A 144,179-nucleotide genomic window follows, 5' to 3' on the forward strand; every position below is an offset into this window, starting at 1 on the left:
TACCTATGAATGCCCGGGCCACGTCAGAGGCCGTAGTGGATGCCAGTGGGACGGCCTCCGGCCAGCGGGTTGTCATGTCCACCGATGTCAGGAGGTAGGTGAACCCGTCAGAGGGCGGCAGGGGCCCCCACCAGGTCCACAAGAACGTGGTAAGACCGCCGTTCCGTCACTGGAAGATGCACCAGCGGAGCCATCACATGCCGATGCACCTTGGTGTGCTGGCAAACCACAAAGGCCCGAGCCCAATCCCGAATGACCTTTTTAAGACCATGCCAGAACTTCCCGGCCACCAGCTGCTGCGACGGCCTCCGCCTATGGTGGGTGAATGGCATCAAAATCCTGACACCACCAACTACCGGGCACAACCGGCCTTGGCTGTCCAGTCGAAACGTCACACAGGAGCTTGGCACCGACGATGTAAAATGTAATGTCTCCCAAACAGCTGACCTCGGAGCCTGGACCTCCGGGCTGGAGGCCGCCTGATCACCTGCAATTCCCAGGTGGACAGCTCCTGCGATGGCCCGGGAGAGGTAATCAACCATGTGGTTGTTCTTACCCGCAACATGGCGGATGTCCATTGTAAACTCTGAGTTGTAGGCCAGCTGGCGCTGCTGACGGGCAGACCATGGCTCTGAAACCGTGTCCCCAAAGGTCCAGTCAAGGATATGTTCAGCGGTCTTGCCCTTTAGTGCTTCGTACAGGGGCCGGATGAGCCGGGCCGCATGGGGAACAAAACTGTGGTAAAAATTCACCATCCCCAAAAACTCCTGCAGGACCCGAACTGTGAGAGGGCACTGGAAGTCCGCTACTACGGCCACCTTCGATGGCAGGGGAACAGCCCCATCCTTGGTGATGGGGTGGCCAAGGAAGTCAATGGAGATCCGGCCAAACTGGCACTTGGCTCGATGAAAACTAAGCCATGCTGGCTGTGCCACTCAAAGAGGGTTTGCAGATGTGTCAAGTGCTCCGCCTTGGAGTTGCTGGCTATCATGATGTCATCCATGATGTTATGATGTCATTCATGATGTCATTCCAACAAATACAGAGTCACAGAATATGAAAATAGATTTTTTTTTCCCATTACAGGCCAGAGGAGGGCCAGAGGAGGGCCAGTGGAGGGTCTGAGGAGGGTATGAGGAGGGCCAGAGGAGGGTCTGAGGAGGGCCAGAGGAGGCCCAGAGGAGGGTCTGAGGAGTGCCAGAGGAGGGTCTGAGGAGTGCCAGAGGAGGGTCTGAGGAGTTCCAGAGGAGGGTCTGAAGAGGGTCTGAAGAGGGCCAGAGGAGGGCCAGAGGAGGGTCTGAAGAGGGCCGGAAGGGGGCCAGAGGAGGCCAATTTCCACCAGATCCTTCTCAGAAGCGGTAAGGCAGCAAAGCGGCAGTGATCCGTACTGCAATCCACACTAGAAGCGGTCCAGACACCTTCCGGCTGAGATATGGCTCAGCAAAGTCACAGGACGACACATCGAGGATAAAAAAATCATCATCTGTTGACTCTGCGGAATTGGCGGAAAGTGTAAACTGATGAATACTCATAGACTATGCTACGTGATTGGCAGGGAGCTCCTCCGGCGGCGGGATTCTGCATACGGCAACAATCCCTTTCTCCTCACTGTCGCATTTTAATCTTGACTTAAGAGTTAAGTTATTTTCCCCGAATACCTTCTCAACCCCCACTATGAGTCTTTACTTGTTGTGGAAGTACCAGAGAGTCTGAGAACCCGACGCAGTCTTTAAGATTCATAATATCAGAGAATATCCCCGTCAGTTCGGCCTCGGCGTAATGAATGAATAAAGATCAGAAAAACGACGGAAGAAAAAAACATTTGTTTTGACAGGTGCCTGATGTTACTACTTTACAACTGTCGTGGAAATATCAATCATAACTATAAATATACAATCACATACAAATTATATTAACCTTGTTTATATAATTATTACATTAGAAGGAACTGTATTCATTCTCCCTGTATCTTAAAACACATCCCTTCCTCAACTGGAGCCAGCCAGTCTGGTATTGAGATCAGGCCAACACTGCAAATTTCCCTGAACTTGCCAAGATATAAAAACATATATCAAGTTATTCATCTTCTTTTAAGATTTATTATCTATTTATCAGTTCTGAATTGGTTGTATAATCTTAAAAAGTAACTAATATATTTCTTCCATGACTCAACTAGTCAGAAAATCTTAAATTTAGTCAATTTACTCTTAAAAGAAGATAAAATCCATTTCCCATATTTTCCCCCTGCCACACCCAACTTGTTTCTAGATCCAGTGATAAAGACTTGCTTGATATACGAGTGACAGCATTTTCTTTTAAGAAAAATACAACTTTTATTCAAAAGTAATAGACACAACAAAGGGATTGATCCCCAACAGGTTCAAACAAAGGAATCTCCATTGAAACAAAATGTGACTACATGAGTAGGCTAACAGGGTAACAGAGTTAAATGACACCTCACATTTTGTTGCCACTTGGCAAGTAATGAAATTATTATTTTTTCTTCAAAAGTAAGAACAACCCGAAAGGGATGGATTTCCACTCCTCAAACGTCTTTTGAAAAATAATCAAAAATAAAAAAAATCTGTACCAAGTAACAATTATTACATAATGATAGATATAATGACCTCAGTGCTAGGGCCATTTCGGTCAGCAATTATGTCACTTAGATTATATTTTATTGGGACAAACACACTTCCTTTGAAAGAAACAGAGAAATATGAGGTATGATCAATGAGCTCATGCACTAGTTCTGTTGCTTGGGCAAGAGCGGGAATTGTCACTTTGTAGGCACAGAAATCTTTGTCAAAGGTTAAGGTTTCATATGGTATAGTTTCAAAAGCACTAAAAAAGGAATTTACCATAAAAATGCCTTTCACCAATCCAAACACAGGCAAATGATAATCCACGTGAGTGATAATCAAAGACTTCCCACTTATGTATTTATCAAGGATGAGCCATTTAACTGATACAACATTCTCTGAAATCTCCATGCCCAAAAAGTCTCTAAATTTAGCTTGAATGTACTGTAGATTTGCAACCTCGGAAATAGGCCCTAATTCTCTCTCATTTGCAAAAAAAGGATGCTCACAGCCAATTTCATTCTGACAACACTCAAGGAACTGATTATGTTTAGCTAGTGACTTACAAACATTTTTAAAAATTCAATTTTGAAGCCCACTGCTTAAAATAACTGTGCTTTGCTTCAAATCGCATGCACATGCATCTTATCAAAGGACCAAGGGATTTGATTTGACTGGGTAGATGCAACATGTAATGCTGCTTAGGTATTACATTACTCTCAGGGAAAAGGTGTTTGAATTGATTCAAATGTTTTTCGATCATAATTTTGAGCTGTGATATTGTTTGTAAAGAAATTACTGGAGCAAGTACTATCTGTACTATTTCAATCAATGTATTAATAAATGTAACATACTCATTGTCCACATCTCCCCAAAGAAAAGGTAGTATTTTTATAACTATTAACATCTGCCCACATGTTTGCTTCAATTTGTTGTCATTAGAAGTTAAAGTGGTCACACTCATAGGGCAAGGCTTATCACGTACATCAAGAGATGAATAAGGAAAATTCTGAAGAGCCGAATTGAATGCATCTAATTCTATGTCTCCTGACAAAATAAGTTTTTTTAACACAAGCTTAATTTCCATCGGTGCGACACCTTCAAAGATTACGTGCATTATATCCTGAGGAGTTTGTTGGATTATATCAAATGCAGGAAAATTAATAAGTCTGCTCCTTCTGTTTATTCCATAAGTGGTTTTGAGGTTGGCCTATAAATTATCTGTGCTGGCTTTATCTATTTCAAAACATTGCCTAATGTGCTTCGCATGAGTTCTTTGGACAAACTCATTCTCATCAAAACTTGTTTGCATATCTTCAAAAGTACATTCGCAGTGCCTGCACTTGCGATACGCAAAACCAACCCCTTCTTTAAACCCAGCAAGCTCATGTTGGGCAAGTGTGTCTCCACACAAATCTATCACAGCACCATATAAGTCCATATCACCGTTTTTTGTTTCAATTTTAACACCATTATAGAGTAAATCCATGTCTTTCAGAATTCTTTGTAAAACCGCATCAACACCCCACTTCTTCACATATTCAGCTTTTGCAATAGCCAGGAGTCGTATTGCTGCTAATTTAGACCTAAATTTGGGATCAATATTACCTAAGCTGTAATAAACCATTAACAATTTGTTTGCTCTAGTGTAAGAACCCAGGGGATTGCATATTTCGATCTCATCTGTATACAGAATTAATTGCAATGCGTTGGGCTTCCTAGAATACAATGGATGGTTTCTGAACATATCCCCATTAACAAAGTCATATAAGTATCCCTCTCGGCTTCTTGGTGGTACAGTATTAAACATGGTAAAGATTCGCGAATCAGAAAGAAGTTGCTTAAGGCTTTCAATTAGTGGCACATAGTAAAAACCTCTTTTTCGTATGGCCATAACTCTTGAACTGCCCTTTTTGACCCGACAAATTGTCTGAGAGACAACGACTTCTTCTGGACTCACTGGACTGAAATGTTCTGAAACAGCTCTTTCCAGTCCATTTGTAGTAGTGGAGAAGGGATCAATGAAATTATCAAATGTAGCCAGTGCTGCATCTTGAAGCTGAGATGTCCCGGTGTGTTCTTCAAATACTTCTCTCATTTTATTCCTCAATGTTTCCAGAAGAGTGGCTTGATATTGCTGTACCCCTGTGATGATGTTGTTGACAGTCCTCTGTGAAGTTTGAAGTTTAAGTTGTTACAAGGGATTGCCATTATGTTTAGCATATCCAATAAACTATTGTAGAGTGGAACACTGGAAATGCTTACCTGTGACAGGTGGCATTGTTCACGAACACTTATGGCAAAAGCTGCTGCAGATCTGGCAATGTCAGGCCCGGTGACAGATGTTGGAGCTGCAGCTTCTCCCTGATCAATCACACAAATACAACTTAGGCTATGCTATTGGCCATTTGTAGTTCCAAATAGGACTTTAAATTTAAATCCCACTTAGCAAGTCAATTTTAAATCATTTATTGAAAGTGTAAACTGATAGCTTATATTAGCTGCTTAGAGCTTCGATCCTATAGAGCTCGTAAGTCGCCATTGCTCATGGGACCTATGAGACCGAAAAAAATGAATGGGAGTCAATGGAGAGAAAGTAATTATTTTCTGATCCCAGTCTTTATATGCCCCGGATTACACATATGTTGTTTGTGGATTTAAATGATAATTTTTCATGCAAAGAAAACTACAATTTAGCGGGATCTGTTTGCGAGTGGTGGTGACGTTTATCATACGTGTCGAGAGCAGCGGGAGTTGTAGTCCACAAAGCGCCCCACACAAAAACTAACCGTATCAAACTCCTACCCGCTAAATTATAGTTTTCTTTGCATGAAAAATTATCATTTAAATCCACAAACAACATGTGTAAACGTGGGCATATAAAGACTGGGATCAGAAAATAATTACTTTCTCTCCATTCTCTTCATTTTTTTCGGTCTCATAGGTCCCATGAGCAATGGCGACTTACGAGCTCTATAGAGTTTTTAAGTGAAATTCAAATTCGTAATTCTAACAACCTCTACACATCACATTCCCCCAGCACATAGACAAGATAGCAGAACTAGGCTCAACTGCAAACTTACTGCATTGCTTGATTGGGCCTCAGGCATCTCTGGTGGGTCCTGCGTTCCAAGTTCGAGAAGGTCAGGTGATGATTCCATGGAGCTGTCCATGGAAGGAGTCATAGAATTGCCAAATATCGATACGCCGAAGTTTTCTAATAAAGGTGGTGCGGATGTGGGTGTCGTTCTCCATTGACATGGTGGACATCCAGACGTTACATACAGGGGATGCGTTCGTTTCAGGTGACGATAAAATGAGTTAAAAACTCTGAAGTCTTGCTCACAGCCATCAATCCCACAGAAAACCCAAAATTCTGCATTACGACCATGTTTGGCATTAATGTGGCTAAGAAGATTCTTCAATCTAAAAGCCACAAAAATGATACAGATCATGCAGCGCCACACCGACATTTCTTCTGACGAGGTTGATCTGTGATTTTGGCGGTTCTAGGGTTTCACTGCTGGGCTACCCTGCTTCCTGTTTGGCCTTCCTCCTGATCTCCCGATTGGTTAACCGTCAAAGCAATTGTGTAAAAAAACATGTATATTATTACATATAAGACAACGTAGCATTCACAAACAATCCTCAAGATTCTCTGAAAAAAAAAAAAAGTATATATATATATATTTTAAATCTTCTGCGCCGACTGTCCGTCACATCTGAATGACGTCAGTGAGGTGAACAAACTCGGCGCCAAAACGGGACTGACGCAGTAAGGAAAAGTTATCGACGACGACGAGTCAATTTCAACTGAACGCAATTTTAAAGTATTATGCTGCTTTGTCGTGCAAAATTGTTTTAGGACTATGTTGTTTCACTGAGGATATGTTTCCATATTCACATTCATTTGGTAACAGCCAGCTACAATTTAAAAAAATTCTGGCTAGCTAGCCATCCACATAGCTGATGTGTTAATCATTAACCAGTGGTGGACAGTAACGAAGAACAAGCCATTCGTTACTGTACTTGAATAACTATTATATTTAACCTAGAAACACCCTGTCAATCTTGAACGGTTACGTTATACGTTAAAATTATTATTCGATTTGGAAATATGATTGGTATATATCCGGCGTTTGTCCCCGTTTATATGGCTAGAGGCAAGGGGCCTTCTACATAGTTGTTCCAATGTCCATACTATCCGTACTTGTAGCCTAAGTTTGAATGCGAAGGCCGTTCCGATTCAAATCGGGCGAAAATAAGTACCGAAAGGACCCGGATGATGTACTCAAAACCATAGACATCAAGCTGTGTTCGAAATTGTTCCCTATCATGGATGTAGTGCACTAAATAGGGTGCATGCCATTTGGTAGGGTGTTCGAATTCTCAGTGGTCCACTATATAGGGCACTATATAGTGGACTTAAAATAGGGTACATACGATGTTCCCTACATGTTACTCCCGTATACCACAATGCAATGCGGTTGTATTTTTCCAGGGGAGAAGAAGAAGCTGAATAACCGCGAAAACGAATACATTTAATGGTGGAGTCTCCGGCTTGTGTTTAGAAATGTCAACAATTTATTTGGGATTTAACATAGAATATTTAACATTCAAAATTAATTTGAAAAAACTTGAACAAGGAAATGTAACATTCAACATCAATACAACCTCCAGCCCGGTTTGTTTAGATGATGTCGGCGCATCACGTCACAGAAATACACGGCGCATTTACTGACGCAAATGACGTTTAGAAATGTTCAGCGTAGTGTCCGAATTCTCGTTCCCTATTCCCTATATAGTGCACTATATAATGTACACTATATAGGGAATAGGGAACGAGTGTATAGGGAACGATTTCGAACACAGCTATATATGATAGACGGAGCATCGAATGCTACCGCCTACTGGCACTGACGAGACGCGGGGCTGCCATCTTGGAGTGGTCATCCGCTCCACTCAGTGTAATCCATTTGGCTGGAGCAATGAACTGTCAGCGCATTTAATTAATCATACCTCACTGAATACCACTGATTTTCATGCGTTTTCTTGTCATACGTGTAGCTATGATAAAGGCCACATGGTTTGGCGTGTTTTATTATTCAATACCAATTATACCAATAGTACGGTAATGTTAAATCTTACTTGTGAAAAGTAATCCCCCCGATTCCTATTATGGATTTTGACTTTTGAGGGTTGTTTTATTTTAGCTCATGTACCAAACGTACTTTTTCTGTGGCTGTGTCCCTACACACACACACACACACACACACACACACACACACACACACACACACACACACACACACACACACACACACACACACACTTGAAAATTTCTTTACATCTATGTGACTTTTCTAAAACATATTTTCAACCTCACTATATCATCTGCAGGATCTGCATTTTCTAGTTTCAAATGATATTAGTATCAAATATCACAAGTAGAAAACATGAGTGTTAGTGGGTTTTTTTTTTTACCTTAAATTATTTGACAGTGTTTAAAGGACATAGCAGGACATTGGAACTATATTACACCAAATTACTTTTACTATTTGATACTTAAGTTAATTTGAAGCAAGTACTTTTATACTTTTACTCAAGTCGACGTTTCAAGGGAGTATTTCCACTTTTACTGTAGTAATATTTTGCACATGTCTCAACTTTTCTCAAGTACGTGGTCTGAGTACTTTGTCCACCACTGTAGGTAACTAACCCAGACGAGCTTTTCTGAACTTGATTCTGTTTTTGGGACAGGGATATTCAGAGCTGGAGAACTACGGAGCAGCTGTCGAGCATGGATGACTTGGATGTCACAACACTGTCTGTGTTACAAGGTAAAATGTATTTGGTTTATATAAAGTATTAGTGGGTGCATGCTAATCTAACTGTGTAGGCTAGATAAGAGTAAACGAGTCCATGAGTGCGGGCTCGGTTGGCATCGTGGAGGAACGTGCATCTTATTTGCAGAGATAGCAAACTTAGCTAACCTACCTTGTGTAGTACTGGGGATGATTAGTTGCATCCGTTATCTACGACTTGCATCAAAAGTAGCTAGTCCACCTGGCAGTCTGTCAAAAAATAGTACCACTCGGTAACGTACCGGAGATCAAAATAGTAAGCTGACAGATTTTGCGTTCTAGCAAAAATGTACCAATATCAGCTTCTGAGCAATATTTTCTGTAGGTTTCATTATATTATCTGTGTGTCACAATCAACAGCTTTCTCAGCAATGGGGTTCAAAACTCAAATTGCAGAGAACTCTTGCATGCAGTAGAGTAGGGCCAGTCAAATTTGAAATACTAAAGCATGTTTGCTTGCCTGTTCCTTCTAGGTAGGGGTCTATAGTGCATCTAGTAGGCCACGGTAGTGCCCTAAAGGATTTATTTAAAAAGCCTACGTTATCTAGATGGGATATAAACTTGTAATGAAACATGTCCCACCCTAGCCTATGCCATAGAGAGCAGTTTGCAATGTATTTTTATTGTATCAAATACAATGGTTTTCATGGAAAGTAGACATGGTGCTCTAATAGGGAGTGGATCCCAAAATAATGTTAATGTTAAAGGGAGAGTTTGGTGTAAATTCATCCATAGCCCTGTTGGTGAAGGTCACATTTTGCTGTCCAGAGTCAAATTAGTTAGTAACCATCATCCAGGTCAACCTAATGGATCATCATTATGGCATTTAATGAGTAATAGGCATTTTTGACAGTTGCTGTTAAAATGAGGGTGCATTGAAAAAAAGGAAATCATGGTTTGATAGTGAAGCTGATTATGTTTCCTCTTCCTGTCATTTTAAAGCTGCTGATGTTGATGAAGGGGTTTTAAAAACCCTCTCTCGGGAGGATCTTTTGGATCTTCTTCCTGGACCACAGAACTTTCTGCGAAGAAAGAAGTTGTGGGATCACATTCATCCAAAGGTAAATGTCCACATATGTGGCTAGAGAGAACCTGGCTGTTCAAGGTCTGTAGGATAATTGGCAAAACTAATAGAGGATAAACAGTTATTACTGGCAAAGTGTAGATTGTTTTTCTGGCAAAGGGTTTTTCTGACACCACACTGTAACCCTTAATAGCAAATTGATTTAATTGCAGGAACAGAGTGAGAATGCAGTGAGAGAAGCCATTGATCAGCCATCCATGTTGCCAGCCATCCACACATGCCATGTTACCAAGCCTGCCAAGCCAGTCATCCACAAGTGCCATGTGACCAAGCCTGCCACGGACCTCCACCCCCAAAAGCCATCACCAGAAAACCGTAAAAATGCCGGACCCTCCTGAGTATGTGGTATACACCGATTCAGAACTTGACTTGGTTCGGAGCCAGTATTTTGAACTGCTACGCAGTGGGAAAGGGTCACAGTGCAAGATGTCTAAAGACCTATTTTGCAGACTGATAAGGAACACTGTAACCAGCATGGTGGCTATCCTCCGTGCCAGTAGTTCGTGTCAAGAACAGATGTACCCTTCAAAAAGGGAAATTCAGGCAGTGGCTGAGAAGATTGTTGATTATTACCCTATGCTGCAAGACTCATCAAACACGCCTTATGTAAGTGCCTTTTCTATTTCAAATAATGTAGTGGGTTAGGCTGTGGAGTAATGACTCAAACATTTCTTTCCTACAGCTGACTGTGTACTCTAAAATGTATAAGCGTATCCAAAACATCAAGTCCCCAAGAAAAAGGCAAGGACGAATGCCACAACGGGGGGTACCTAAGAAGAGGTCTCTCCTTGAGTCAAGTCTTGAAGATGACAGTGATGCTTCAACCAATTTGTCGGTTGCTTCAACAGTAATTCTGCCGGACAGCGATGATAACGACGCTGAGCTCAGCCAAGGTATGCCAATGGAGAAGTAAATGAGTGCTAAAATATTCAACCACAATACGATTTTGTTTGTTAAGACCCGTTATCATGAACCCATTTTAACTTTTTTTAAAGCCTTTCTAGGGGCATGAATAAATGTCCTTGTATTTGACCTTTTCTTTGGTGTTGTATGTTAAGACCAGGACAGCCGCAAAACACAAGCAAGGCACTATCAGACATTGCAGACCATGTACAGCAAACCTAAGTCTAAGCAAAATGGAAGTGATGTTGCTCAGATTTTGGACTTGGAGTTCGAGGCCAGGCGGGCCTTTATTGATTCTGATGCAACAAAGGAAGAAGACAAGGCAGCCAAGATTATGGATGCATATCCATGTTTTAGAGATCCCCGACATGTAAGTAATTTTGCACCTTCTAACATTTGAAGCAGACACTTCTGCCGTCTTCATGTCTGACAATTCAAAATGAACCAACCTAGGGTGTGTTAGTACATCAATATGAGTTCGAACGATTGCAGGGATTTGTTTTGACGGCATCTGAATGTAATTTGCCTTCAGCGTATGCCGCTAATTACCGCCGCTAATTACCTCTGTGGGGGCAGCGGGTAAAGTAAAAAGAAATCGCTATTTCTATACCATTAACAAGAAATAGCGATTTAGTTAGTTTTTACCCAGTGTCCCCACAGCTAGAATTAGGAGGTAATTAGCGGTATTTTAGTTACATCCAGATGCCGTAAAAACAAATCCCTGCAATTGTTCAAACTCGTAATGATATACCAACAAACCCTAGGTTAATTTTGCGCTGGAATTGTCCTTTAGCTGTTTTCCATTGATCACAGCACAGACACCAAGTTTGTATATTTGCTGTATGCCGAATTTTGTCTTGTAGGCAGTTGACGAGCTTGGGCGTATCCTTGGTGGCGCCAACAGTAAATACATTGACAATACCAAGAAAAGATGGCAGACCTTCTGTACCAATGTCCAATTCTATGGTCTGTGGAAGAAGGTCCTAAAACCCCCCATTCCTGTGGATATGGCTGGAGGTATGTTCTGTATTATAATCTGCATTGTAATCTATCAAATCATGTGCAGAATATGTGCATAGTGTATCTGACATATGGACTGGAAACCGGTCTATTCCATGCTGTTCTCTTCATGTGGTAACAGTTGGACCAAGGGGTCATGCCCGGTCTCTACAGATTCATCTGTTCCCATATAAAGTGAATGGAAAGAGGAGGCAAACGACATTTTGCCGTTCATGTATGCTGTTTACTGAAGTAACTTTTATGTGATAAATTTGCTATGTTGAATGTTAAAGTTCTATGAAGTAGAGTATTATTGTAAGGTTCAATGCATAATGAGTTTTCTCTTGTTCTGACATTGCTTCCACCCAGCGGATTTCACCATTGCCCTTCTGAAGGCATTACCATCCCTCTTCCCATCACCAACACCACCACCAAAACGTCTCGGAGGAGCCAGTGAAGCATTAATTCATGTCCTTGAGGTGAGAACTAGGTTCTGTAGTGTCCACATTGTTTTTACTCTATTATGCTCCACATCCTGACTTTTTTCACATTTGGTCAATCTGTAGGAAAAGCATTCATTTTAGTTCTGCATTCTACAGCTTTGAGAATGGATCTGATTTGAGTTGTTATTGTAATTCAAAGACTCCACCCTAACTTAGCGATATGGCTGCTCGGTTAACTAGGTCTCATGAAGAAGAAAGTAACAGAGTAGAGAGTGTTACGGCCTCCTCAGGTACCACCAACAAGAGGACCCCATGGTTTCACCCTCTGTTATGTCCACAATAATCCTAGGTCAGTGAATAATGCGTTCATGTTCAGGTTTTGGATTCCAAGCCCCAATGTCCTCTCTACCTTAATACCGCCCCTAATCCTTACCTGTTCAATAATAAAATCAGAATAGGATTGCTCTTTATTCATTTAAATGTGCTACATAGCAATTGGGTGCTATGTTAAAGTTATGGGGGCAAAACAGGTGAACATACTAGTCTCCTTCCCCAAACCTGGGATACAAGAAGCGGTATAGTATACACTGCTTCCATATAGATAATGCACTTCATAACACAGCCAACATTTGGGTTGCATAAAGCCTTTATGTGGGACCCACATATCCATCCAATCAGACCCAATCATCAATGTGTCTTGTCTTATTTTTTATCATTATTTGCGGAACTTACTGGACTTCTTAGGGTTGGAAAAGGCTAAACGTTATTCATTATAGGGATGACACCAACTGAAGGAGATGTCTTGTCTATTCAATTCAATGTGTCTGTCGCCATGGCTAATGGTAAACTCGATGGAATACTGCCATTCCTTTACAAGATAGCTGTTATTCCGTCTTGGCTACCAAGCAAAACATTAGCATGACGCTACATAATGAAGGCCTTGAATCGCGTAAAATGAACACAGCGCAGCGCCTTCACATAAATCATATATGACTTACCACACAATTATTGTTATAACCCTGTTTGTGATTTTTTTCTTCTACTATAATAATGAATCTGCTGCACTCTCATCTCCGTGCCAACAATTTCCATCTTGAGTCACAAGCTTTTTTTGTGAACACATAATCCTCCCTGTATGTGTGTCTGTGTGTGTGTTCCCCAAGCCCTCCTCAACTAATGGATGTTATTGAATATCTGAAAATGTATATCCAACATGTACACACACACACACACACACACACACACACACACATAATTCACCAGAATTGCACACCCCTCCTGAACACCTGAAGGAAACTTGTTGTCAGGTTGATTGCAATCAGGCCCTACATCTGGTGGCTATGGACATCCCCGTCACTCAGTACTTGCATTGGAAAAAGTTAATTAATACCCAGGGTTGGGGTTGGTCTGTGTGGGGAGTGGGGAGTGGGTTGTGTGCATATGGGAGTCAGTTACTTGCCGGGGTATTAGATAATTCAATAATGACCTAGAAATGCCCACCCACACACCCACACACACCTACACCCACATAGGGCCGCTGATTAGCCTGTGCTCGTGTGCGTTTATAGGAACTGATCTCTCTCTCTCTCTCTCTCTCTCTCTCTCTCTCTCTCTCTGATCATAGGGGCACACTACCCTGTCCTGCAACAGGACAGAGCTCGGTGAGGGAGGTTGTGTGTGTGTGTGTGTGTGTGTGTGATTGTGTGTAAGGTAGGCAGAAGGAAAGAGGATGCAGGTTGTATAGGTGATCAGGAGAAGCAGAGAAGAGGGGAAGGTCCACGGGTTACCACCTTGTAGACGCCACTGCTGCGGGAGCCAGGGGTCGTTGTGGTTCCTGGAAGACATAGCATGACAGACAGGAGACAGGAAGGACTTGCTGAGTAGTTCTTCAAGGAAAGGGTTCAAATCCGGGATAGCTTTTAAGAGAGTTTATTGTTAAAGTAGGCATGTTTCGGCATGGTAACTGACTATTGAACGAAAATCTAGGAATCGAGTCGAACACGTGTGAGAGATAATAACTCTGGCTACTACGGGCCATGGGCTAAGGCCCATGCCCCCTCGCGGGTGTCGCTGAAAGTCTCTAACGCTCTCCACCTAGTGTGCACAGGTAGAGACCGTCAAGTGGGCGTGGCCTAGTGGGCGTGGTGGCTTCGGCTTCTTCAGGTGATGCCTTCTGTGGTGGAGCAGCCTTCAATAAGGTCTTGCTCCCCTTGTGGCTATTTGTAGTATTTACGGCTTATATGTTTGGTCCTGCTTCATTGGGTCTATGTGTGGGTAGCTTAGATTCTTAAAATACGTAACAGACTGCAGCGGAGCACGGATTAACCAATAGAAGGATTCACACACATACAAAACACACACACACAGCATATATTGGTTACCTCCATTGATTGTTTCCTTTCTCCATCACATCAATTTTCAATTTTTGGAACAAATGCTTTGGACAACCCCAAATCATTCCTCTTAGGGCTCTCCCCATATTCCACTATAGATTTGTAATATAAACAATACAAAATAATACTGACTGTATTGGCTCAGCTCGTAAGTCACACACACACAAACACACACACACACACACACACACACACACACACACACACACACACACACACACACACACACACACACACACACACACACACACACACATACACACACCAGCACATGCATAGAGACATAGAGACATGCACACACATACACATGATTACTTGCACCATAAACAGTTCACATACACATGGAAACATATGCATGACGACCCACACACACACACACACACACACACACACACACACACACACACACACACACACACACACACACACACTAAAACAAACACAAGCACACATACAAAGACACAGAATGTGTGCACTCGTTATGAAGAATTTAAGCAACACAAAGGGGCCGGCAGAACACAGGCTGAACCAGAAGAGCAGAAGACGGATAACAAGACACACGAGAGACGGGATGGAAACGAATGCAAACTACTGTCTGTGGTTGGAGGAATATGAGAGAGAGAGAGAGAGAGAGAGAGAGAGAGAGAGAGAGAGAGAGAGAGAGAGAGAGAGAGAGAGAGAGAGAGAGCCTTTAAAGGGAGAGATCGAGGGGGCAAGATGGATACTGAGAAGGAAAGAGCACCTTGTGATCAGACCCCAGGAACAGTGCATACTTCCGCAATCCACCAGTGCTCAGCGGCCAAGCCTGGTATTGCGGCTGTTTAAGCGGGCTGTGGACGGGTCTCTCGATTCAAGGAGTCCCACAAGTAGATATCGCCATTTACTCCAACACAATTAGGGAACAGGAATGTGTCTCCGCAAATAAATGGTGGATATCAATCAAAGGCTCATAATTATCTTTATACCATGTACTAATAAAATGGACGTTTTCTCTTTTCAAAACGCCACCTCAAGCGTTTTATTTTATTTATGTATTTTTTTGCAGGAGAAGGAGGGGTGGGCAGCTGAAAGGAGTCGTAGTGAAACAAATGTTGTTTCAGCCCAGCATAATAATTGTTAAATAATTATTGTTGTCCAGATGGCAGGAGGAGTGTAATTTAAAGATCACACATAGAGAATCATCCGGGGGGTTATTAACTTATACTTCCATGGTCAGTAAACAATGCGACTGTGCTCCCTCAGACCTCTCGCTTATGATGCTATAATGCTAACAATGCTAGTTAACGAGAATATTTCTGCATCCGGCGCGTCATGCATTAGGGCGTGGCTAGGCGCCCATGATGCGGAAGCAAATCTCTCCTTGATGTTCCCCTGCTCCATTGAGCAGTTTTCATAGGAATGAATGGGCGGCCATGTTTTAGTCCGCTGTCCTCTCTTTAATCGGTCCATGCTTGTGATCCACTTCTTAACCTTTTACCTCTCGCACCCTCCCTCCACAGACCTCTCTTTGACCAATTACCTGTTTATATACAAGACCATCCATCTGCCTCTCCACCAGCTAGGACTTCCAACCACCATTTGGATTCCCGCTGCAGTATGTCGATGGGGCAAGCAAGGCCACGCTTGTTAATCCCCCATTAGGTGGGGAGGGGACAGCGCAAGCGTAGGAGGGTTAAATGCGGAGGAGGGGGGGGGGTTCGGTGGGGGGAGGGCTGCTCTGTATGGTGCCGTTGATTGATGGAGGCGAGGCGTAGCGGCCGGCGTGTGTTCGGTCAGGGAGATCAAGGACTCGTAGCGCTGCGCCGCATTGATCAACCTCCCAAGCAGGATGCAGACGGAGCACACACACACTGCACAGGAGTGAACACACTATTCATCCCGACCTCCGCATGTGTGCCGGCTCCCACAACATCACACGCACACAACATCAGACACACACACCAACACACACGTTGCGCCGGCACTGATTTTTCTTTCTTTAATTAAAAAATACATTTATATATTCGGCAGCTTGAACTTGTTGCCCAGAAACACAAGGAAAAGAGAACAAATAAAGGACAAAAAGGTTGGTACAAAATATATTTTCTTTTTTAAAATAAAACAGAAATCCTTATCAAGGTCCTCTGGGGAAGACCAGCGCAGAAACACAACAACGGTAAAACTGAAAAACCAGAACATCATGGAGAGACGGGAGGTTAACACAAAGACATGGTACTCAACAAGACTTCACATCAAAAACAGAATCATAAAAAACAATCAACACTATTTTTGAGAGCTGATCGAAAAAGGACCTCTTCTATGGCGTCTTAAATACCTTAAAAACAGCAGCTGGGGTATGAAGAATTAAGGAAGGACAAAGTGGGGAGGCCGAGCTGTCCCTCCTGTTCCTGACTAACATCCTGATCAGCTTTTCACTGGAATCATGCGGCCTACACAGAGAGGGTCTCTGTCTCCGTTATGAACAGGGAGAACAAGATGACCCAGACAGAAGAACTTCGCCAGTCCGCTGCTCCGTGATGACGGACAACAACCATTACAGCTTTAGCCGAAGTTGACGGGTGAACTAGGGTTGAGGTTTGCTGGTTCGGTCTAGCAGCCATGTTGAATAGAGAAATAACAAACAGCTCCCCGGTAACCCCATGAACAGGATGATCTTTACCACTTGGTCATTCTTAAAGATACCACAATCTTGGTAAGAGTGTAAGAGACAACATATCCATTTTAAAAACAATCTCTCTCTCTCTCTGGTTTGCCAACAGATAACAATGAGACATGACCGGTGGTCTCTGCCTTCTCTGGTCCTGGGACGGGCTCAACTCCAGACGCTGAAAGCTACGCAATGTCTTTTGACTACCTTTTCATTTGGAGATGTCTAGGTTTCTTTGTGTGCGTGCGTGTATGTGTGTGTGTGTATGTGTGTGTGGGGGTGTATGTGTGTGTGTCTGTGTCTGTGGTGAGGGGTCCATTGATGTTGTGACAGACAGATGCATGTCATTATTTCCATGATTCATGACTCTTTTCTAAAAGTATCGCAGGCAAAACAACCAGGAAGTTATACAAATAAAATAAAACCCCCGCAGCTCAGAGCTGACGTCCCCAAACTGGATCATCTCCTCCGCTAAGACGGCAGACAAACAGCAATGTCATGCTTTTAAGGGGGCTTAATATCCATCAGGCCTGTGCATTAGGGTGCAGAATCGCAGAAATAAACAAGTTAGCTTCCTGGGGGCTTTTTCCTCTGAAGGACTCTGCGTATAGGAGTCAGTGTCGACTCTGAGGCAAAAAAAAGAATACAGGAAGGAACCTTCTGCACAGTGCTGTACTGTTCGATGATGCTTTACTGGAGGAAACAAAAAGGCTGCCTTTTGAAGAAGGAACACAACACAAAACAACAGAGAGTGGAACTAACTGTGGGAAAGATTATTGTGGGCTGGTGAAAACAATTATATAAAAATAACTAAGAAGGAGGATAAATCCTAGATCTTGCATCTCTATGATCAACCATGAGTACTTTGACCTGGTTGTTCAAAAGTGTTAGTCTGGCAGTGAGAATATCGTTTTGGAGATCACCATAACAACCTGGATCACGTTATAGCAACGTGGGGCTGATGCTTTTCTTGCGTGGTCAACGTCACTCAATAGACAGTATCAGAAATCACCTCCATCACTTCCCCTCTTCCTTCTTATTTTTTAAAAACAAATTATATATATATATATATATATATATATATATATATATATATATTATATTAAACCTCTTAGTGCAGCTCAAAGGTCATTACTAGGGCGAGAATAGACATCAATATGAATATGATTTATATATGTCTTTCAGTTGTGGATGTTTCCTTTCTGTTAGCGTTTTTATTTATCAGGTGTCCTCATCATTTTGTGCAGAGTAAATTGAATTGGGCTGAGGCGATTCTCAATTTCTGTCCATTCCTCCCCCATGATAAGGCTTCAAACCCGGAGTCAAACATGGGAGGAGCCCACAGACCGACCCTGTGTCCACGGTAACAAGCTGATATCCTACTAGAGGAGCGGAAGTGAGCAGATATCCATCACCGCCTGCAAATTGACAAGAAAAGCACACATTGGACTCAACTCATTTACTGTTTTACTCTTTAAAGTGTTTCTAAAGGAAATTATTTGAGAAAACATTTTTGGAGTAAAATGTTACATTAAAGCAGAAATCACATTAGATAACGCAGTCATAAGCATTAACTTCGTTAATTAAGAGTTAAATGAACGTCTCATAATTTACCGATGTTGTTCATGTTCACGCAAGTTGTTTATTTAAACTATGTTATGGTGTTCATGTTAACTAAGTTATTCATTATTGTATTATGGTTATTATGGTTTAGGTTGACCCTAACTGTAAGTAGTGAATTACAATATAGTATACAATCCTAACCCACCACTCCTAACCTTTAACCCTATGCTATTGCTATATAGTAGGGCCTACAACTTCATTACCTAATATGAATTAAGGGTTAATTAATATACACTTATTGCAAAGTGTTACCAATTAATTTAGGATTCTATCGGTCCTGCTATGCCATTCATACTGACATGGTTTATCATCAAGAAAGAGAAATTAGGCAGGACGAAGGAGAACTAAGAGTTATCTTAAATTATTGAACACTGTGAACTCATCCAGAGGCCTTGATATAGGAAACTGCTTCAAGATTATGAAAAGATTAGAAATTCTAGATTAGCAAACCATGGGTCAGGTAAATAGTCTAGTCCAAGTAACAAAAATAATGTAAATTAACTTAATTTAACTGAAATACCTTTGTTATTAAATAACCTTAGTAACCTGTCCGTTAGCCCAGGCCTAGTACCTCTGTCTGCTGGTGGAGCCCCAGCTGTCCAGCAGCTGGGTGCTGGCCAGCTCCAGGTTCCACTCACAGACCTCCAGCAGCTTCAGGCACTCTGCCCTGGTCCCCACACCCAGGCAGAACAACTGCTCCACCTGCAGGGGAGGAATAGGGTTGGAGGGGGGTGGAGGGAGGGAAGGAAAGAGGAGAGCAGGGTAGGCGGGAGAGAGGTGGGGAAGGAGAGGAGAGATTACTCTTCAGATGAAGAGTCACAGAGGAGAGTGAAACCACATTCCTTTCCATATTATATATATACAAATTTCCTTAATCACAGCCTATAAAGTTTTCACAGGCCCTTTGAAGGGCACGGACAAACCTCCCGACTCTGAGGGTGAGAAAGAGAGAGAAGAGGACAGAGGAACAGAGAAGAGAAAAGAAAAGAAGGCTCAAAATGTGAGAAATCAAAGAGAGGGAGATTGAGAAGCACATAGCTCATCTCTATTGGAAAGAGAGTTGATCCATTTTAATTGACCCAGTGCGTTGAGAGATAGCCCTCGGAAAAGGGGGGTTCAATGTTTGACCTGAGACTATAAGGTTATGAAGAGTCTTCGGGCTCTACATACAGATGATGTTTCTAGGGAGGGGCAATGATGGAGAAACCTCTCTCTCTCTCGTTCTCGCCCTGTTGCTCTCTCTCGTTCTCGCCCATTTGCTCTCTCTCTCTCTCTCTCTCTCTCTCTCTCTCTCTCTCTCTCTCTCTCTCTCTCTCTCTCTCTCTCTCTCTCTCTCTCGCAGTGAGGAGGAGGGGGAGGAGAGGGACTGAAGACAGCCTGCCTCACACGGAGACACAGCTGGCTAGTGATGTACAGCAGGGGAAAAACTATGAAGTAGAGCAAAATTAATGAACTGTGTTTTTACACGATTGTGTGACTTGACTCCATTTCATCAGGCACTTTGTAGAGCACGTACTGTTTGTAAATAGACTGGAATTGTCAGCCTCATTGTCAGCTCTACTGTCAGCCTCACTTTCAGCTCTACTGTCAGCCTCACTTTCAGCTCTACTGTCAGCCTCACTGTCAGCTCTACTGTCAGCCTCACTGTCAGCTCTACTGTCAGCTCTACTGTCAGCCTCACTGTAAGCTCTACTGTCAGCCTCACTTCCAGCTCTACTGTCAGCTCTTCTGTCAGCTCTACTGTTAGCCTCACTGTCAGCACTACTGTCAGCCTCACTGTAAGCTCTACTGTCAGCCTCACTTTCAGCTCTACTGTCAGCTCCACTGTCAGCCTCAATGTCAGCTCCACTGTCAGCTCTACTGTCAGCTCTACTGTCAGCTCCACTGTCAGCCTCACTGTCAGCCTCACTGTCAGCTCTACTGTCAGCCTCACTGTCAGCCTCACTGTCAGCCTCACTGTCAGCTCTACTGTCAGCTCCACTGTCAGCCTCACTGAGCCTCTATGATTTAGGGGCTGGATGTTCAGCATCAGACTGGGTCTCCAGGCGCTGGCCTTCAGCCAGGATCCACCCAGCGTTTCTTTGTGTCCTCAACACGGAGGCTTCTCCAGCAGGTCTGATGTCATAGCAGAGACGTTTAAACACACGTCTCAGTAGGTTCACTGGAGCTATCGGGTGTTGAGGGGCCGCTGGGTATTCAATCTGTATTCCATTGAAACTCTCAAATCATGGGAATTTCGGTTCAATTTGGAATTAATGTCATGTTGAGATGTCCTTATTTATTCAAAATGAACGTTTTTTTTTAAAAATAAGAGATAAGGATATCTCTCACCCTGGTCCCTATTTCAAGGTTCTTTCTATGCGTACTGTATGGTAGGGCTGAGGCCCTGAGGCTCTCACCGTCATAATACTGAAGCAGTGTTTGAGAAATGTGCTTGGCTCGAGCATTAACAGATGTCGCCCACGGCAACCACAAAGTCACATCACATTTACTCATCTCAGAGAAGTTCTCAATGGTTGCATTTTGTTACTAATTTTATTTTTATCTCTAGAAAGACCTCATAGCTACATGCGTGAGCACACACATCCTGGGGCTGTGATGGAGTTAAACTATCACAGTCCCAATCAGGAACATGCTTCCACATATTAACGCCCTAATCTTAACCTGTAATGATAATTTCATAGTGTGCTGATAGCGTTAGTTTGAGTAGGTAAAAATGTGTCCTTAGAATGGAATCCCAATGGACTACATTTCAGTAGATGTGAGAAGAATTCAAATTAAATATAAATATATCTATTCTGTGTATATTCTTCAGAGTAGAATTCCTTCCTCTGTCCTCACCGTTTGCACACTGCAAATTAAGAATACTTGTATACTTCTATGTTTGTATAGCATTTCGCTCACATGCATTTTGCATCACGAAATTGTACTTTTTATTTCTGCATTTCACAAAATCCCGAGACAAAGCCCTGTTGTTGGCATAGCTCCTATTCCTACCCCCTGATGCTACGCCCACAATAGGGCGTAGCCCCTGGTGCGGGATGCCGGCGCCCTCCTCAGTGTAGCTCAGCTGTGGTACCTTGAGATAGTGCACGGCTTGGAGAACGCTCCAGCCTTGGTTCTGGAGGGCCGTCTGGCATTCCTCCACGGTCACTCCGTGCACAGCCTGCTGCACCTGGGAAACACAAAGCAGGTTGCCATGGTTATCAGCAAAACCCAGAATCCTATGCTGGGCCCCGTTTCCCGAAAGCGTCGTTAGCCTAAGTGGATTGTGAAGTGCGTCGAAAGGGCATCGTAGAGTTTTCACCGCGTTTCCCGAAAGCATCGTTGGTCACGAACGTCTTGAAAATGCTCGTAGCTAACGAGTACTCCAGGGGTGCTCGTAGGTACTCGTAGGACGCTAAGAGCATCGTCAGCTATAGCCTCAGTGGCGTCACCATCGGACATTCCATATATTGGATGCGTTTTATTAAAACGCATTGCGCCTTTATGTTCTTAGTTTGGTAATTAATAAAGATTATTAATTAATTTATTAATAAAGATGTTAAAATGGCCAAAATAAAACGGGACAGTCCAGAAAATGTTTGCGCAGGCAGGGCACTCAAAATGTGTGAGAGAAAGTGGGGGGATTTGTGCAGACTGACATAGGCTACTCATATAACGTAGCATAAAATAATGTAAAAAATAAATAAAAAATAACGAAATTAAAGAAATTAAAAAAAATAAAAAATAAAGAAATACATTTTTTTATAAAAAACAAGCAAAGAAGCAGGCAAAAGGCTGGGATATGGTGGGGATTGGTCACGTTGACGGGAATGTTTAGTGACATGAGGGAGGGTGGAGGGGGTTAAAAAAAAGTCTCAATCACTATTCGATGCGCATGAAAACAAGCCGCGTAGTTATGAGGGAGGCCGTCCTCACACCGATCTTCCTCATCGTCATCGTCCTCAACGTCCTCCGGTTCAAGCAATGCCACCCCAGCCTTAGCTGCAATGTTGTGCAACATAGCCGTCACACATATCACGGCGCATGACTTGGCCGGCGAAAACTGGAGCCCTCCGCCTGACTTGTGAAGGCATCTAAAGCGCAACTTCCACCTCCCGATCGTGCGCTCAACGATGCACCGGGCCAGACGGTGGGCTTCGTTGTATTCCTCATCATGGACGTCTCCCGGGTTATTCACAGGTGTGAAGAGGAATTATTTCAGGGGGGAAAATGCCGTGAAACGCACAGTGCATTCAGGATTAGGACTGATATATGTCGGTTTAAGCCTAATCAATTGTGTTTTAATGTCTTTAGCATTCATATAATTGCAGTCTATTTTTTTTGTAGGCTACTCTGCTGTTGTCCTTGATGGGGATATATTTTAACCCTTTTTAACACAATTTTCCTGCGACATTCCTGCGTCTCCCCCTCCTACGGAGCCCATTTCAGCACCGTGTCAGTAGACAGTTACAATCCTACGACGTCGTGAGTGCAGCGAATGCACGTTCACGTTAAGAGGAGTTTCGGGAAACGCTCCAAAGAAATTGACGATGGATCGCAAGATCCATCGGGAGAATGATCGTACGAGCGAAGATCCATCGTTATCGGGAAACGGGGCCCTGATCTGGTGTTGTCAATGTCAGATTTGTTTTTATGTCAGATTTACACACGCAACCTCACACACCCACACAGACACACGCACACGTATCCACAGAAATGCACATGCACACCTACCCATCTACATATACACACATGCAGACACACAGACACAAACACATAAACATGCAAACCTACACGCACAAACAAACACACAGTGGCATAGGTTTTTGTGCGTCAAACACTATTTACAAACAAGTTTTACGCTGCACTTTGTGCCTTTTCTCTAAGCATTTATGGTCAAAATATCTTTATTCATCACAAAATGTGACAACTCAAAGTGGAATATAATGTAGTAAGCCTCTCAGGCATCTTGTAATGCTTTCAACTATCAATCTCCCTTTTCTCCTTTATACGATCCCTGCTGAGTCAACAAACATTCCGGTTGATTTAGTCTTACGTCCTCTGTTGAGGCTTTTGTTAGGAAACAATTTTGTGGGAGAATAAAAGACCAAGTGCTGAAAAAAATCCACACAAATACACTTCCACACACTCACACTAACCATCACACACACACACACACACACACACACACACACACACACACACACACACACACACACACACACACACACACACACACACACACACACACACACATACACACACACACAAACACATGCACACAAACACACCCACCCACAAAGCATGAGTTTCTGTAGCAGGGCATTGGGTACATTTGAAGGGACATTAGTAGAGCTGCCATTCTTTAATCTGACAGTACCATCTCCCTCTGTTATTGGACCACAGCGCTACAATTAAACTGGATGTTTACGGTGGTGTCCAGCACCTGACCATTATCACAGCAGCTCATCAGATCCTGTCTAGTCTAGTGTGAACCGAGCCAGGATAGGGGGGTATTTCATCCACAGTCCTCTCTGAAGGGGTGTGGATAGGGGGGTATTTCATCCACAGTCCTCTCTGAAGGGGTGTGGATAGGGGGGCATTAAATCCACAGGCCTCTCTGAACGTGTCCTCCAGGAGAGGAGCCTCAGGCTGGGGCTGAACTGAAAGGGCCCCTACTCTGCCAGGAGATGGGATCTAGATCAACCATTACCAGCCATCTCACCAGCACCCCTGTAGACACGTCAGCGGGCGTGGGAGTGGAGTCCACCAAAGGTGTAATGGGATAGGTCGGCCTCTAACTCGATGGTCGTGTTTCCGAGAAATCCAAACTGTAAGTATTGCAATTTAAGATTTTTTCCCAATATGTTGTTGATTCACAGTTCATTCTGTTTGAACATGAGCTGTGGTAGTATTACATTTATGGCGTCATTTGATTCAACTCCACTTTAACATTTTGATCATCAGCCATTAGAACAACAGAAGTGTGGAGGTCCATCAAAGATGGAGAGTGTTATTTTGTTGTTGTTACTCTACCATGGGCATTAATATGTTTTCTTACAATACACTTACACTTGTACATCACATTCTTTCCAATAACCACGCAAGCTCGTACAGTAGTAGAAAAGCGACCCTTTCAATGAATTATAGATTCCTGGCATTGCATTGTTCATATCTTTGTATTTCTGACACGCTTTGCAGCACCTTACCTTCCTCAACTGTTCTCTCCATATGGCAGTGGTCTATTTAATGAGCACAGCTTTTTCTATTCCCGTAAACAAACTTTCAATTTAAATCGTGATTTACCCGTTTGTATAGAATTCAATTAACCGGAAAAGGCAATCAATTCATTTACAAAACACATCAATTTGTGTATGCGTCAATGTGCCAGAGAGTCAAAAGGCAACCTGCACACACACACTCTCTCAGAATTTCTCCTTCAACACAATTAATGTTTATTTGCACGACCGTGAAAGTGCACACACACACACACACACACACACACACACACACACACACACACACACACACACACACACACACACACACACGGCCCTCTGCTGCCCTCTACTGTTCCATTACCATTTGATTCAATACTCACTAGCAAACTGTCAAACACCATCCATACAAACAGCAAACTATAAATATGGAATCCAGTGCATTATTGAACGCCGTTCATTGTCTCAGTGGCGGTAGCCACACTGAGACGCGATTTCCAATGGGAGATGGATGGCTGTGGTTTCTAGCCACTTCTGTACTGTAATGTTATACTTTCTGATCCTCTGTCCTCTCCCCTCGCTCACATCGATCCAAGTGGATGTCTTGAAGACTGATAGAGTGAAGCACCACAAGGTGCAGCACAAAGAGATGGTCAACACATTCACAGTCAAACATATCATCCATAACAACGATGAATGGTAAATGTTTCTGCCATTACCTCGGGTTCAATCAATACCTAATATCAGAAGCAGGGGAAACTTGGAAAGAATGACGTCAAACCTGAAGCAGCTGAACTTACCATGTGGACCGTCTCAGCCCTGCTCGTCTCAGCCTCGGGAGCTCCCGGGGCTTCAGAACCTTCTGAACAGACCCTGGGCAGACTCAACGAGGTCCTCAGCCCCGGACCCTGGACCCCGCCCAGGCTGCTGTTGTTGTTGGAGGAGGAGTTAGCCTTGAGGTCACCAAGCTGGCCCTGACCCTGACCCTGACCCTGGCCCTGACCCTGACCCTGACCCTGGCCAAGGCCCTGACCCAGACCCTGGCCCAGATCCTGGCCCAGGCCCAGACCTTGGCCCTGGCCCAGACCCTGGCCAAGGCCCTGACCCTGGCCCAGACCTTGGCCCTGGCCCAGACCCTGGACGAGGGTCTGGCTCTGGCCCAGACCTTGGCCCTGGCCCAGACCCTGGACGAGGGTCTGGCTGCTGACCACCATGGGTCTGACGGTGGCCGTGTTCGCCTGACGCGCCTGCCTGTCCTCCGCGACCCCACCGCCAGGGGGGGTGTGGGTGGACAGACTCTCGGCCTCCCGGAAGAAGCGGTCGTAGCGGTCGAGGTACGGAGGCCGGTCGGGCAGGAGGTAGTAATGGGTGCTGCTGACCTTGAGGCCGTCGCGGACGATGGGGAGGATGCAGGGACCCTTACTGGCCGGGTCCTTTGGGTACGGCTGGGCATGGATCACCTTGGGCGCGGTATACTTGGGGTCTGAGGCGAAGCTGTGTGTAGTTGGCATGAGTTTCCCTAGGGAGCTTGTGAGGTAGGAGCAGGGGGAGGCGATGGGAGCCGACTGGGTGCCGGGGCTGGTTGAGAAGGCTCTTTGGTGGGGGGAGCCCAGCCCCAGGCCCATGGGGCTTGGGGTCCTGGAGCCGGGCGGTGACAGAGGATCCCTTGGGGGGATCTGAGGCGGTATGCCCCTGGTCTCCGGGCCTGAGAGGTCCTCCACTGAGGCGGTGGTGGGGGGCGGCGACAGGGAGTGGTCAGCCGACCAGCGGAAGGGCGTGTAGTCGCCCCTCTTCAGCGGCCGCGGGGGGATGGGGACGCGGGGCGGTATCTGGGGTCTGTCCTCGGTGAACGACGGCACCACCTTGTGCGTCTCGACCGGCTCCTGAGACGAAGCCAGCGGCGTCCGGGAGGGAGAGGCTCCTCCCCCTGCTCCCGGGGGGGGGGCGCTGAGCCTCCTCATGACCTCCTGCTGGAGCTCCTGGAAGAGGGACGCCGCCACGGAGGAGGAGGAAGGGGCAGGTGGCGGGGGGAGGGGCAGGGCATTGACGCAGGGAGTGAATAGGCTGTTGTCCAGGGTGGGTCTCTGGCCCGGGGGGCAGAGGGTCTCCCCCTCCACCGACCCACGGGGAGGAGTGCCGTCCCTCGGGGGCTCTGCATACTGCTGCTCCACGCTGGTGAAGGAGCTCACCTGGGGAAACCAGGAGAGCATGATGTCACACGGACTCGTCTCTCATAGTCTGCCCATGCGACGTTAGCATTTCCTTCGAGATGAGAGCGTTCTCTGGCGCTAAAGGATATGATTGATATGAACCCTGGCGGACTTCATCAGGCTCTGCCAACTCTCTGCCCCTCACTACACCAACAACTACCATCGAGGAATGCCTAGCTGGCTTTTGCTCACATTGCTTAGCAAACGTAACATTACTATTGCTTTTACAAAGTTATGGTCTATTTATTATAATCTTTATGCATTATTGAAGTTCATCATTCTGTTTGTATTCTTTGGTTATTTCCAGTATTTCCTATTTTTGATACAGATATACACATACACATTTTATATACATTTTATTGCACAAATTGCATTTTGTTGTTTCATAATTGTATTCTCAGTGTTTTAGTGTTTTTAACAAAATATAAAGCACAAAGAGTTTGTATTTTGGTGTGTAAAGGCTATGAATTCATGATTTCATTGAAGTGTAAACGCTGTAATAGATCTGATCAGATCCCTACCTCAATGTCCTCGTCCTGCGCCACGCGGTCGTACTCAGGGGGCGGGGGTAGCGGTCGGGCGTTCCAGTCCACCAACGGCGTGGGGTGGAGGAGCCGCTGCAAGGGCCCGGAAGGGCCCTGGGGGGGGGTCTGGTCCAGCAGGTGGTCCACGTCCAACGCCAGCTTGGCCAATGAGGGGACGGGGATCTCCGTGACAGGGGAAGGTGAAGAGAACTCCTCCCCGAAGTCAATGAGCGACACCTCGCTGTGAGGGGCGTGGCCCGGGCCGGAGCCCCGCCCCCCCGACGTGTGCCTGGTGGCCAAGACCCAGGCGGCCGGCTTGAGCTTGAGCCCCATGATGGAAGCCGGTTTCCGTAGCAACAGTCGCCCTGTGCGTCCCAGCGGTGCATCCTCATCCTCGGCGACGGAGTCGTAGCACGGCTCTGGAGAAAGAGGCTTGATACATAATTCATACATAATACCCTGCCACTAGCAGCCATACATCCCATACATAACACATGAATACACACAGACTTCAACCAACACAGTGAGGACACAAACACTGTTGAGACACAAAACTAATCTGGGGACAACCTGGAACAACAAGTTTAACCAAGATGTATGAGCACTGTGAAGCTGGCGAAGAGGGAGATACAGAGAGGGAGGGAGATATGGATGTGTATGTATATACGTGTGTATATACATGTGTGTGTGTATATATATATATATATATATATATATTAGAGCTGTCAAGCGATTAAAATATTTAATCGTGATTAATCGCATTAATGTCATAGTTAACTCACGATTAATCGCGAATTATTTTTCTATGCTAAATATCCCTTGATTTTTTTTGTCCCATAATTATTCTCATTTTAATTCTCTTATCAACATGGTGAAGTGCATCGGCTTGCCTTGTGCAAATGATTTTTTATTGATAACAACATTGGCATATACTGATCAAAACAGGACGATACAAAAAAAGAGCCTATAGTGCAATTAAACGACTGCTTTGAAGAAATGTCATTTGAACATAGCAGTCAGGCTACTGCTTCTTTGTTTTGAGCCAAAGAAAAAAAAAATATATATATATATATTTTTTTTTATTAAATAATTGCGTTAATCGCGTGATACATTTTTTAACGCCGTTAAAATTGGTTTGCGTTAACGCCGTTAATAACGCGTTTAACTGACAGCTCTAATATATATATACACAGAAAGGGCAGGGGTGATGGGAGAGAGCAGGGGAGGCCACACTTACTGCTTGGAAACCCTGTGGGCTGGGGAGGCCGCGGCGGGGGGTCCGCTGCGCAAAACAAGCGCACCCCGCCCCAGGCAGAGAGGAACAAGACAGCAGCAGCAGTGAATAGAATGCACACGGAGAACAAGAGAGAGGGAGCGAGAGAGAGAGAGAGAGAGAGACAGAGAGAGAAAGAGAGGCATACAGAAGGACAGACAGAAAAACAGCAAAAGGGCGAGAGCGAGAACGAGAGGGAGAGAGGCAAAAGGGAAAAGAAGGACATCGCATTAGTCCAACAAAGAAAAGTAAGATATTGCAACAAAGCAAAACACAGCAAACAAAACAAAAGACAGCAAGCAATGGTCTTCCTGGGGTCATGAAGGATTAAGCCCTTCATGACCCCAGATGGTCAACACATTCACAGTCAAACACAGTCAAATATTTATGGAGAGGGGTTTAAACTTGAGAAGAAACTTCAACACTGTTCTACATCTTGTTACTCTTTCTTTGACCACACAGTGAGCCTGTGTTCGACCTTGTTGCGTACAATTAACCGTCTTTACCATTAACCATCTTCAATACCCAGTAAGCTGTGAACAGAACTGGGGGGACTGCTACTCACTTTTAGCCCGACCGGGGAGCTGGGCGGGCCGGGGAGAGGGCAACTCTACACCCAGAAGAGTATCAGGAGGATCCATGGGGTTACCAAGATACAAACTGAGAGACAGAGAGGAAAACATTAACCCCTAGAGTATCAGGAGGATCCATGGGGTTACCAAGATACAAACTGAGAGACAGAGAGGAAAACATTAACCCCTAGAGTATCAGGAGGATCCATGGGGTTACCAAGATACAAACTGAGAGACAGAGAGGAAAACATTAACCCCTATAGTATCAGGAGGATCCATGGGGTTACCAAGATACAAGCTGAGAGACAGAGAGGAAGAATTTAACCACCAGAGAGATGGAGAGGGAGAGAGAGAGAAAAAGAGAGACAGAGACAGACAGAAAGAGACAGAGAGAGAGAGAGAGAGACAGAGACAGAGAAAGAGACAGAGACAGAGAGAGAGAGAGAGAGAGAGAGAGAGAGAGAGGGGAACAGTATGTCTCAAAAAAGACAATAGGCCCATTATAATAAATAAACCATCTCTTATATGCCCAGCCATGGTTGTACATTTTAAAATGATGTGCTTACACCATCTATGGGTGACTGTGTGCCAGTACATGCTCTCCATTTTTTTTCACACGCACACAACCTCAACTGAATTCCCTGTGTGCTGCATGGGGGTCCGAGCATGTGGAGCCAACCAGCCCAACGTGTACGATCGCCACCGTCTCAAAGCATATAAGCCATGCTGCTTTTGAACTGCATGCACATGGGAGGGTCTGTCCATACTGTTAAATAACCTTTTTATGACAGTCTCTCCCCGGTATGATTCGGTATCTCACTCAGTGACTTTACAACGCATACAATTGGTCTCTGAGTCTCCTGGGTAGCAAAACCAGGGCCGTAATGGCTAGAAAAGCTCCTCCCGTAAAACTAGAAGCGTTCCATCAAAATGTAATACTTCTCAATCATTTCTCCGTTAAAGGGGCGGGTCCGGACACAGTGACGTCTGGTCCTGCCCCCGGACCGTGGCCGGCCCATCAGTACCTCTGCTTTACATCCTCCATCCAGAGGTCAACACCCTGAGGATTCACTGGTCTACATCCAGAGCTTCAACATGCTGAGGGTTCACTGGTCTACATCCAGAGCTTCAACATGCTGAGGGTTCACTGGTCTACATCCAGAGCTTCAATATGCTGAGAGTTCTATGGCGGCCCTCTAGCGGAGCCCTCCAGGAACAAGCAGAGGACTTGTGGGCCCGTTTGCTCAGGATCAGCCGGTCGTCTGGGCCAATGCGTGGCTCTAAGGCAGTTTGTGTGGGGCCTTACTCGTCGATGCGGTCGGGGAAGCCCCAGCCGCGACGGGGGTCGTGGTCGCCGTGGCCCGTGTGGATGAAGCTGTTCTTCAGCGGGCGGCTGATGTCCCGGGCCGACAGGCCGGACACCGCCGTCACCACGTGCCTCGGGAACAGGCCCAGCTTCAGGGTCCTCTGGTTCTGTCCCCGCCACCAGAAGTTCTCCGCCCTGGGGGGAGCCCGACAGACAGACAGACAGACAGACAGGGGGAAACAGCTGCTTATTAGTGCAGACATTTTTCAAAAAAATTATATTATTTTGCTCATTTTGAAAGGATTGTTTGCAAACACTGGGGATGGAACTCAGAACATCTCAGCTCAGTAATATGGAATCCTTTGTGCTCTTTGCTCCAGTGGCATGATATATATATATATATATAGGGCGTTATATACTGCAATTATAATGAGAAATTACAAAAAGACCAAACTCCGACTGATGACGTGATGCAGTCCTTCTGCATGCCGTCACTGAGTTGTCAATGATTTCACCCACCTGCCTTCGATGACGGTGATGACATCATCGATTTGAATCAGCAGCTTGTCCTGCTCTTCAAAGTCATGGAGGGCGGACATGTCTGTTGGCATGCTCTGGAAAAACACCCCCCCCCCACACACACACACACACACACACACACACACACACACACACACACACACACAATCAGAGATCAGGGCCCTGTTTCCCGAAAATTAGCCTAAGTGGACCGTGGAGTGCGTCGTACGAGCATCGTACAGTTTTCACACTGTTTCCCGAAAGCATCGTTGGTAACGAACGTCGTGAAAATGCTCGTAGCTAACGAGGACTCCAGGGGAACTCGTAGGATGCTAAGAGCATCTCTAGCCTACTATAACCTCAGTGGCGTCACCAGCGGACGATATTAGGCATTTTTCAAACTATTCGGTGTCGGCATTTATAATGGCCGATAAATGAATATTAAAAAATAATAATAATATTCGCCCAAACCCGCTGAATCAGCCAGAGTTAGGCAGAGTGAATGACGGAGATCGACGGAGATCATCGGTGTTGTTCATGTGTGCAAGTGTGTTCATGGTAAGTTGGCAACTGTCACGAGACATACATTGCTTGAATAACAATTAAAAGAACATCCCCATCAATTCTCTAAAGTTGATAAGCATGACTTAATTCATGACTACCATGTCCTGTTTTGCTGTTGTTACGTGTTATCTGAGAGTGAAAAGGATTTAAAGGATAACTACAAATAACCAATGTTAGGGAAATGTGTTTGTTTTGTTGCGCGTTTCTGGATTTTTTTTTGATATATAGATATCGGCCGACATATCGGCATATCGGATTTTTAAATCACAAAATATTCGTATCGGTATTGGCCTTAAAAATTCTATATCGGTCGGGCTCTAGTAGACATGTCACATGCATCATGCTGAGACCAGCGGTTGACTGAGAATTTCTGCAGATGTTTCTTGTTGCGATTGTTTGCATTAAGCACTGTAGGGGCTTTGGTGAGGCTGTGATGAAGTTCACTATTTATTGGACCCTGTCTTGACAGTAACGAACATCCCTGACCATAGTTAATCACGTTTGTAGTCTACACTCAGACGTGAACTCATTATTGCATGCGGGTGTCTTCATTCATAAAAATAATAAAACATTCGGGAGTATGCAATAATGCAAATGATTCTATAGAGGTCAGAGACTCCGTGCGCAGCCCCGCCTTCCCTAGTGAAACAAGAAAGCCCGCGCCGTGACGAACGGGGGATTTGACCCCTTCGGTATTACACAGGAAACTTGAGATAAGAAGGTGAAATCGCCGGGCATGCCAAGCTGTGACTGAAACCTGCTCGGCAGTGTAAAAAGACCTATAGCCTACTTCATCCTGCCCGACAATATGGGCAGGATCTAGACCAAGCTTTCCTAATCGGGTCAGCAATAGCCGTGTGTCAATGACTAGCCTCTGCGTTTGAATGATAATGAGTGAATGGAACGTTGCATTTTTAATGTCTACAAATATTCTAGACTAGAGAGTGCGCGCCAATCAATGCAACCTTGTGCGGAATCAGATAAAGTCGGCTCCCTTTGCTGCACAAGGTATGTTTCAGAAATCAGCACATTAGATAAATGTAGTTGTCGAACAAGCTATTTTTAGATTTTTGTAACATGGAATTATTTCAGGGGGGGAAGTGCCGTAAAAAATTTATGCACAGTGCGCTCAGGATTAGGACTGATATAGTCGGCCTAGGCCTAATCAATTGTGTTTTAATATCTTTAGCATTCATATTATTGTAGTCTATTCTTTTCATAGGCTACTCTGCTGATGGCCTTGATGGGGAGATATTTTAACCCTTTTAAACCCCATTTTCCTGAGACATTCCTGCGTCTCCCCCTCCTACATAGCCCGTTTCAGCACCATGTCACTGGACAGTTACAATCTACGTCATGTGTCGGAGCGGTCAGTAAATCAACGTGCATTCATCCTTTCGTAGCGTCACAATGCAATCTTTATTACGTAACCGTAACAGCAATATAAATTAAACTAATCTTAAACAGAAAACTCGCTTCATCTCGTAATGCGGTTGAAAATCGTTTGCCCTTCCGCTCTTTAGCCAAAAACACCTGTGCTCAGGTGACGTCTACATATAGAGTTACCACCCCCTGACATCATCAATGCATCATCATCGTCATCATCATCATCATCATAATCATTTCACGTCAACATGATAAATAGTATTTCATTATAAGTTACTCACGTGAATATGAAAAATATGACATAGATAAACCACAAATCCGTGCAATGGCTTCAACATCATGAGTGCAGTAAACGCTCGTTCATGTTAAGAGGAGTTTCGGGAAACGCTCAAAAGAAATTAATTTGTGATATTTGATAATTTCTGTGATAATTTCTTAATCTTGTCCTCTAGGTGGTGCCATAAGTCTGTTTGTGAGAAGAAGGTTGGCCCTCGGATAGTGGATGCTGGCTTTATTGAAGGGGATGTAGATGTTACAGACTGTGTCTACAAGCTAAGTTTAACCACCACTATGCAAGAAAAATTATGTGAAGCTAATATTATAAGAGTATCTATATATATAATGTAATGCATTAACTCCTACTATGAACCAGTAACGCGTTACTGGCCTCGGACCACTTTTTTCAGTAACGAGTAATCTAACGCGTTACTATTACCAAACCAGTAATCAGATTAAAGTTACTCATCAAAGTCACTGTGCGTTACTATTTTTTTACCGGATCACCGATTGGCGTTGAGAGCGATGGAGTGGTGTGTGTGTGTCAGTCGGTCTGTCTGCCTGTTTGTGTTAGAGTGTGTGTGCGTGTGAAGCAAAAGTCTAAAAAGACGTTATTAGCAGCGGAATTAGTCGCGCGGTGCTGCGTGTGTGTGTGTGTGTGTGTTGCGCTGGAGTGACGGCAGCAGAGAGAGCGTGTGGGAGCCTCTACGTTATCGCCAGAGAACTAAACCCACGGGGAGGTCCGAGCAGCTCGAGCGCTAGAACGTGCTGTTGAGGTGGCAGGGGGTGTTGTCGCAGCTAAATGTGACCAATAAAGTAACTTATAATCTAACTTAGTTACTTTTAAAATCAAGTAATCAGTAAAGTTACTAAGATACTATTTTAAGGAGTAACTAGTAATCAGTAATCGGATTACTTTTTCAAGGTCACTGTGGCAACATTGCTATGTACTAGACCCCCCATCGTAAGGCAACCTGACTCACTGTGTTCTTATTCCTAACCAATGAGCTCTATCCAGTTCAAGGACTTTCTGAATGAGTGTGTATTATTGCTTCTAATTTGAAGCTTGTTACTGTGCCAATTGAATGGAATCCACAAATATACAAAAATTTAATAATACCAAAAAGGGTCACTATTTGACTTTTGATTGACAATGTGATAGAGCAAGACGGAGGTGGAGAAATCTCCGGGTGTTGCTACAAATTTTTCAAATTAAATATTTTTTCACACATAGTTATACCAACGTGTTATAATCTATAAAGTTTTATATTTTACTGGGATGGCATCGGAGAGGCAGCGTTGGAACAAGACTACTGCCGCAGCTATGTCTGCTCCTACTAAGAACTCTGACCATGCTAGCGCTCTGTCTGCTAGTTCTAATGACTCTTCTGCAGCGTTCATCAAATGTCTCAACTTTATTGGAAATGTCTGATCTAACTTCTGCCATTACTTATCCACTTAAAATGGCGATCGACGCTGCTCTGACACCCATTGCTGCTGCGAATGAGGGACTTACAGTGACGGGTTGTGTCCCTAGAAAGAGCTGTCGAAGATCTTGCCACAGCTAACAAGCAGCTAACTGATAAAATGGAAGAACCGCCGCTGCAATCTTCGAGTCATTGGCATACCTGAGGGGGAAGCAGGAGTTGATCCAGTGGCATATATGTCTACATTTTTTGCTGATGCTCTGGGGCCAGGTGTATTCCAATCACCACCACTTCTGGACCGAGCTCATCGCATTGGCCCTAAACCATCAAACCCGAACTCCGAAGGGCTAAAGCCGAGAGTCATGTTCGGTTCCACTACTATCAGGACAAGGAGCGAGCCTGGCGCTGGGGGATTATCAACAAGAAACAGCTGACTCATGAAGATTGAAAGGTCTACCTTTTCCCGGACTTCAATGACAGCGTCACTAAGAAGAGGGCTGCTTTCACCAATGTGAGACGACGTCAGAAGGAGAAAGATGTGCAGTTCTCCCTTTGTTTTCCTGCCCAACTATGTATCGACCATGGTGATGGAAAGCTTCACTTAAATTCGCCCATGGATGCACAGAGCTGGTTTGACAGTAATTTTCCATCAGGGGTGAAGTAAGGTCTGGGCTTTCTATAGGTGACAAAATATTTTGTATCTTCTTTAGTTCCTATGGCAGCTAGAACACGATGGCTTATAGCTTGCTTGCTTTGTTGCTGGCAAGCTAGATCTCATCAGCAGCTACTTGCTTTACACTGTTTACAGGTTAATTTAGTTTTGTTAGCTTGCATGCTAGGTCTTGGAGCTAATGACCCTGTACATTATTATTATTTTTTTAACTATGGTGTGCTATTCCTGGGTCGTTTATAGATATTTTGAAATGCTTTACTAATTTACTTGCACTTATACGGTTCTATCTTGCGTTAACGCAAGTCAGAACCGTATTAGCTAAATGGGCAAGAGCCGGATATAGCTCATTAAACCCACTGCAAACTCAGTTGTGTTGACGGATATAAGTGCAAGTAAATTACTAAAAGCATTTCAAAACATCTATAAACGACCCCAGGAATAGCACACCATAATTAATAAAAAACTTGCGTTAACGCAAGTCAGAATGCAGGGGTGTTTTGATATAATATTCCAGTTTAAATACTGGATAATGTGTATTTTTCACCAGAGAGCCCCTCTGTTCAGAAGAGGAGACTGGATTTTTAGATGCATCGGAATCAGATGTGGAATTTTCCTGCGATTTCTCTCGATTGGGGAAGGGGATTTAGGGACTAGGGGAGGGAGAGGGGGATACTTTTACCTGTGTGTGCATGTGGCTTTGTCTCGTTTAATGTATGTGTTTATTTCTTCATTTATCCGTTTTGATATGATTTGGTTAACCTAACTGCTTTTTGAGCATATGGTAGTTTCTCTAACATTACCCCTCCTAGCTGAGGTCCTTTGGTTTTTGCTAGGTGTAGGCCTATGTGCTGTATTTCCAGCTTACTTCTCATACCCATCTCACCCTAATTTAAGGTATGGCTAATCATGTTAAAAATGGTTTATCCTTGAGATTCTTGAGCTGGAATTTGAAAGGGATGAATAGCCCTTGGAAGAGATCTAGAGTGTTCTCTCACTTAAAACAGTTGAGGGTAGATGTGGCTTTTCTCCAGGAGACTCACCTGTGTTGTAAGGATCAACATGGAGCAAAACCCCCTTGGGCTCAACTTTATTTTCACTCTAATTTTGATTCCAGGGCCAAAGGAGTTGCCATTCTGATCCACAAAAAGATATTTAATCGGAGTGGGCTCTATTAACCACGCGTCTGTTCTTTTGTGGAATGTATATGCCCCTAATTTTGATCATTTGGAATTTGCTAATAACTTTTCAGATCACGCTCCCTTGCTTCTTGATATTGACTTGAATTCCAACCATGTGGACCGACCCCCATGGAGACTGAACTTACTTTTATCTGACCCTTCTTCATTCTTGACATTGATCGTCAGTATGCACTGAACCCATCTCCTGAGCTCTATAAACAACGCCTTGACCTTCAGAGTTTCACCTCCTGTCAACGGGAGGTCTCGTGGCTCTAACTACGAATATGGTGATAAAGCCAGTCGCCTTCTAAAACATCAGCTAAAGCGTCATGCAGCAGGGCACACTATTCCACAGATAAAAAATATCTCAGGTACATTTTTCAAGCCCTGGCGTTCTTTTATACAATACTTTACTGACTTACAAACACTCCCATGATTTATATTCTCCTTCTACACCGGCCTAGTATTTATAGGACCTATATCTATTCTTCTCAATTGTAACTGTTAACTCTTTCAAACCTTCACTTTGGGGCCTCTATTACTCTCTTGTTATGGCATTATCATAAGCACACCATAACTGTGGCTGTTATGCAGCCAACCACCAATGACGGTCCACCATTATTATTATTTATTTTTTTGTGTGTGTTGTAGGCTCTACTGTTCTTATGATATGTGTGTCTGTGATGTATGCCTGTTTTGTCAAGGGAAGTGGACTGGGTGGGTGTATGGGTGGGGTTGGGGTGGTGGGAGTTTGTGGTCTTTGACTTTCGGATGAATATTTGCACTGTACAATTTTATATTTGTGATTTAAAAATGTATTCAAAAAACCTTGGACAGAAAAAGGTCACTATTTGACAGGGTGTCCAGAGACCCCTCGACTCAGAAGCCCTCCTTAACTGGTCCAGAGAGCCTCCTTCCGGCCTCCTTACCTCCTGCAGGAACTCCCTGAGGGCCAGGAAGCTGGGCCTGTCTTCAGGCGTCTGGGCCCAGCACCGCCTCATGACCTGGTAGATATCCGGTGGACAGTCTTCTGGCCGGGGAAGGCGCTCGCCCTCCTTGTCCACCTTGTGGAGGATCTGAAGGAACCAGGAGACCCAGGGTTACCAACGGCTGGTAGATGGAGTATTACTCTGTCCACTCACAGGTGTGATCTGGTGCACCAGTACCTGGCTGCCGTTGAGCCCAAGCCAGGGCTCCTGTCCGTGGGTGAACATCTCCCACAGGGTGACCCCAAACATCCAGGTGTCAGTAGCATGGGAGAAGGTCCTGGTCTTCAGGCTCTCTGGGGCACACCTGGACAACATCCACACATCTAAAGATCCACCTTCCATAAACACCTCCATCAATCAGCAACCCATCACCCACAAAACAGATCCACCTCAATAGAAGTAAGGAGTGGACGGTTCTATTAAACTATGAACTATAGTGACTGAACCATGGTGTTTAATAATCAGAGATCATGAGAGTGAACGAGGAGACACAGACTTATAAAGAGAGAAAGACAGACAGACAGAGAGAGAGAGACAGAGACAGTCTGTCTCTGAAAGACAGAGACAGAGAGAAAAAGAGAAAGAGAGAGAGGGAGAGAGAGACTATGGCTTTTATCCTAACTAATGAAGCTCCATGCGTAATGTCCCCTTGCTGCTCTGCTCTCTTGGTATGTAGTATAGTATGTGCATTATAGTAGCATGTGTATAGCTCTAACCCACCAGGCGAATGGCACCTTGCGGTGCTCCTGCATGACGTAATGCTCATGGTCGGTGGGCAGCACCCGCATCAGACCGAAGTCTCCGATCTTCACAAGGTGGGCCGACGCCAGCAGGATGTTCCTGGGACAGGAAGTCAGGGTGGAGGGAGACAACAGCGTGGGGACATGGAGGTTCACCACAGCACTTCATTTGATTCATTAATCTCTTAAGCTATTACATCTAAAGTACTGTCATTCGAACCCATGATGGGAGTTGATTACCCAACTTTTTTGAGGTTGGCATGAACACACAGGCAAACATACACTCTAGTGTGTGTGTGTGTGTGTGTGTGTGTGTGTGTGTGTGTGTGTGTGTGTGTGTGTGTGTGTGTGTGTGTGTGTGTGTGTGTGTGTGTGTGTGTGTGTGAGTAAGCGTTTTACACTGCCAAATATGCAAGTTCTTATTTGAAACTCACTTGAGATGGTCCCCCCCCCCCCCCCCATGTGAAGGACTGAGATGGTCCCCCCCCATGTGAAGGACTGAGATGGTCCCCCCCCCCATTAGAAGGACTGAGATGGTCCCCCCCCCCCCCAATTAGAAGGATTGAGATGGTCCCCCCGATTAGAAGGATTGAGATGGTCCCCCCCACCTGGCTGCCAGGTCCCGGTGGATGAAGCGCCTCTGCTCCAGGTAGGCCATGCCGCATGTCACCTGCACTGCATACTGGCACAGGGTGTGGACCAGCACGGCGCCCTGGGAACGCACACACCGCAGACGCTCCAGCAGGGAGCCCAGGGGGGCCAGCTCCGTCACCTGGGAGGGGAGGGGGGAGGAGATCATGAGGGGAGAGGAGGGCGTTGAGGGGGAGGTGAGAGGAGGTTATGAGGGGAGGTGAGGGGGTTGAGGGGAGGTGAGAGGATGAGGAGGTCATGAGGGGAGAGGAGGGGGTGGGCGTTGAGGGGAGGTGAGGGGGGAGGTGAGAGGATGAGGAGGTCATTAGGGGAGAGGAGGGGGTTGAGGGGAGGTGAGAGGATGAGGAGGTCATGAGGGGAGAGGAGGGGGTGGGCGTTGAGGGGAGGTGAGGGGGGAGGTGAGAGGATGAGGAGGTCATTAGGGGAGAGGAGGGGGTTGAGGGGAGGTGAGAGGATGAGGAGGTCATGAGGGGAGAGGAGGGGGTTGAGGGGAGGTGAGAGGATGAGGAGGTCATGAGGGGAGAGGAGGGGGTGGGCGTTGAGGGGGGGCGAGGGGTGAGGGGAGGTGATAGGAGTTTATGAGCGTGTTTCTGGGATTGTGTGAGCCCTACCATCTTCATGGGTTGTGTGAGGACCACCCCGTACAGGCGGACCAGGTTCTGGTGGTCCAGGCAGTGCATGGCGTTGACCTCGCAGATGAAGTCGTCCAGTGCGTCGGGCTGCGTCAGCGCGTCCGTCTTCAGACACTTCACCGCCACGCTCAGCTGGAGCCAGAGAGAGGGCAGAGGGGTTAAGGGCATCAAGGCCACGCTCAGCTGGAGCCAGAGAGAGGGCAGAGGGGTTAAGGGCATCAAGGCCACGCTCAGCTGGAGCCAGAGAGAGGGCAGAGGGGTTAAGGGCATCAAGGCCACGCTCAGCTGGAGCCAGAGACAAGGCAGAGGGGTTAAGTGGGTACCCCCCCCCCACCCCCCCCCCCCATGTGTTGCAAGTCCTCCAAATGCAATTATCAACTCTGAATAAGCATGATATGGGATCTTTAAAGGGGGGTTAAGGGCACGTCAATGCGATGTTCAATATACATGAAAGGGATATTTAAGAGACAATACATAGACAAACAAGGACACACAATGACAGCGTGGAAGCACCAAATATAATAAAAATAACACATGTTTTCATTGGCTATTGAGCAGACATCCATCCAGGTCACCACGGGACCTTAATGACAACTACAAAATGCATTTCCTGCAGAGTATGCGGCAAGTGCTGTAGTGCAAAGTGAGCTTGAAAATATGTTTTATTAAAGCCACGTAGTTTAAGGAAACAAATGAAGTAAAACAAATAGCCAAAGCAATACAATTTTAATACATTTGAGATAAAATATAGAATAGCTGAGCTGTTAAAGCTTATACAGTTTGAAATGGTTGAAGATTTAGTAACCAGGAAAAGTGTTATTGATGTCACATCTTGTTAGTCGAGGCAAGATTACAAGATGAGTTGTACGGTTGGACTCCTTGGGGACTCTTACATATGACATTTCATAACATGACGTGAAAAAGATCAATTAGTAATTAGTAAGTTGCAATAGTAATCCTGCTCTGTACGAGAGGAACCGCAGGTTCAGACATTTGGAGCCAATGGGGCGAAGCTACCATCTGTGGGCTTATGAATGAACGCCTCTAAGTCAGAATCCCCCCTAGATGTGATGATACCATAGTGCCCGGGCTATACGATTGTTCAAGGATAACCGACCCCTCTGGGGGCCGGCGCAGAACGACATTTGATACTGGCTTGGGGTGCGGCTGAATGATGTTCGCCCCTCTCCATGATCACACCACATGTATATGAAGGACTGGGTGTTAAACCACTTGCATGCGACCTGATTCTGGGTCAGGGTGTCGCAAGTAGCAGAGCAGCTTTATGACTGCGATCTATTGAAAGTCCTCCCTTGATATGCAAGAAGCAGCTAGCCTCTGGCCATATAAACAGGGGTCCCCACACACGAAAGCCCGATATATATATCCAAGCATGGCGATCACAAAAGCTGGGACCCGCCTTAGCCCTGGGGCACGTGACGTCATCATGTCACTTGCTCTAGCCTCAACGGAAGACCAACTGCGGCTATGAAATTAAACTATTGATTCTGAAAAGTTTAGATACAGTTGATACAAGTGTAAGATTGTATCTACTGTTTGGATACAGTATATAAAAGTGTGTTGATTTCTTCATTTTTTGAATGAGGGTTAACAATTACAAATTGACAGTTCAAAATTGACGGTTGAAAATTGAAAGTTACAAAGTCTGAAGTGGTTGAAGTGTCAGAGAATGGGCGTTCGGCTCCACCGTCTTCCCATTGCCTCCATTGCAAAAAAATATATGTAGAATATCTTAAAATGAAAAAAAATCATGGTAGCCTGTGATTCAAGCTAATCTGAGTCTCTAGGAGAAAAAGGATTGAAAGAGTACCGTCCCAAACTTTGTATGGAAGAAGAAAGAAAGAAAGAATAAAGTTTAAGAAGAACAATGGTTGAGCGATGCATGCAGCACTCACCTAATAAAGGTGCATGTTAAAGGTGAAATATTATGGTGTTTTCCCAAAAAGTAAACATAGTAAATGAGTTCCAAAAAACATGTTTTTTAAGCTGAATGAGCTGCTGCCTATTGCATACAAATGAGCTGTCAGAGTGAACCACAGCATGGAGAAGTGATTGTTACCTGGAGCACTATATCTATATATAGTATATAATATTATATTATAACAATAATTATATTATATTATATAATATATAGGTATCTATTAGGGATGGGCAAAATGATTCTTTTCCGGGAACTAGTTCTTTCAGTTCAGTTCACTATAACGATTTGTTTATTTGATTCGTTCGTTTTGATTCGTTCGTTACGTCAGATTACATCTTAAAAAAAAATAAAAAATAAAAAAACCTTTTTTTATAATTTTTTTTCTTTTTTTTAATTGGTCATGGGTCCGGATATTACCGTCAAGACCGCAGTCCGCCGTTTGGAGATGCCTGCTATTTAGTATGTCGAACGTCCCACCAATATTTATACCACTTGCTTACTCTCTATATTTCATTCATGGTTTTACATTAATAATTTTATTTTACTTTACATTTAATTCTTCATTGTTCAGGCATTACAGAACTTGCATGGTCATAAATAAAAAATACGAACTGCAGTTTAATTTCTTTGTTTGTTCTTAAATTGACGTAGAATGGAGCAAAGACTCCTGGGATTGGGAAATGCGTTTATCCAATAAACAGATGGAGGTCAAGTCTATTTTCGAAAAAATGTAGGGGGATATATGAGTCGAATGGTATGACCCAAGATACGTCAGACAGAGAAAGCGCGCATATTCGACGGTATCGCCTTGTCATTGGTTTACCCAGGTGCCATTCCAACATCATTGCTACCTCTCATTGGCTGAATCTTTGAGAAAGTTGTAGACTCAATCAATGGAAGTCGCGGGGAGACGGAGCTCTGTTCGTTTGTATATTTTATTTACGTGACCATATGTTTGGTTTATGTTAAAAAAAAGAATCAAAGAACCAGTTCTTCTTGTTTTGGGGAACCAGTTCTTGTCGTTCACGTTCGGGATTCGTTCGTTGTAACGAATCAGTCGCGACCGACACATCCCTAGTATCTATATAATAATATCATGGCCAAAAGCTATATGCGCTTCGGATGATATCATGAATCATAAAGACTGCGTCTGACGCTTCAGGTACTTCCACAACAAGTAAAGACTCGTAGTGGGGGTAATCTCGGTCATGGTTGAGAAGAATAGGGGGGAAAAGGAACTTCGGCTTTTGTTCTCTGAAGTCCAGATTGAACCATGACATGGAGGATAAAGGGATTGTACTCCCGGAGCTGAGCTGCCGGACTGCCGCCAGAGCTTCGGCGGCAGTCCGGCAGCTCCAGCGGGGGAGCTCGGAAGCAGTCCGGCAGCTCAGCCCGAAACAACACCCAAAATCCCAGGGAACGTGTTGTTCTCATAATATATCCCCTTTAAGTTAATTGAAATGTTTATATATTTTTAATCATTGCAAGTCCTCCATATAAACAAGCAAGGACTTTCATACAGGCTAAAAAAATACAGATACTTATTTATATTTTATTGTAAATGATAAAAAACGAATGATATAAATGTAAAAATAAATGAATGTCATAAAAGAAGCACCTTGCCAGCGGGCGTGCGCCACTCTGCCCTCTTCACCACGCCAAAGGAGCCGTCGCCCAGCTTCTCGTACAGCGTCAGGTCCTGGTCCGAGATCAGGCAGCTCAGGACCGGCTGCTGCCCCGACCCCCCGCCCACCGGACCACCCAGCAGGGGTAGCACCCCCTCCCCGGGGGGGGGAAGCTTCCGGAAGGAGGAGGCCGGCTGGCCCTGGTGGGGGAAGTCTCCACCGTCCAGCCGCTTCACACTGAACACCTGCAGAGGAAGGGGCAAGCGACATCAATAATGCATGGCGAGAGAGAGAGAGAGAGAGAGAGAGAGAGAGAGAGAGAGAGAGAGAGAGAGAGAGAGGGATGGTGCCCACAATCGACCCTGACCTCGAGCTGCTGACTGAGCCCACCCTGGGTCAGCCCGGGCACATAATCATCGATACAGGGGGGGAGTGTTCTGGACCCTATTCGTCGCTGTTTTTATGCTGATGCTTTTATTGTATCGAGCAGTCTTTATTTTTTAGTACTTCCTGTCGGACCGGAAGTGGCCGTTCCAGAAGTGATACCGCTGACTACTACTTACATTAACACTAGAGAAATCGCATCTGCCACCTTCCTAGTCTTGCTAGCTGTATGATCGCAATGTTTGTAAGTACTGCAGCTTGTTAGGTCCTTAGCTACGCATCAGCAGCATTATTTTGGTTATTGGACCAACGATTTGTACCATTTTATATGGTGCCAGCTATGTTTTCCATATCTGTTTATCGCCTGTGGAGAGCTACAGTAAAGCTCCAACTTTCGTGCACTTAATTATTGCAATATGTTATATTGTGTTTTTGCATTTTGAGTGCATCCCGTTTTGTAACTGATATATAGGCCTATTTATGTTTTTTGTTTCAGTTTCACTCTTTGAATTTGAGTAAACCTTCCTAATCGGCACCATGCTTCTTGGAGTTATTCATTATCAATTAGTTGAGCTGACCTGGATAGTGGGATTGCTGCTCAGATCCACCCAGACCAGTACAGTTATTATATTATGTGCTCAGAAATTTGTTACATTATCGATTTGGGTTTCCACATTATTGCTATTGGTTTAATTAAAACTAGAGGTGTCACGCAGCGTCCTGCTACGCGGTCCACTACCTCCACCTAGTGGCCACTTGGCGCCGGTGGTCCTTCTCCTTCCACACCTGTCTGCTGTCAGCTCATCACCAGTCCCTACTTCAGTCGGAGATCTCCTGCCAGCCGGCGCCAGTTCGTCGTTACTCCTGCACAGTCAGTATCGGTCCAACCAGCATTCTCGAGCTTTATTGCAGTCTGTCCCCGTGGTAACACTCTCCTTCCTTTCCCAGTTCTCTCCGGTCGCCGAACTCCTGCTTGCCTGACTACCTTCCTCCCATTGCCCTGCTTGCCCATTACCGAACCCCTGCCTGCCTGACTACCCGCCTGCCATCGCCCTGCTTGCCCGTTATCGAACCCCTGCCTGTCTGACTCTCCTGCCGGTTCCTGATCCCCGCCTGTCTGACTCTCCTGCCGGTTCCTGATCCCCGCCTGTCTGACTCTCCTTCTGGTTCCTGATCCCCGCCTGTTCTGACTCTCCTTCTGGTTCCTGATCCCCCGCCTGTCTGACGCTTCTGCATACCAATAAACCCCGTTCCCTTTTACCTCGTCTCCGCCTGTGTCTGCGCTTGGGTCTCCACGTTCCGTACCCCCTAACAGTACGAACTGGCCGAAACATGGACCCAGCGGACGCAGAGGCACTCCGCCAGATGATCTCCCGTCAAGGAACTCTCCTGGGTCAGCACGACCAAGTCCTGCAGGAGATTACCTCCAACCTTCGTGAGCTGGCCGGGGCTGTACGCTCACAGCGCGCCGCCTCGCCTGATCCATCCGTCGCTGTTCCGGGTCCATCGGCTTCGTCCCGGGAGCCGTACATTCCTGCCCCAGAACGCTACGAGGGGGACGTGGGATCCTGCCGGTCCTTCCTTCTCCAGTGTTCGTTGGTCTTCGAACTGCAGCCTCTGACCTACCCCACCGGCAAGTCACGGGTCGCCTACCTCATCGGTTCCCTGCGGGGCGAGGCGCTCGCTTGGGCTACGGCCGTGTGGGAACGTGGTTCCGCGGTTTGCAGCGACTATTCCGCCTTTACCGCGGAGATGCGGATGGTTTTCGATCACCCGGTTCGGGGAAAGGAGGCGTCTCAGCGCCTTCTGCATCTCCGCCAGGGATCCCGCAGCGTCGCCTCCTTCGCTGTTGAGTTTCGCACCCTGGCGGCTGAGAGCGGCTGGAACGGGGAAGCCCTGCAGGGGGTTTTCTTAAACGCTCTATCTGACGACATCAAGGACCAGCTGACTTCCCGGGAGGAATCCGCGGATCTGGATGAGTTGATCGCCCTCTCCATTCGGTTCGACAATCGGTTGAGCGAATGCCGCAGGGAGAGAGGGTCACGCCCAGTCTCGCACAGGTCCGAGCCGCCTGCAACACCTCGGCCCTCCGCTTCGTTCTCCGCTCCACCCCGCCGCGAGCGGGGACACTCCCCCGAGCCCATGCAGATCGGACGCACAAATCTCTCCCCCGCGGAGAGGGAACGCCGTATGCGCTCCGGTTCCTGCCTCTTCTGTGGTCTTTCGGGCCACCTCCGGTCTGGCTGTCCCTCGCTTTCGGGAAAAGATCGGGCTTGCCAGTAAGCTGAGGGATCCTGGCGAGCCGCTCCCGTAACCCCTTGGTCTCCCGTCCCCTCCTGGAAGCTGTCCTCCGGTGGCAGGATCAGGCCCTCCCGCTCTCTATCCTCCTGGACTCCGGGGCTGACGAGAGTTTCATTGATCGGGAGTTGGTCCTGCGATGGAAGATTGACACTGTCCCGCTTGATTCCCCCATCGAGACCCAGGCGCTAGACGGGAGGACACTCACGCGGGTGGAGCACCGTACCGTTCCGGTAGACCTACTAGTTTCCGGGAATCACCACGAGTCCATTTCCCTTCTGGTGATTACCAGCCCCTTCTCCCCGGTCGTTTTGGGTTACCCCTGGCTGAAGACGCACAACCCCCGGATCGATTGGGGAACCGGTCGCGTGATGTCCTGGAGTACCCACTGCCTGTCCCAGTGTTTACGGTCCGCTCAGTCACCTCGAGCACCAGAGCTCGAGCCGGCCCCCACGCCTCTTAACCTATTCCCTGTTCGGAGGAATACCACGACCTTGGGGAGGTGTTCAGCAAGTCCCACGCCTTGTCCCTGCCCCCCCACCGCCCTTATGACTGCGCCATCGACCTCCGGGGCTCCCCTCCCGGGGAGTCGCCTGTTCAATCTCTCTCGGCCCGAGCGTGAGTCGATGGAGAAGTACATTGGGGAATCTCTTTCTGCTGGGATCATCCGCCCATCCTCTTCACCGGTTGGAGCGGGGTTCTTCTTTGTGGGGAAGAAGGATGGCACACTTCGTCCCTGCATCGACTACCGGGGATTGAATAACATCACGGTGAAGAACAAGTATCCCTTGCCCCTCATTAGTTCCGCCTTCGTCCCCCTCCACGGAGCTGTGGTCTTCACCAAGCTAGACCTTCGCAACTCTTACCATTTGGTTCGCATCCGGGAAGGAGACGAGTGGAAGACCGCGTTCAACACTCCTTTGGGTCACTTCGAGTACCTGGTCATGCCCTTCAGTCTCTCCAACACCCCCGCTGTTTTTCAGTCCCTAGTCAACGATGTCCTCCGGGACATGCTGAACCGCTCCGTGTTTGTGTACATCAACGACATATTGATCTTCTCGAGATCTGTGGAGGAGCACCGGGTTCACGTCCGGCAGGTCCTACAGCGATTGCTGGAGAATCGTCTGTATGTCAAGGCGGAGAAGTGCGTCTTCCACGTGCCATCCGTCTCCTTCCTGGGATATATAATCGGTCAGGGCCAAATCAGCATGGACCCCTCCAAGGTCTCTGCGGTGGCCGAGTGGCCCTCCCCCCCAACCCGCAAGAGACTGCAGCAGTTCTTGGGATTCGCCAACTTTTATCGGCGGTTCATACGAGGCTATAGTCAAGTCGCGGCACCACTCACGGCCTTGACCTCCATAAAGATCCCCTTTTCGTGGTCTCCGGAAGCTGAGACCGCATTTCGGAGCCTCAAGCACCGCTTCGTTTCTGCGCCCATCCTGGTGCAGCCTGATCCCGCTCTTCAGTTTGTGCTGGAGGCCGACGCTTCTGACACCGGAGTGGGCGCGGTCCTCTCCCAGCGTTCTACCTCTGACCACAAGCTCCACCCCTGCGCCTTCTTCTCCCGCCGGCTGTCCCCGTCAGAGAGGAACTATGACGTCGGTAACAGCGAGCTTCTGGCCGTCAAGCTCGCGTTGGAGGAGTGGCGGCATTGGCTGGAGGGCGCAGACCAGCCCTTTATTGTCTGGACCGACCACCGCAACTTGGCTTACATTCAGTCGGCCAAAGGACTGAATTCCCAGCAGGCCAGGTGGGCCTTGTTCTTTGGGCGATTCAATTTCTCCCTCACCTACCGTCCCGGTTCCCAGAATGGGAAGCCGGATGCCCTGTCCCGCCTGCACTCCCCCGAGGATCGCTGTTCTGACCCCGAGAACATCCTGCCCCCCGCTTGTCTGATCGCTACACTTACCTGGGAGATGTGCCGGTGCGCCGGGCACAGAGTCAGCAGCCAGACCCCGGTACCGGCCCTCCGAATCGCCTGTTCGTTCCGGACGCCGTACGGTCCAGGGTTCTGCTCTGGGCTCATTCCTCCAGGCTTACCTGCCACCCAGGAATAACCCGCACACTGGACTTCATCCGCCGGCGTTTTTGGTGGTCGTCCATGGATGCGGACGTCCGCGCGTTCATATCAGCATGTGCAACCTGCGCCCGGAATAAGACGTCTACTCGTTCCCGCTCCGGTCTGCTGCGACCTCTACCCATTCCGAGTCGACCATGGTCTCACATCGCCCTGGACTCCGTCACCGGTCTGCCCACATCCGAGGGTAACACCACCATCCTCACAGTGATAGACCGCTTCTTCAAAGGCGCACACTTCATCGCACTCCCCAAGCTCCCCTCTTCAAGAGAGACCGCGGACCTCCTGGTCCAGCACGTTTTCCGCCTTCATGGCATTCCGGTGGACATTGTCTCGGACAGAGGTCCTCAGTTCACCTCTCAGGTGTGGCGCGCGTTCTGCGCTGCGCTAGGGGCCACACCCAGCCTTTCCTCCGGATTCCACCCCCAGTCCAACGGACAATCAGAGCGGGTCAACCAGGAGATGGAGGCAGCGCTCCGCTGTATCTCTCACGCCGACCCCTCATCCTGGAACTCTCAGCTCCCCTGGGTCGAGTACGCCCACAACACGCTGGTCAACGCGTCCTCCGGTTTATCCCCGTTCATGGCCTCGCTGGGTTATCAACCAACCCTGTTCCCCGAGCTGGAGGAGGAGATTTCAGTCCCGTCTGTCCAGGCCCACATGCGCAGGTGCCGGCGTACTTGGAAGCGCACACGCGCTGCGCTGGTCCGCGCATCCTCCCGCTCCCAACTACAGGCTAATAGGCACCGCCTACCTGCACCCCAGTACGCTCCCGGACAGAGGGTTTGGCTTTGGGCGAAGGATCTTCCCTTGAAGGGAATTTCTCCTAAAATCTCCCCCCGGTTCATTGGACCTTTTGAGATTGAGGCTATCATCAACCCCTGTGCCATTCGTCTCCGACTTCCCCCATCCCTCCGTATACATCCGACCTTCCATGTGTCCCAGGTCAAGCCCGTCTCCTCCAGCCCGTTGTCTCCCCCTGTCCCGCCCCCACCTCCACCTCGGGTTATCGACAACCATCCGGCGTGGACGGTCCGTCGCCTCCTGGAGGTTCGGCGCCGCGGGCGGGGGCATCAGTACCTGGGAGGGGTACGGTCCTGAGGAGCGTTCTTGGGTTCCCCGGAAGAGTATCCTGGATGCCTCGCTCGTCCGGGACTTCCACCGAGATCATCCGTCTGGTGTTGAGCGTTCGCCGAGAGGCGTCCGTAGAGGGGGGGGTACTGTCACGCAGCGTCCTGCTACGCGGTCCACTACCTCCACCTAGTGGCCACTTGGCGCCGGTGGTCCTTCTCCTTCCACACCTGTCTGCTGTCAGCTCATCACCAGTCCCTACTTCAGTCGGAGATCTCCTGCCAGCCGGCGCCAGTTCGTCGTTACTCCTGCACAGTCAGTATCGGTCCAACCAGCATTCTCGAGCTTTATTGCAGTCTGTCCCCGTGGTAACACTCTCCTTCCTTTCCCAGTTCTCTCTGGTCGCCGAACTCCTGCTTGCCTGACTACCCGCCTGCCATTGCCCTGCTTGCCCATTACCGAACCCCTGCCTGCCTGACTACCCGCCTGCCATCGCCCTGCTTGCCCGTTATCGAACCCCTGCCTGTCTGACTCTCCTGCCGGTTCCTGATCCCCGCCTGTCTGACTCTCCTTCTGGTTCCTGATCCCCGCCTGTTCTGACACTCCTTCTGGTTCCTGATCCCCCGCCTGTCTGACGCTTCTGCATACCAATAAACCCTGTTCCCTTTTACCTCGTCCCCGCCTGTGTCTGCGCTTGGGTCTCCACGTTCCGTACCCCCTAACAAGAGGTTGAGAAAACTTTCTGTTAAATGACCAGCATACGTCTGTAGAGTTAATTATTTATCCACTATCTCTGAAAGTTAATGTAGCACTAGTCTGCATTGACCAAAGAGAAGAGGCGAATTGAGCAGCTTAATTTAAATATTTTATCATGACAATTTATGATACATTGATTATTATTGGGCCGGTGTAGATAGTAGCATATGTTTGTAGACCTATAAACTACAACAGTTAACCTCACAGCAGTCTATTTGTGATTGAATCACAAGACTAGATGGATCTACTTTGAAGGGGTAGCCCCTCTGAAGTACATCCATTCACAAACACACTGCCAGCAGCTAAACTCGGCGTGCTACATTGAAAACCTGCCAGGGTGGCACTACTCAAATGTGTTCACTCAGATCCATGAAGGGTGCTCTTTAGGACACTGGGGCGACTGAAATGAGACAGGTCTCTTAGTCAGCAGGAGCCGCTGACACATCGGGCCCAGTGAGAAGTTGTTATTAGGAGCCCCTACTCCGAGTGCCAAGCGGATTCCGTCGGACAGATATAAACAGTAGTCTGCGGTGTGTGGTTTCATGTCCAGACCAGACATGACATAATGCCCCAGACCTTCTTCTAAAGACGCTGCTATGTGTCACTGGGGCTCTGTTGCGCTGGGAGCCGCAGAGTGTGTGGAGTGTGTGGGTTTGTTCAAAGAGAAATCTACAATTTAGAAAAATTCTCATGATGCCAATGTTATTACAATCATGCATGAATACACACGAAAATAAAAGTGTCCCCATACACGCATGTACCCACGTAGGACACAGACTGTGTGTGTGTGTGTGTGTGTGTGTGTGTGTGTGTGTGTGTGTGTGTGTGTGTGTGTGTGTGTGTGTGTGTGTGTGTGTGTGTGTGTGTGAGAGCGCTCTCCATTCCACCCTACCTTGCTCATCCAGGACCTGCGCTTGCACATGGCTTTCCTGCGCTTCACGGCTTCCCACAGACGTCTCTGTCCTGTAAACAACACAACACACACGTCAGAATGTAGACCTCAAAATGAACACATTTGAAGTCACACAACAGGGACAGGGAAAATGACACACACACATTATGTTTTTATCCAGACGTTTTGTTTTTTCATTGTTGTTAAGGTGGGGTTCTGTGCGTCTTGCTCAGTGAGGCCTTCAAGTAGAAAGCTTTGGACATTGGGCTACAAATCCAGAACATTAACACTGGGGTCTGGGAATCAAACACAATGCGCACTATCTATAACCACCTACTATCTATAACAGATCGAGGCCAGACACTGCTGTGAAGCCAAGAGGAGAGGTGATGAGAGCTTTAGAGAGAGAAATAGACTGAGTGCAAATAGAATATTAGATATTACAAGAGAGGGACAAAGAAAACAAGAGCAGTGGGTGAGAGAGGGGGAGAGAGAAAGAGAGAGAGAGAGAGAGAGAGAGAGAGAGAGAGAGAGAGAGAGAGAGATAGAGAGAGAGAGAGAGAGAGAGAGAGAGAGAGAGAGAGAGAGAGAGAGAGAGAGAGAGAGGGGGGGGGGGAAGAGAGAGGGAGAGCGAGAGACAGCACGAGAGAGAGAGCAAGAGAGAGAGAGAGAGAGAGAGGAGGGGGGGAGAGAGAGAATTTAGACTTCCAAAGACTTACTTCACACACACCCACCTACACACTCAGACACATGCATCACTTATACATACAAAGGTTCCCGCTGATATATATAGCACATGGAAAAGACTCCCACACACACAGGATGACAATAGCAGTTTAGGGTCGATTTCACTTGAATCTCATTATCAGTTATAAAGAAGTATTGAGGATCTCAGTGCTAGTGAATGTTTCAGATAATGTACGTGTGTAACTGTAAGGATCCCTGTCTGACTCTGTAAGCACACAGGGATTCAAACCTGTGTGCATACAGGAGAGTTCCTCCATGGTTAATGATAGATATTCGTTTTTTATTGATTGCCTAGGCCTTACTTTGAAATATGTCACAACAACAAACACCTTAAAAAACAACAATCCATACATACACAGACACATACACAAGCACATAAACATTGACAACACACACATGCTCCGTACCGGGCCGCCCCATCCCGATCTTCTCCATGTCCTCGTTCTTCACGTAGTCGAAATGCGAGAGCCGCGTAACGTTGAGGTCGTCACGCACACGCAGGAAGTACTGCTGCAGCTGGACCTCCATCAGCAGCTCCAGCAGCCAATCAGAGCCTTCCTCGCACTGCATGCTGCCGCCCAGCTTCTACAGGCACCAGGGAAGGAGGACATGTTGTAATAAATTAATTAGGTTAAGGCTAAGGTCAGACTGGAGTCTTCTACTGAACCCGATGTGAGCTCTTAATGCCAGGGAGAGACAGCTCTGCAAAGCCAGCCTCATTCTAACAAGCTCAACTCCAGTTTGTCTCCAGATCTAGTCTGGACCAGCCCCACACAGTTAGATCCAAGATTCACTTTGCAAATCAGCAAAATCAAGCAAGTGATGTAGAAGATGATTGTTCAAAATCAAGAAGTGCTGATAATTCTACAATGGATTTATTGATGTGATACTATTTATGCCTTTCGGAATAGTTTTACTTGAACGCAAGAGGTTTTTCTACAATGACAATGTAAGCGGTAATGTTCGTTAACGGTGTTTCCTTTGGATCTGATTGGCTGAAGCACATCTGATCGGGGTGTGAGGTTTACCAAGGGCCTTGGTTTACCAAGGGCCTCAACAACCATCGCGGAAGCAGACCTTACAGATTAAATAAGGTGCATATGGCCGTGCAACGCTCAGAGAAAGACACGGTCTGAAGTAAAAAAGGGAAACATCTAGGGGAAAATTCCTGTTTCTGTTGCTCTCTTGCAAATAAAGAGAGATGAAAGACTTGCACAAACAAAGTTTATATAAATGATCCATCCAATGATTCATACAAAGAAACCACAAATGTAGAAGAATTAATTTCTTGAAAAATTGGCTAAAATCACCCACATCTGGTATCAACACTAACACACACGCTGAGGGGTCATCAGCCTACAGAGGATAACATGTTCATCCAGAGAATACTGTGTGTGTGTGTGTGTGTGTGTGTGTGTGTGTGTGTGTGTGTGTGTGTGTGTGTGTGTGTGTGTGTGTGTGTGTGTGTGTGTGTGTGTGTGTGTGTGTGTGTGTGTTAATGTATGCATGTGAGAGATATTAAGATTTTGTGTGTGAGTGTGGGGTGTGCCAGTGAGAGATAGTGAGAGTGTGTGTGTGTGTGTGTGTGTTTTATTTCCTTCCTTCAAACCTCCACAGAGACTGACAGGGCAGCTCTTAGTGCGGAACCCCACAGGGGTCACCATGGGACGGCGTTCTATGGTCATAAGTGTAGTCTGTGAATGAGCCCCTTCCTGCTCCGTTTGAAGCAGGGGTGAAAGGATGTGGATCAAAGGTGGCGAGGGGGTTGGGGGTCACAGCTTTCTCTGTGTCCTTTAAACTCCTCAAAGCGTTTGATTTGAGTCCACTTCCTGTCTTCACACACAATCGCGTGCACACAAGCACTCAAGATGCCCCTCTAATGGACTATGTCTCTTCATTGAGGTGACCCAGCGTCACTTGTGACACTGGGACAGCGTGTGTGTTTCCATGATCACCTGAACCGGGCCCTTATCTGACCTGGGACCCACAAGAGGGTCAGACCCTACAGCCCTACAGCAGATGTGTGATACAGTAACTCTGAAAAGAACTAGGTCAGTCTACATCTCCAGTGGACAGTGGTCAATGTACACAGAAAGAAATCAGCTCTGATTCTGTTCCAAATGACAAATTGCTCCGGCGCTCACTTAACTGGTAAGGAGACATTACCCAATGACATGTTCAGTCACTGCCCATGCTATTAACTGGGTGGTGAGTCTCTCGGCGAGGACATCGTATTTTCATAAATAATAAAATAATAAAGTCAGACCCTCAGAAAGTTAAACAGAAAATCAATAGCCTCATTTGAATGGCTGCGACAAGCACTGTGTAACAGTCAGTGTAAACTCAACTCTGTCTATTGTCTACAACTATTGGAATTAATCAGGATTTTTTTTAGATTGAAATTGTCGGGATAAAACAAGAGTGGTCAGCAAAATAAAGAACAGGCCTATGTTTGCGTTTTTGCACTTGTAAATATTTAATCGCGTTTTGAGCCTGCACTCAGATGTATACTAATTTTTGCATGCAATTCTCTTGGATAATAAAAAAATTAAAACATTTGCAGTATGCAAATTATGATTCTTTATTCATTCATTGCGCCGCGGTCGACCTGACGGGGATATTCTCTGATATTATGAATCTTAAAGAGTACCAGAGAGTCGGTTTTCCGACTCTCTGGTACTTCCACAACAAGTAAAGACTCGTAGTGGGGGTAATCTCGGCGATGGTGGAGAACGAATTGGGGGAAAGGAACTTTGGCTTTGACTCCCTGAAGTCAAGATTGAACCGCGACATGGAGGAGAAAGGGATTTTTGCCGTATGCAGACTTCGCCGAAGGAGCTCCCCGCCACCGGAGGAGCTCCCCCGCCACCGGAGGAGCGCCCCCGCCACCGGAGGACACACACGACACACACGCCGGCGGCGGAGCTCCACCACACGACCGAGAGGTCGGAACAATGGAGCATCGGAAATATGACATGGACCCGAACTGACAGCTCTGCAAAAACGGCAACATAGGCCTATTCTTTATTTTGCTGACTACTTTCTCAAATGCTGCCTGAGTTTGTTGTTGCTAAGTGACTAGGGTTTAATCCCGGGAAACGGGATTACCAGGAAATCAAGACTATTTCCCCGATTTCCGGGAAAGGTTATGATGGAAAACGGGAAATAAAATAAAATACGAAAACGCAATGATTGGGCGTCTATTGTTGTCATACGGTAACGTTGATGGTGGCGAAACTCGTGCCCCGGGAAAGGAGCGAAAAACACAGCGAAACGCTGATCTGTGTCCCCCTTGGGAGCAGGTCCGTGGACTCCAGCCACACGGGGCACAATTTAACTTGGAATGATTAATCCCGTTTGCAGCCGTTTACAAATCTCGACAGGAACAGATTGGATTTAGTTTAACAGAATGGTTTAGGAATCATTCAATGTTTTACTTTAACAGATTTTGTTTGTTTTTATAATGGAGGACAAATCACAGACAATCCATGTGGCATTTAAAAATTAGCGCTGCGACAGATGTCATGCAGCAGAATTGATCGTTGCAAACTGTGTTGACGGACATAAACTGTGTTTTTTTGCCCTAATAACGATACAAATAATAAAAAGGTTCCCGGGAAAGGTTTTCCTTTCCGGGGATCAGATTTATCTAATTTTCGGGAAAATATTAAACCCTATGGGTGACATAAAGAGGTCAGCCAGTGGCTCCATTACAACTAGTTGAAATGGGTACAGCGCCACCTATTGTACCGGGGTATGACATGCCAATGATTCTATTTTCTTACCGCCATGTATACTCCGACAATTGCAGTTGTCCGATTGAGGAGCATAGTCGAACTATGTCTTTAATCTGATTAAGCTGTGCATGTCAACGTACTGAGTGACATTGCCAGGCGTGCCATGCCGTGACCGAACTGGCTTGGTAGTGTAAAAATGCCAGATAGAGAGAGATAGAGAGGCATCATGTCCATGGTAAGGAATGCCTGTAGCCTGGTCAGAGCCATGACCTGCATCAGCTCTGTTCTCCTCCACATCCTGCTGCAATAACAACAACCCTTCCTGAGGACAGCTCCAGCCCAGCTGGGATGTCGCGCACACACACACACACACACACACACACACACACACACACACACACACACACACTCACACACACACACACACACACACACACACACACACACACACACACACACACACACACACACACACAAGCATGTCCAGGCATGCAAGACCAGACAAACACATCCCATAAAACGACATGAGGCAACCCGGTATTAAAGTACACATACACAGTACATTACATAATAGACTATTAGGAATAAAATCTAAATTGGAATATTACTCTCTCACAGACACACACACACAGACGACAGCAAAAGGCTGAGGCAAAAGAAGAAAGAGTCCGAAAAACATCACAGAGAGACAGACAGTGCTAAAGTAGTAAAGAGATGTACTGACTGATGGAGACACACACATGCAGCAACATGGATGGTCGAACAGAAAGACAGGCGGACAGACTTACTCTGTAGATGTGGAAGTGTGCCAGGAAAGACTTTTTAAGCTTGTCAAATCGCCGCATCTTGAGGTTGTGAGGATCGATCTAGTGAAGGACGGTGTGTGTGTGTGTGTGTGTGTGTGTGTGTGTGTGTGTGTGTGTGCAGGTCCCACACTTCAACCGGTGTCTATAAACAGACAACCTCCTCCAAGACCCTGATCTGGAAGGACACAAGAACGACTGGCTCTGCTCCTTGAGGCAGACCCCTACCGTCCATCCTTGGAGGAATCCTCTGGTGATCCCCAGTCTCTCAGCACACTGGAGAGGGGAGGAGAGAACGGCCCAACTCCTCCTCCTCCTTCTCCTCCTCCTCCTCCAAGGCCAAGACAGAACCGAAAGGGCAGGAGCCCCGAAGTGGGAGGGGGCGCAGCAGGGGCAGGATAAAGGGTTCAGAGGTCAGGGGTGACGTGTGTTCTCAGCGTGTCAGTGTTGAAGCCAATATGCGTATGTGTGTGTTAGGAATGTGCTTGTCTGCTACGTGTGTTTGTGTGTGTGCTACGTGTGTTTGTGTGTGTACTAGGTGTTTGTGTGTGTGCTAGGTGTTGTGTGTGTGCTAGGTGTGTGTATGTGTGTGCTAGGTGTGTGCGTGTGTGCTAGGTGTTTGTGTGTGTGCTAGGTGTTTGTGTGGGTGGTAGCCGTGTGTCCTCTCCCAGGCGGTGCTCGGACACACTGCAGCCCCGCCAACCAGCTCCTCCTTTAGTCTCTCCCTAACTCTCTCTCTCTGCCTCACTCTCCCCTTGACTCTCTCCACAAACCGCACGCGCACACACACACACACACAGAGACACACACAGACATACACACACAGTTGACTGAGCGTGTCGCGCTCCTGTCTGTTGGTTTTTTGTCCTTCCGTCTCAACTGGCACTAAAAATAGGAGGGAGAGAGAGCGAGAGAGAGCGAGAGACAGACTGACAGAGAGAGAGGCGAGGCGAGGCGCAAGATGGAAACGGAAAGAGAGGGAGGGAGAGAAAGTGAGACGAAGGGAGGGGGAAAGAAAGAATGAAAGAGATGGAAGGAGGAGGGGAGAGAGTCATAAACAGAAGACAGAGAGAGAAAAATAGGTAAAGGGGAAGATAAATAGACAGAGGGAGGGACATGGCTCCATGCCACTGTGTCCGAGAGGTATTTTAAGATCCTGCGTGTTGATTTGAATTAGGATTGTGTGTGTGTGTGTGTGTGTGTGTGTGTGTGTGTGTGTGTGTGTGTGTGTGTGTGTGTGTGTGTGTGTGTGTGTGTGTGTGTGTGTGTGTGTGTGTGAATCCAGTCTGGTGCTACATATAGCAGTGTATTGTGTGTATCTATTTGAGTACGTATGTGTTTATTTGTGCGTCCATGCCTGCACAGCACACACAAACAAATCTTTTTTCGGCTCCATCACTTCTTCACCTTCCACCATACCCGCTTTCACCACACACACACCCTTAGTCACACTCACATGCACACACTCCTACACACGTTCACGCACACACACAATCACACACTCTCACACACACACACACCAGTGGCGGCTGGTGGTTTGTAAAGTGAGGGAAGAAGGACTGTGTTCATGGTTGCCATTGGCCTGCTTGCAATGTTAGTGGCATATGGTGGCATAAGTACATGAGACTCAAGTTGTTTCAGGGTGTTTTGGGGAACTACAAAATAGCAGGGAGGGATAATTATGTCAATTGATGCAAATCCACCAATGGCAGCATTGGACTTTGAAAGATGGTGGGCAGCATGTCTTGGACTACAAGGGCAGAAGGAAAGGATGCAAAGCCAATTAGTCAAATCAGGCCTACTCTTGATTTGTAAAACTAAATAAAAAAATCTGGGCCCAGCATTGGGCCTATTTTTGCCCTCAATGACTGAAGCTATTGCTTGTAATTGGCTATGTTTATTTCCAGCTACAATTGTTTTAAGAAAATTGCCATTTAAATGCATCATACTCTGAATCATTCACCAACATCCTTTCCACAATATCAAACAGAATGGTCAGAGTAACAAACAATTAAAATAACAAAAACATTACTACACAAAGTTTTGCATGGGCTGTAAGCTTAACATTGTTTGAGGCAAATGTGGATGTTAATGGGTGTTTCAGAATGTTAGTAATAGTGTTAAGCCGATTAAGATTGAGAAAGACACTAAAGAGTCATCTCTCATTCATCGAGTGGACTCATTGGTTTGCGAATGACCACAAAGATGCTCCCATAGGCAGATTGCTGCATGGCATTCACCACTTATTCAAATTGTAGAGGTTGAAGCAGTCTTCCTTGTGGTCACTTGCCATAACACTGTCATGTGTTTTATGAAAACACCATCAGTAACATTTAAATTGAGTTGATGTGGACGGCTCTTTTTTTTGTCCGATTTCTTCAGTGTTCAGTGCCTGTTTGTGAGATATGCATTTGTTTGAAAGATAAGCCTTTGATTTTGTTTAATTTTAATATGTCTTTCATCAACAGTGGTTTGGGGTTTTATAACAACAATTAAAGTGCTTAACTACTGGTGAACGATGTTGCAGAACATATATGGTTTGTGTTGATTGCATGGAAAAGGGAATAACCAGTTACAACTTATATGGTAAGAGCCTGGTAATACCATGGAAACAAACAAGGCTTCCTTTTACAGTACAGTTTCAGCTTACTTACTGGGTAAATTGTCGTGTTTTACTTGGTAACGTCGCAGAACGTACATGGTACAAGTTTGTGTTGACTGCATGGAAAAGGGAATAATGTATTACAAATTATATGGTAAGAACCTGGTAATACCATGGAAACAAACGAGGCTTCCTTTTACAGTACAGTTTCAGCTTAATTACTGGGTAAATTGTCGTGTTTTACTTGGTAACGTCGCAGAACGTACATGGTACAAGTTTGTGTTGACTGCATGGAAAAGGGAATAACGTATTACAAATTATATGGTAATAACCTGGTAATACCATGGAAACAAACGAGGCTTCCTTTTACAGTACAGTTTCAGCTTAATTACTGGGTAAATTGTCGTGTTTTACTTGGTAACGTCGCAGAACGTACATGGTACAAGTTTGTGTTGACTGCATGGAAAAGGGAATAATGTATTACAAATTATATGGTAAGAACCTGGTAATACTATGGAAACAAACGAGGCTTCCTTTTACAGTACAGTTTCAGCTTAATTACTGGGTAAATTGTCGTGTTTTACTTGGTAACGTCGCAGAACGTACATGGTACAAGTTTGTGTTGACTGCATGGAAAAGGGAATAATGTATTACAAATTATATGGTAAGAACCTGGTAATACCATGGAAACAAACGAGGCTTCCTTTTACAGTACATTTTCAGCTTAATTACTGGGTAAATTGTCGTGTTTTACTTGGTAACGTCGCAGAACGTACATGGTACAAGTTTGTGTTAACTGCATGGAAAAGGGAATAATGTATTACAAATTATATGGTAAGAACCTGGTAATACCATGGAAACAAACGAGGCTTCCTTTTACAGTACAGTTTCAGCTTAATTACTGGGTAAATTGTCGTGTTTTACTTGGTAACGTCGCAGAACGTACATGGTACAAGTTTGTGTTGACTGCATGGAAAAGGGAATAATGTATTACAAATTATGTGGTAAGAACCTGGTAATACCATGGAAACAAACGAGGCTTCCTTTTACAGTACAGTTTCAGCTTAATTACTGGGTAAATTGGTGTGTTTTACTTGGTAACGTCGCAGAACGTACATGGTACAAGTTTGTGTTCACTGCATGGATAATGGAATGTATCTATTATAAATTATTTGGTAAGAACCTGGTAATACCATGGAATCAAACGGCTTTGTACCCAGTATTTAAGAAGATGTACCATAACACTAGAGGAAAACTGTTCCTGCAGAGGTTGTTACCAGGTAAGTAATTCCATAGTGGTAAATCGAATAAACCCTTTCTAAATGGGTGTAGCTACGAATAATAACTAAGAAAAAGTATTTTATTGGAAAGTACTATGCTAATTTCTAGATAGTACATCATTAAACTTCGGCTGTTAAGAACATAAACCTTGGATAATAATTGTTTCTAAGAATTGGTTGCCTAATTTCCTAGGAAGTACACAATATCGGAGTTATTACCAACCTAAAACAGTTACAACTACACGCTACTTAGTTGAGTTGATGGGTAATAGTGGAGGTTTTACTTAGTACTTCAGCTATAATTCCTCTGTATTTACCTTCTTATTACCAGTGGTAATTACCCAGTAATACACTATGATTTACCATGTATTTGCCGGGTAACTACCTCTGTATTTACCTTCTTATTACCAGTGGTAATGATTACCCAGTAATACACTATGATTTACCATGTATTTGCCGGGTAACTACCTCTGTATTTACCTTCTTATTACCAGTGGTAATTACCCAGTAATACACTATGATTTACCATGTATGTACCGGGTAAATACCTAGTAATTAGGGGACTGTAAAAGGAAGGGTTACCAAACTTTGTTGATATTGCTGCTTGATCCGATTTGGGTTAAAGCGTCATGGTCTGTCTGCTTCCTTATCTTTTTTTGGTGTGTGTTACGGCCTTGAGCCGACCGCATTGTCTCCCCTCCCTCTGCATGCACTACCCCTCCTGTTTTCCCCCAAAGCAGCTCAAGTGGGCGGGTCCTTTCATCCCGGATTAGCCCTGGCGGCTGAGTGGTGCAGGGCCCAGCCAACCAAAGAGCGACAGCGCCGTGGAGGCGTATAAAAGCCTGATGTGCCTTACATGCGGTGGCAGACACCTGTAGGGAACAAAGGCGTGTAGTCGCATTCTGTTGAGCGCAAGAGTTTGCATTTGTGTGTTCCCAGATTTGGGCCAGGGTAAGAGGAATCTCTCCTATACTGATTTTGTTCACTTGCACTCCCATTTAGGTTTTCACTGTTTAGACACACTAGGTTTAGGGGGTGCTGATCATTTGTAGTTCTGTTTCGTTATGCTAGATTAGCCAGTTAGGTTTTGTTTTAGGACTATTCGTGTTTAGTTATTAGATAGTTAGCTCCATTCTATTTTAAGGAGTTCTCTTTTGGTTATATTTGTTTCTTTGCTTTGATAGCACCTAACGGCCCTTTTCTAATGGTTGTTCCTTTCTATTCCATTGTCGGATTGTAATGAAGCACAATAATTACATCCCAATACACCGGGTTGTGTGTGTTACTTCCCTTTCCCCCCCATAACGAGTAGGGGTCGTAACATATGTGGGGGTCTCGTCCGACTACAAATCTCTACGAGAGATGGTGTTAGTGGAGGAGTTTAAGAGGTGTCTGCCCGATCGTATTGTGGTCTATGTAAATGAACAAAAGGTTTCTTCTTTCTCCTGTGCAGCCGTGCTGCTGACGAGTACGTGCTCACGCACAAAGCTGCATTTGGCCCCCAAACTGGCAGCGTTTCTGATGGGAGGAAGAGTTCTGCTCAGGACAGACAAGTAACAACGTCCGGAAGGATGACAGAGTGTTTTTATTGTCACAAAACTGGTCATGTTATAGCAAACTGTTTAACACGTAAAAACAAGGAAAATGAGAAACACAGTTTGCTCCTACTAAAGGGATAGAAATAATAAAGGCAGGACTAAATTCCCCTCAAATTTCAGTCACAGCGACAACCTTGATGTGTTTTAAACCTTCCACTTTTGATGGTTTGCTGTCCCTGGCTTGCGATCCTGCTGACAAGCATCCGGTGCGTATTCTGCGAGACACAGCTTTTTCGCAGTCTGTATCCTCTCCTCCGTCCTGCCGTTTTCTGACCAGTGTGCATGTGGTTATGGTTCTATGTTGCAGGGGGTGGAAATGGGGTATGTGCTCCGATCCGTCCTCCGTGTCTATGTCCAGTCCGAGCTAATCACCGGCTATTTCCCTGTGTCTGTCTGTCTGTCCGGAATTGCCTATTGAGGGTATAAGTTTCCTGATGGGTAACGACATAGCGGAAGGAAATGTGACTCCTTCGCTGGAGGTGTTAAATGCGCCCCAGAACATCGAGTCTGGAAAGGTAAATCACTGCAAAACAGCTCGGTATTCAGCGTGTCAGATTACTCGTGCACAAGCCCGAAAGAAAACAAAAAAGAAAAAGACACTGGAAATTGATATATCTTTACGTGATACTGATTAACTTTTGTTTTGATATTTTTAAATCACTGAACTGTTGTCTTATATATATATTTTTTGTTCTTCTGTTTTGTTCTATGATCTGTAAAGACTGTCCCGCCCGTCAGTCTTTACAGATCATAATGAAAAATATACTGTGGCTGACACCCGTAGTGACAGTGCTGCGGGACCTGGGGGTCCCGACGCTCCGTCTCTCCCAATGAGTCGGGCTCGCCTAAGTGAGGCGCAAAAGGCTGACCTGTCATTGAAAAAGTGTTTCTCAAAAGGTGGTGCGTAACAGCCACGCAACTATCGAACGGATAGCCAATTAAATGGAGGAGGATCTCCTGATGCGCAAATGGTCCCCCTCTGTAGCCGCTGATGCAGAGTGGAGCGTTGTATGGCAGGTAGTTGTGCCTGCGGAGTATAGAACGCATGTATTTTCAGTGGCGCACAAAAGTGACTGGTCCGGACATTTGGGCATTGACAAAATGTACCAGCTAGTGTTAAAACATTTATTTTGGCCCGGAATTAAAGGTGATGATGTGAAATATTGCCGCAGCTGTCGCGTGTGCCAACTCGTTGGTAAACCAAACCAAGTTGTGCCAACGGCTCCCCTGCATCCAATCCCGGTGATAGGTGAGCCGTTTGATCGAGTGATAGTGGACTGTGTTGGTCCGTTGCCGCAACAAAAAGCGGTAAGGAATATTTGTTAACGATGATGTGTGCTGCTACCCGGTTTCCCGAAGCCATCCCTATGCGTAAGTTTGCTGCTAGCTCGGGGGCGAAGGGTCTTACAAAGTTCTTCTCCACATTTGGACTCCCTCGCACGGTTCAAACGGACCAAGGGACTAATTTTCAGTCCAAACTATTTAAACAAGTGCTCCAAACGTTAAATGTGCGGCACGCTGTTTCTAGTGCATACCACCCGGAGTCGCAGGGCGCACTAGAACGGTGGCATCAAACTTTAAAGTCGATGCTGCGTAAATATTGCATATAAAAAGAAAAAAACTGGGATGACGGAGTCCCGTTCATATTATTTGCGGTCCGTGAAGCCGTTCAAGAATCTTTAGGATTCAGTCCTTCCAGCTTGTCTTCGGTCATACACGGCGTGGCCCATTGCAAGTTCTGCAGGAGAAGTTTTTGTCCACAGAAACCGCGTCTGGGACAAACGTGTTAGATTACGTTAGTACATTTCGTGAGCGCCTGCACGGTGCTAACGCCATTGCCTGGAAAATGTTGGCTGCCTCGCAAAGTGCCATGAAACTGAGGTTTGATCTGCGTTATTACCGGTTCCCGGCTCATTGTTGTCTGCCAAATTCTCCGGTCCGTACGAGATCCGAGATCACCTCAGTGACTCTGATTATGTTATCAGTACCCCAGAACGGCGTAAGAAAACGCGAATGTGTCACGTGAATATGCTAAAAGCTTATTTCACCCGTGAACCCGTTACTCCAGGCACAGCATTAATGGAGACCTCCTCAGCTGCACCTGCTCCTGAGGTTCACCGTTCTGCTGATCCACAAACAGCTCGCCTATCTAATTCCGAGATGCTGCAGGAGCTCCCGTCTCGCTTAGATTATCTCTCCCCCGGCCAACAACAGAACCTACTTTCATTAGTGGCTAGGTTCCCGGAACTTTTTGGTGATGTTCTGTCCCAGACCTCGGTATTGTCCCACGATGTCGATGTTAAGAACGCGCGGGCCATTAAGCAGCATGCATACCGCGTCAACTCTGTCAAGCGCTCACTAATGAAACAAGAAGCAGAGTATTTATTACGACATGGTTTCGCCCGCCCCAGCTCTAGTCCGTGGAGTTCCCCATGTCTGGTCGGCACTAAACCAGATGATTCCCCGCGCTTTATCACGGATTTCCGCAAGGTGAACAATGTAACTGTCCCCGACTCCTATCCGTTGCCGCGGATGGAGGATTGTGTTGACAACTTAGGCACCGGCCAATTTGTCAGTAAACTGGACCTGTTAAAAGGATACTGGCAAGTTCCATTAACAGAGAGAGCGTCCAAAATATCCGCTTTTGTCACCCTGGATCACTTCCTCCAGTACACGGTCATAGCGTTTGGCATGTGTAATGCGCCTGCTACGTTTCAGCGTCTAGTAAATGTTGTGTTATCGGGTGTATCAAACTGTAATGCTTACCTGGATGTCCTCATTGTGTACACTCGCTCATGGGAGGAGTATGTACAGGTCCTCGAACAAGTGTTCACCCGTCTCAGGGGCGCCAAGCTCACCCTCAACCTGGCCAAATGTGACTTTGGTTTGGCCACTGTCACTTATCTGGGTCGACGGGTGGGACAAGGTAAGGTGCGGCCTGTCGAAGCCAAGGTCTCGGCCACCTCAGCATGTTCCAGTCCCACTGACAGGAAGGCCCTGCGTAGTTTCCTCGGCATGGCCTGTTATTACCGCAGCTTTTACAGAAACTTTTCCTCAGTGGTCCATTCGCTAACCAATCTGCTAGTCCAAAAGTTGAGTTTGTCTGGACAGCAGAGTGTAAACACGCGTTTGAGAGTGTAAAGTCTCTCCTCACTCATGCCTAGGGTTGAGCACCGAAACTCGGTTCCAGTAGGGAACCGGTTCCGACGTAAACGGTTCTAACGAGATCGAATAAGAACGCACATTTCGGTTCCTCATAACGGTGCCTGGCGTTTACGCCCCCTGCCCCGCCCCCATGGTGTTGCGGCGTTAGTGTTAGTGAGTTAGAGCGTTAGTGCTGGGCGCCATACCGGTTCACACTGAATAACGGTGTGTATTTTCGTTAGGATATGATTTTTTTATAGACCGCCATACCGGTGTATTTGATTACACAACGTTCGGAACGCAGCGCTGCGCGACACTGTTTCAGACGGGACCCTTTTCAATGTTGCGCTAAACACGCATGGTACGACTACGACTTTCTTTATAGGTCCAGGACCATGACTGCAAGGCGTGGTATTTCAGGCCAATTGGAGTTTCACGGCTTTCAAACATATAAACCATAAAGCCTATGGGCGCCTCGAGACTCGGGACAGACTTGTCAACGCGCTGCGGCATCGCTTACTTGATGTTGTTTTGATTGAAGATCGGTAGGTTGTAGTGGGTGAACGTGAATGAACATGTGTGTGTGTGTGTTGCGAGCGAATGTAATTTTAAAGTAACAAACAAACAAACTCAAAGCCTATGCATGCATCCAAAACTTTCTGTTCAAAACCAAATAAACAAATCAAAAACAGAGTCGTTATTCGCTTCAAATACTGTTTCTTTTCAAAACTTGGGAATTAATACAGCGCGGTACCGAGCGGTTGAAAACAATGTTGGCGTCTCCTGTGGCTGCCTTACACATGAGTTATACTACTTAATATGACTTTGGCAGTAATGTTGCGCCATGATGCGTGCCTGCCTGCTTTCAGCGAGTAATTAATATTATTTGTAATTATTTTTTAAAAAGATATTTATCAGTCACAGCACTCACAGCAGCCTCTTCGTGTAAGTCGAGTAATTTAATACCAACCGTAAATTTTGCATATCAAGTAGGCTAGCAAACACCATTGCCATTCAACTCAGTGTCTGCTGACTTTCTGCTTAATGTGAAACTCATAACAAGTCGTGCATGTATGCAAGTGTGTGCGGTTTCTTTTTTTTAAGTACCGGTTCGAGAACCGTTTTAGCACCGGAACCGTTTGAAAAGTACCGAGTAGGCACCGGTATCGGATAGAACCCAAACGATACCCAACCCTACTCATGCCCCTGTGCTGGCTGCCCCTGACTTCACAACACCCTTTAAACTGGAGGTGGATGCCAGTGCAAAAAAAAATAAAAATTTGACATCCATCAGGCCAACTACTCCATCATTGAGATGGAAACACTTTCCTTGCTGTTAGCTCTCCAACATTTTGAAGCATGCCTCGGGTCTAGCTTGTTACCAATAGTGGTTTATACAGACCATGTACAACCAGAACCAGCGCCTCATGCGCTGGGCGCTGGCTATGCAGGATTACAGCCTGGAAATTCGGCACAAAAAGGGGAGTGGAAATGTGGTAGCTGATGCTCTTTCCAGGTTATAGAAGAAAAAAAAAAAAAAAAGGGTAACGTGGTATTATTTGTAATTTAGAAAATGTATTTTGATAGGCGTTGGCCGCCATTTTAAGTGGGGGAATGTTACGGCCTTGAGCCGACCGCATTGTCTCCCCTCCCTCTGCATGCGCTACCCCTCCTGTTTTCCCCCAAAGCAGCTCAAGCTGAGTGGTGCGGGGCCCAGCCAACCAGAGAGCGACAGCGCTGTGGAGGCGTATAAAAGCCCGATGCGCCTTACAAGCGGCGGCAGACACCTGTAGGGATGGAAGGCGTGTAGTCGCATTTGCATGTGTTCCCAGATTTGGGCCAGGGTAATAGGAATTGTTACGTAATTCACACATTCATACCAACAGGCCACATATGTCCTTGGCGACTAGAGAGGTCTCGTTACCATCCCAAGGAGGGATCCGGCTCCTAGGGAGGCGTCCGACAATATCACAAAGCAAGTTGTAATGCCAACACATAGCCACAAGGGAGCAGCATAGAGACACATACAACATCCAGAGAGGCGGGAGTTCAGCACCATGCTTAGCCAATCAGAGCACATAACTAAGTCCACGCCTGCCCAGTATTAAAGTTACAACCCATAGCCCAGAGGGTTAGAACGCTCCAGGTAAAGCATCCTTTTGAATGCCCTACTAAGTGCATCTCCACGCGTGTTTGTACAATTCTCCTCCTTTTGCTTCATAATATGCTAGTCCAAACCTTTGCTAAATAAAGTGAGTTAAAGCGATCCTGACTCGGCAGACTTTTTCCAAAAAGAACACGGCAATTTGGTGACCCCGACGTGATTCTGAGGAAAGGCCAAGGACCGGGGGAGCTGCAGAGGCGAGTGGCGGGCAAAACGCTTATCACTCCTTCCACAGGAGCTCCACAAAACAGGTAAGCAGAGACTATTGTCTTGAAGACTGAATCTGCATAGGATTAGATTTAGAAATTTTAGGTGGAAGGAGTGGAAGCCAACGTCCCGCCGTGTACGCTCTGGAATCCCGGCTTGACGGAAAAAGTGTAATCGACGTGAAATTGAACAGTCGCTGAGAACTCTGAAGGAGATTGAATTAAGATAATATTCTTTGTCGCCATTGCGAGACTAGCTAAAAGAAGCAAAGGGCCAGAATTGTGTACATAAATTAATGTTATAGTTAGACTATAATGTTCGGACTTGTATGTCTCGGGGCCGATTGCGGCCAGTTCGACTTATTATTTTTGGTCTTGTATGTTACGGGGCCGATAGCGGCCAGTTCGACTTATAATGTTCGGACTTGTATGTCTCGGGGCCAATTGCGGCCAGTTCGACTTATAATGTTCGGACTTGTATGTCACGGGGCCGATAGCGGCCAGTTCGACTTATAATGTTTGGACTTGTATGTCTCGGGGCCGATTGCGGCCAGTTCGACTTACAAGGTTCGGACTTGTATGTTACGGGGCCGATAGCGGCCAGTTCGACTTATAATGTTCGAACTTATATGTCTCGGGCCGATTGCGGCCAGTTCGGTTTATATGGCAATGCAATTACTTTTTGAGTGACTAACCCTGCAATGTGTGTGACACATTTTTGCTATGTAAATGCTTAACGCTATGTTGCTAGAAAGTCTGAGAGATTCTGTGCGTGCGTGGGTACGCAAGAGGCGATGTTTGTGTGTGTGCGTTTGGAGAAGACAGGTTGAGAAAGGCCGCGTGCGTCTCTGTGCGCGTGCACACAAGAGGATATGTTTCTGTGTGTGCGTCTGCGGGAGACAGAAAGAGAAAGGTCAGTTGATATGTTTCTGTGTGTGCGTTTAAGAGGAGACAGAGTGAGAAAGGCTGTGTGCGTCTCTGTGCGCGTGTACGCAAGAGGTGATGTTTCTGTGTGTGCGTTTGGAGGAGACAGAATGAGAGAAGCCGTGTGTGAAGTCAGTGTGAATGTGCGTGACAGCATGTACATGTCAATGTGCGTTTGTGTGAGAGGGAGCGAGAGAGATAGACAAGGAGAGCTAAAGTCGGAAGACGATCAAGAGGGACCATTTTCCCTGCTCTAGTCTGTTAGAGGTAGCGATAGACATGGAGTTCTTCTGAGAGTGGACGGTTGCTTCAGGAACACGGACAGAGACTCTGTTTAGCTGTCAGGCCCCGAGATCTTTTAGTCCCCGTTCCCAATATTTGAAGTCCTCTACTTCACCTCATGTTGTAGTTCCCCTCCCTAGAATTGTATGGAAGTTAGAACCTGTGAGGGTATTTTGGTTCGGCCTGCCCTGACGAGGCCTGTACCAATTTTGGTGGTCAGCTTTGTAGTTTTGAAAACTGTGCATATAGAAATTTGGAAAGGGGGAGCAATAGTAAAGTTATTTATAATAAAGTGAAAAGTTATTTGGGAATGGATGCGGCAAGATGGGATTGTGAATGAAGGGACAGAAGGATCTTTTTGTGTGTGAGATAGTTACTAGGCCTTGTTCCAAGATGGGGAGTTGAGGATGTTGCATTCCAGGCTTATCTGTTAACGGTCCTAGGTGCTGTTTGACCCTAAGGGGAGTGAGGAAGGGTGAGAGAGAGAGAGAATACATTTCCCCCCCAATTGTCGACCTACACCATTCAGGCAGCACAGAGAGACACACTAACACACAGTACGGAGAAAGGAAATAGAGAGTGTGTTCAACTGAAAGAGTGTGGTGGCCATATGCCATAAAATACCACATATCCAAGGAATGCAGGTAGAGCTCTGTTGAGTTTTCAGGCTTTGATACATTTGTAGTTCCCTGTCTGCCATGTTTGAAGTTCTTTGTAGTTCCCTGTCTGCCATGTTTGAAGTTCTTTGTAGTCTCTGTCCAAAGGTTTCACCTGAACAATCCCTCTGCTGGCCGAGAAAAGGAACTACCCATGGTTTCTCCCACACTCAGCCCCCAGAGCACGCTCGCTTTCAAGGCGTTATGGCCACACCCAACGTGGGAGGGAGACACGCAGAGAGAGAGAGAGAAGCCACATTCCACCCTTATCTGTTGACTTGCACCAAACAGCACCCCGTACTGAGGAGGGAGAGAGAGCGTGTTCTCCTGAAGGAGGGAGAGAGTCACAGGGAGACACGCAGTGGATATTCACATTATGGCTAATTTGTTTTTCTTTAAGTTTAGTTTTAGTTTTGTTTTTTATTCAGGATGATGAACATCCTGACACAGTTATCATTCAGGATGATGAACATCAAAGTTCATGAGGAGGTTATAAGGACAATAACGTTGATACTTTAATAGGATAACAGTGATGATAATCTAATGCAATTGGACTAAAGAAGGTGTTGCTATTAACTAAGTGATTCATATTATTTTCACACAGGAAAGAATAATTGAATAAATATGGATATGATAAAGAAGGAGAATAATAATAAAATAAAAAAGTGATCTTGATAAACTATACAAGTAGGACTACACCTATTAAAATATGGGGTGTATCTCTTTGGTCAAGGATGACAGGTGGATTGACGCCACATCTGCTGGGAAGGGATCCTACATGCTATGTTGTCAATTTGGATTCGGAAGTAGTGGGTTTACCTTTCAAATGCCACTAATGCTGCTGCAACACTTTATAATTTTAACTCTGATAAATTACCTTTTGTTTTATAGTTTCCCTGATGTGTATCCATTACGCACACACTTGGCTGCATAGGGCAGATGGGGCTGAAGACTCTGCCTCCATCCCTCCACTTTGCGATCTATACCACCATATGGGTGGGGATTGATTGTATCCCAGGTATGGCATCCTGCAGCGAGCCAGTATGGAAGGCTGGTTAGCCAACGACGGGTAAGATCCCACCTTGACACCCGGGACGACCTAAGGCAGGCACAGTCACGATTACTTGGCAGAGTCGCTGTGGGCACTGGCTTACTTGATCATGAAGTCACGAGCTGCAACAATCATGGGAAGTGCCGGGTGGGGTGTAAGGTGGAGGAGGAACAGGAGTCAGATATGTCAGCTCTGGCAGCAGAGGTGGTCTTGGAACGGGGCATGTCGCGCTTTATTTTATTTTATTTTACCTTTGTGGTATAGAAGCCCACTAACGCATGTACGTTTTTCGGTTTAGTGCATGACTTTGGAACAGCGTGGTTTCAGGCGGCTGATGGTAAACCCACCCATATTGGGCTTTGGTTTTGGACATACTGGTTTCGATTTCCCTTCCCAAAAGATTGGTTTTAGTTTGCTGATGGATTTGACCATTGCCCAAGGGGGGAGGTATTGAGGAGAATTAAAAATATATATATATATCTATATTAGAAAACAAGGTTTTTCTTCACCATACTTGCAAACAATGATTGACATCCAGCTAAATGAGTGTGAAATATAAAAAAAAAAAAAACAGTGTTCAACAGATGGGTAGAAGCAGTCCCATCAAAAGACCAAAGTGCGGCTACAGTAATCAAGTTTCAGACTAGAGAAGTCATGACAAGGTTTGGAATTCCGTCAGAAATAAGCTCAGACAAAACGTTTATTCAGAGAACACTCAAACAAGTGATTCAAAATTTGCATGTCAAATAAAGACTAGATTACGCCCCAATCCTCAACCACAAGGTATGGTGGAAAGAGTGAATGGGACGCTCAAGACAAAAAATGAACAACATTTGTGCAAGCACTAAATTGAATTGATGCACTACCACTGACACTAATGAGTTATCGCTAGAGCTGTCAGTTAAACGCGTTATTAACGGCGTTAACGCAAACCAAATTTAACGGCGTTAAAAAATTTATCGCGCGATTAACGCAATTGTTTTATATAAAACAACTTTTTTTTTTTTTTTTTTTCTTTGGCTCAAAACAAAGAAGCAGTAGCCTGACTGCTATGTTCAAATGACATTTGTTCAAAGCAGTCGTTTAATTGCACTATAGGCTCTTTTTTTGTATCGTCCTGTTTTGATCAGTGTATATGCCAATGTTGTTATCAATAAAAAATCATTTGCACAAGGCAAGCCGATGCACTTCACCATGTCGATAAGAGAATTAAAATGAGAAGAATTATGGGACAAAAAAATCAAGGGATATTTAGCATAGAAAAATAATTTGCGATTAATCACGATTAATTAGAGTTAACTATGACATTAATGCGATTAATCACGATTAAATATTTTAATCGCTTGACAGCTCTAGTTATCGCATGAAAACTAACAGAACGACGCATCTAACCCCGCATGAAAGGCTTAAGGGTCAACCCATGCATTCACCTAACATTCAAGGGTCCCAAAAGGGACTTCCATTAGAGTAATTAGAAATAGAATTAAGGAAAATATGTTTGAACATCTAACTGTTGTACATAAGTTTGTAATTCCAGCAAGAGAAACACAAAGTTCCAGGGCCAGAGGAGGAGCCAGATGCAGACACGCCCGGAGCCGACCAACTACCCAAGGATGATGCAATCAGATTTCGGCAGGGATGGATGGAGAGCCCAGTGAGCGATGGGCACTACAGGAGCAGCAGGTGCCATCCAAGCTTACATGGAGATCAAGTATGAACCGGTGAACACAGACGAGGATCCACCAGAGGGGCCCGACCTGATCCGGCTGGACGGTTGCTTAACACGTTCCTAACTTCTGGTACGGGCGAGTTGACAAATGGATACCGGGAGGGGGCTCACGTGTGAGGTGCTAGTAATCTCTCTCCAACGACTACACCAATGTCAAACCCCCTACGCAATGCAGCGCACCAATGCATGAAGAACACTAGACCCCCTGCACCATTGTCCAAGAGCCCCCACGCAATGCAGCTCACCAATACATGAAGATCACCAGACCCCCTGCACCATTGTCCAAGAGCCCCCACACAATGCAGCGCACCAATACATGAAGATCACCTGACCCCCCCCCCCCCTTCCCCATCCCAGCCACTGCAAGTGGCAGACCCCACCACCAACTACAGCGGTCATTTCCGACCCAAACCCCTTGGCCGTCACCGACACTGACACACCCTTACACACACAATCACGTCTGAACCAGGCCTAAAAGACTGTCTCTGGCCTGGGGAAAGATGAAGCCTGAATCGTCATCATTCAGTATGGATACCAGCCCTGGACTGTGGTTTATGATGGGATTGGTAGTGTGATAGAACTTTTCATTTTTTCCAGGCGATGTTAAGTGATTTTGTGCTACCTTTCATAAAAGCGAACGGTGGTGTAGATATCTGTGCAGGAAAGCCATGGTCGGACAGGGTAGATGGTGAACGTAAGCATGTTGTGGTTATTTGATAATTTTTTGTGGTGTTGACTTTCAATGCATGCTGAAAGTGTAGGACTTTGCGTCACATATATTTAGAGTTATTTGTTGTGTTTTTGTTTCTTATTTTTTTATGATTACACCTATATGTGTGCCCTTTTGTATTTGATTATTGATTTATTACTATTTACTATTTGGTTAATGATTTCTTCTTGCTTTACTATTTCGTTATTCATTTATTATTGCTTTACTATTTACTATTTCGTTATTCATTTATTATTTCTTTGCTATTTCATTATTCATTTAGCAATTATTAATTTCTGTGTATTCCATGTGATCCTACTGTTGTATTGTTGACAGTGGTCTGTATTTCCTGTGAGACCCACCAAGGTGAATTCCGTTTCAGAATTAGGGGGACGCGTTGTTGTTTTCACTCCAATAAGGTGTGTTTTCCCATAATGATTGGTGATGTTGATGATTTTAAACTTTTATGCATTTTAGACATTTTTCTATTTGCTTGTAGGATGGTCATCTGAGATGACCAAGGAGGGAATGTTACGTAATTCACACATACATACCAACAGGCCACATATGTCCTTGGCGACTAGAGAGGTCTCGTTACCATCCCAAGGAGGGATCCGGCTCCTAGGGAGGCGTCCGGCCCATACAAGAAGCCATTCATTGACGTATCAATTCTACAGATACGCGCGGCCAAGGTGTTCTGCGAACTCAGAAGTTCAGGGCCACATAACAAATTGCAATGCCAACACATAGCCACTAGGGGTCAGCACAATATCACAAAGAAAGTTGTAATGCCAACACATAGCCACAAGGAAGCAGCATAGAGACACATACAACATCCAGAGAGGCGGGAGTTCAGCACCATGCTTAGCCAATCGTTATAATTGATTAACCTCGGGTGTACTGTGGAATGGGTAAGACTGTTTTTAATAGCAGGCTAGCATTTCCCGTTGACTTGCGCTAGCCTAGCACGAGCGATCTCTGCAACTAGAAGGACTGAATGAAATGTGTTGAAAACTGTCTCCAGTGATATAGAATACCAATGCTCACTTCGGAATCAGGCCCTATGTCCAAAATTCCGAACTACCCCTTTAAAGTTACAACTCATAGCCCAGAGGGTTAGAACGCTCCAGGTAAAGCATCCTTTTGAATGCCCTACTAAGTGTATCTCCACGCGTGTTTGTACAATTCTCCTCCTTTTGCTTCATAGTATGCTAGTCCAAACCTTTGCTAAATAAAGTGAGTTAAAGCGATCCTGACTTGGCAGACTTTTTCCAAAAAGAACACGGCAGAATCTCTCCTATACTGATTTTGTTCACTTGCACTCCCATTTAGGTTTTTCACTGTTTAGACACACTAGGTTTAGGGGGTGCTGATCATTTGTATTTCTGTTTCGTTATGCTAGAGTATCCAGTTAGGTTTTGTTTTAAGACTATTCGTGTTTAGTTATTAGATAGGTAGCTCCATTCTATTTTAAGGAGTTCTCTTTTGGTTATATTTGTTTCTTTGCTTTGACAGCACCCAACGGCCCTTTTCTGATGGTTGTTCCTTTCTATTCCTTTGTCGGATTTTAATAAAGCATAATATTACAATCCCAATCCACCGGGTTGCGTGTGTGTTACTTCCCTTTCCCCCCCCTAACGAGTAGGGGTCGTAACAGTGTGTTTCCTATTTTAATTTGGTATCTCTATATTCCTGTGTGAATACTGCTCCCTCCCCTAATGTGTTTCTGTTACGCCTCGTCCCGCTACACGGTCCAACACCCACTTCTAGCGGCGGCAGGGCGTAACGGATTCCTCTTCCCTCAAACCACCTGTCGGCAATCCGCAATCTACGTTCCTTATTTCAGTCTGGGATCCCCAGTCTGCCGGCGCCAGTTCGTCATACTCTTCCAGCAATTCTCCAGCTACCTGCCTGTCTACCCGCTACCGGACCTCCGCCTGCCCGACTACTCGATCCTCGCCTAGCCCCCACCAGCACGATCGCCCTCCCGGTTCCTGACCCCCGCCTGCCTGACTACCCGTCCACCGTCTAGCCCGTGACCACCTGATTGCCAGCCCGTTACCAGACCCCCGCCCGCCTGACTTCCCGAACGCTCTTCAAATAAATTCCTTTGCCTTTACCCTGTCTCCGCCTCCCTGCGTCCTGCACTTGGGTCCCAGTTACCCGTACCATAACAGTACGAACTGGCCAAGATGGACCCAGCAGACGCAGAGGCGTTCAGGGGAATGATCGCTCACCAAGGGACTCTCCTGGGCCAACACGATCAGGCCCTGCAGGAGATCTCCACCGCCCTCCGTGAGTTGACCCACGCCGTCATTTCTCGACCCTCCGTCGCTCCTGAACCAGCAGCCCCAGTTCCGGGTCCGTCGGCTTCTTCCCGGGAGCCGACCATCCCAGCCCCCCAACCTAGGATCCTGCCGGTCGTTTTTCATTCAGTGTTCCCTAGTTTTCGAAATGCAGCCCCAGACCTACCCCACCGAGAGGTCTAGAATAGCGTATCTGATCGGTTCGCTGAGTGGCGAGGCTCTCGCGTGGGCAGCGGCGGTGTGGGAACGCGGGTCCGCGGTTTGCTACGACTACAGTTCCTTCACGGACGAGATGCGGAAGGTCTTCGATCACCCGGTCCGGGGCAGGGAGGCCTCCCAACGTCTCCTGCAGCTCCGCCAGGGATCCCGCAGCATCGCCTCCTTCGCGGTCGAGTTCCTGACCCTCGCCGCTGAGAGCGGCTGGGACGAGGAAGCGCTCCAGGGGGTCTTCCAAAATGCGCTCAGCAGTGAGCTGAAGGACCATTTAGTCTCCTGGGAAGTACCCACGGGCTTAGATCATCTGATTTCCCTCGCGATACACATGGACAACCGTTTGCGCGAACGTCGCAGAGAGAGAAGCGCACACTCATTCGCCACGCCGCCCTTCGAGTCACCGGTCACAACGCGGCCTCCCCTCCCGGTTGCCGTTCCTCCTCGCCATGTGCGGACCCCTTTCCCCCGAGCCGATGCAGACAGGACGCACACACCTTACGCCCGAGGAAAGGGAGCGTCATATGCGATCGGGAGCCTGTTTTTATTGCGGAATTTCGGGTCAGCTTATTTCCGTATGTCCCGCCCGCTCGGGAAAAGATGGGCTTGTCAGTAACTCGGGGGTTACTGGAGAGTCGCTCTCGGAATCCCTCGGTCTCCCGCCCCCTCCTTGAAGCCGTCCTTTTGTGGCGAGACCATTCTGCCACCCACGTGCCTCATTGCCACACTCACCTGGGAGGTGGAGTCCGCGGTCCGCCTGGCGCAGAGGCAACAGCCGGACCCCGGTCTCGGCCCCTCTAATCGTATGTTCGTTCCGTACGCGGTTAGGTCCCGTGTTCTGACCTGGGCGAACTCCTCCCGGCTTACCTGCCACCCTGGAATAGCCCTCACCCTGGATTTCATCCGCCGGCGTTCTTGGTGGTCCACCATGGACAAGGACGTCCGTTCGTTCATCTCGGCTTGTGCAACTTGCGCCCGGAACAAGACCTCAACCCGCCCCCATTCCGGTTTACTACGGCCCCTACCCATCCCTAGCCGCCCCTGGTCACACATTGCTCTTGACTTCGTCACCGGTCTTCCCACATCTGAAGGCAATGCCACCATTCTTACGGTGATTGACCGTTCTTCTAAGGCCGCCCACTTCGTCGCGCTTCCCAAGCTTCCCTCCTCGAGGGAAACCGCCGACCTCCTGCTCAAACATGTCTTCTGCCTGCATGGCATCCCCGCGGACATTGTGTCGGACAGAGGCCCCCAGTTCAACTTGCAGGTATGGCGGGCATTCTGCAAGGCTCTTGGCGCCACTTCCAGCCTCTCCTCTGGTTTCCACCCTCAGTCTAACGGGCAATCGGAAAGAGCCAACCAAGAGATGGAGGCGGCACTCCGCTGCATCACCCACGCCAGCCCCACCACCTGGAGCTCCCAGCTGCCCTGGATGGAATACGCCCATATCACTCTGCTAAACGCCTCCACAGGGTTATCCCCATTCATGGCCTCCCTGGGTTACCAACCTCCTCTGTTCCCAGATCTGGAGGAGGAGATTGCCGTCCCTTCGGTCCAAACCCATCTGCGCAGATGCCGGCGCATCTGGAAACGGACACGCACTGCTCTACTCCACGCTTCCACTCGCTCCCAACTCCAGGCCAATAAGCGGCGTCGACCTGCGCCTCAGTACGCCCCCGGACAGGGGGTTTGGCTGCGGGCTAAGGACCTTCCCTTGAAGGGGATTCCGGCCAACTCTCCCCACGCTTCATCAGCCCCTACACCATCTCCAAGGTGATCAACCCCTCTGCGGTTCGCCTGAACCTCCCCCCCACACTCCTTCGCATCCACCCCACCTTCCATGTCTCTCAGATCAAGCCTGTCTCTACCAGCCCGTTGTCCCCTCCCATCCCGCCTCCTCCTCCGCCTAGGATGATTGATAATCATCCAGCCTGGACGGTCCGTCAACTCCTGGATGTGCGACGCCGTGGGCGGGGTCACCAGTACCTCGTGGACTGGGAGGGGTACGGTCCTGAGGAGCGCTCCTGGGTTCCCCGGAGCCGCATCCTGGACCCATCTCTCATCCAGGACTTTCTCCAGGATCATCCGGCTGTGGTGGGGCGTCCGCCAAAAGGCGTCCGTTGAGGGGGGGGTACTGTTACGCCTCGGCCCGCTACACAGTCCAACACCCACCTCTAGCGGCGGCAGGGCGTAACGGATTCCTCTTCCCTCAACCCACCTGTCGGCAATCCGCAATCTACGTTCCCTATTTCAGTCTGGGATCCCCAGTCTGCCGGCGCCAGTTCGTCATACTCTTCCAGCAATTCTCCCGCTACCTGCCTGTCTACCCGCTACCGGACCTCTGCCTGCCCGACTACTCGATCCTCGCCTAGCCCCCACCAGCACGATCGCCCTCCCGGTTCCTGACCCCCGCCTGCCTGACTACCCGTCCATCGTCTAGCCCGTGACCACCTGATTGCCAGCCCGTTACCAGACCCCCGCCCGCCTGACTTCCCGAACGCTCTTCGAATAAATTCCTTTGCCTTTACCCTGTCTCCGCCTCCCTGCGTCCTGCACTTGGGTCCCAGTTACCCGTACCGTAACAGTTTCAGCTGTTACTCGTTGCTTGCCCTGTGTTTGGTATTTAAGCCCATGTTTTTCCTTTGTTACTTGTCGGATCATTGTTGTTTGTGGTGAGTTGTGTCCTGTGTGTTACCGGTGTTACCTGTGTTCTCGGTGTTCCTTGCCTTTTGCGTTAATAAATTATCCTTTACCTGAACTGTCTGTGATTGGGTCCTACCTGCCTGCCTTCCTGCCTGCCTGCCACCCGCTAACCGTGACATAAAGGGGCTTTTATCTTCGTGGATGAACGTGAATTGGCGGTAGGCTATTGTATTATCTCGTAGCCTAGGCTACAGTTGAATGCATCTTCTTTGTATAATAGGCCAAGGTCAGTCTGTTGCTAATGATATCGAAATATTGTTAAACTTAAAACAAATAAACTGAATTCTGAAATAGTTGGCCTCATGTTATACGAGCATATCTAAACTATGTGGGAAATATTCGATTCCTGACGACTTTTACAGTGATAGCGTACTAGACCTGGGGTCTCATTTATAAAACTGTGCGTGGGATCGTTACTAAAAATGTGCGTACGCCCAGAAGCCAAGTTTTGCGTGCGCCAAAAAATATTCAGATTTATAAAACACTGCGTACGCACACCTGTACGCAATCTTTGCTTTATAAATCACATACTGACTACAATTGTGCGCAGCTGAATCAGCTTCACGTTCCGCCCTCTACACGCCCCTTTTTAACCATAAATGGTCAATGCAAATGACCTCATGAATGCGATCTGCATATAAAACAGACTCAGATGCCGGTATTATGTCTTGTTGGAAACAATGGCAGAAGTACTGAGAAAATCAAAAAAGCGAAATTTCAGGTTGAAGTGGAGACACTTGTGGGTGAGATGGAGGCCCGAAAGGTAGTTTTGTTCGGCGGTCACGGGATTGGGATCGCCAACAACAAAAAGCAGAGTGAGTGGCAACATGTTGCTGCAGCAGTGAACTCTGTCAGTAGCACGGAGCGCACTGTCCCAGAATTAAAAAAAGAAGTGGTCTGACATAGAGTTACATATTTTTATCTACCAATAAATCGTTATGGTCCCTAAATACCCTCTCCCTCCGAATCCTGCCATTTGCATGGTCCGCCAGAAGGGCCATATGGTGCAGCATTACCACGGCGCTCACCTCTGTATTTATAGGGTTACGGTAATAAGACTGACGAGAACGCCTAGGATAATCAGTTTGTAATCACCCACGTAAAATGTTCTTGAACATAACCCCTTTTTAATGGCTGATTTGTCATGAAAAGCATCAAGAGTAACGGACAACGATTGTGATGAGTGTGGCTTGGTTTTTCACACTTGGGATTTAATTGACATTTGATTATGTGTTTACAGTCTCATCTCATCTCTTTTTCGTCCGCTTATCCGGGGTCGGGTCACGGGGGGGGCAGCTCAAGCAGGTGGCCCCAGACTTCCCCTTCCCGGGCCACATTGACCAGCTCTGAGGGGGGGATCCCGAGGCGTTCCCAGGCCAGTGTTGAGATATAATCTCTCCACCTAGTCCTGGGTCTTCCCCGAGGTCTCCTCCCCACTGGACGTGCCTGAAACACCTCCCAAGGAAGGCGCCCAGTGGGCATCCTTACCAGATGCCCGAACCACCTCAGCTGACTCCTTTCTAAGTAAAGGAGCAGCGGCTCTAATCCGAGTTCCTCACGGATGGCTGAGCTTCTCACCCTATCCCTAAGGGAGACGCCAGCCACCCTTCTGAGAAAACTCATCTCGGCCGCTTGTACCCGCGATCTCGTCCTTTCGGTCATCACCCAGCCCTCATGAGTCATGATGACCATAGGTGAGGATAGGAACGAAGATCGACCGGTAGATCGACCGGCTCAGCTCTCTTTTCGTTACAACGGTGCGGTAAAACGAACGCAATACCGCCCCCGCTGCTCCGATTCTCCGCCCAATCTCACGCTCCATACCCTCACTCCCGAACAAGACCCCGAGGTAGCCTACTTGAACTCCTTCACTTGGGCTAAGGATTACAGGTGTTTACAGTGTCACATAAAAATATTATGTTATTGACACATGTTGGACAGATGCTTTATTCCATGCAGTCGCGCCGTCAGTGGACAGTATGGAGTGACGGGATTAAATATAGAGAATTTATTTTTATTTATATTCTAAGGATATATTTCTGGAGTTATAACTGAGAAATAACGCAGTGGATTTAAATTATTCAGATTAGGATTTAACGCATTATACGGGTTGAAATTTAATTTATGAAGGGCGATGATAAAACATAATCGTTCTTCTCACTCTGCAATTCTTCGGTCTGACTTCAGTTCACCACCACACCGTCTGTGTCGCCAATTCTCCTTTTCCTCCAAACCATGCGTACGCATGGGTCAGAGTTTGCTTAGGGCTGCGCACATTTTCCCGTCAAGTTGTTTTTTTATAGATCACAACCTTGGCGTGAAAGTCACGTACGCAACTTTCAGCCCCGTTTTGTGCGTACGCAACGGTTATAAATGAGGCCCCTGGTCTATAGAGTGACACGCTAAAGCACAGCCAGGTATGGTGCGCAATTCCAAAGCGCTCTTCTATGGTCAGAACCAACAACCAAGAGACAGTTTTACACTCCCGGACCCTACACACACTGGCGGTTTCTTTTTGATGTAGGCTAAATGCGATTAAGACGTTACGCGGTTCCAGAGAGGGGGGGGGGGGCGGGCTTGGGTACAGGTGTTGCTGCGTTGTCTCTACAGAGACAATGACGCAGCGATATCAACATGATCAGTTAAAACTGGAGAGACTGTGAAATCTGCGAGCTGCTGACCATCATGGGAGAGAAGGTGATGCAGTCGCATTTAACAAAGATGTTGAAAGATGGTGCGATTTAGGAGAAAGACGCAGAGGAACGTTATTTACGAGGAAAGGCCTAAGGAGTGATCGCTGATAGGTCCGTCCTATGCACCGAAACTTTTTACAATGCAACAAAATATTTAAAGTGCATCAAGCTATTAAAATCTCTTAGGCACAGATAATATAACAGTAGATTAGTCAGTCATTTATATTAGGTTAAACAGGGATTTGATAACATTTTCAATTTAAGGATCACCCACAATTGGTCTAGCCCATCCACAACTGGAATCCTGGCGCCGTGCCTGGTTGTTCATACATTGAGAAAATACGTTTTGAAAGGTTGAATTTTTTTTTTTTTAAAACAAGATGGTCAGCAAAATGGTCCCGCCTACAGGAACATTTATTTTTTTCCTTTTTTCAGATCAACGTTTTGAGACCTTAGACCAGGGGTCTCAAACTCGCGGCCCGGGGGCCAATTGAGGCCCGCGGGATGATATTTTTTGGCCCCCTACTTGACATCAAAGTTTAGTGTTAGTGCGGCCCGCGCATTGTTGTCAAACGCACATTTTTGCTGAGTCGCTTGCCACGCTTTTTTATCACTTGTGATAGGGTGACCAGATGTACCGGCAAAACCGGGACAGTCCCAATTTTGAGTTGCGTGTCCTGAGTCCAGACAAAAGCCAAAGGACGCTAAAATGTCCCGGTTTTCCACCAACCACTATGAAATGTCCCCTGTTGTCAGCGATTACATAGCCAACGTGATCTAATTATAGCCCGATCATTAACTTAGATTGGGTCAGTTGTGGTACTTTTTTTTGTGGACTACTTGAAGTAGCCCAACCTGGCCCAGACTCTACCTCCAGCAGGCCCCAGGTAGGTTGAGTTTGAGACCCCTGCCTTAGACTGTCATGAGTTTCAGAACGAAACAGTGACAGAACACTGCCAATAATCAAGTGACTAAGAAGCTTGCGACTGTGGTCAAATCTCTGAAAAGTCAGTTCTGAAAAAATACATTGTAATGGTGTAAATGTACACCTTTACAAGATAAAAAAAATATATTCAACCTTTCAAAACTTATTTCGCAAACACCTGTTTGCAGAATCCCGTTTACAAGGTTTCAAAACCGGGAAACAAAGTAATACACTGTTAGAACAGTGCCAGATATGTAATTCTGAGATTTGTGTTGGTGAAAATGATGAAGAAGATAAAATAGAACACAAAATCATGTTTGCAGATGTTTGAAAAAATATTTCAGGTTATAATCTTTTTTCAGTGTTGCAAAACTTTTTCTACAAGGTGTTGAGTTTTCAAACACAGACTTACAAGCCTTTGAAACTTTTTTTTTCAGGTTTGAATTATGACAGGAAATTGGCTCCATAGATCCAGATCCCTAAGCTAGTCACACCCACTCAGAGGAGGACTTTCCTCCTCTCTCCCATTGAACCCCATGTTATTCACCGGCCGCCAACACTTTCGGGGAAATGAATGGGAGTCAATGGAGGCTGAGGGAGGAACGTCCTCCCTGGAGTAATTGTCAATAGGCGTTAGGGGGTGCTAATGTCCCTTTACCGAGGGAACCGAACTTTACTTATACAAAGTAGAGCTGGGTAAAAATATTGATTAATCAATGCACTGAAACTGTTAATTCTAAATAATATTTAGGTATTTTTGTCATCTGCACTTATTATTGAATCAATATCGAAGCAATTGCATCAATATCAAATCAAATCGATATTGAGTCGAATCAAGACCTAAAGAATTGAATTGAATTGAATTGTGAGGTACCTGGTAATACCCAGCCCTAATACAAAGGCCTTGAAGTAGTCAGACTTAAGGGCATTAATTCATCATTAGTCTGGGAAATCTACATTTTTTGTTCTCAAGAATGTTAAAGAGGATCTTCCTCCCTCTCCTCACTGGAGAAGCCTCCACTGACACACACATGCGTGCGTGCGCACGCACGCACACACACACACACAGTGCAGGGTGGCCAGGGGAAAGGACAAAATAAATGGGGGGGGGGGGGGGGGGGGGGGGGGAGGGAAGGAGGAGGAGGTAGAGGAGGCCGAGAGGAGAGGAGGAGGTAGAGGAGGGTGAGAGGAGAGGAGGTGGTAGAGGGGGAGGAGAGAGAGGGAGAGGAGGTGGTGGGAGAGGAGAAGGAGGAGGAGGTTTGGGAGAGGGAGAGGGGGAGGTGTTAGTAGGAGAGGGGGAGGAGAGAGAGGAGGTGGTGGGAGAGGAGGAGAAGGAGGGGGTGGGGAGAGGGAGAGGAGGAGGTGTTAGTATGAGAGGGGGAGGAAGGAGAGGAAGAGGAGGAGGTGGGAGAGGGAGAGGAGGTAGTGGGAGAGGAGAGAGAGGAGGAGGTGGGAGAGGAGAGAGAGGAGGTGGTGGGAGAGGAGAGAGAGGAGGAGGTGGGAGAGGAGAGAGAGGAGGTGTTGGGAGAGGAGAGAGAGGAGGAGGTGGGAGAGGAGAGAGAGGAGGAGGTGGGAGAGGAGAGAGAGGAGGAGGTGGGAGAGGAGAGAGAGGAGGAGGTGGGAGAGGGAGAGGAGGTAGTGGGAGAGGAGAGAGAGGAGGTGGTGGGAGAGGAGAGAGAGGAGGAGGTGGGAGAGGAGAGAGAGGAGGAGGTGGGAGAGGGAGAGGAGGTAGTGGGAGAGGTGGAGGTGGTGGGAGAGGAGGAAAATTTAGAGGAGGAGGAGGTGGTGGGAGAGGAGGAGAGTCTATATTGAGTGACTATATTGACAGACCATATCAGACGACCAACTAATGCTCGACTGCAGGAAGTTCTAGCTAAGAGAACAACACTATGGTTTTCTTGTGTCACACAACTCTCAGGACAAAGATCTCTCTCTCTCTCTCTCTCTCTCTCTCTCTCTCTCTCTCTCTCTCTCTACTTCTCTCCATCACACTGACATTGGACCAGACCCTCACTCAGAAGGCCACCCGAGTTTTACTCCAGGCTTTTGTCATCTTGCGCCTTGACTACTGCAACTCTATCCTGGCTGGTTCACCTTCATTATCATTTGTCCTCTGCAGCTCATCCGTAATGCGGCTACCTGTAGCTGCTTCCAATCCCATTCAAGACACTGGGGCTTGCCTACCGTGCTGCAAAGGGCTCTGTCCCATCCTACATCCAGCACATGGTCAAACCATACACCCAATTCCATCCACTACCCTCTAGGACGGCCAAACGGCTTGCTACTCCGCACTGACCCCAGGACAGCTGAAACCCTACTAGTCCTGGCTCAACCATGGAGGAACGAGCTCCCCATTGACCCCAGGACAGCTGAAACCCTCTAGTCGTGGCTCCACCATGGAGGAACGAGCTCCCCACTGACCCCAGGACAGCTGAAACCCTACTAGTCGTGGCTCCACCATGGAGGAACGAGCTCCCCACTGACCCCAGGACAGCTGAAACCCAGGCTGGACACTCATCAGTTCATACTGCATCTGGGTGATGCAGTATGAACTCTATAATTTATATTTTTCTCTATCTCTTGCAGCTGCTTTGCTTGTTTTGAGGATAGTTGTGTTCTAAAACCTTATTTCATACATATAATTGAATACACACGTAAGTTATGGATAGCTTGTTTTTGTGTGTTTGTGTTTGTCCTATGTTCTATTGATCTGTAGGCTGACTGAGCTTTTCTATAGGCACTAAGTGCTGAGTGCTCCATCATAGTGTGAGCTCAGACAGGAGACAGCATAAAAAGGTGAAGGGGAGATACTTTAAATCAGAACAAAGTTGTGGAGATGATTTGAGTTTTAACCAAGCTACAGAAAGGATAATTTAACTGCATTCTGGACCATTCTCCAATGGGGGGAGCCAAATAATACTCAAAGATCATCGTACTTTGAATTTAGGAATGATGTGAGATAGATGATTTTTGAGGAAATCACGGTATGATGTAATCTCTCTCTCTCTCTCTCTCTCTCTCCCTCTCTCCCTCTCTCCCTAACTCATAACTCCTCCCGACCTGCTGGCTGTCGCCTTGCATGGTTGACTCCTCTGTGAATGCTATGTAAGTTGCTATGGATAAAAGTGTCTGCTCATAAAAATAACCCATACAGCCCAGGCCAACGTAGTGGGGTGAATCTTATTTTAACTTGAATCAATAACCCTCTATTAAGTGACAATAACACATAACTGTGACTCTTCTGTACGTCAATACATGCACACACATACACCATATAGAGATGCCCCCTATTTGTCAACAGCGTGGTAAAGAGGGGAGGGGTTAGCATCTAGGCTCCACATGCCATCCTCTCCATATGCCAGACAATAACACCCTCTCTCTCTTCACAGAGCACAGTACTAGCTTAACGTCATGAAATTGCTGTGAAAAAAAATGAATACTGTACAAGTACAGTAGTGTATGTGTTGTCTCTCTTTAGTATCTATTGTGTACCTATTTATTGTGTTTGTCTATAACCTGCAGCTAACCAGTCACAAATAAAGAGCATTGTAAAGTGTTCAAAAGGGTCTTGACACAATGGGGGCAGAAGGTTAGGAAGAGCTTAAAAACCTTGTTGAAGCTACATTTCGCAGTGTAAACAGGAAACAACACAAACATTAACATTACATTTAGGGCAATTAGTAGAAGCTTTTATCCAAAGCGACTTACAATAAGAACCTTTGTCAGAAGAAGGAGAAACAACAATACATTGTCGGTACAGTAAAGCTGTTCATAGAAGATCGATAGGTTAACCAATTCCCGTATACAATAAAGATAGCTAGGTGAACTCTGTAGTATACCTCCTCCTCCTCGTCGCTGGGCAGGCATTGATAGTCCCCCTCCTCCGATGTGCTCTGGAGCCGCTGGTATGCGGCCGTCTCCCCCATGGTCAGACTCCAAACAACAGCCAGGACCCTTCTGAGGACCCTCTGGGTCCTCAGAAGTCAATCAGCCACACACACATTGAGCTATCCTCTTGAGGACCCCGTTGGGTATTCAATCCTGGCCTTTCACAGGCAACACAGTGTCGTTTGAATCTGGGTCGTCCTCGCGTGGCACGGCAATGGATCAGCTTAGGTTTGATCCAAGCATCAGTTCCTCATGGTGAGAGAGCGGCTTTCCAACAGTAGCTGCTGTTGAAAAACGGAAGGAGAGCAACGTCACTCACGGTAGAAGCGGGAGGAGAACGCACACTTCCACAGCTCTCTACAGATGTGTTGTCTTTGATCACTCATTGCCAGGAAATGAAACACAATTTGAAACATTTAGAAAATTGCACATTTTTTTCTTGATTGTTCAAGCATTATTGTCTAAGTTTCATTTTTCCTATATTGCTTGTATTTTTGATCCAGAGAGCATTTTTTGAGCAGCTGTCCAATCAGAATGCAGCTTAGTGCCGGAATAACCCAGTAGAATCTCTTGATGCCTGAGTTAATCTCCACTCTAGACCTCTGCTGACGGCTAATCCCTTGTTGTTGTTTTGAGAGTTTTTTCTCTACCCCCCCCCCATCACTTTATCCCTCAATCATCCCATCGCTGGATCCTGATTGGCTCAGGCCCGGCTTGGTGTTTTTGGTGAGCGAAAATGCCTCTCCCCCATCACTCCCCCGTCAACTCTTCCCCTTGCCTCTCCCCCATAACCCTCCCCCGCCCCCTCCCCCATTCCATCCCCTCTCCCCCATCCCCTCACCCTCATCCCCTCACCTCGATCACCTCCTCTCGGCCTTTGACCCCCGTTGTGACGTCGATCTTCAGTCACCAAGTTGGTCGGAGGGATTACGTTTGAGGGGGGGCGGGGGGGACGCATGGAGGGGTGTGTGTGCGTGTGTGTTAGAAGCACCTCTCCAGTGCGTCAGACGATATAGGAAGAGGCCATCTGGATAATTGTTGAATGGACATCTGGATTAAGAGGAATAGAATAAAAGAACAGTGTGTGTGAGTGTGTGTGTGTGCGTGTTTGGGTGTGTGTGTGGTTTGTGTGTCGGTGTGTGTGTGTATTCACCCAGATTTAAGTGTTTTAACTCTTATTTGTTATATTAATTCCCTTCATAACTTCAACGCAATCAGGCTCGAATAAAGGCAATAAACATTATGGCTCTCCTCCTCCCTCCTTCCCTCAAAAACAAACAAACAAATCACTCTGCTCTCGTCTCCCTTATCTCTCTCCTTCTCCTTCCTCCAATCTCTTTGCCTCTCTACTAATCCTCCTCTTCTTTCCTCTCTTCCCTAGTCTCTCCTTTACTCCTCTCTTCCTTAGTCTCTCCTTCTCCCCTCTCAGAAGGCCCCTCTTCTTGCCCACATCACACTTCACTTATCTGATGCCAACACAGCTTAAGGAGAGGATGTATGCGACCTGCCCAGGACTACAGGCAGAAGCTGTGCATGTTGAGAACACAGGCTTGATATGAGATATTATTAACTGCTTAAGATAAAACAGAATAGACCATTTAAAATGTGTTAAACACAGCTTATTATCAGTCTCTGTCATCTCAATGACTCAATTATTATAATCTCAATATGAAATATGGCTAGAGGTTACCCAGACTAAAACATCTCTCATCTTAAAGCTCTGGGCGTTTTCTGAAAAGAAAAATGAGGATGAGAAAAATGATTGGCAAGGCAGCGGAGCAGATAATGAGTTGATCAGTTAAAAAAAGGAATACTAGAATAATACTAGTGGCGTTTATTCATTATTTATTTTCTTAACTGAGTCGACTTATTTGTTAGCTAGAAGGCTGAAAGAAACTGATAATTATGCTCGAACAGAATTTTATCAAATCATGATATCTAGCCACTGGGTAACTGGTACAATCTGAATTTAGTAACTTCTAAATACTTTTGACATACACTGAGGTATATTTCCAACCCGGTCTCACGAAAATACGTGACACTGGCACGTTATTTAATCTATTAACTCGTGATCAGGGACACGTATTTTCATTTTTTTTGTGTCAAAAAGCACAATTTTCAAACTCATGTATTTCAATTGGAAGTATTTGTCGTGTCACTAAGCAAGACTTCCAAACTAAGGTTCTGTCCAGGAGCGTTCTCCCTAATGTCCCTTAAAGGCCCACTATGCAACTTTTTTAGCCAAAATTACATTAAGTATGCAGGTTGAGAGTTATGCTGATGGTTCTGCATCCATTTCTGGGTCGATTGGTGGGTGTGTCATTTTCCCATGTGGCCTCTCCAGTGAAAAAGCGCATATGCAACTTGATGTGTTCGGACCGAGCGCTTCTGGATGTGACTAGGGATGCACCGATCCGATATTTGTATCGGTATCGGTACCGATATTGAAGACATTTCTAGATCGGGTATCGGTGACAAATGGGCCGATCCATATTTAAAAAAAATATATATATATTATTATTTATTTATTTTTTTACGTTTATGTACATACTTGAATCCTATTCCTACTACCTTGCTGCTTTGATAATTGAATTTCCCACGAAAATGTTCTCACGGGATTAATAAAAGTGTATCTATTGGCTGATCTATTCAGTTTCTATGCTGTGCGCTGTGAGTGACGTCATAAACAAGCAACACGCCGTGCGGAGCCTACAGTGATTGCAAAATGGAGCGAGCAAAAGGATCTGCTATCTGGAGCTATTTCACTTTACCTAAGCCAGCAAGCTCCACGGCTACATGCAACATATGCAAAGTAAATGTCCCGAGGGGTGGTACTAAACCTTCTAGCTTTAATACCACAAACCTTATAAAGCACCTCCAAAAATTCAAGTCTCATGATCCCAGTCTTTTCCCCTCAATGAAACTTACAGTTTGTAGCCATAATTCCGCGCTGTTTTTCTATATCGGTATCGGATCGGTATCGGCCGATACTAAACCTCAGATATCGGTATCGGTATCGGAGGTGAAAAAAGCGGATCGGTGCATCCCTAGATGTGACGCGGCGGAAGTATCCTCGAAAATGTAGTCAGATTGTAGTTTCGAAAATGCTTTACGGCACAGACACACACCCAAACATGGCACCGGCTAGATATAAACAGCCAGTTGCGAGGCAATTTGGCTTGATTTACCTTAATATAACTGGCTAGGAGTCATTGCGATGGTTCCATTATACATTTTTGTTCGATTGTTCGTTGTTTCAACTCCCCCTTGCGCATCTTGGCGGAGAAAATTAATATGTTTCTGCCGGCGACCCGCCGCCCACTCTCGCGGGAGTCTCGGGTCTCGCGAAGTAACGAATTGCTTTGCGGCACAGACCCCCAAACACGGAACCGGCTCGATATAAACACAAGTAACTAAGGGATTGTTACATTCATCATAGATCAGCCGACTAAAAAGAGACAGAGAAACCCAATGTCTTGTTTATTTAGATTATTATGTTGGCCAACACTCTCACACTGATTGTTCTGTTCAACCTAAGATAAAACAATTATAATCTAGGATATAAATTCTCCCCGTCAACTATAAAAAGGATGGCTTTATGTTTATTGCAATACAAATACACCATTTTAAAAATGTATAACCTTGCCTACACTTTATGAACATTTACTTCGGACATGGCTCCACGCATTCGCCGGCTTCTTTGAAATCAAATGCACATGGCTCGCGTAGTGCATTTGTGGATGCATTTGTGCATGGGGAAGGGTCGTCAACGAGTTGTTACGACAGTGTTGTAAAATATCTACTACGAAGCTGTAGGGGGCGCTGTGTAGAGAAATGTGCGTGCCAAAACCAGAAAACAGCGAAGAAATTCCCGAAGTTGCATAGTGGGCATAGTTTAATGAACATTTATAGAACATGTAGAACTCAAAGATTATTTTGTTTATCAGTTAAAAAGGGATGCTGGTCCTCTGGCCATTGTGTTTGGTCATATTGAAAAGAGAAAAAGGCATAGCCATAAATACAGTTAATAGGACGGGAGGGGACTGGCTGTTAGCTCCGGTTAGCACTTTAGCATCGAGCTAGCGGAGCTTCTGTCATTCAAATAACTCGGACATGTTGTTTAAAACCTATAACACACAATTTATTAAAATATCCGGATTTAATCGGGCTCTCTCCCATAAGTACAGTTAATAGGACGGGAAGAGACAGGCTCTGTTAGCCCCGGTTAGCGCGATGCTAAAGAGCAGCTCTACCGGAGCATGCCACCTCAACAGGTGCAAGTTAGCCTCCGGTTTGATATTCGCCGGATATTCGGTTTACCACCCATTCGGAATCATCAACATAAGTGCAATACATTACGGGCTTAGTATGTTGAGGACGGTTTAGGACACCGTATCGCGTCTGTGCAACAACGTCATTTACGTTCTGGCTGCTACCTGTTCTAGGGACCGTCAACAAGTTACACTCACCGACTGGTGGCAGAGACGTTACCATGGAATGTTTTCTGGAAATAAATCATATAAAATAACATAAAAATCACTAGAAAATACATTTTGTCACCTGATTGTAGTAGTAGTTGCCAATGGTGGGCTGCTACTTACTGCAGGTAACTTTGCTAATATATTGCAATATTGTTAAACGGGATGCAATTAATAATTTCAAATATAGTTTAGTCGATTTTTGTCGAATATTAAACTATTAACTGCATTATGATTAAAAAACTATATTGCAATATATTTGTGTGATTAATTTCCTGAAACAATTCCATGGTAACGTCTCTGCCACCAGTCGGTGAGTGTAATTTGCTGACGGTCCCTAAAACAGGTAGCAGCGGCAGCCAGAACGTAAATGACGTTGTTGCACAGACATCGATGGCGCCAACATGTGTTTGTGATTTTTCACGATACGGTGTCCTAAACCGTCCTCAACATACTAAGCCCGTAATGTATTGCACTTATGTTGATGAATCCGATTGGGTGGTAAACCGAATATCTGGCGAATATCAAACCGGAGGCTAACTTGCACCTGTTGAGGTGGCATGCTCCGGTAGAGCTGCTCCTTAGCATCGCGCTAACCGGGGCTAACAGAGCCTGTCTCTTCCCGTCCTATTAACTGTACTTATGGGAGAGAGCCCGATTAAATCCGGATATTTTAATAAATTGGGTGTTACAGGTTTTAAACAACATGTCCGAGTTATTTGAATGACAGAAGCTCCGCTAGCTCGATGCTAAAGGGCTAACCGGAGCTAACAGCCTGTCCCCTCCCGTCCTATTAACTGTATTTATGGCTATGCCTTTTTCTCTTTTCAATATGACCAAACACAATGGCCAGAGGACCAGCATCCTTTTTTAACTGATAAACAAAATAATCTTTGAGTTCTACATGTTCTAGAAATGTTCAATAATTGACACTCCTAATGTTTATTTTCTTGTCTTCTGATTCTTTATTAGCCTACAGTATGGAAGGGGAGATTTGGAAGGTACCTGGTCAGGTCTTGGTCAGCCTTCAAATCCCAGATGTGGAGACTGCAGAAGACACTAAAGAGCCATCTCTCATTCATCGAGTGGACTCGTTGGTTTGCGAAAGACCACAAAGATACTCCCATAGGCAGATTGCTGCATGGCATTCACCACTTATTCAAATTGTAGAGGTTGAAGCAGTCTTCCTTGTGGTCACTTGCCATAACACTGTCATGTGTTTTATGAAAAAACCATCAGTAACATTTAAATTGAGTTGATGTGGACGGCTCTTTTTTTGTCCAATTTCTTCAGTGTTCAGTGCCTGTTTGTGAGATATGCATTGTTTGAAAGATAAGCCTTTGATTTTGTTTAATTTTAATATGCCTTTCATCAACAGTGGTTTGGGGTTTTATAACAACAATTAAAGTGCTTAACTACTGGTGAACGATGTTGCAGAACATATATGGTTTGTGTTGATTGCATGGAAAAGGGAATAACCAGTTACAACTTGTATGGTAAGAGCCTGGTAATACCATGGAAACAAACAAGCCTTCCTTTTACAGTACAGTTTCAGCTTAATTACTGGGTAAATTGTCCTGTTTTACATGGTAACGTCGCAGAACGTACATTGTAAAAGTTTGTGTCGAATGCATGGAAAAGGGAATAATGTATTACAAATTATATGGTAAGAACCTAGTAATACCATGGAAACAAACAAGGCTTCCTTTTACAGTACAGTTTCAGCTTACTTACTGGGTAAATTGGTGTGTTTTACTTGGTAACGTCGCAGAACGTACATGGTACAAGTTTGTGTTGACTGCATGGAAAAGGGAATGTATTACAAATGATATGGTAAGAACCTGGGGCCTCATGTACTAAGACTTGCGTGGATTTCATACTGAAACTTGGCGTACGCCAAAACCCAGAAACTGTCTTACGCACAAATAAATTCAGATGTATCAAAGTGTGCGAACGCATGGATCCAAGCACGTTTCTTTTGTACATCTCGATCAACGTGGAATTGAGCGCACATGCCGAGGTGCCAAACTCCTCCCTGTCCACGCCCTCATTTAAATATGCAATTTCATTTAAATAGGCCTCTGGACCTGAGATTCACCTCTTAATCCGATCACCTGGCACCATGAACAGAGGCAAAAAACGAAACTTCACGGAGTCTGAGCTCGAGATTTTGCTCCATGGGGTAGAAATGCGCAAGCATATGCTATTGGAACCCTGTCAACAGGGATAAATGCAAAACAAAAGAGAAGTGAGTGGGAGTGTGTTTGCGAGGCCGTCAATGCAGTGGGGTCTCAGCAGCGCATACACTCTGAAATTAAAAAAAAGTGGTCAGACCTCAAGGTGGAGGTGAAGCGGAGGGTTTCTGCCCACCGCCGAAGCGTGACCGCAACAGGTGGGGGGACGGGAGTGGGGGAACTCTCCCCCTTCGATTTGAGAGTGGCCGCTTTGATCGGTGACACAGCTCTCACCGGAGTGGTGGGAGCCCATGAAGGGGACACCGATCATCCCCAAGGTAAATATGCTGAAGTCATAAATGCTGTAATTATACTGGTCATACAATTGGTTGCTTGCAATACACATAAGTCGTGCGTAAAGATGCCAGGATATTAAAGACTTTGACTCGTGTTTATTAAAGGTTGGGTAGGTGATTTGCGAAACGCCAGCAGATTTTGAAAATACACAACTCAAATGGTCCTACCCCCTCTCCTTCAACGCTGACTCTGACTCCACCCATTCCAAGTACCTGAACGCGCAATCATGCACGAGCGCAAACACAGATGCGCGAGAGCGAGCCAGGCTAGCGTAGGTTTTCGTTAAACAACATGGCACTACATTCAGCTGTAAGTTGCACCAGATATTATAAACATTAAACGGTCAAAAAAATCATTACTATTTTTTAGAAAATGTATGTTTGTTTCATATAATTGTATTGGAAGTCCTGGTTTTCACTAGGGTTGCCGCGGTGTGGGACATTTTCACACAGTCTCAACACCGGTATTACCGAGTAGGCCTATAAACGGTATAAACTTTGAAACTAGGTCAACCGCCATCTTCTCCGTCAACTCTCCTCTCACACTGTGACAGCGTCTGGCAGCGCGCCAATTCTCGATGACAGCGTCTTATAACGTTCTATATATAATAGTATATAATATAATTGTATATATAATATCACGGCAAAAAGCTCTGCGCCTCCGGATGGCCGTAGCGCGGTGAGCTCTCGTAAGGATTGGGCTTTGCAGGTTTGTTTACCAGCGTTGCTATGGTTAATAATAAATCGCTGTCTAATCAATACTTCATTCACTGCCTCTTCCCACTAACACCGGTATCACGGTATACCGCGGCAACCCTAGTTTTCACCCAAGTTTATGGCAAAATATCATAGCCTGTCAAAATGAGCTAGATGGCCTTAGCCTGGTCATCATAGCAATGCTTTGGCCAACACTAGGTAAGCATAGTTTACTGTGCTCCATCGCTATTTTGTTTAACAATGGTGATTTGTGAAAGATTAAATTTTGTGTGCTATTCACCACTACCCTTCCTTTGATTTATTATGTTTATTTATTCGTTTTCACTTCAGAGCTTGCAGGTAGAGACCGCAGGTTCGGAGTCACCTGTCCACCAGCCACAGACAGACAGTCGTGGAAGAGGTCGTGGTAGAGGCAGAGGACGTGGCAGGGGAGAAGGCAGAGGACAGACCAGAGGATGTGGCAGGGGACAGACCAGAGGACGTGGCAGGGGACAGACTAGAGGACGTGGCAGAGGCTTGATAAACCTCACTCAAGAGGACATCCATCGAGTTGAACAGCTCCAAATACAGCGAACCACAGTTGAACAGGTATTTAAAACAGTTGCCAAATTTATGTTAGCATTAAAATGATAATGAACAATGGCTTTCAAATAACTTTAACATTTTTCAGACCAGAATTCGACATTTGACCTTGGAGCAGACACATGAGTTACTGGAGCAGTGCCTGAATAGGGAACCAAGCATGATTTTCGATGTACACCGCCTCATCTTGGGAACACCGCCTCATGACAGCACCCCTTTGCCAACCCCAGAGCAACCCACTTGGTGTGTTTGCACCCACTGCAAGGATATGCCCACAGACGCAGAGAGAAAGTGCTGTGGGCAGACCCCAGAGAACTGTATGTCCTTGCTGCCACACATGGACTTGTTCATCTTGGAGGAAGGTGTCCTGCGCTTGGCCAGGCGTATATGGAACGATGTCCGGGCTGAGGAAGATGCTGCTGAACCCGGGGAAGCCAATAAACAGTTCAGATACGCAGCGTACAGACAGTATGTGGTTTGGCAACACGGCGCCTTGGGAGAAGGGCGAAGGGTGGTCATTCCCAGCTGTTGTGTATGGAGGATTCGGGACAAATACCCAGACCCTTTTAATCATTACACAGGCTTCCTCCCTAGCAGGGTGTAGTGGGTCGTATGCCTCAAAAGTTTTTGCTTCCGTTCTATATCTGTTATATGATCATGTTACTGTTTGTCTTTTTACACCGGTTCACAAGTTGCAAGTAAATTATTGTTTCTGAACATAATTTGTGTCTCGTCTTTACTAAACAAATAACAACCAAATGTCAAAAAATGTTTACTGCAATTACACCATGACAGAAGCCTATAAGAACAATAAGCTTACACAAAATACTAAAAAAGACGATTGGGGGAGTTATCAGATTTTTTTATTGTTCAATTTTTTGAGGATGGCTCCAGGCTAGCTCTGATCAAGCGGGGACTGTGCTGTAAACACAGAAAACACCAAATTCCAATAATTAGACCATGACTATTTTCTTACAAAGAAATACATGTCTTGTCACTTTCCCATATCTGCTGAAATTTACAGTAAGTAGTAAAGTGAACTGATATCGGCATAGAGAAAAAGTGAATGTCAAATACACAGCTACTATTCCAAACTTCAATGCCATTGAAGAAACTAACCTAAGCCTCTGCTGACTTGCTTCTGCAAGAGTTCCTCAACACTTGGGGCAGGGATACCAGATAGGACTCCCAGCCTGCGTGGATCTTCTGGTCTTGAGGGTCTGGACCGTGCAAACCCCCCCGGAGCAGTCAGCCTTCGCTGCAGGATGATGCTCTGCAGTTGAGGAATGTAGCTGAAGTCCTTGTCCACTTTAAGTGTGCACAGCCGCCACGACCTCGACCTCTTACTGTAGTTCTTTCCAAACCTGATAACAGAGAGATGGGACTCATCAGAGAAAGGTTTTCAGCTGAATGTAACAAGTGATAACATTTGTTACACACCACGGGTGAGTAACAAACTGATGACACGTCACGTGTACACCAAGGCAAATGAAGGAAGCAAATCAACAAATATTTCCAATAATTAGAGTTATCATGACATTGTCTCATGTATATGAGAATGCCAAGCACTAGGCACCCAGCAACCCAAGTCTGCACATTTACAGGAAAAGGAGGGGTCCAGTCTTGAAGTTATGGTTTTAGGTCCTAAACAGATTAGGGATATCCACAGGAGAAAGGTTTCTCGACTCAGAGCGAGAACTTGTAGATGCATTTCACTCCTATGAACAGATTACCTTGGTACTAAGACTATTTTCAACAGCATCTTTCAATATTTGAAATCTTGCTGAGGAGTGTGATAGAACTATACATGCTGTATTGAGTCGTCTTGTCTTCCCTTGGCCGGTCTGTGAAGATGGTGATTGTAATCAAGGCCAGCCAACAATGTCCGAGCTTTATACCCTTGTGGTGAGAAGCTGTGGCGCTTGCTAGCGTACATGAGTATGTGGTTGTGGAATGACTCCAATTCTGCTGTTGACCTGAGGGTGAAAAATAAATCAGAAGTAGGGTTTAGATGTAATGTCACCAAAGCAAATTGAATCAAAAGATCAGATCTCCACACATTTAGAAATCGGCCAATAGTGCCAAGACGTGCATGTGGAGGACTGAGACTGGCTTTGTACTACTACACAACTACTGTTATTCGAGTCTACAGACCAAATGCATTATAATGAAAGCTCCAGACGTACAGTCCGTACTGCAGCCGGTGGTCAGGAGATCCTTGTTCCCACACAGAAAAGGACTACTACTGACCCACATTGAGTTGGTCGATTTACCTGAAAGGAAGATACAGGTGGACATTTTTCAGCCAGCGGATGTCCATAATGATTTCCCGCAGTTTCTGTTGTGCAGGCGAATTCTTGACAATCCAGTCCTTTTCACGGCTGTCCACCAGAGGACCATGACGACAAGCACCGAGGGCCCATTCGTGTTCACCCGTGACATGGTGCAACAGTCCAGCCCACATATCCTGCATATCAGTTTCAAACATTATCAATTTCAATGTAGAAAAGAATTTCATAGAACTGCACAAATCTGCAATGAGCATGAATTGTGATTTTATCCAAAGTTTGAGTGAGGGCCAGGCACAAGTTTATTTTTAACCTTGCTTTATTCTAGATCATTCACCTCAATTTACAGCACAGAATGTAAAACCAACAAATTATACATCCAACTTTGTGTGCATAACTGTGTACTTACAAAGAACTCGTAGTAAGTGCCCGCAATCTTACAGCAATACCAAAAGTGATTGCAAATGTCTCGGTCCCACTGGAGCAAGATTGAACATGACTTCTGCTGCCCTGCCTGGACATAGAAGCAATACAGAAACACAGATAATTTCATCACTTACTGGTACATGTAGTTCTATACAGTTTTTTATTGGTCAATGACTTACCGCTACAATTTTTTTACTCAGGTTTTTGGAACCATGCCAGATGTCCAGACAGTGCACCACCCCGATATCTTTGTACATCCCTTTGCCTACAAGAGAAACATTACAATGCAACCACTGTAAACATAATCAATCTAACACTGAAAAAACACTATGTCTTATGTGTAGCCAGCAACTTTCAGAAAAGGGTATTGGTGTATAACACTTCAACTTACTGAACAGGGCCTTTATCCCTAGGTGGCCATCTGTGCACACTTCCTGAACTTCCACATCTTTACGTAGAGCATCTATGGTGCGAATGAAGCCCTCCTTCTCCATGGCAACAGAATTTCTATTTGTATCCCTTTTGTCCAGGTTGACAATTGACATTCTTTTTTTTGAGTCATTGTCCATTGCCGTGTACGTGCAGTACTGTGCGCAAAATCCCGGACTGTCCATGCGGCCATCACCTTTGAATACAAATATCAATGGCAAAAACTGTAAACACACAAAAGGGAGATAAAGGACAAGCCAACCACTGAAGGGGGTAGGAAAATGCAAAAGGTCATGAAACCACAAACTATTGAGTAGTAAATAGACGTCTAGTTCACACAGAGTACATGTCTTGCAAAAAATTCAGTTGACTTTGTTGTCCAGGACTGACATTTACTGACTACAACCTACTTTGTGACTCACCCAAGACAACAACTGGCCCTTTTGAACGTAGCTGGCCAATTATGGCAGATCTTTTCTCATTCCAGAACTCTGTAATACTGTCAACACAGTAGTTGTTTTGTATGGCAAAGAACGTTGATCGACCGACCATACCCATGTTCAAAAACTTGAACAACAGTTCAATTTTGGAATAGTTATTGCCTGATAAGAGTATGTTGGTGGCCAACATAAAGTCTCCACTTGACATTCCATACTTCATAGATGGCTGGGAGCTCCACCGCCATACTGTGTGGCCATGTGGACACATCTATGATAGTATAAAAAGAAATAAATGAAAATTAGAGCAAAAGCAGTCAATAACATAAACTTTAGGACATACTATCTCAATCTCATTTGAAATTTAGCTTCAATAGTGTTTGTTCATTTGTAGTGAATGAATGCGATCAACACGCTTCCGCAAATCAGAATAGACACCCCTATCGTTTAATGATTTGAAACCTTGTGTGTCCTGATTTGCTTGCAGGACATCATTAAATCGCACGCAAGAAAGCATGGATATACAGAGTTTAGCTAAAAGTCATTTATGAAACTCAGAAATGGGTCAGTAAAAAAAAGAAAATAACCTACCCATTCAATGATGGCAGCTGTGCCCCTGGTTCTGACACTGACTTCGTATGGTCTTTCTGCACCGCAAACTGTATTGGTTTGTGGATCCTTTGCTTTGCACATACTGACAGGGATGATAAGGTAGTCGGTAAGCTGCTTCAGACAGTCATGGTAAGCGATGGATGCCCCACGGCCTATGATGTCTTCCTCAACCACAACCCTCAGAGATTCTGGCAATGGGACATCGACATCTTCTGCACTGTTGTGTTGCACTGTTCCATGTACCGCCTCCTCAAGGCTAATAGCTGGCAGTTCCTCCAAGCAAATGTTGGTTTGTAGAGTGCCACCATACCTATATCAGATAAAAGTAGAAATAGGATAAATTGGTGCTAGATACTGAATGTATGACAAATATATCCATTTAGAAAGTCCTTTGAAATGCACATGTACCTCACACGGATACGAGGGACAAAATCTACATCGTCACCATCATCATCGTCTGAGTCTAGGTCCTTAGTGTCACCTTCTTCTAAGGTTGATACAGAGGCACTGTCCATTCCTGATTGCCATGTGACATCATCCCAGTCAATCCTGGTAAGGACAGGTAAAATAAATGGGTTACAGTGCTTCAGCAATCCACCTTTTTTCAGTACTCCCCTGTTCCTATCCATTTGACTTCAGTCCTGCTCTTTCCTGTAATTTAGTATATTTTTGGGAAAGTGCTTGCTATATAAGTTCGAACCTCCTCAACAGGGAGAAAACACCAAGCAGTAGCCAGGAAAACAAAGGGCAAGCATTAAAAGAGTAATATATAAAAGTAGACTATGACTTACGTGGAATTGACAATGTCGTTGAATTCTTCTGGATTGATTGAATTGGTTTTTAGATCCAGCGGCGACATACTAAAGGGGATAAGGATGGTGTGGTATGACATCATATTAGCTATCCCCTTAGTGGCAAATGTGTCTATGTACATTACCTTATAAAGGCTAAAACTTTGCTGGTAGTACCCTAACCGTTTTGACAGGAGATGCCAGAGGAAACATTCATTCTAACCGACAAACCGCATATACAACAGACATAATCAGAGCATCATATTACACTTCTAATCAATAAAAACTGTGTAGGTATGACCAGGAAAGGTTGAGTCTTTATGTAATAAAATGAACATATCTAAGCTTACAGTTATTTGAAAACCTTACCACTGTCAACAATGTCTTTGTGTCAGGTTACCTTGTATCAAACTCCCCAACAGGAACCTCGTGGTAGGAGCTCTCGTGCACCTCTTCAATCCCTTCTAAGACAAAATCTCTCTCACCACTATGAAAAAAATAGAAAAAAAATAAAATAACAGATCCTGAAAACAATACCATTTTGACCACATTTGTTTGAATTTTCTGTAAAATTTATTATTTGGTCAGCAGAAAAAAAATTATATATTAAAAATATGCAATGGGTTATTTTTTCTTTTTTTATATGAACTAGGAGGCAGCACATTTAGATGGACTTGACAATAAATGAGGGCCTGGTATTACCACAATGTCAATGCCACAGAAACACATGGCTAGACGTGTTCTACAAAACATTAACACCAAAGCACTTTTGAGTCTTTTTTTTGGGACATACAGGTAAACTTTCCTGGTAATAGCCTAACCGTTTTGACTGTCAACCAACACAGTGTGTTTATGAGTCAATCCACCAGTGTTGGAATGACTGTTCCCTGTGACATCAGCAGAGGAAGTGTATTCTTGCTGGATCATCTACCATCTAGCAACAATGAGCCAGACAGCAGGAAACAACCTGCCCTGGCATGAGATGCCAGAGGAAACGGTCATTCCAACCAACAAAACGTATGTACAACAGACATAATCAGAGCAAGCTTTCTGGCAAGATAAATCTCTCACAACATTCTCACAAGTTCAATGCCGTAATAACTCAAGGCATTGGCATAATGTATACAAAGTATAGTTTAGTAAGAGCAGTCTTTACTTTCCTGATCATGATTCAAGTGTTCTAGACTCACTGGTCAGAAAGTGCACTCACCTGTCAGATGTCTCAGAGCAAATTGTTGACAGAGCAGGAGGAGGGGGTCGCATACCACTCTTGCAAGGGGTTGAGCTGATTTTCTCATAACTGCAAAAAAAAGAAGTGTATATTTGCAGCGTTTTTGCAGCGTTCTTCTATTCAAAACTGCACGATTCAGAGCAATGTGGAACAACTCCACTAGCACTAGACTACACAAGCTCTAGTCTCCATACATACATAGTTCTACCTAACAACTGAACTATTCTACAGAATCGCTCACATCAATGGGATGGTGTCGTGATGGTCCGCTCAGCACTGTACTCCTCGCTATTTTTTTTAATTTTGATTCAAATTTCTAACAGACGACCGAGATACATTCATATAAATAAAACAAAGTTTATGATCAAGACGACGCTGAAGTTGGCATCCGATTCGGCTTGAAAACCACTTAGAATCTTCAAATCGGTCCTGATTGAAAACCACTACACCTATACTCTTCAAATCTGGACTACATTATCACAGTGAGGCTATACATTATGTAAAACATAGTTTCAGATTTTTGAAACCTTTACCCTATTTGTGAAACTGCAATGCGGTCTGGACCCCTAAATGAGCCTGTATTGCATTTTCACAAATAGGGTAAAGGTTTCACAAATCTGAAAATATGTTTTACATAATGTATAGCCTCACTGTGATCATTTAGTCCAGATTTGAAGAGTCTAGGTGTAGTGGTTTTTAATCAGGATCAGTTCTAATGCGGTCTGGTCCCCTAAAAAGCATTAAAATGTGCCTTTATTGCATTTTCACAAATAGGGTAAAGGTTTCACAAATCTGAAACTATGTTTAACATAATGTATAGCCTCACTGTGATCATTTAGTCCAGATTTGAAGAGTCTAGGTGTAGTGGTTTTCAATCAGGACCCGTTCTAATGCAGTCTGGACCCCTAAAAAGCATTAAAATGAGCCTGTATTGCATTTTCACAAATAGAAAAAAGGTTTCACAAATCTGTAACTATGTTTTATATAATGTATAGCCTCACTGTGAAAATTTAGTCCAGATTTGAAGAGTCTAGGTGTAGTGGTTTTCAATCAGGACCGATTTAAAGTGGACCAGCTGCCGAATCGGATGCTGCGAATCGGATGCCAACTTCAGCGTCGTATGATCAACTATGTATCGTTTCCCTGGGGATATTTCCACCCATGTTTGAACGAATATTCGAAATTCTAATATAAAGTGACAGACCTACTACGGGTAGTTCCACAAATGCCCGAAGGCGCTTGATTTGAAATACATTTAGGGAAATACAGATTTATGAACTATAAAAGATTACAAGCCTATCGCCAGGACCACAACACTGCAATTGTTTGTGTTATCGAAGCCAGATCCATATGCTAACAGCTAGATCCCATAAAGACACGTTAGCCATGTGGTTTTACTGTCGCGTAAATGACAAAAATACTCCATGACATGTAATAATTCAGCAATTATCGGCTTACCTGTCCAGCAGAAAAAATGCCACACAAGCATCGGTTTTTAGGCCCTTCTCGTCCTTCAGTTTCCGCCAACGTTCGAACGCAGCGCCGATGAGTACTCTTGTTTTCATTTTTTCTTTTTCAGCATTTTTATTATCAACTACTCTCTGAAAAATAGTTCTCTTTCTCTTTGCAGGTGGTGGTGGTGGTGGTGGGGATGGTGGCGTCTTGTCTGCCATTGAAATTGTTTTCTACTGCTAACATGTGCTCGACAAACGGGAGCTTGCTCTGGGTCACGAGCTCTGGGTCACGAGTACTGCACGAAGGGGTCGCGCGCGGGGCGCGGGGGAGGGGGGGAGGGGGAGTGCAGTACGACCGTTTGATTGACGTACTTACTGTCCAATGAAACTCGGTGGCAATGGAAATGATTGGCTGGAGTTTTTCGAGCCCTGCCCGTTCCACAGATGATTGACAAGTTTAATTTTCATGTCAGTACTTCTGACTCAGTGGCTGTAAGCGGGTTATGATAAGGATTTCAAGTAATTTTGCAAAAATGGCCAAAAAAGCGAATCACCTACCCAACCTTTAACTTAAATTTTTTATTTTTGAATAGACAAGCAAGGAGAGGGCACGGATTGCTCCGTCGGCCCCGGCGTCTCCTCCGTCGGCCCCGCCGTCTCCTCCGTCGGCCCCGCCGTCTCCTCCGTCGGCCCCGCCGTCTCCAGCGCCCTTCGGATTTGACCATTTGCGATGTCCTCTAACAACGCTAACGCAGCCATTTTTAAAACAATTTTCTTCATCCATTGCGCATGCTTTTATAGCCACCCATATAATTGCAAGGTGTGTTAATTGTTCATTAGTGTGTCTGATGTGCAAATCACTCTGAGTCATTGTTTTCACTTTTTCCCAGTTTCCCAGCGTCACCTCTAAGTGTCGCCAAAGGAACAATAGCTGTAGAAACGTGCGTACGACAGCTCTGGAGCTGGCGTGGGGACCGCACATTTTTACGGTCATTTCACGTTTTGTACATCTGAACGTGAGCGTGGAAAAGGACGTACGCCACGTTTTTGTGCGTACGCAACCTTAGTACATGAGGCCCCTGGTCAGTGGCGTCTTTGCATTAGGGGCCAGTGGGGCACGGCCCCACCAGAGAACGCTGCCGTGCAGGGCACGATTATACTTTTCTTTTTTTTTTCAAAAATGTCATTGAGCATAAGTTAATAATACATTAACTGTTAATAATTAATCACATGTCCGCAGTTTTAATTTGATGAACGCAATTGTTGTAGTGTAGTAGTTGTGTGTGAAATAGTTCCTTGCTCCATCTCGTCTGTTCCGCTCGGTGGGGCCCAGCCGAGATGGCCCTGTCTGCTGCAGTGTAGAAAACTGGTGCTGTTGCGCGAGCAAGCGTGTGCGCAGCGCCCGCTTCTGTTTCGGCGGTGGGGCCAGAAGTTTAAGGCCCCAAAGCACTTCTCATTGGCTGATTTGTAGAAAGGGCAGGGTTTACGGCGGGAGCCGATCAGATCTTGCTAGCTAGCTAACGTAGTTGCTGTTACAGTTACAGTTACTGTTACAGTAAATAACAACAAATGGACGTTTCATTCATTAAATGATGAATCGTGTTGAGTATCTGTCTCATGTGAGATTTAGCACTTGAACAGAAGTTGGAGATAAAACGTTTGGGACCACATCGCCCGACGGATTTAATCATTATTCAAGAGGGAAAGGACAAGAATAGATCGTTCAACCAGGAGTGGTTCAAGCGGAAAAAAATGCTTGTGTTTCACCTCAGCCACACAAAGGAGACCAGACAGCACTGTCCTTAAAGCACAGGTAATTACCATCTTAGCCCAAACTTACTTAAATTTTCACCCAGGATTATCCAGGTCTGAATAGGCAACCACTCTATTAGGCTAGATTCATTGTTAATTGTACAGTATGGTGGCCTGCAAACTTAATACAACTTATACCATACTTCTTTTTTTGGTATATTGTGAGTGGTGGCTTTGATTATTGATTGCTGTGTAAAGGGTGTGCCGTTGTGTTTTTTGTTGCCACGTTGTTGTTTTCTTGAGTTTTGATATTGTGAGATCTTGAACGCTGCCATTTGGTGGTGCAATTGCTATAATAGCCTAATATATGTCGTCAGATTCGCGTTTGAGTGATGGCATTATTCAGCTGCAATTTTGGTCCCCTCTGTCACTTGCTACTGTTTTTGTTGTGATGGTAGTAATATGTGGTATTTCTGGATTGCGTTATAATATTTTCCTGCATGGGCCCCACCAGAGTTTCCTAACCAAAATCGCCACTGAACCTGGTAATAGGGTTAGGGTTAGCATGGAAACAAACAAGGCTTCCTTTTACAGTACAGTTTCAGCTTAATTACTGGGTAAATTGTCGTGTGTTACTTGGTAACGTCGCAGAACATATATGGTACAAGTTTATGTTGACTGCATGGACAATGGAATGTATCTTTTATAAATGATATGGTAAGAACCTGGTAGTACCATGGAAACAAACGAGGCTTCCTTTTACAGTACAGTTTCAGCTTACTTACTGGGTAAATTGTTGTGTTTTACTTGGTAACGTCACAGAACGTACTTGGTACAAGTTTGTGTTGACTGCATGGACAATGGAATGTATCTATTATAAATTATACGGGAAGAACCTGGTAATACCATGGAAACAAACGAGGCTTCCTTTTACAGTACAGTTTCAGCTTACTTACTGGGTAAATTGTTGTGTTTTACTTGGTAACGTCGCAGACGGTACATGGTACATGTTTGTGTTGACTGCATGGATAATGGAATGTATCTATTATAAATTATATGGTAAGAACCTGGTAATACCATGGAAACAAACGGCTTCGTACCCAGTATTTAAGAAGATGTACCATGACACTAGAGGAAAACTGTTCCTGCAGAGGTTGTTACCAGGTAAGTAATTCCATAGTGGTAAATCGAATAAACCCTTTCTAAATGGGTGTAGCTATGAATAATAACTAAGAAAAAGTATTTTATTGGAAAGTACTATGCTAATTTCTAGATAGTACATCATTACATTTGGGCTGTTACCAACATAAACCTTGGATAATAGATGTTTCTAAGAATTGGTTGCCTAATTTCCTAGGAAGTACACAATATCGGAGTTATTACCAACCTAAAACAGTTACAACTACACGCTACTTAGTTGAGTTGATGGGTGATAGTGGGGGTTTTACTTGGTACATCAGGTGTAATTCCTCTGTATTTACCTTCTTATTACCAGTGGTAATTACACAGTAATACACTATAATTTACCGGATAATTCCTCTGTATTTACCTTCTTATTACCAGCGGTAAATACCCAGTAATACACTATGATTTACCATGTATTTACCGGGTAACTACCTCTGTATTTACCTTCTTATTACCAGTGGTAATTACCCAGTAATACACTATGATTTACCATGTTTGTACCGGGTAAATACCTAGTAATTAGGGGACTGTAAAAGGAAAGGTTACCAAATCGTTTAATAAGACCGACTATATGCTACACAACGTTTACAAAAAACATTTGCCTATCTTGCAAAAATGACACCTAGCTAGCGTTTGCCACCGTCAGTGTGGATTAAAACAACAAATGCTTCATATTGGTGTAACGTTCTGTTATTTGTTTGATGAAAAAATCTAAACTTAATGAAACTAATTGATCGGTAAAGAAATGCAAGTCTCGTGCATTTATAATTGTATCGCTGTGTTTTGAATAGTCACCTACCATAACCTCCAAGTGCAGCTGAGCCGAACGTGTCACATCTTCGTGCAGTGAGTCCCGTTGTTACACCGAATTCTGCGACCCACCGAAAAGTGTGACCCGAGGGGGCGCTGTTGAATAATGTGCAACTCGCGCTCCAGACATCCACCAGCACGCAATTTCCGGCGTGTGGGTGGATGTTTCTGTCTGCAGTGGAAGTGCGTGTGGGTGGATGTCTGGAGCGTGTGGGTGGATGTCTGCAGCCCGACCCCTCTCTCTTCTACATATTGTCCAACATCGTACTGCTGCGAGTGCGAAATGCATCCTGGGATTTATAGCGGTTGCAAGTACACACGAGCCACCTCGAGAAACGGGCCATTTCTCAATTCCTAGCACGCGTACTACGGACTCAATGACTTGCAAGTACGTACTTGGCAAGTCCGTACTTCAAGCACAGACTTGCGAGCACGCGAGTACGTACCTGCAATTGGAACAGCAGCGGACTCGATGACGTCACCACCTCTGCTCGTCGTTAGACCTCATTTAGGCATATACTACTGAACAATATAAACAAATGATATAAAACAAAATCCCAGCCTCTTTCATTTTCAAATAGTATGTAAATATTCTGAATGAATAAAAATGTTAAAGATATGCGTGTCCTGTCATGTGTATAAGATATACACACACGACTTTATATATATATGTATTTATATATTATCTTATATTATTATTATTATTACATTATATATTATATAAATATATATATAAGTTAAGAGTAACTTAAGCTACAGTTGAGCGTCTTCTCCATATTGTCCGCCATCGTACTGCTGCGAGTGCGAAATGCATCCTGGGATTTATAGCGGTTGCAAGTACACACAAACCACCTCCGATGCATGCTCGGTGAAACGGCGAGATCGAGCACGCATCAAGAACACTTCCGGGTTTTACGACAGTACTCGCTTGATGCGTACTTCGAATTGCTCGGGCAACGACTGATGACGTTTCACGAGTCCACAGGCAGACGAGCACGCACAAGTACCAGAGCCCGTCTACGACGAGCCTGGGCACTTCCTATACGCCCCATTGTACCGATCTTGGTTGTAGTTCCATTAGACATCCACTGGGTGTGATCGCGGGCGAGTCCAGAATGAATGGGAGTCTATGGGGCTAGACGGCTAAATATGTCTCTTTCACCTGCTTGTCGTTGAAATATCGCAAATTTTATTGTAGATTCCGCAAGTTCAATATAGATTATAGTTCAAAATTTGAATGAATGAGTACTTATGTCCTTTCGATTTCTTACAGTTTGGGCCGTTGTTGGCCGTACACGCTAGCATTCTGCTAATGAATGCTGATTGGTCAGGGACGGACTTGCGACTGATTACGACCAGAGACCCCTCTTGACGGCATCTGAAGCTGAAGCACGATCAGAAAATTCCGTCGAAGTTAATTTTTTGCGTACTGTATTTATATTTTCCTGCAGGCCCTTTTACTTTTTATATAGTTATGTATGGTGAAAGTACATGGGCATAATGGAATTTCTTCCATTTCTTGTGTTCAATGTTCAATGTGTTATATACATGGTAGGTACGCTATGACCACCTTAAATACTACAGTCAATGTCCCGCTCAATATCATTTAATCTGTCATTGTCTATTTTTTCGAAAATAAAGATAGTTTAAAAAAGAAGTGCCTCGTGAATGTGCAATGATAAACTTCTCAAACAGTGGAAACGGATTGTCCGTCTTTTCGTTTCCCAAGGACAGAAAAAGGTAACGTTCTTGCTTGCTCCTGTATGAATGGTCCTAGGCTACCTGAGGCTGCACCTGCTAGGGAAAGTTGCGCTGGAGCAAAAAATAAAAATCGGGTAAAATCGAGTGTCGAGTGTCGAGACTCAAGCACTTAACTTACCTTAACCGATTGTTCCATACAAATTGTTTGTTAACGATTTAACAACTTCAAAATCTGCTATTACTGTAGTTCTTTTTTTGTAGGACTTACTTGGGCTAATGACCTTGCACAGAGCAAAAACCATCTACACCACTGGTCATTGATTTCTATGCATTCACTGATCTTTACAGATGGGTTTGTTTTAAGCCATTGAATATAATTGCTCTGCCCTGCAACACATTATAAGCTACGCATGTTTGTTGAATGAGAAATATGGTCTGGGTCACATTGAAACAGTAACAGTTGTATAACAGTAATTATTAGAGCTGTCAGTTAAACGCGTTATTAACGGCGTTAACGCAAACCAAATTTAACGGCGTTAAAAAATTTATCGCGCGATTAACGCAATTATTTTATTACAAAAAGAAAAAAACATTTTTTTTTTTTCTTTGGCTCAAAACAAAGAAGCAGTAGCCTGACTGCTATGTTCAAATGACATTTGTTGAAAGCAGTCGTTTAATTGCACTATAGGCTCTTTTTTTGTATCGTCCTGTTTTGATCAGTATATGCCAATGTTGTTATCAATAAAAAATCATTTGCACAAGGCAAGCCGATGCACTTCACCATGTTGATAAGAGAATTAAAATGAGAAGAATTATGGGACAAAAAAATCAAGGGATATTTAGCATAGAAAAATTATTTGCGATTAATCGTGAGTTAACTATGACATTAATGCGATTAATCACGATTAAATATTTTAATTGCTTGACAGCTCTAGTAATTATACAAACATTATACCAACATTGCAACAGGCAAGTTTATTCAAACATCACAATAACAAGAACACAATAAGAAGAGTAACTAATAGTAAATAATAAAAAAGATAAATGATTTAACAACACTGAACATACAGAACAGAGGCAGGGAAAAAAAGATCAGTGAATGCATAGAAATCAATGACCAGTGGTGTAGATGGTTTTTGCTCTGTGCAAGGTCATTAGCCCAAGTAAGTCCTACAAAAAAAGGTTTCTATTTCAGGAGAAATAAATGGCTCATAATCGTTACTAAAAAAAAAGCTTTATCATCGGCACTAGTGAGGATTAAAAAAAAACACTCTGTAAGTTATATACATATGTAAAACATTCGCGCATTTCTTTTTTTTTACATTACCTCACTAAAATTCTGTAACTAGTAAGCAAGAAAAAGCCTTACCTCCAACAGCTGGTATTATCGTTGCGGGAAATGCGGAAGTGCTTCAGAAACTGCCGTAAAGCAGTACCTCTGACAGTATGACAATGTGTGACGTCATCGTATTTTTTAACACCTTTTTAGAACAGATATGTGACCTTAAAAAATGCAATATTCAGCTGAGTTTATTATTTTAGCCCCACCTTTTGAACGCAACTTTCAAATTACTTGACAAAAAATTACATCGTGAGAAAAGTGGATTCTGAGGATAAAACCCAATAGGCTCCCATTCATTCTGTACTCGCCTACGAGCGCCCCGCGTGGACAGAGATTATTACTGCAACCATTCCAGAAAACCGGAACTAACCACAGAGTGCCCAATCTCCTCATATTAGACATTCTCTGCAAGTACGCGAATTGAAGCCGTTTCAAAAGTCAAAAAGTCAAAAAAGTCAAAGTCAGCTTTATTGTCAACACTTCACATGTACAAGACATGTGAGGGAATCGAGAAAACGTTTCCCCCTATCCCGCGGTGAACATATAAAAATTGCACAGGCACAAACACAAATATACGAGACAACACTAAAAATAGACAAGATAGACAATGACATATAAAATAAAATATAGGAGTTCTCTATGAATAAAATAAGTATAAATAATTGTGCAAAGAGGCAGTCAATACTGGCAGCAAAAAGTCATGTAGTAGTGCATTTTTTAAATAGATAAATAAATAATAGCAGCAATTTCATTTAAACTAGTAATAGTAATAGTGCAAAGACAGTTAGTCCACAGGGTAGCAAGGCAGAAAGCAGGGTGGGGGGGGGGGTATTTCAGCTTACTGACAGCCCTGTTGATGTGGCTGAGGGGAGAGAGGGGAGAGAATTTAGTTTCCTGACAGCCTGGTGGATGAAGCTGTTTTTGAGTCTGGTGGGGCATGCAGGCTCCGATACCTTCTTCCAGAGGGCAGGAGCGTGAACAGACTGTGAGCGGGATGGCTGGCCTCGCTCACAATCCTGGTCGCAATCCTGCGGGTGAGGCGAGTGCTGTATGTGTGTTGCATGGAGGGGAGTGGGGCACCGATGATCTTTGCAGCTGTGTTAACCACGCGCTGCAGGGCTTTCCTGCTGTATTCAGCGCAGCTCCCGCCCCACACGGTGATGCAGCTGAACAGGATGTTCTCAATGGTGCCTTGGTAGAATGTGCACATGATTGATTCGGGGGCTCGTGCTTGTGCGTGCTCGCGTACTTGTGCGTGTAGGACCAGAGGCAATGGTGGGTACGCATAGAGAGGCCTGTCCGGCCAATCGTGCGCCAGTGCGTCCTGCCCTAAAGGGCTGGACGCTTCTGCCCAGGAGAACCAGAGGGGGCAATGCGCCGACTCCTCCGATGCAAAGAGGTCCACCTCTGCCCTGCCGAAGAGGCCCCACATTGACTCCACCACCTCGGGGTGAAGCCACCATTCCCCCGGTGGAGGCTTCCGTCGGGAGAGGAAGTCTGCCTCCCGATTCTGGGCCCCCGGCTAATAGACTGCCCGTAGGCTGGCCAGACGGGGAGAAGCCCAAGTCAATAGGCTCTGGGATACCCGGAGAAGCCGATCCGACCTGGTGCCCCCCTGGTGGTTCACCTGGGAAACCGTGGCCATGTTGTCCGACCGGACCAGGACATGCCGGCCTGTCAAATGGGGCAGAAAGCTGGCCAGTGCCAGCTGCACAGCCCGGAGTTCCAGCACATTGATGTGTTGTGCAACTTCCCGGCCAGACCACCGTCCCTGCGCAGTCCTGCCCTGCCACACTGCGCCCCATCCCGAGAGGCAGGCGTCGGTTGTCACCAACTCCCGGCGTGCCGGAATTGCGCCCATGGCCACGCCTGCCTCCAGATACGCCCTCTGTCTCCATGGAGCCAGAGAGACGAAACACTGCAAGGTCACCTTGACCCTCCTCTGCCTGTGCCACTTGGCATCTGGGTGCAGGCTGTTCAACCACATTTGGAGTGGGCGCAGGGACAGTAAGCCCAGAGGCACCACAGCTGAAGCAGCTGCCAGCTTGCCCAAAAGCTGAAGAAACTGAATAAAAAGCAGCCTCCTGCCGGCTCTGAAGAGGGGAAGGAGGCGGAGGATGTCGTTCACGCATCGAGGTGAAAGGTAGGCCTTCATGGCGACCGAGTCCAGGACCAACCCCAGATAGGTAACCCGTTGGGAAGGGTCCAGGCAACTCTTCGATCTGTCCACCATCAAGCCCAGCCGGGCGACGGGCGACAGCAGGCGGGCCGTGTCCTGGGCCACCTGGGACCTGGAGGACGCACAGACCAGCCAGTCGTCCAGATACGGCAGGACCTTCATGCCTTGCGTCTGCAGGGGTGCGAGGGCTGCCGCCACAACCCTGGTGAAAACCCTCGGGGAGAGGGAAAGCCCGAAGGGAAGTACCCTGAACTGGTAATGCCGGCCCCGATAGGCAAACCTCAGAAACCGCCTGTGGTGTGGCGCAACCGGCACATGAAAATAGGCGTCCTTCAGGTCTATGGTCGTGAACCACTCCCCCCTGGCAACTACCCTCATGGTGTCCGCCGAGGTGAGCATGTGGAATGGTAAAACTTTTAAAAACGTGTTCAGGCCCCTTAGGTCTAGAATGGGCCGGAATCCGCCGTCTTTCTTGGGTACCAGAAAGTACGCAGAGAAGAACCCCCCGGGTTGTAACTGAGGGTCCACTGACTCGATCGCACCTTGGCCAGGAGGGCGGATAGCTCCTGGGCCAGAGCTGCGGCCTTCGTCGGGTCGCAGACGACTGTCATCTTGACTCGGCCGAAGGCTTGGGGCCGGCATCAGAACTGTAATACGTACCCCCGGGTTAAGGTGGAAACCACCCAGGGGTCTATATTACAGGCAGCCCAGTAACTGATCTGCTGCTGGGAAAAACGTCCGACGACCGGCCCCGTGGTCCTAGTGCCTGGCCCCCCGGCCTCTGTCGGCTCTGGAGGGGTACCGCGTGGCTGGGAGCGGCCCCGGGGGGCAGCCTGGGGGGCTCTAGGCCTGCCAGGAGCGGACACACTCTTGTGAAGACAGCTGCAGGTTGGTTTGCCTAGCTTGGGCAGCTCGCTCCAGCGTCTCGAGGGCAGCTGACCCAAACAGCTCCCCCGGTACCACTGGCACGGCTCTGAGGGCCTTCCTGCATGCCTCCGTCAGGGGCGACTGAGCCAACCAAACCTGGCGGCGAGTCTGGACCAGGGTGGACATAACACGCCCCAATTCACTGGACATGAGGGCAAAGGCCTGTAGGGACGTATCGCTCAGGTCTTGCGTAGATGGCTCAACTGCAGCTTGTTGCAGCGAAGTCGAGAGCGCCAGCATTAGGTGGGAGAGGGAGTTGCCAATCCGCCCCATACACGCTGCTGCGTCGTAGGCCTTCGAGAGCAGGTCGTCTGTGACCCAGCACTGGGGCCGAGGACACCTGGCATCCGGCCGCAAAGCCTGATCGGGGGTTAAAATGAGGGAGGCAATGGCGGCTCAATGGGTGGCATGCGACCCAGCCCATACTGCGCTGGATCCCGCATGGCAGCCAAGGCCCGAGCACTGGAAGAAGGACGGGGGAGAGCCTTGGCATCCTTCCAGCAGACGTGTAGCTTCCTTTAAGTACTCCTCCGAAGGAGGGACAGTGAAAGGGGCTGTGGCAGGGCTGCGCCTGAAAAAGGCGCTAGGCTGAGCCACGTCTGCCTGAGGAACATCGAGCCCCAGGTGAGCCAGGGCAGTACGGATGACGGTCCCCATGGGGTTACCCTCTGTGCTGTGCCCAGAGCTCTGAGCAGAGGAGAGGGAGGCCTCCCGAAAAAATGTTCGAGGCTTCCTCCCCCGTGACACCCTCACTGAAGAGGTTAGCTGATGTCGCCAGCGACAGGACATCCTCCGTGCTCGGCACATCCCCCAAGGAAGGTTCAGGCTGGATGCCAGCCACCGCGCCACCCGCCCCAGGTTGCACGGTCAGGAGGAGTTCCTGTATCCTCACCATGTCGGACGACAAGCGATCCAGCTTGGATGCTAGCTCGTCCCTAGCCCTTTTCCTGGGAGGGGGCACTGCTCTACCCCGACGCCAGGAACGGTCGGGCTGAGCTGGAGGAAGTGGCGCCATTGATGGAAGGTCGACGGCTGTCGGATGTTCCACCGCTGCGAGCCTAGCCAGCCTGAGTGCCAAGGGCATGGAGCCGCAGTTCATACAGGCCCTCTCGGTAAGGCCCTCCCTCAAATGCTCGAAGCCGAGGCAAGAGGGGCAGCGATCATGGCCATCGTCAGGCTCAAGGAGGGCCACACAGGCGCCACACATATGAGCCATCAGCAGAACACTGGGAGAGGGAGCACTGCCTTCACCAGTAAACTACTAACTCAGGAAAACCCAAGACAGTGTTACCGGGAGAGGACGCGAGAGCGCAGTCTTCACCAGCAAGTGACTGAAAATAATTACACTCTCAAATATACAGCAGTGTTACCGGGAGAGGACGCGAGAGCGCTGCCTTCACCGGTAAGTGACTGAAAAGAAATACACAAGTGTTACAGGGAGAGGGCGCGAGAGCGCTGCCTTCACCGGTAAGTGACTGAAAAGAAATACACAAGTGTTACAGGGAGAGGACGCGAGAACGCTGCCTTCAGCGGTAAGTGACAGACAAATGTGTGTTACCCAGAACACAGCCGAGCTGCTTCTAACAGGGAAGCTATCAAGTAGCAGCTACAAGCGCTGGAAGGGAGCGGACACGCTGGCTCACCCACAAGGTAGGTTAGCGCTGTACAGTGTAGCGAGTAGTGAGAATAATCACGGCAGTGTTGCCGGGAGAGGACGCGAGAGCGCTGCCTTCACCGGTAAGTGACTGAACAAAATATATATATTCTTTTTTTTTTAACAAAAGTGTTACTAAACAAAACTTGGAAGCTTCTAATCAAGGAAGCCTTTCCGCGCTGTACAGACAAACAGCCCCTGGAGGACGAGTTCACCCGTGCTCCGACCCTTGGTCACGATGCTGCACACAGTCTGGAGCGCGATCCTTTCCAAAAAGCGAACACGCTATCCACAAGTGGTACTACTATGTGCGTCCTTTGCGAGAAGATTAAAGGACAGATCCTCTGTCGACACCGGGCTATATAGCTCATCCGGTGTCATGAGGTGACCTTGTTGGTATAGGTACTCGAACTGCGCATGCGCGAGACGGATAAATCCAGTGCCTAATGCACCGCCTCTGGCGGTCAGTAAGGATGAAATAGAACACCTTTCACCTGTAGGATATTACAATATTATTTATTTTATTTTTAAGGAAGCGTTAGTTACTTAGTGGAAGTATATACAATACAGGTCCTGTTACACAGGAACAGCGGGGCTAGTATGACATAATAGTATTGCTAGATTGTTGTTGACACAAGGCTTTTTAGAATATGTTTGACACAATAACTGAATGGAATTTTGGACACCTTTTTATTGTTTTTAGTGTGGTTAATCTTAAATACTGATTGAAAATGTTGACAATAATTTATATATCTGGGTGCATTTCTCACTATTTTAAGGTTTCCCAAAGCCAGAGCGATGAGGATAAAGTGGGAAATTGCCCTAAGAAGGGACGGTTTTGCTGCCTCTGACAGGACACTGCTCTGCAGTGACCACTTCAGGAGTGAGGACTTTGACAGGATGTGGGGGCATTTACCCTTTTTACAGCATCATGCCTTCAGTGTGCATATTTTATGTAGTTCTCTGCAAACCTATGGTAGATTCATGCCTTCAGTGTGCATATTGTAAATAGTTCTCTGCAAACCTATGGTGGCATCATGCCTTCAGTGTGCATATTGTATATTGTTCTCTGCAAACCTATGGTGGCATCATGCCTTCAGTGTGTCTTGAACAGCCACAAAGGTTGCACATATTATATTCATATTTTATCGTATTTGTCTAAATGCATACTTTACTGTAGATAGATTTGAGTGAAGTTACCAACACAATAAATTGCTGAGTTTTACTAGCCCATATATTGATTTAACATATAACATGAATACCTTGTGCATGTGTGTATTTATTGGACCTATCTGTTCTGTTTAATGTTCATTTCATATGAAAACACATGGTTATAAATAATTACATAAATACATCTCTGTACAGGGTGGGGATTTCAACATGCAGCATTTCTTGATGTATGTATGTAAAGGGAAATCTTGTACCTATTTTAGACCGTTATTCTATTTTTCTTAGAACCTAACAATTATTCATAAGTATGTAGTGTCATACCTACATCTCTGACGTTTATAACAAACCAAACCGTTTGAAAATCGGTTGAAAATTGAGCAAATTATGGTTATTTAAAAAGTACATGAATCACTACCAACACAATGTTATTGGTGAGCAGCTTACTGTGGTAAGATGGCCGCCAGTGGTGACGTTCGTCTCCATTGGCCAGCACCGCGGACGAGGCATCTAGTTTATATATATATGTATGGAAGCATATATGTAGCAAAATTCAAATGGCAATGCAATTTGCAATTCAATAAGTCATTACATCATGCAATTGACAATTCATTATGCAATTTTATAATGTAATGTGTAAATACGTTATTCAAAGTGTATTTTAATATGCAAAGTGGCAATGCAATCCTCAATTAAATTTGCAAAAGTTATAACAATAAAAATAGAATAACATTTTTTCAAATTCTTTGAGTTCTTTTATCCAAATTGAAAAGCTATAGCGTCCCAGTGATTGCAATCCACTTCGCCACGCTCCTTGTGTTGCGATATTCAAATGCAGTGGCGTCTTTGCATTAGGGGCCAGTGGGGCACGGCCCCACCAGAGAACGCTGCCGTGCAGGGCGCGATTATACTTTTCTTTTTTTTTTCAAAAATGTCATTGAGCATAAGTTAATAATACATTAATTGTTAATAATGAATTACATGTCCGCAGTTTTAATTTGATGAACGCAATTGTTGTAGTGTAGTAGTTGTGTGTGAAATAGTTCGTTGCTCCGTCTCGTCATTTCCGCTCGGTGGGGCACAGCCGAGATGGCCCCGTCTGCTGCAGTGTAGAACACTGGTGCTGTTGCGCGAGCAAGCGCGTGCGCAGCGCCCGCTTCTGTTTCGGTGGTGGGGCCAGAAGTTTAGTGCCCCAAAGCTCTTCTCATTGGCTGATTTGTAGAAAGGGCGGGGTTTACGGCGGGAGCCGATCAGATCTTGCTAGCTGGCTAACGTAGTTACTGTTACAGTTACTGTTACAGTAAATAACAACAAATGGACGTTTCATTCATTAAATGATGAATCGTGTTGAGTATCTGTCTCATGTAAGATTTAGCACTTGAACAGAAGTTGGAGATAAAACGTTTGGGACCACATCGCCCGACGGATTTAATCATTATTCAAGAGGGAAAGGACAAGAATAGATCGTTCAACCAGGAGTGGTTCAAGCGGAAAAAAATGCTTGTGTTTCACCTCAGCCACACAAAGGAGACCAGACAGCACTGTCCTTAAAGCACAGGTAATTACCATCTTAGCCCAAACTTACTTAAATTTTCACCCAGGATTATCCAGGTCTGAATAGGCAACCACTCTATCAGGCTAGATTCATTGTTAATTGTACAGTATGGTGGCCTGCAAACTTAATGCAACTTAAACCATACTTCTTCTTTTTTTGGTATATTGTGAGTGGTGGCTTTGTATATTGATTGCTGTGTAAAGGGTGTGCGCCGTTGTGTTTTTATTGTTGCCACGTTGTTGTTTTCTTGAGTTTTGATATTGTGAGATCTTGAACGCTGCCATTTGGTGGTGCTATTGCTATAATAGCCTAATATATGTCGTCAGATTCGCGTTTGAGTGATGGCATTATTCAGCTGCAATTTTGGTCCCCTCTGTCACTTGCTACTGTTTTTTTTGGGATGGTAGTAATATGTGGCATTTCTGGATTGCGTTATAATATTTTCCTGCATGGGCCCCACCAGAGTTTCCAAACCAAAATCACCACTGTTCAAATGACATTTCTATCCGCAAAACGTTTTGCAAAACGGAATCCAAAACGTTTTCCAAAAAGTCAATATGCAAAGTGGCAAACGTATCAGCCAATCAGCGTCTGGGCGGGAACTACGTCACTTCCTCTTCAGACCAGCTGATCATCCACACACGTGGCACGTTATTTTTTATGCCTAGCATTGTGCCCGATTACTGTAACTACGTGGTAATAACTGAAAATGGCGGAAAGGACGGTCGCGCAGCTGCTGCGGGAGGCCGCTACAGCTCTAGATGAGCAGCGGGGTGTAGGGTCAGCGACCAACATGCCTGCACCGGATCGCACCAGAGAAGGGCGCGCAAACCGGGGTATGTAGGCCCCTACTGTTCAATGTTTAGCCGTAACTCTGCGTTCACACCTATATATATTAATATGATACACGTGGAAAAAAACAAAACATCAATAATCAATTAAACTAAATAAATAACTTCAACAAGAAAAGTTTAGCAAAGTATTGTTAAAACTAAACTGTGGGCTCCCCCCCCCCCTCCAATGTCACCCCTGTAGGTATTACAACTAGTATGGAGGAATGTCTGCATTATCTCAGCATGTATAAAAAGTGTAAAAGCCCTCCGAAAATATTCATGGCCATTGGTTGTTTTATTGCAGGAGAGGTTGTACGGATGTTTAGGCCATACCAAGCCCCCCAGCAGCGCCGTCCACAACCACCACGTCGCACACCGAAAACCAAAACATTTACACACAGGTTTTTCTGTCTCTTTGGAAGGGGCCAGGAGGAAGTCCCTAATCCTGCGGAGCGATTTCAGTTGGAGAGGGCAGGACTGAGGGAAAAAAAAATTACATTACCAGGTAAAAGTACAAAGCATTATGTCCAAACTGTTGAATTTAGGGGAACGTATTGTTGTTTTAATTGTCTTGAGCTATTGAGTTAAGCCAGAGGACAGCTGTCACACCAAATTTGTACCGGGTGCCAAGTTTGTACCGGGCACGTCATGAGTTGTCCGTTGCCAGACAACGGACAACTGATTACGGGTTGTCCGTTGCCGGGCAGGTTTCAAAAAACATTCGCGCTCATGTTGCCAAAGACGAAATAACATAATACAGAAAAAAACGGATAGCTAGATAACACTTGTTTTTACTTTATATTTGTATTGTATTTAATTGTTTAATCAAATTTAGCAAGTAAACTGAGTGTTTAAAGCAGGTCAAGGACGAAATAGCACAATACAAATAACGGACAAGTGCGAATGAACGAGCTTGAAGGTTCGCGAATGTTCGTGAACCTTTCACGTCATTCGCAACCGACGACGCGATCATCTATTGCCAGGCAGGTTTGGAATGGATTACGTATGGATGACGTGCCCGGTACAAATTTGGCACCCGGTACAAATTTGGCGTGACAGAGCCAATACTTTCGTCCATGACAGTGTATGGGTGGTTGTGTGGGTAGGCAGGTAGGTTGTACATTTGTAAATCCAGACAATTAACAATTGTTTGTGTCACTTGATTTCTTGATTTCCTTTTACAGATAAATTCTGCACTGCTACAGAATTCACTGCAATTCTGCTATTTAACTATCCGGCCCTGAGGGACTGTGGGGGATACCAGCTCCTGAGGTCCAGGGGAACTACAAGGTCAAAATGCCTCATCCCCATCGACTGTCCCAGGGAAGGGTACACGCCACACTACTTATGTAGTACGGAAATATCGGGCAGGCAATTCTGTATGCCAGGCCCCTTCAAAGGGATATTGATCTTGAGGTAACAATATTTTGTTTATGAAGACTGTAATTACTTTGCATGATTGTCTATATCTACCATTCTATCAATCATGTGCTGTATGTCAAATTGAGCATTCTGCATTAGTTCTGGCAGGCTATGTAGTTAATGTAGCCATGGGCTCTCCCTTCCTTTTCCTTTGCCCTACTGCTATTCTCTAATCAAGTGGTTAATCTTGCACCTGATCTCTGTATTTGTTGTAAATTCCTGTTGTAGAGCAGTATGTAATTCCCTTTTACACTCAGGCAGCAGAATTTGAATTCTCTAGAAGTCGCTTTGTAAATTAAATTGTAGCCCACCATATCAGCTGTTAGTATGCTAAAGCCAGCCCACATCAGCTGATCCACACCAGCTGACAGAACTCTTTCTCTTCACTTCATTTTGTCTTTCCAGACCATCTCCCAGACAGAGAAGCCCGGGCCACACACACAGTGTGAGGTGGAGTGTATGTTCTGTGGTCAAGCGATTGACATGGCCAGCATCCAAGACCACATTGATGTCTGTGAAATGTAGGTAGTCATCCAAACAATTAGACAATTTTACTACACAACAGACCTGACACAATGCCTTATGGACTTCCTTTTCCAGTCATGTGCAATACAGTGAACAGAGATAGCACCATTGTACAACCTGTGAAATGTTTTATTTGCCTTTGTCTTATTCTTGCCCTCTGTCTGTGTTTACAGTTCACATCAACAATCAACCTCTGCTGCCCAGACCTCAGCTGCCCAGTCCTCTGATGCCCAGTCCTCTGCCCAGTCCTCTGCCTCGACCTCAGCTGCCCAGTCCTCTGCCTCGACCTCAGCTGCCCAGTCCTCTGCCTCGACCTCAGCTGCCCAGACCTCTGCCTCGACCTCAGCTGCCCAGACCTCAGCTGCCTCAACCTCGTCCCACTGGCAGAGTGTCAGAGATTTGCAATGAAGGTGCTTTCCCTACATTACGATCAGTTTTATGTGGTTCTGTATTGATTTGTTGAATGTGTCCTTTATTGATCCAGTTGATTTCATTTTTTTGTAGCTTAGATTTACTGCATATGATTTTAGATGTGCATGTCCATCTCTTGTGTGTCCGCTATTTCATGTAAGAGTTATGCTACTTGTTTAATACTTGAATGGAAGCTGGAGCCAGATGCCAAGGCAGTAGCCAAAATGTTTCAGACCCATTTGCTCAAAGATGCCGACCAGAAGCCAACCTTAAAGTTGACTTTGGACATGCACGTCACAGAAGAGGACAGAGAAAGAGCAATTATTGGCTTCTATAAGCAGACAAATATTGATTGGACCCGTCCTTTTGAAGTCCAAGTCAAGGGTATGTAAAAAACTAAAACATGTATGCATCCTCACCTGCGACTTCCTTACTCAGTTGCACTCGGTAAAGCACTTGAACTTTTATACCATAAGTTAGCCCCCCCCCCTCTCCATGCTGAACAAAACATGTACATATGTACTGTATGGTACATCTACTACACCTAGAATGTGCAATCCTCAAGAATTTTTCATTGTTTTGTATATGACAGGAGACTGTGCAATTGGGGATGGCGTGAAGAAATATTTATTTTCGCTATGCCTGAATAAGGTCCAAACAGGCCTACATTTACACCTTGGTAAGTCAATGTTAAGTTTTACGTTTCTGAATATATGTGGATATACGGATGTGCTGATAGCTCAGTTCTTGGTTTATCTCCTTAGACCAGTGGTTTTCAAACTGTGGGGCGCCAGAGTTCTTCAGGGGGGGCACGACGTGAGAAAAAAATAAACCCGAAAAAAACCCTGAAAGTCACGATTTAAATCATCAGTCGTACTTCAACTGTAGAAGTAACATAATGTTCTATATTAACTTGTACTTGTTAATATAATATAATAAAGAACGAGACGGGCACTGTAGATTCATTCAACGAGTATCATTGTATTCTTCTTCATCTCACGCAACGTCACATTACACAGTCTCAGTACAACACTAGGTAAGTGTGCCATCCGGTGGTGTAGTGGAGTAACAGGAACAGCACATAATACGACTGAATACACAACATATTCCCCCTCTCTTAAGAAGCTTAAACGTACGCAAAAGAACAATGCCACATCTGACATCAGCAGAGTTGTAATAATTCAAAACTCAGTAATATAATAACTCATCAGTAGTGCAATAATTCAACAATAGTGCAATAATTCAACAATAGTGCAATAACTCAAGTAGTACAATAATTAAAGTAGTACAATAACTCAAGTACCATCTTATCAGCATCAACACAGAACTTCACCTTAGAAAATGTTGCTAAAATATAACCAGCAGCTTTTTTGTACTCTGACTTTGTCCTTTGCATATAACCTGGAGCAGGTAAACTCTTGAAACCTGTAACCCGTTGTTACGTCCCCCTGCTAGGGGAAGGGGTGGCAACATAAAACCAGATGTTGTTGGTTTAACTGAAAGCGTTTATTTAGCCCAGTGCCAGTGATAATCAATTTAACAAACATAGGAGGCAAAACTACAAAAGGAAAAGGACCGTTGGGTGCTGTCCAAATCAAAGAAACGAGTACAACCAAGAAGAAGCTCACAAAATACAAGGGTGGAACAGCACCCCTACGTCTAGTGTGTATAACAAAGTATAACTGCAAGTCGGTGTACGATAACCCCTAAACAAAACTCTGGCCCAGTTCCTGTGCAGCAAACTAGAGCCTCAATATTTTAGAGCCTCAGAATTTTGCATTGTAACAGGAGGGGCCAGACCTCAGTCGGCCACTGCAGAGCGGAAGCAATGCGTTCGAATGCACTAAAATATGAATCGACCTCAGTTTCACGAAACGTGGGTACTAAAACAATCTGCTTGCCGATATCAAACGCTTTACCGAGCGCCGGAGTTGGTGACGAGGAGGTAGCCTCGGCAGATACCCTCAGCGCATGCACCTCCTTCTGGGACTCGAGCTCAAGTCGTCTCAACTGGACCGCTTTGTCAGCTTCAATTTCCAGCTTCTTAACTTCCAGCTGGAACTGTGCTTGCCTATTCTCGGCCTTTTCCTGAGCTTCTAGTTGGAGGCGGGCAAGGCGGACTTTTAGCCGAGCAACATCCCTGGATCCAGTACCAGCAGAAGAGAGGGGATCATAGCGAGGCAGAGTATACGGAGTTTTGGTCAGCTCGTCTACCTCAATGTCCACTCCAAAGTCTGCTCGGGCACCGCCGTGAGGTTCAACCTCTAGCTTTGGGCGACCAACCTCCTTAGCCAGGGTGCCATCCTCAGGCACAGCAGAGTCCGCTTGCGCTGGCAATACTACCAACGCCAACTCCACCAATTTGCTAACCACGATAGCTTTTAGGTCCCTTTTTAGTATTTGTCTAGAATAGAACAAACCGAAATAATCTGCTATCTGGGCCAAATCATCCTTCCGACAGCGGTCTACTTGCCCAATCGAGGGACCGGCCAAGAAGGACTCCAAATCGAACAGCGACATTCCAATTGACTTACGTCCTACCACCAAGCTATGTGCAACTTTCAGTTCAGTTAAGGGATCAGTTTTAAAGGTATCCCGGACGAGCCCCCATTTATGTTACGTCCCCCTGCTAGGGGAAGGGGTGGCAACATAAAACCAGATGTTGTTGGTTTAACTGAAAGCGTTTATTTAGCCCAGTGCCAGTGATAATCAATTTAACAAACATAGGAGGCAAAACTACAAAAGGAAAAGGACCGTTGGGTGCTGTCCAAATCAAAGAAACGAGTACAACCAAGAAGAAGCTCACAAAATACAAGGGTGGAACAGCACCCCTACGTCTAGTGTGTATAACAAAGTATAACTGCAAGTCGGTGTACGATAACCCCTAAACAAAACTCTGGCCCAGTTCCTGTGCAGCAAACTAGAGCCTCAATATAACAACGCTCGTTCCAAGACCTAACGTGGCAAGCTGCATCTCCGAGGCCAGCTGCCTTGAATGTTGAGCTCGGCTGTTCTTTATCCTCCCGGATCCTCGGCCCTCCGGTGCGGCAGCCAATCACGTCCGGGGAAAGGCACATTCGAATTAACATACTTGACAGCCAATCACACGCGGGGCAAACACATGATCATTAGCATAACTGAGGATTGTAACTGAGGATTTTGCCCATGAGTGCGGGGCGTCAATCCGCAGCCGTAACACCCGTATATAATGTAAACTTAACATGACATTTTCAGATATGTAAATCACAACAGCCTTGTCTCAATGGAATACAGTGTCCAACATAACCAGTATCTATCTCACATTCATTAGTCAACAACAAAATATATATATATATTTTTTTAGTAAACAGTATTTTCTTACGTTTTCACAGCCCTATGTTTTTTTTTTTTTTTTTTACATTTTAACTCATTCTCTTTTACCTCACAGTCCCTCAGAACAATTACTGTTCATACTCCTGAAGCCAAGCAGGCTCCTTTCTCCCTCTCACTGGTCTGTCTATGACCCCAGGGTCAACTGCTTGTTTGGGCGGCTCAGGTTGCTGGGCCGACTCCGGCACAGGATCAGGGGCAGGGCAGGCCACTGGTTCTGAGTCTGAATCCCTGTCTACTTCACTCTCAGGGACCAGAGATAGGCGGGTAGCATTCCATGTGCGCCCATCTTCCAGTACGAAGGCACTAGAACCAGCTTTGCGGATCACTCTGACAGGTCTCTGAAACTTAGACAGTCCCTTTTTCACATGGAAAGGTTTCTTCACTCTGACTAAACTTCCCTCTTCTATCTTTGGCACACGTGCTCCCCTTTTCACATCAGTGTATGTCTTTGATGCCTGCTGTTTGGCAGCGACCCGACTGTGTAGTTGGTCCTCTGGCAGTGGATCAGATTTGCGAGCAGGGCCAATGTCTACTTTGGTACGCATTGGTCGGTTGCACGTGAGCTCATGTGGTGACACTCCTGTGGTGCCATGTGGGGTAGCACGGTAAGTGAGCAGAAAATCCTGTACGAACGGCTTCCATGGTCTTTTCTCTTGTTCGGCAGAAAGCAATGTCTCTTTTAGAACGCGGTTCCAGCGTTCTACAGCTCCCTTTGCTTGTGGATAGTAGAGAGACACTTTCCTGTGTTTGATGTCTCTTGCTTCAAGGTACTCAGCAAACTCACTGGAAGTGAACTGAGTGCCGTTGTCAGACTTGTCCATACCAGGCCACCAGTATAAGTCCCGCAGCATTTGTTTAGTGCGAACGATCCCCTGATGTGTCTCATGTGCCAAGCTCACCAGCTGCTTCCTTAAGGCCATTGGCACAAGTCGTCGGTGAGAGCCCCTGTAGATGATCATATCTTGGATTGAGAGTTCATCTCTTGCGGCAAAATATGGTTTGAGCTCATCCGGTAGCGCTTTTGCTGTCTTAGGCCAGCCCCTATGTATCTGCGTTCTAAGGGCTGTGAGCTCAGGGCACACCTCACATGCATCCACAAACTGGTTTACTGAGAGAGCTTTGAGTTCTGTGTCCAACAGAGCCACAAGCTCTGGTTCTGTTACTGGCTCTGTATCCTCTTCTGCTGGGAGGGGTAGACGGGAAAAACAATCAGCAACTTGATTTTGTGAGCCAGGACGGTGCTCCTGGCTCAAGAGTCTCGCAGACCAACGTGCAATGCGCATACCGGCGCAGCCCAGACCTTTTGTTGCGAGCAGTGTGGTCAAAGCCCGGTGGTCTGTGCGTAGTGTGAATCTGGTACCCCATAAGGAGGTCCTCCATTTTTCGGCAGCCCACACACAGGCTAACGCCTCCTTTTCAACGATAGAATACTTGCGTTCTGCAGGGTTAAGTGTACGTGAGGCACATGCAACTGTGCGCTCTGTTCCATCTGTGTGTAGTTGTGTCAGTACCGCCCCCAAGCCATAGTCTGACGCGTCTGTAGACACGAAGGTGGGAAGGCTGGGATCGAAGACGGACAGCGCTGGACTGTTCACAATACAATCCTATCAGCCTCGAAGCTCTTCTTAGCTGCTGAAGTCCACTGGAATTTTTCCTCACGCAGACATGCTCGCATGGGCTCCACGAGCGACGCATAGTTGTACACAAACTTCTGGTACCACGCTGTGAGCCCCAGGAATGAGCGCAGTGCTGTAGCCTCTGTCGGCGCCGGAGCCTCTGTGATGGCTTTGACGTGCTCTGTGAGTGGCTGTAGGCCCTGGGCAGAAATCGTGTGCCCAAGGAACCGCAGGCTGGACTAGTTGAACTGGCATTTTTCCTCGTTTAGCTGGAGGCCGGCCCACTTGATCGCTGCGAGCACCTCCTGTAAGTTGAGGTCATGTGCTGCCTTGACCTTTCCGTATATTATGACATCGTCCAAGTAAAACTGGACCCCTTTGCAGCCTTTCAGTACAAGCGACATCATCTTGGAGAACGTACTTGGGGCTGAGCACAGTCCGTATGGTACATGTTTGAACCGGAACAGTCCATCATGCGTTATGAATGCAGTTAAGTCTCGGCTCTCCTCTGCCAAGAGCATCTGATGATAAGCGTTGGCGAGGTCTATTGTAGAAAACACTGTAGCACCACACATCTCGGAGAACAATTCCTCCATATGAGGAAGCGGGTAACTGTCCATCACTACCGCCTTGTTAGGCTCACGTAAGTCCACGCACAGCCTCACCGCACCGTTCTTCCGTCGCGTGACCACGATGGGTGAGACCCATGGAGATGCATCAATCCTCTCTATTACGTCCATCTGTAACAGTCTCTCGAGCTCCATGGAGACGGCTTGTCTCACGGAGAGAGGAAGTCTCCACAGTTTCTGTTGAACGGGCTGTACTGCTTCGTTGCTCTCCTTCACTTTCACCCGGTGGAGAAAGTCCTTAGCTAAGCCCAGTTTCACACCGGTCACTGGCCCAGGTTCGACCTCAGACACTGGAGCCGCAGGTGAGAGCACAGAATTTCCCACAATGGAAAGTCCAAGTGCCCTGAATAAGTCCATTCCCAAGACAGAAGTACCTGCCTTTTCCACCACATATAATACAGCTGGTGCTGTAGTATTAGCATGCTGCACTGTAGCTGATAGACAGCCTAGTACTGGGATATATGACTTTGTGTATGACACTTACTTCACTTTTGGTTCAGTCAGGGGCACATTACTGAAATGCTCTCTGTAAACAGGTTCAGGAATGATAGACACAGCGGCACCTGTATCTACCACTAGTTCTACTGGACAAGAAGCTGACTTTGCATTAATAGTCACTTCGCACGTTATTTTCTGAGCTGGACTATTTGTATCAATTCCCAGCACGCTAACTACACTTACATTTCTGGCTGGTCCTTCAGAAGACTTGCATACATTTGCAAAGTGTCCCATTTTATTGCATTTCCGGCAGGTCATTTTCAGCGCAGGGCAGTCAGAAGCATTGGCAAGATGGGTAGATGACCCACACCTAAAACAGCGCGACTGTCTTGGTGTGCTCTTTGTAGGCGCCGCCTGGTGGTTGTTCATCCCTCTGCCTTTGAATGGACGTTTAGGCGTCGCCGTCACCGCTTGAACCGGAGCCCGCGCTTCTGGACCCAGCGTTCGCGCATATCCAATGGCGGATTCCACTTGGACTGCGATTTTCAACGTTCTCTCTAGTGTCAAGTTTGCATCACTTTGCACCAACAGTCTGTCGCGCACTTTAGCACAGCTCGCATGCTCAATAAGCTGATCACGTATCATCTCGTCTCGGTTACCTTCAAATCCGCACGTTGTTGCTAGCTCGCGCAGAGCGGCAACATACTCCGTAATGGTCTCCTCCGTTTTCTGAATCCTTCGTCTGAACTTGTGACGTTCCACCACAACGTTTATTGCAGGAACGAAGTGTACACGCAGTGCATCCATTGCATCTTTGTAGGATGCACCTGCGTCTGCAAGTGTGTAAAACACACGCTGGCCCTCTGTTCCCAGACAATGTAAGAGGATTGCACGTAACCTCGTGTCTGGCCAGTCGTCCCCCTCCGCGTGTATGGCTAGTAGATAGTTCTCAAACATCTTAGCCCAGGTGTCGAACGGAATTGTAGGTTGTCCGGCACCCGGCAGAAATAACGCCGGTAGAGGAACGGTATTCATCATCCTCGTCGCCAATTTGTTCTATATTAACTTGTACTTGTTAATATAATATAATAAAGAACGAGACGGGCACTGTAGATTCATTCAACGAGCATCATTGTATTCTTCTTCATCTCACGCAACGTCACATTACACAGTCTCAGTACAACACTAGGTAAGTGCGCCATCCGGTGGTGTAGTGGAGTAACAGGAACAGCACATAATAGACTGAATACACAACACATAACTAAATCAATTTTCAACCGTTTATCTTCGTGCAAACCATTTAACAAATCTACACACTTGTATCTTCAATAATAAACAGAATTTCGATATAATTTAGCATTTCTTCAGAATCACAGTTTTAGTTTCATACCGCTTCGTTTTCAGCTGTTTTCATTGAAGACGTCAGCCTATTCTGATACACCTACTTCTAGACATTGTAACTCATTCCGTTTACCATCGTTCAAACCATCAAACAAATCTACACACTTGTATCTTCAATACTATCGAAATGGAATTTTGATAGCATTTATACTTTTTTCAGAACCACAGTTTTAGTTTCAAACCGGCATAGTTTTCAGTTGCTTATAATAATTTAGGTCACCATAGCAACGCCGATAAACAAACTCCGCCGAATAGTCGAATCTCTGGACTAAAAAGGCAGATCTGATTCGATTGGCAGTTTACACAAGTCCTTTTTCCATCAAAAAGATAATGCGCTTTAAAAAGATGCGCATCAAAAGTTAGTGCAGAGGTGGTTTTGGGAAAGATCTAGCGACATAAAAGTAATGGAAAACGGCTGAAGCGATATAGAATGTCGCGCATGCGCATTGTTAATGGAAAATCATCTAGCGGGTCAGAAAAATGTGCTTCAACACGGGGCATTGTGACACCATTTTAATTCGCTATAATCATTCTGTCGATGGAAAACCGTTTAGGCGCTTCTTATGTCGCTACAAATTAATTCGCTTTATGAGTTAATTCGCTTGAAAATATGATGGAAAAAGGACTACAGATTAAGATGTTCAAATGTATTTAAAAAAGGTTAAGCTAAAACATGCTTAGATAAAGTTGTTAAATTGTGTTAAGAAATGTGTTTAAAAACGCACAAAGATGTTTTAATGTTTCAGAAATATGTTTAAAATGTTTAAAAAATATGTTTAAAATGTTTAAAAAATATGTTTCAAATGTTTTAAAATTATGATCAGAGATGTTTAAAATGTGTAAAATAATTAAAATAGCTTTCAAACCACAGATATTTAGAATATTTTTTTTGGGGGGGTGGGGGCTCAGCTGAATTTTTTTTCTCTGAGGGGGGGCTCACTCTCTCACACTTTAAAAAAAACCCTGCCTTAGACCACTGGTGGGAAAACAATTCTGTTCACTGGAGCGGCAGACCCCTTGGTCCCATCCACCTCCTGGCCATTGCTCCAGGGTGATCTGTTCCGCGTGGCAGGGAGAATAATCGGACATTCTTTTTTAAATCGGGGTCCACTTTTGAGTGGGATGGGCCAGTGCCTTTTCCCTCTGCTGGCCAGCAAGGACATGGGGGCCATAGATGCTGCAGTCTTGCAGTTGGAAGATTGTCCAGATTTGGACATTGTGGAGATTTTCAGCCTTGTAAGTGTAACAATTCAATTTGTGCTGCCTCTTTTCATCTGCCCATGTGTCATCTAATTGTTGACCAGTGTTGTATACAATGATAACTACTTTCTAACAGCTTGAAAGCCAGACTGTCCTGACCCACGAAAATGTAGACCAGGTGAACATCTTGGCCCTCAGCTGGGACCTGCCCAATCTTACAGAGAACAACAGGAGGTTGTTGGCACAACAAATCCTCCATCATGGGGTATGAGAATGCCCAATCAAATAAGCTATTTACATGTACAGTAAATGTGTTCTTGGATACAGTATGCTGCTAAATATGGTTTCTGGTGCCATCTCCTTTCTAAAGGTAATTGTCAGACGTGAGAGGCAAATGGTGCAGTTGCAGAAAGGGCTGAAGGACACTCGCGTCCTGGAAATGTTAAAAGAACGGCCTGAACTGGCATCTGCCCTGTTCCCCAGATCTGCAGAGCTGGAGCCAGAGGTAACCTGTCGTGCCTACAGACCATGTACAGGGCTTGCATGGTCGTGTTTTTATAATTCATGTTCTCTTTCAGATGATAATAGAACGGATTGTGTGGCCAGAACCAGACAGCGATGAAGAGGAAGAAATTGATGATTACTGCAGTGTGGTTGCTTACTTACGGCAGTAAATCAGCTTAGCTGAGAAATAGCTACAGCGCTCTCTCTAACTTATTCACACAAACAGACACACACAAACACACACCTCAAGCAAAATGTGTTTTTTTGTTGTCTGTTCCTTAGCTGCATCCTCCGAACTGCAGCAGCTAATTGAGTTTTGGACGGGGTGGGCGGTGCTGCCGGACGAGCTGTACGTCAGTGTTGACCGGGATGCCACCTACCCGACAGCTTCTACCTGTTTCACCACATTGAAAATCCCAACAGGATGTGGGTCCTACAGGGATTTTTGTTTTAAATTGGGGGCAGCTGTGAGCACCACTAAGTTTGGTTTTGGAAGGATCTAGGTTTTGGGTCTTGCTTTCTATCATTTTACCTTGTCTTACCTTTTTAGTTCATATTGTTCATTTTCGCAGTTTGCAATGTTATATTATACACTTTCATCCAAATCATGCACTGCTGGAGCTAAACCGCAGTTGCCAAAAAGGGCGTTTCAAGCATTGAATTTAGTTAATAAGTTATTTTTTTAATAAAGCAAAGCTCAATAGGCAGAAGCTAGTTTGTCACAGTATTGTCACTCATTTATATTATTTTGGTTCAGTTCATGCCAATGGAACTGCAGTATGTTTGGATGAGGAAAAATTAAGCATACACTGCATGTAAAGGGGAAGGTAGATTCATATATATTTACAAATATTAACAAATATTTACAAATCCTTGGAGAGAACATCATGCTGTTTGAAAAATGTCTTGTAACTGCTCAACAACTGAGCTGTAAACAGCAATAGCATCATTCAGTGAAACATTTCGCTGAGGCAATCGTGAGAGCTCCTCAGCAGTCAGGTCACGTGGTAGTTGAATCTCCGGAACGTCGACTCCAGCCAGGTCTTCCAGGTCCAGACCATCTACACTGGCACCATAAAGATCGTCAACCTTAGGAAATAATACCAGACAGTACGAGCCATCAGAGCAATAGCAATCTACGTAGATGCATACAAAGATAATGCTAGCACCATCAGAGTAAATTACATGAACAGAATTAGGAGTTGCATAACCTCTATGTGGATGTTTGGAACCCTATTTCAAATTTACAATTTACAATACAATTTAGTTATTGTAATGTCCTAGTTTTGGGCCCATATTTATAGCTGAACCTACCTCGAGGGGATCAGCAACAGCACTTATGTTGCGTAGCCACAGCTGGTAGGGTGACTGGCTATTTTCAGTCCTCAGGCTGTGAAAATTCCAGGCATCTTGGAAATGCCTGAGATGGCTCTGGACCAATGACAGGAAAACCCAGTGGAGAGCGAAGAGGTGAATCTCACTGTCTGGATTCAACATCCATGATGCTTCCATTTCGTGGAAGAGATCGAGCACTTGTGTGTAAACATCTCTCCAAAGTCGCTCAATTCTTAAATACAAAAAAAAGAGGTTGATTAACATAAAATGGCCTCTATGACTTTAAAATATTGAGTTGTAAAAGATTTATAAAGCCAAAAGAGCTTGGTTGGTTGTTGGTACAATTCAACAACCTATTCAACTTACCTTTGATTATGCACACTCCTCCCAGTTATGTGGGAATTGCGGTTGGGTCTGCAGTTGTCCACCATGTAATATGCCACCTCAAAGTTCTCTCTCCCCTTATCCGACCGGACACGAGATGGCACACCGTACTGCCTGACAGCTCCAAGAAAAGCATCCAGCACTGTTGTGGCACAGTTGTTGGTGGCTGCTGACAAGAACACCACTAGGCGGCTGAAGCCATCTATCCCACCGTGGATAACAAATCTCCATCTTTTTGTTAAAGGATAAAAGCTGTATAAGTTTACTGAACTATAATTACTGTCAAATACTTGCCTGGATTATTTGACATTAATTTACGTACCGCATTCATTTGTGATTGCCATCAATATGCCACATACAGTTGGGCCCAGGAACTGAATATTGCCGCCTTTGTAGAGTTCGGTTGGCCAGGGCTCTTTGTTCTGTGCCCTCTGGGTCCACTCTTTTTAAGGATTGGCGTACTCTGTGAACTTCAAATAGCACAGAAAATCTGAAAATCAAGAACAGACAACAGCATCAGTCGGGTGCTTATAGGTACAAGAGGTAGGTGAACATACTTTGGACCAGATGGCCTCTTCCCTGGAGATTGTATCGCAACATCCGGTATCCACACAGATGGATCCTGTGGATCTCCAGCACCAGGGCGTCCAGCTGCGTATCACTCATCTCAGAATACATGTCTGACACACTTAGGAAAGGGATACAATTTTTTTCGTGATGAGTTACTGTTCCACTCTCAAACGTGGTCATAGTAATTGATGAAGAGAAACGTATTTTCGTCGGCCAGCGAAATATTTGACTTTACTGACGTGTAGGTGTTGCCAGACAGTTACCATACTGGCCACACACATAAGCACCCTGTTTCGCACCCAGTACCTGTATCACTTGGGAAATCTTTGTGTTTACCACACTGGCGTCAAAACGTACCAGTGAGGATAGGTTGTCTATCCTATCTCCCAGAACACGCACTCTATCTATTGCATCTGTGTCTTCAACACGATTGTTCTCAACATCATCGGCCAAACTTCGGAGCGTATCAATAATCTCCTCCATTGGTGACAATGGACCTGACACGAAGGTTTTTTTTTTTGTTTTAAACAATTCTGCAATTACAATAAACAAAACAATTATGCAATACAATCTCCAAGAGCAGTACAGTATTTTACATAAAATAAACATACACATACATACTAAATACATTAATTATCCTAACAATTATATAAATAAATATATAAAATAAATAAAAGATGGATGAAAAAGTACATTAATAAACATTTGTGAAAATACAAAGAATAATTCTAGCTAAAAAGTTATGAATTCATTAGAAGTATACATTTGACCTGTTTTCAAATTTAGATAACAATCAAATCTAATGCTTTTTTTATTTTTTAACAGAGAAAGGGACTTAAAAAGTGATTTAAACTCTACAAAAAAACCTGGAAAGAGGGATGAGATTCTAAGAATTTTTGTTTGTGAATAAAGAACTTCCCAAGTAAAATAAAAAAATTAACCATATAAATAAGGGACTTATCTTTACCATTGTCAAAGTAACATAACACATCTTTAAGAATAAAGTCATGAATAACAATGGGTGGACGGAAAATGAAAAAACTTAAATCAGACCAAAACTTCTTGGTAAATTCACATAAAAAAAGGGGTAGTTCGGAATTTTGGACATAGGGCCTGATTCCCAAGTGAGCTTTGGTGTTCTTTATCACTGGACACAGTTTTCAACACATTTCATTCAGTCCTTCTAGTTGCAGAGTTCGCTCGTGCTAGGCTAGCACACGTCAACGGGCAATGCTAGCCTGCTATTAAAAACAGTGTTACACACTCCACAGTACACCCGAGGTAAATCAATTATAACGACAGACTATAAATTTAAATGTCTGTTTATAGAATAATGTTAGAAATAAAACCAACCTTGCATTGCATTGCATTTTGAGGGAATTGCTGGGTCACAGCAGCAGTGTTATATTCCTGGTAGTAGGCTCCATGGTAGTAGGCTACGGCAGCGGCGGACTGATACCTAGGTTACCGGCTCTAGTTTGTTTACCTGCCGCTGTCATTGCTACAAACGCAGAGTACAGTGAACGAAGGAATTCTATTAGCGTATTCAATTAACAAGATATGGCCACGTTTGGAGGACTTAGCGATGCATCTGCTCTTGAAGACGATTATGAGGAATTTGTTGTATCCAACAAACCGTACATGTACGAGCCGGTGTTTTGATGTCCAAGCCAGCAGCAACAAGCCACAGTTGAGTCCTTTCTGGATCTCGCACTGGAAATTGGTGGAAACTTTGTGGTGCCCATCTGTAGCGTATATTTCTACAATTTCTAAAAGCACACTGAACCACCATGTTGCCTAGTCGTTCAATTGCGCTTCTGTCCCACGCTTCTCTGTTTACGTGCTTGTGTCGTGATTCGGTTACAAAACTAACCGGCGCATAGTAAAATTCCGCTTCTGCTGAGAAAGTAGTCCCTCGATGATTCATGCGATGCAAGGTTAGTTTTATTTCTAACATTTTTCTATCAACACAGACATTTAAATCTATAGTCTGGCTTTATAATTGATTTACCTCGGGTGTACTGTGGAGTGGGTAAGACTGTTTTTAATAGCAGGCTAGCATTGCCCGTTGCCGTGCGCTAGCCTAGCATGAGCGAACTCTGCAACTAGAAGGACTGAATGAAATGTGTTGAAAACTGTCTCCAGTGATAAAGAATACCAAAGCTCACTTGGGAATCAGGCCCTATGTCCAAAATTCCGAACTACCCCTTTAAAAAAAAGTTTCATCAGCGAGTCCACAAAAGACGCAGGAGCTATCAACAATTTTGATATTATAGAATTGACTGGATAGATTTTATGTAAAATTTTAAAATGAATTTCTTTTACCTTGTTGGAAATACAAAATTGATGAGGTAAAAGCCACGTCATTTTCCAAGTTATGTTTTCCAAATGCAAATTCGAGTAGAATTTTCCTCTTGGAATAATTTTGTTTTTACTTTGCAATATTTGACGAATTAATCTTTTATTACATTTTTTATCTTTTAATTCCATGCCATTCAAAGACAATATAGGTATATCATAGGAAGTATGTACTTCATTAAAACAAACATGACTCTTAATCAGATGAGACAAACCTGAAGGAATAGCCTTAGTTAAAGCATTGAATTCCTCGAAGGGAATAGGAAAACTGTGCTTTGTTATAAAGTTCTCATACAACATTATTGAGCCATGTTCATCGAATAAAGACAAAATAATTGCAATATTTCTTTCAAACCATTTTGGATAAAAGAGGGAAGTATTTTTAATAGTTATATTATTATTATTCCATAGGAAAGTTCTGTGAGGAGAAAAGTTGTGGGTGTAGCATAACTTCCAGGCAAGAAGAGACTGCTGATGAAACTTAGACAATGCAACAGGAAGTCTGCTTGGTGCGTAATTACATTAGAGAGACCACCAATTTTATCAAAATTGTGGTTAGGGATGAAAAACCATAAAGAATTTGGGTTAGCCAAGCATCTTTTAAGCCAGTTAACTTTAAAAGTATTAACAGTATCGATGAAATTTAAAACTTCAAGACCTCCGTCCGCTCTACTGTTAGATAATACTGCTTTTTTAAGTTTGTAGGGTTTTTTTTTCCAAATAAAATCAAGGAATAACTTATTAATGACATTGGCTGTGGAGTGGCATTAACAAAAAGAGAAAGTGACGGATAAACAAAACGAGACAGCCCCTCAGCTTTAGATAATAGTACTCTACCATACAATGTTAAGTCCCTTTGAAGCCAGAGATTGAATATATTTCTAGTTTTCTTAATTCTCTCGTTAAAGTTCAAATGTTGTCTAACTAAAAGGTTTCTTGTCATATGAATACCTAAATATTTCACTACATTCTTTATAGGAACGTTGTCTATTGATGTTTCATCACACTCATGCAAAGGCAATAATTCACACTTAGATATATTAAGCTTTAAGCCTGAGGCTGAAGAAAACTGTTCAACTAGCTCAATAGCCTTTGGTAATTGATCTCTATCTCTGAGGAAAAGGGTTGTATCATCCGCCAGTTGCAAAATTCTTATTTCTCTATCAAATATAGATATGCCTTTAAGGTCTGGATTTTGGGCAATATTTATGGATAACAGCTCAACAACTAAATTAAATAAAAATGGCGAACTTGTCTAACACCTCGCTTTATATCAAATCTTTGAGACGTGTTGAAGTTTAATATAACAGAACTATTAATTTCTTTATAAAACATATCAATTATTTCTACAAATGTTGTCCAATAACCAAAGAGCTTGAGACATTCTATAAGAAAGCCATGGTCAATGGTGTCGAAGGCTTTATAAAAATCTAAAAATAGAATGAAAGCTTTGGAATGTACTTGGTCTGCATAGTCAAGTAGGTCTAATACAAGTCTAATATTGTTACTAATATGTCTACCCTTCATAAAGCCTGACTGGGTTTCAGCCACAATATTATCAAGTCCTGTCTTTAATCTGTTTGCAAAGGCTAAAGACACTATTTTATAATCGATAGTTAACAAAGTAATGGGTCGCCAATTGTCTATTAATAAAATGTCTTTATCTGGCTTTGGTATTAATGACATAATACCTTGTTTCATAGTTGTACTCATTTCTTTCTGACTGATACACTCCTCATACATGCAAAATAAAGGCTTTTGAATAATTTCCCAAAAATGGGTATAACATTCAGCCGAAAGACCATCAATACCTGGTGATTTTTCTTTTTTCATTGAAAAAAGAGCTGTTTTAATTTCATTTATTGTAACCTTTGAGTCACAAAGTATTTGAAGGTCCTCCTCGACAGCAGGAACAACCTCCTTTAATTTAGAAATGTAAGTCTCACATAAGAGGTTATTAATTTGGATGTGTAAAGTTTACTGTAGAATGAGGAGACAAAGTTGGAGATCTCTTTTGAATCTGTACAGTGAATTCCGTTAATATTAAGAGTCTGCAGGGATTTTCTCTTGCCATTTCTTTTTTCAAGAGCAAAAAAATAACTGGAGTTGGTTTCCCCATCCTCCAACCACTTGGCTCTAGATCTTATAAATGCACCCTTAGCTAAATCTTTGTAAATTTGATCTATTTTGAGTTGTATCTCCTTTAATTCTATTTCTTCCTCAGAAGTTAAGTTAGTTTTAGATAAAAGGGTGTTTATTCTATCTAATAATTCAGATTCTTTTTGATTTTTAATGACCTTTAGTTCTTTACGTCTCCTTATAGCAGCACACCTAGACATATATTTAAAATATTCCCATCTTTTTTTATAATCACCCTTATTGTTTTCAGTATATATTTCTTCAATTATTTCTTTAATTCTATCATTAAACTGGTTATCCTGAAGAAGAGAATTATTGAATTTCCAGTCACCTCTTAAATTTGTAGTATCCTGTGAACCACATAACTTAAGGCTAATTAGTTTATGGTCTGATAAAGGAGCAGAAGAGTGAGACACATCTTTAACAAGATATAGAGCATTTGTGGAGATCAAAAAGAGATAAATTCTTGATCTACGAGATAAATTCCCATTTGACCTGGTAAAGTCTTGCATATCGGGATATAAGAACCACCATGCTTCAGTCAGAGACAAATCACAATTGTTATCAGATTGTTACTTTGCGAAGTTTGGCAATTTTTTGGCGGATACCTGTCCTTTGCATCATCAGCACATTCATTAAAGTCACCACTTACAATTAAAAATGAATTTAGTTTCAAAATTATTTGGGAGAAAAGCCCTTTGTTTAGAGGGCGAGAATTGTGACCATAAACATTGCACACAATGAAAATTGCATTATCCTGTTTGAGAATAATAGTCAACCATCTACCATCATCTGAAGAGACAACCTCTAAAATATCACCCCTAAATTTATGTAGAAAAACAGAGACCCCCGCTGAGTGATTGGTGCAATGACTACAGTAAATTCCATTTCCCCATTGCCCTATCCAAAACGTAATGTCTGACTCACTGGAATGTGTCTCTTGAAGTAGAATTAAATCAGCTTCACTTCTTTTGCAAAATAAAAACATAGCTTTTCTTTTAACAGCATCACGTATACCCCTGACATTCAGTGACATCAAAGTAAGAGGGTTTAGCTTAATAACATCCATCCAATAACTAAAAAACGAACAGTAGGACAAACAAACAGAAAAGCTCTCAAATAACAGATAACAGCTAAGCACAACTGTCAGGCCCGGTTCTACGGGGGTGCATAAGCATGCATTGCACCCCCCAAAAAAATGTTTGCACCCTCAATTAAAAAAAAAAAAAAGTTTTTTTTTTATATAAATATGATAAAAATAAGAAAATACTTGCTCACAAAACAAATTGTAATGAAACTTTTGACAATTTCCATTAAATACCGTTGAGATATGAGCATCCAACATCACTCTGACCGCTCAGTGGTGATCTATTTTTGTTGCCGGAAGCAATTTCATTCGTTTATATGATTAAAATGACAAACAAATCACAATCTATTGTCAATTATTATTATTAACAGTACATTTTACTAGTATAACCGTTGTATAAAGCAATATCACACTCGAGGTCGCAATGTTGTCGGTTTGTCGCTCTATATCAGCGCTGCTGTGATTGGCCGCCGGCTGGCATCGTGTGTCATGCCGGCGTCGTGTGCAAAATGCATGCACCCATATAGTATATCTATGGTGCGCACGGTAGTGATGTTGAACTTCTTCGGCAGCAACAGTTATATATCTGTTGGATATCCAATACATGTATTAAATGTATTATGTTCATAAGAACCCATATTTATTTTTATTGTATTTATTTACAATCGTGTTAACTTTAAGAGTATTATACTGATTACTTTTGTTCAAAGTTCAAAGTCTGAAAGTGTTCTTTCCTTGTTCAGCTAAAATCTGTTTTATTTTTAAGTGGCAATGTACAATTATTTGTTATGTCAAATATCCTGCCACAATTTATAAAAAATAAATGTTATTTTTGAATTGCAGTCACATGTTTTTTTTTTAGTGTAGAATTCTGTTCTTTTTTACACCTCACACATCACACATATCAAAAACCTATCTCATATTCAAAGCTATCTAAGATATCAATAAGCTAATGTTGCAGCTGAAATGTTCCAACATGTCAGTAGAACTACGCAGAAGTGCTTGTCTATGGTAGGAAAGGCCTGTGTGTAAAAAAGCGAAGTCTGAACTGAAGCTGGGTAGCTGGTTTTAGTAGGCCTATAGTACTGGTGCACCCCCTGTAATCTCAGATGCACCCCAAGGCATTCTGTTCTGGAACCGGGCCTGACAACTGTAGTTGTGCTTAGCTTTCTTTGAAAGAAGGATTGATAAACAACCAATAATAATGTGGTGGAAACATTAAGTAACTCAAATAAAAAATAAATATTTTATAGCACCATGTATTTGACTTGTCGTAATAACTAAAAATAAATATAAGATAGGCCTAATACCTAAATTCCAGGCTACCTTTAACATATCCGTGCAATCATACCCTGCACCTGAAAGCAAGGTATTTTATATTAATTAAACTATATGAACACCTTATGTAATGTGAAAGAACGATTTCAAAACTAACCATTAAGGACCAAAACATAGGTCACCAGCTTTAAATGTGAATAAGCATTCAAACAAAAATACTCTGCATAAAGCATTCTTATCCAAACGAATTATTTAAATAAATAAATTTAATTAATATTATTATAATCTTAATTTTTTTTTCATACCAACCTTTGTGTTACTTGAAATGGAGGAATATCCAACATGAGTCCAGCCGGACCGCAGATCAGGTGGAAGTCGGATCAACGGTCCCACATTCTGGAATCGAGAGGCCGTCAGGCAGGTCCCAGCCAACCAACTTTCAGTCGGCTAAAACATTACTCAATGTCTAGGTGGTCGATCTTCTTCCCGTCAATCAAAGCAAAGGGGCCCAGGAATGAAGCCTTCTTCCCCTCCTCTCTCGCTTTCTTTACCAGTTGCCACAGTTTCTCCCTCGCCAATCTGTCCTCCGGAGACAGAGCCTCAGACAGTCGCAGCTTGTTGTCCCGTAGAAACCGGCACCCTTTCGCGCTCTTCCATACAGCATCACGGATGCGGCGGAGTGCGAACAGGATAATGATGGATCTGTGGGGAGTCTGGGGACCATCGTGTTTTCTTGGGCCGACCCGGTGGACTATGTCAACCCCCTCCACCAGATACTCACACAGCCCAGGAGCCACCTTTCCCATCACATCAATGGACAGCTTTCTTGTATCTTCATTAGTTTCCTCTTTCATCCTATGTAGCTTGGGCGCCCAACTCCAGCTGTACCGTTTGCAGTCAGCGACTCCTGCCCTCAGGATTTTGTTTTCTTTTTTTAGGTTTTCAACCTCCAGCTGTGTGGTTTTCAATATTTCTTTGTGGAACTCAACGTCCACTACAAGTTGCTCAACAGTGGACGTTAATTTCTCAATTTGTTTGGCAGTAGAGTTCGTATTAAATTCAATTGCCGAGATTTTGCTGAACGAGTCGTCCGGTTTTTTTGCTAGCACCTGAATCGCTGGCAATACGTCTGAGAAGCCGCTCTCACCAATGCCATTGCTGTGCTTTCTTTTTTTTTTTTTTCGCCACAGGTTTCTCTGTAGAGAAGACTTCCTCTGTGTCTGTTTTCACCTCTCTTCTTTCTTCTTCCATACTAGCCTCCATTACAGTGGTACAACTGTCTTCCATTTGTTATTTTCGTTTCAGTTGATATGTTGGTCGGTGACAAAGAAAAAAACGTTAGCGTAACCGTTATTTATTTTTCTTCCGTCGACTGGGTTTTAGTACCGGAAAACTTTCTTCTCTAATTTACGCAGCCATATATATCGTTTTCAAGTCGAAACCATTGAGGTTGTGGTATCAACGCCTCCAAGTTTTTCGGAGAAAAGTTTAACGCAGCCTCCTCAGAACAGCGCCATCTTGGTCTCTCTCCCTGACACGAACGTGAACAAGGAAATTACGAGCAAGTGACGTAGTTCCCGCCCAGACGCTGATTGGCTGATACGTTTGCCCCTTTGCATATTGACTTTTTGGAAAACGTTTTGGATTCTGTTTTGGAAAACGTTTTGGATTCTGTTTTGGAAAACGTTTTGGATGCCGTTTTGCCAAATCTTTTGCAAAGCGTTCGTTTCGCGGATTGAAATGCCATTTGAATATCGCAACACACGGAGCGTGGCGAAGTGGATTGCAATCACGGGGACGCTAAAGCTTTTCAATATGAATAAAGGAACTCAAAGAATTTGACAAAATGTTATTCTATTTGTATTGTTATAACTTTTGCAAATTTAATTGAGGATTGCATTGTGACTTTGCATATTAAAATACACTTTGAATAACGTATTTACAAATTACATTATAAAATTGCATAATGAATTGTCAATTGTAATTGCAAATTGCAATGCCATTTGAATTTTGCTACACATATGCTTCCATATATATGTCTATGGCTGTCACACCAAAATTTGTACCGGGTGCCAAATTTGTACCGGGCGGGTACGTCATCCTTACGTAATCCATTCCAAGCCTGCCTGGCAAAAGACGATCGCGAACGATCGCGTCGAATGTCGTAGGAAGGTTCAAGAACATTCATGAACTCGTTCATTGAGCGCGACAAGACAGATAACACTTATTTTACAAATTACATATTAGCGTTCCTAACTTTATATTTGTATTGTATTTAATTGTTTAATCGCATTTAGCTAGGATCCTGAATGTTTAGCGTGTATAAACCGAGTGTTTAACGTTATCATATCAATTACAAAAGCAGGATCAAGGAATATTTAACCACAAACTGAACACTGACTTACTGCCAATTAGATTGATGCTTTGTGACTTTTTATTGTGTTTTGTGTCTTGTTTTTAGTGTGAAATTTTGTGTTTTTGTTGTTTTTAATGTGAAACTTTAAATGTTTGTATGCTGCCTTCTTGGCCAGGACTCTCTTGAAAAAGAGATTTTGAATCTCAATGAGAATATTCCTGGAAAAATAAAGGTTAATAAATAAAAAATAGTCTAGCTAGCTAGCTTGTCTTCATTTAATTTAGATAGATAGATAGATAGATAGATAGATAGATAGATAGATAGATAGATAGATAGATAGATAGATAGATAGATAGATAGATTTTATGTGCATAGGTTTTTGTTGTTCATTGAAAATGGTGTCATTTAATTCTATTTTGTTGTATCTGTCGTCTCAGATGTATGAAGCAGGTTACTCTCACGGAGAAACGGCAGATCCGGAAGGATGCAAAAAAATTCACTCTTAAAGGTATTCTGTAATTAAATAAATAACATTTTATGCAGTCCATCTTAATTCATCTTCCATTTTAACAAATTAGTAGGCCCTGCAAAGGAAACTGAATCGAGTTATAAGCAATCTACAGCTGATGCAGCGCTGATATATGTTCTCTCCCTCTTTAGGGAATTGTATGTACTACCTTGGGGAAAATGGCGATTCAATGAGGAGGGTGATCCTCACTGAGAAAGAGAAGGTTGAGGTGCTGACAGAAGTCCATGCTGGCCACTTTGGAGTCAAGAAGATGCTGGACAAGATCAACCAACGCTTCTACTGGAAGGCAATTACCAAAGATGTTCATGAATGGGCAAGTGACCAATTTGTTGAAGTTTTGTTTGATCCAGATGAGCTCTAATATTTCCTGTGATACGCTGAGGCTCATAAGATTTAAAGAATAATTTATAGTGATTGCCTTGTATTAGTAATTGTTCATTCAAACTGCTGTGACACGCAAAGAAAATCGCCTCTTCTCTAGAGCATATTATTAAATCTGTTGTGTTTAATTTCCTTGTGTTGTAAAGGTGAAAACCTGTATGTCATGCCAGAGGTTTGAGCGAGTGAAAACAGAGGCACCAGAGTTGAAGCCCATCAAACCAAAGTCACCATTGCATATGATTGGTGAGATATCCTGCTTTTGGGTTCTGTGAAATGGCTACAACCTCTCGAAGTCAGTTTAATTTGCATTATTTTCTTAATGTACTGTATTGCCTTTTCTATCTCTCTAACGTCATGGCCTGTGGGCATGTGTTTATGTCTGTCCCTACCCTAGGTGTTGACCTAATTGGACCATTCAAAGCCTCAAAGAATGGGAACCGCTTCTGTCTGACAGCAACTGACTTCTTCACCAAGTGGGTGGAGGCCAGGCCCATCAAGGACAAGACTGCAACATCACAGGTGTGTAAATCATAGCAACATTTGCAGCGTAGCCATATATTGTGAATGCAGAATGTTGTTACAACCGACAGAAAAGTTTGGTTTCTTTTTTTTGGGGGGGTGGGGTGAAGAATGATTTCAGCTTCTTTTGATGTTCCACAGGCTATGATGGACATTTTCTACACCCATGGTTCTCCTGAGGTCATCTTGACAGACCAGGGTCGTGAATTATGGATCAAGGTGAAGTATTTACACATGTAGATGTGTCTTTTAACAGTCATTGATTAACACTGGCAAACAAGAAATCTAATAACTGTTGAATTCCTTAAAGGGACTCTCACCTTTGTTGCATTTTTACACTTTTTTTGGATAAGGTTAAATTGGTATTAATAAGGTAATAACACTCTAATATGCAAGACAGACCCACCAGGAGTAAAAACAAACAATTATTTTACTCTCATAATATTTAGTGAAAACTTCAACCAATAAAATTCTTCGGACCGAAGGACCTTATTGGCCGACAGACCTATCTGTTTGCTGCATGGATATACCAGGTGCTGGTCATATTATTAGAATATCATGAAAAAGTTGATTTATTTCATTAATTCCATTTAGAAAGTCAAACCTGTAGAATGTATACATTCATTCCAAACAGACTGATACATTATAAGTGTTTTTTGCCAAAAAGAAGATGATTATAGCTGACAACCAATGAAAACCCTAAATTCAACATCTCAGAAAATTAGAATATGGTGAAAAGGTCAGATATTGAAGACACCTGGTGCCACACTCTAATTAGCTAACTAACTCAAAACACCTGGAAAAGCCTTTAAATGGTCTCTCGTTTTGATTCTGTATGACACACAATCATGGGGAAGACTGCTGACTTGACAACTGTCCAAAAGATGACCATTGATACTTTAAAGAAGGAGGGCAAGACACAAAAGGTCATTGCCAAAGAGGTTGGATGTTCCCAGAGCTCTGTGTCCAAGCACATTAATAGAGAGGCGAAGGGAAGAAAAAGATGTGGTAGAAAAGAGTGTACAAGCAAGAGGGATAAACGCGCCCTGGAGAGGATTGTCAAACAAAACCGATTCAAAAATGTGGGGGAGATCCACAAAGAGTGGACTGTAGCTGGAGTCAGTGCTTCAAGAAGCACCACACACCGACGTATGCAAGATATGGGCTTCAGCTGTCGCATTCCTCGTGTAAAGCCACTCTTGAATAAGAGACAACGTCAAAAGCGTCTCGCCTGGGCTCAAGACAAAATGGACTGGACTGCTGCTGAGTGGTCCAAAGTTATGTTTTCAGATGAAAGTAAATTTTGTATCTCCTTTGGAAATCAAGGTCCCAGAGTCTTGAGGAAGACAGGAGAGGCACAGAATCCACGTTGCCTGAAGTCCAGTGTAAAATTTCCACAGTCAGTAATGGTCTGGGGTGCCATGTCATCTGCTGCTGTTGGTCCACTGTGTTTCCTGAGGTCCAGGGTCAATGCAGCAGTCTACCAGGAAGTTTTAGAACACTTTATGCTGCCTGCCGCGGACCAACTTTATGGAGGTGACGATTTCATTTTCCAACATGACTTGGCACCTGCACACAGTGCCAAATCTACCAGTACCTGGTTTAAGGACCATGGTATCCCTCTTCTTGATTGGCCTGCAAACTCACCTGACCTTAACCCCATAGAAAACCTATGGGGTATTGTGAAGCGGAAGATGCGAGATGCCAGACCCAACAATGCTGAAGAGCTGAAGGCCACTATTAAAGCAACCTGGGCTCTCATAACACCTGAGGAGTGCAACAGACTGGTCGACTCCATGCCACGCCGTATTGCTGCAGCAATTCAGGCAAAAGGAGCTGCAACTAAGTATTGATTGCCATACATGCTGAAACTTTCCATGTTCATACTTTTCAGTTGGCCCACATTTCTAAAAAATCATTTTTTGTACTAGTCGTAACTAATATTCTAATTTTCTGAGATACTGAATTTGGGATTTTCAGTAATTGTCAGTACTAATCATCCAAATTAAAAGAAATAAACATTTCAAATATATCACTCTGTGTGTAATGAATTGATATAATATGTAAGTTTCACGTTCTGAATATAATTACTGAAATAAATCAACTTTTTCATGATATTCTAATAATTTGACCAGCACCTGTATAAGAGCTGTGTTCGAAATCGTTCCCTATCATGGATGTAGTGCACTAAATAGGGTGCACGCCATTTTGTAGGGTGTTCGAATTCTCAGTGGTCCACTATATAGGGCACTATATAGTGGACTTAAAATAGGGTACATACGATGTACCCTACATGTTACTCCCGTATACCACAATGCAATGCGGTCGTGTTTTCCCGGAGGAGAAGAAGAAGCCGAATTACAGCGAAAACGAATACATTTAATGATGGAGTCTCCGGCTTTCGTTTAGAAATGTCAACAATTTATTTGGGATTTAACATAGAATATTTAATATTCAAAATTAATTAAACAAGGAAATGTAACATTCAACATCAATACAACCTCCAGCTTTCGTCGTGAGTGCCCGGTTTGTTTACATGATCTGTCTGCGTCACACAAATACCCGGCGCATTTCCTGACGCAAATGACGTTTAGAAATCTTAAGCGTAGTGTCCGAATTCTTGTTTGTTCGTTCCCTAAATAGTGCACTATATCATGAACACTATATAGGGAATAGTGAGTGAGTGGATAGGGAGCGATTTCGAACACAGCTAAGGTTTTCCGTCTGCTTCTTGTGGCGCATTCGGGCCCGCGTCATCAAGGCGCGTCCTCAACTAGAGGGTTTGTTTTGATTCCACGGCAGACAGTAGCGAGTAGAGACCGTAGCGACCGTAGCGACTGACGATGGCAGACCAAAGTGGTCCACGGCGTACTGAAACTGCACCATTCAGTCCGATTAGGGGACTCATCTCGGACTCAGACTCACAGAGTAACCCTCCTCTGGAGCCTCAGGAAGACCTCCAGACTGTTGGCCACCAACTGCACCATTCAGTCCGATTAGGGGACTCATCTCGGACTCGGACTCACGGAGTTACCCTCCTCTGGAGCCTCAGGAAGACCTCCAGACTGTTGGCCACCAACTGCACCATTCAGTCCGATTAGGGGACTCATCTCGGACTCAGACTCACAGAGTTACCCTCCTCTGGAGCCTCAGGAAGACCTCCAGACTGTTGGCCACCAACTGCACCATTCAGTCCGACAAGGGGACCCGATTCGGCCTCAGAAGCCAAGTGGTCCCGCACCCCTGGATGATTCTCAGGACCTCCTGACCGTTGGCAACCAACCGCACCACTCAGTCCGATTAGGGGACCCGTTTCGGACTCAGACGCGAAGTTGTCCCGCTACTCTGGAGCTCCAGGAAGACCTCCAGACCGTTGGCACCCAACCGCATCACTCAGTCCGATTACGGGACCCATTTCGGACTCAGACGCGACGTTGTCCCGCTACTCTGGAGCTCCAGGAAGACCTCCAGACCGTTGGCACCCCACCGCACCACTCAGTCCGATTACGGGACCCATTTCGGACTCAGACGCGACGTTGTCCCGCTACTCTGGAGCTCCAGGAAGACCTCCAGACCGTTGTC

The 144,179-nt window shown here is 45.0% G+C and overlaps 1 protein-coding gene and 1 long non-coding RNA gene across 5 annotated transcripts; one reads left to right on the plus strand and one right to left on the minus strand.

The window, feature by feature from the left end:
* Positions 1-16,235: 16,235 nt before the first annotated feature.
* On the minus strand, positions 16,236-85,519 carry tnk2b (tyrosine kinase, non-receptor, 2b). Of its 4 annotated transcripts, none has more exons than XM_030364123.1 (18): positions 85,015-85,519; positions 51,861-52,038; positions 50,707-50,777; positions 43,222-43,473; positions 39,641-39,793; positions 38,987-39,150; positions 38,359-38,478; positions 37,816-37,942; positions 37,579-37,725; positions 31,146-31,240; positions 30,627-30,821; positions 29,314-29,408; positions 28,713-28,757; positions 27,473-27,894; positions 25,542-26,930; positions 21,618-21,713; positions 19,110-19,240; positions 16,236-18,333 (listed from the first exon to the last, which is right to left on the minus strand). In XM_030364123.1, the coding sequence occupies exons 1-18, from the start codon at positions 85,099-85,101 to the stop codon at positions 18,327-18,329; spliced, it is 3,774 nt and encodes a 1,257-aa protein (XP_030219983.1). In that variant the 5' UTR covers positions 85,102-85,519; the 3' UTR covers positions 16,236-18,326. The 4 variants fall into 4 exon arrangements, with proteins under 4 accessions (XP_030219983.1, XP_030219984.1, XP_030219985.1 ...); XM_030364124.1 differs by lacking the exon at positions 85,015-85,519 and adding an exon at positions 55,979-56,557; XM_030364125.1 differs by lacking the exon at positions 28,713-28,757 and having other exon boundaries at positions 85,015-85,518.
* On the plus strand, positions 36,310-40,800 carry LOC115549112 (uncharacterized). Its single transcript, XR_003977698.1, has 3 exons — positions 36,310-36,321; positions 39,253-39,263; positions 40,661-40,800. It is a non-coding gene; the product is annotated as an uncharacterized LOC115549112 (long non-coding RNA).
* Positions 85,520-144,179: the final 58,660 nt, after the last annotated feature.

The sequence above is a fragment of the Gadus morhua genome, chromosome 8 (assembly GCF_902167405.1).
Source record: "Gadus morhua chromosome 8, gadMor3.0, whole genome shotgun sequence".
NCBI lineage: Eukaryota > Metazoa > Chordata > Actinopteri > Gadiformes > Gadidae > Gadus > Gadus morhua.

What these genes read in the sequence shown, in the direction of transcription:
- tnk2b (XM_030364123.1), bottom strand. Translation starts at nt 85,101, where the DNA reads ATGGGGGAGACGGCCGCATACCAGCGGCTCCAGAGCACATCGGAGGAG. An exon ending in GATCGGGATGGGGCGGCCCG is followed by an intron (nt 50,778 to 51,860) that starts GTACGGAGCATG and finishes TGTTGTTTACAG; the next exon opens with GACAGAGACGTCTGTGGGAA. An exon ending in GGCGCACGCCCGCTGGCAAG is followed by an intron (nt 39,794 to 43,221) that starts GTGCTTCTTTTA and finishes CTCTGGCTCCAG; the next exon opens with CTGAGCGTGGCGGTGAAGTG.